This window comes from Macaca mulatta, chromosome 8, assembly GCF_049350105.2.
Source record: "Macaca mulatta isolate MMU2019108-1 chromosome 8, T2T-MMU8v2.0, whole genome shotgun sequence".
NCBI lineage: Eukaryota > Metazoa > Chordata > Mammalia > Primates > Cercopithecidae > Macaca > Macaca mulatta.
This window is the reverse complement of record NC_133413.1, coordinates 85,731,265-85,875,443: the sequence shown is the minus strand read 5'-3', so window position 1 is coordinate 85,875,443 and position 144,179 is coordinate 85,731,265. Positions and strand designations below refer to the sequence as shown.

The window sequence follows — 144,179 nt, the reverse complement described above, 5'->3', positions numbered from 1 at the left end:
TTTGCTCTCTGCTGGGTGTCAGGCTCGCTCTTGTTTTCTTTGGCAGTTCTTTAGAGGCATCATTGTGAAATTTACTCAGAGGATCCAAGTTTAGATATGCTTGAAGAAATTTCTGGTATTCCTGACATCATATGGTTAGAAAAACCTCTTGGGTGTTGGGGTAAAGGAGAGAGATGGGCAGGTAGTAACAGTGTTCTAACTCTTTAACCTGAAGAGTTTGTGTGTGGTTGGTGTTGTGGTAAAGCAGAACTCATTTCATTTATGGGGAAAACAAACATTCATCACAGAATTAACTCAGATGAAATACGGCTTCTGAACTGCAATTATTTTAAGTGTACAAAAGGTAATCACTTTCTTAAAAAAGAAGTTCTTTAAGATCTCAGAGACAGAGCAAGGGTCAAACACAAGTGATTTTTAATTAGGTATTTTTCTGCCTTTATTAGTCCTTGATAGACCAATATTTCCTTGTATTTCCTAAAAACGTTTGAAATTTTGTTTTATTTTAAAAAATTTTTTTGGTTTAGACAAGGCATTGCTCTGTCACCTAGGCTGGAGCACAGTGGCACAATCACAGCTCACTGTAGCCTCAACCTCTTGGGGTCAAGCAATCCTCCCACCTCAGCCTCCCAAGTAGTTAGGACTATTTTTTGTTGAGATGGGGATCTCAAACACCTGGCCTCAAGCAATCCTCCTTCCTTGGCCTCCCAAAGTGTTGGGATTTCAGGCATGAGCCCAGAATTTTATAAATTAAAACCTCCACCCTAATCTTCTAAATAAAAGCAAATAAAATGAATAAACTTGAAATTTCTTCTTAGCATCTAAACTTATGTTTTAAACATTTTATGTTTGACTAGTATATTCTGCAAACAAACAATCAATATGCTTGGAGTTTTACTGAATTCTTTTTGAAGAAACCTTTTCCCTTCTGTAAGAGAAATCTGACATATGGATCCTTTGAATTATCTGGAAGAACAATTATTGGGTTGAGACAGTCAGACCATGTGAATGAAAGCATTTAAAAATAGTGGCTTTTTTGTGGCCAGGCATCATGGCTCACACCTGTCATTCCAATGCTTCGGGAGGCTGAGGCAGGCAGATTACTTGAGTTCAGGATTTTGAGACCATCCTGGGCAACACGGTGAAACTCTGTCTGTACAAAAATTTTTTTTTTTTTTTTTTTTTTTTTTTTTTTTTTTTTTTGAGACGGAGTCTCGCTCTGTTGCCCAGGCTGGAGTGCAGTGGCCAGATCTCAGCTCACTGCAAGCTCCGCCTCCCGGGTTCACGCCATTCTCCTGCCTCAGCCTCCCGAGTAGCTGGGACTACAGGTGCCCGCCACCTTGCCCGGCTAGTTTTTTTGTATTTTTTAGTAGAGATGGGGTTTCACCGTGTTAGCCAGGATGGTCTCGATCTCCTGACCTCGTGATCCGCCCGTCTCGGCCTCCCAAAGTGCTGGGATTACAGGCTTGAGCCACCGCGCCCGGCCTGTACAAAAAATTAACCCGGCATAGAGGCATGCTCTTGTGGTCTCAGTTACTCAGGAGGCTAAGGCGAGAGGATTACTTGAGCCCAGGAGGTCGAGGCTGCAGTGAGCCGCGATTGTACCATTGCACTCCAGCCTGGGCAACAATAAGACCTTGTCTCAAAAAAAAAAAAAAGAAAAGAAAGCATGACTTTTTCAAGAGCTGCCATTTAGCATGAGAGAAATTAGAGACATCAAAAGGCCTTAAAGAAATAATTGAAAAATATTATCACCATCCTCAATGATTGATATTACATAGTCTTCCTAGACATCTCCCCTGTGGTAAAGTTTTATACTTTAAAAATATAACGTTAAAAAGAATTAAAGTAAATTGATTTAGAACAAGTGAATAGATTATTTACAAAGATAAGTAGCAAAATAAATATTATCTGATTGGTGGAATATAACGTTCAAATTTGAATAAGTTAGGTGGAACACATAATATTTTAAAATTTACCTTAATTCTATAAACCAGTGGGGATCAGTTGAAGATTTTTTCTCTCTTCATTGTTCTCTGTTTTTTTTTAAAGAAATATATTCTTGTTATGAAATTAAAAGAATATACAAATATATGTAATAAAATACAAGTGTTCGTTAAACCTTCATTTTTCTCACATCTTCCTCTAATCAAGACAAAGTAGTGAATAGTTTGGTTAGAATTATTCATTTCTTTTTCCTATGAACTCATAAATAATTTGCCTGATATATAAGTGAGATGATAGACATTACATTGCAACTGTATTTTTTAATTAATGGGTATTTGAACAACACTTTGTCACGTCTGTACATATAGATCTTTTGTATTCTTTTTAAATGCAGTGTAATATCCACAGGATATATATGCCATAATTTTTTGATGCACACTTACTCTGATTTCACTATTTTATATGGTTTTTAATTTTTCATTTTGACATTATTTCAGACTAACTATATTTGTAAAGCTTCCTTAAATTTTTACATCTTACATAACCATAGTACAATAATCATAACTAGGAAATTAGCATCAACATAACACTGTCAACCAATCAAAAAATTTTATATGTATGTTCCCAAGTGTCCCACTAATGCCCTTTTTACTGATTCATATCTAACCCAGAATCACACATTGTATTTAGTTGGCAGGTCTCTTTGGTCTCCTTCATTCTGGGACAGTTCTGAAATTTACTTTGTCTTTCATGTCTTTAACACTTTTGAAGGTTATTGGCCACTTATTTTGTAGAATTTTCCTCAGTGTATGTTTATGTGTTTCTTCATAACATAATTTAGCTTATGCATTTGGGCAAGAATCTTACAGAAGTGAAGTGAGCTCCTCAGTACATCATATTTGAAAACATGATAACAATGCATCACATTGCTGGTAATTTTAAATTGATTGCTTGCATAAATTGGAGTATTCTAGGTTTTATCACTTTAAACGTTGCTATTTCCCCTTTGTAATTATTAAGCATCAGTGGAAGATGATCTTGAAAATATGAAAAATCCTTGTTCTTATTCAACTTTTGCCCACTAATTTTAGCATGCATTGATGATTCTGTTCTGCAACAATTATTATTATTTTTCTGAGCAATTTCTTACTTTCTGAAACTTTCCGTGACCCAAATATAGAATCAGCCATTTTACCAAGAAGCCCCAGTTCCTTATATTGGAGAGTAAAGTTTAAACCAGTTCCTTATATTGGAGAGTAAAATTTAAAAGTCAAGATCTGAAGACTGGATGTACTTATGGATGTACTGGGAAATCATTGCTTATAGGCCCTCAGTGGACAGAGCTTATATATATATATATATATATATATATATATATATATATATATATAAGCTCTCTATCTATCTACAGAGCTTATATATATATGCATGTATATATATTTATATGCATGTTTAACCATATATCTACACATATGTATATTAATTTCTGTATTAGCCATGTATGTATGTATATGGGTCACACACATACATCCATGTATATAAAAAACCGTGAGTTCCTACTAATATTTTCAATTCCATCTGGCATCATAGTGTTCCTTCTAGCCTTCTCCCTTACCTTATTTGAAACTTCTTTCTTCAACAGTGAGAAGCCTGGCTGTTGTTATCTACAATATACTTATATAATTGTTTAATCCTAAAGTATACATGAAGTATTTTCAGAATTGCTAAAACATATTCCATGAAAATAAATTTCCAAACTATAGAACAATATTTGTATATAGTTTTTGTTTGTTGGTAGTCCTGCTGTATGTAATCAAAACACTGTTTTCCAAGGTTTCTTAGATTAGCGCTTCATCACTTGCTTCAGAGTGGTTATGTTATTCATTTGTAATTCACTTAGGTTCTTTTTTTATTGCTCGTATCCCATTTCGGTTTTCCCTACATCCTGGTTGATTTTATGATTCTACTACTTTTGACACCGCAAATAATCTTGCCAAAATCATCTTTGTTCTAATGACTTTGTGTGAATTTGTAAGTATTTCTATAGGTAGATTCCTAGAAATGGAAATTCTGGGTCAAATGCATGTACATTGTACATTTTGATATACATCACCAATTTATTACAAATACCAACACTAACATACAACCCCACAGAAAGCTTCTGAGACTTTGTTGCTCATACACATCAACACTGAATACTGTAAATCTTTTAAATTTTTGCCAATCTCATTACAGAAAAAATTTGTCACCTGTTAATTTGTTTTTATTTCACTTATGTTGGAGTGGATATTATTGGCCATTTCTACTTGTTAGTGTGAATTGCTTGTTTATTTTTTTTTTTGCCTCCAATCCTAGGCATATTTTATACTTTTCTTGTTGATGTTTTTTAGAGTTTTAAAAATATAATAGATATTGACCCTGCTGTTTCCTATACATGTTGCAAATATTTTCTCTCAGATGGTCGCTTGACTTCCTTTTCTTTTTTGGTGGCTTGCACCATAACAATGTTTTCATTTCTTATGGAGTAAAGTCCATCAACATATCCATTTATGAAGTCTTCCTGTGTGGTTTAGGAAGGCTTTCTCCACAGTAAGATAATAAAAATATCAACAAAATATGTAAAACATGTTTTCCTTACTGATTCGAAATACCACTTGTATGATACTCTAAACTGTCACTTAAACATGTGCCTGGAATGCACCATTCTGGCAGTCCTTGAGTACGATCTGAGGGCCCCTGGCAATCCATGTGATCTTTTCATAGACCCACAAGATAAAAACTATTTTCATAGTAATACTACAATGCTATTTATCTCTCACTTTCATTCTTTTATGCATGGTCAGTGAATTTTTCCAGAAACTACAAGCATGACATGTGATGTCTTAACAGGCTGAATGCAGAGACAGCTATGAGAAGCCATTTGCCTTCTACTAAGTCGCTAGCATGTATGTGTATGTGTGTGTGTGTGTACACACACATTAGCTTCCTGTGACACACACACACACAAAGCTAGTATTTAAGCTGAAAGAGATTTTACATTAGTGAATATAATTTCTGTGAGATAAATATTTTAATATTAAGATGTCAGATTTAATGACAATACATTAGTGGACTTGGGTGTAACTCCGTCTTTATTTTTTTCGTTTTTGTTTTTGTTTTGAGACACGTTCTCAGTCTGTTGCCCAGGCTCGCGTGCAGTGGGCCAAACACGGCTCACTGCAGCATTGAACTCCCCAGGCTCAAGCTATCTTCCCACCTCAGCCTCCTGAGTAGCTGGGACACAGGCACGCACCACCATGCCTGGCTAATTTTTGTATTTTATGTAGAAATGAAATCTCACTATGTTACCCAGGCTGATCTCAAGCTCCCAGGCTCAAGCAATCCTCGTGCCTCAGCATCCCAAAGTGCTGGGATTACAGTCATGAGCCACCACAACCAGGCTGTAACTCCATCTTTGGAACCATGATTGAAATGCGACAATAGATTTGTTACAGAAACCAGAGTTCCATAGAAATCATGAACAGTATTCTGTCAGAATTAATTTGCTATAGAGAATTTAAAATAATAAATGTTAAATTTTCAAATTTTTATTTGTAAATTGTATGCAACACATCCTTTAGACACATAAAATTTATAATTAGCATGTGCATATGTATGTATGTATTATGCACATTAAGTTTGTGGAGAGCAGGTTATTAAACATTTACCTGCATACCACTGATTAAATATCAGGTGCATGAATATTAACAGTATAACAAATTCTACTCTGCATACAACAGAAAGGGTAACATTTACAAACCTACTAAACTTTATACCAAGTGTTGATGAGGATGTGGAGCAACTAGAACTCTCATATGCTTCTGGAAGAAATCTAACTTGATGAAACCACTTGAGAAAGCTATTTGGAGGTATCTTTCAAATTAAACATACTCATCATCTGATACAACAATTTGATCCTAGTTATCTATGTTTGTAGAACTGTATCTGTACACAGAATATATGTATAAAAACATTTATAGCTGCAAACCATAAATAAGCCAAATAAACATTAACAGCTAAAAAGTAAATAAGCTATTAAGCAATCATACAGTCAAACTCTATACAGCAACCAAAGAGAATAAACCACTGTCACATGTAACAACATAGTTGAAACTAATAAAACTGAGCAAAAGGAAAAGAGTGCAGCCTAATAATTTCATTTGTATAATTTTTTGAAAATACAGGAAAAACTAAATTACACTGTTAAACGTCAAAATAATGGTTCTCTGGTGAGATAGTTACTCAGAAGGGGCGTGAAGGAGACATCAGGTATGTTAGTAATGTTTTATTTCTTGTTTTAATTGATTTTATTTGAGACAGGGTCTCACTCTGTTGCTCAGCTGGAATGCAGTGGCATAATGACGACTAACTGCAGTCTTGACCTCCAAGGGCTCAAGCGATCCTCCCACCTCAGCCTCTCAAGTAGTTGGGACTAAAGGCATGCCCCACCACACCTGGCTCATTTTCTTATATTTTGTAGATACAGAGTCTCATTATGTCACCCAGGCTGTTCTTGAACTCTTGGGCTCAAGCGATCCTCCTGCATTGGCCTCCAAAATGCTAGAAATGGTAGTTCCTTAGATGTATGCATTTGAAAAATTTCAAGATTTATGTACTTTATTGTATGCATATTATACATTATTTTTAAAGATTTTTAAAATTAAGAATATAGAAATCTTGAAGAATGAAAATAAAAAGAGCTGATGTGTATTTATGACACCATATACAAAAATTGTTAATATATTTTTAAAAGCATATGTAAAAGCCTCTAAAATGGCCTCCAATGATGCTTGCCTTCTGGTATTCATACTTTTTTGTAGAGTCTCCCATGTCTAATGATGCTGTCAGATGGAACCAATGAAATATTGTAGAAATAACAGAGCATGACTTTCTCTCTCTCTCTCTGATAATTCCTTCAGAAGAAGCCAGCTGCTCTGTTGTAAAGACACCCAAGCAACCCTATGAGAGGTTCTTGAGGCAAGGCAAAGACCACTGTCAACAACCAGCATTGATTTTCTAAGTATTTCATTGAGCAATATTGGACGTGGTTCTTCAGCTCTCAATCAAGTCTTTTTTGTTTTGTTTTGTTTTGTTTTTGAGACAATGTTTTGCTCTTGTCACCCAGGCTGGGGTGCAATGGTGTGATCTTGGCTCACTGCAACCTCTGCCTCCCAGGCTCAAGCAATTCTCCTGCCTCAGCCTCCTGAGTACCTGGGATTACAGGCACCCGCCACCACGCCCAACTAATTTTTGTATTTTTGGTAGAGACAGGGTTTCACCATGTTGACCAGGCTTGTGTCGAATTCCCAATCTCAGGTGATCCACCCACCTCTGCCTCCCAAAGTGCTGGGATTAACAGGCGTGAGCCACCGTGCCTGGCCTCAATCTAATGTTTATATTACAGTAAATCCAGATAACACCTTTCCTATAACCTTTAATGACAAATCTAGAAACTTCATTATGGGTATTTCAGTTATAAAACCAAACCAATCTTTACCCTTTTTCCTTTTAATCAACACAAATAACTTAGTATACTTTAACTCTGATCAATATTTCCCACATTGTATTATGTTCCTGTCTAACATTTTCATTCTGTCTTGTTTAATTTTAATCCAGCAATTTAGACTGAATTATTATTTTATATAGTTTATATTCATTTAGAATCATTCATATGTTTACATTTAATTCTTTTTTGCAACTAAGTCCTTATGATGCTTGGAAAATGATTTTCTTTTACTTTTCTTTTTTTTTTTTTTTTTTTGAGATTGAGTCTCACACTGTCACCTGGGTTAGAGTGCAGTGGCACGATCTCGGCTCACTGCAACCTCCGCCTCCCAGGTTCACGCAATTCTCCTGCCTCAGCCTCCTAAGTAGCTGAGATTATAGGCACACACCACCACACCCAACCAATTTTTTGTATTTTTAGTAGAGACTGGGTTTCACCATGTTGGCCAGACTGGTCTCGAACTCCTGATCCCATGATCCACCTGCCTTGTCCTCCCAAAGTGCTGGGATTACAAGCGTGAGCCACCATGCCCAGCTGATAATTTTCTTCTATCATTCCTTCCACATTCATGAGTTTGTATTCTACCAGAAGGAAGAATGTTCCCTATTCATTCATTCACCCCTCATTTGTTTGTATTAATGTTGATTTGTGGATTCTTAATGTGTTCCATATATTATAAACTTCTAATATTGTTATTGATAATGATGTATAAATTGTCCCAGATTTGGCCAGTGATAGCTCCTTCAACATGATCATGTGACCTTTATACATGTCTTCATCATTCTTTGGGTACTTTCTCGTATTTTGGCACTAAAAAATGTCAAAATGTTTCAGGCTTATGTTTTTTATTTCTTTCTTTTTATGTCCCAGCTGTGTAATTGGACAGAGCTCTGTAAAACTGTAAGAAACCTTGATTCCTTTTAGTTTGACTGATTCTTAATATTCCCTTTGACATACCCTAAGGTCCCAGGTATGCTTGAGTTTGTTTCTTGTTTTTTTTTTTTTTTTTGTCTTTTTGCTTTTTTTTTTTTTTTAATTTGACTGTCCCTTGACAAGTATTACACTGACATAAAGATTATAGATTTATAATTGGTTGAGTCCACAAATATTAATGACATACCATTATGTACCAGGCACCATTCTAAGAACTAGGAATGCAATGATAGAAAAAAAAATGACTACAATCTATCAGGAAGCATATACTTTATTTGTAGAAGAGAGACAAGGAAACTCATAAAATAGAGGTAGATATAGCAGATGATGGTAAGCCTATCTTGAAATGACAGCTATTTATTCTTAATCTCTTTTTTGAAATATCTAGGTTACTTCTGAACCCATCCTAGTCTACATACATTTTAGAATCAGTTTTTAAGCTGATTCTAGATTAATATATATTTTTCTTTTGAAGGTATTTCTTCAGAGTTTCTTTGACTATGTACATTAATTTTTAAAGAATTAACAACTTTATGATATCAGTCTTTGTTTTCACATCAAGACACAAAGCTGGATTATTTAAAAGGAGTATTGTTTCTCTGCTACTTATAAACCTCTTTTAAATTATTTTAGAATTAGTTGGTTTCCTGAAAGTTTGTTGTGCTATAAAATACTACTTTCTAAAATATTGATACATGTATAGCCATTGTCTCACATAAAACCAAGAATCCTCAATGACTGCAGGATGATATTGTAAGAGCATATGGCTAACAAAGGAGGAAAGGACCAATGGGAGAGTAAAATAAAAATTGTCAGCAGTCTATGTTGTGGGATAAAAATTTAGGAATCTTCATGTTGCATAACAGAGATTCCTTGAGGCAGTTATGGTGTGAGAAACTAAGGAAAAGAGAAATGAAAAATGCTGAATTTAAATCATTTTGGCATGGCACATAAATAGAATCTCTGGTGTATTTGAGAGTAATTCTAATGCAAACAATTTGCTTTCAAAAATAAAATTTTATTTTAGATATTTTTAGGTTTACAAATTAGTTATAAAGATAGTACAAAGAGTACCCAAATATCCCACATCCAGTTTACATCTTAACATTGCTGTGGTACGTTTGTTATACGTTTGTTATACCTAATTAATCAATATTGATACATTATTATTAACTAAACTCCACACTTTATTCAGATTTTATTAGTTTCTTCCTAATGTCTTTTTTCTGCTCTAAGATTTTATCTAGGACTACTAGACAATTTATTTTAAATTAACCTTTTGCTATTGCTGAACTTAGTTCTTTCAATAAACACACTTTCCTGTGGCTATCTTCCTGGCATGAACCAATTAGTCTAGTTTTATGTAGATTACACTAGGATATGATGATTGAATCCTCTTTGTGATTCTCATGTTTGATTGTCAGGTGTTACATTTATTTTTCCTAAAAGAAAATAAGTTTGTTTCGAGGTGTTAGGATGATCATCTAAAATGACTGAATATAAACAATCTAAAGTCAGAAAATATGCCAGGGCAACCAATTTCATCTACTTCTGAAGCCACTGGGCTTTCTTTTAACCTCTAGTTGAAGGGTCTTGGATCTATTTCTAAGTACCAGTATAACTTCTGTTGCTATCAGATTTTTGACAAATCATGTAAAATTCATAAGTATCAAACATCATGGTGTGAATACTAAAACTAGAAATCAGAAAAATCTGAAAACTGCCTTACCAAAGTTAATCATGACTCATCTGTATGCCTGAATTCAGCTGTGAGGAACTAGAAGTACCAGTCCTGACACTTGTGGTGCACTAAACAGACCTTAGCAAAACAGATTGCCCTAATTGTTCAATTAATTTTTCAACACTGATCCAATTAACCTGTGGTCATGTAGCCAGAGCCTAGGAAAATATTTCCCTGTGGATGGATGTCCAGCGAAATAGAATATTTAAAAATTAAAAAAAAGCAAATTTTCCACAGACTTTTTTTTCAAACTTCTTCTGATATTCAACCAATTTTGATTCCAAAAGAATCTTTTGGAATATAACAAAAAATACGCTATCTGGGTATTAAAATGTTTGGTGAGATCTAAGATTTATTGTATTCATTCACTTAAATATATACTGAGCTGCTATTAATAGTAAGTGTAGCCACTGTACTAAGCCTTGCAAATACAATGATAAATCGCTACAAGGGAAAAAAAAAAGACAGGGTATCTGCCCTCATGGAGAACATTTTCTGATGGGAGAGAGTTTTTGCTTAAATAGACAGACACATACAGCACCCATGTACCCCAGAGGTGCCTCAAATAACTTTAATAGGGCACAGTTGTCCTTCTTGATTTAAACATAAGTAATTATGGTCATTTTCAGTACAATACAGGTTTCACTAAGAAAGCATTATGAATTCAGTATTCTTATACATATTTTACTCTTTTATTGGTAACCATCAATGCTTTCAATACTTGCAAAAACTTCTCTTGTGACAATGACCTCCAAAAACTGTCTTCTTTATAGTCTTACTACATTAACTACCATATGAATCAGTCAATATTTACTGAATATACAAGTATTATATCCTGGCAGCCTGTCTTTTCAAACTTCAAAATATGGGAGAGGAAATATTAGGTGACTTGTTACAGGTCATACAGCAAATTAGTAGATAGATAGACTGGGTCAACAGTCATAACGAAATGAAGCCAAATCTCGCATGTCAGTGCTGACTGTGTACATGTTGGCAATGCTATTTAGATTTCTTCATTGATAAAGAGAGTAGTTCTAATAGCCTTGTGGGGCTGGATTACCAGTTGAGTACATTTTTGAAGAGCATGTTTTCTAATGTACAAAATTATGTTAATGGAAAAATATGGCTGATGAATTAATAGTATGAATATATTATTTTGCAGATGGATGAACCCAGAATAGCGTATAGGGGAAAATTACTGAGCTAAAAGATGGTTCATATATATTTTTTCCTTATGTCCAATAGGTTTAGCCAATACGAATGGTTCTGATGTGAAATGGAGAACATGAACTAGTACATTTTATATGCTAGTAATGTTCATAAAGTTTTTAAAGATCTTTTTGTCATTTTTCATTGAATTTCAAAATGATTTATAGTAAAAGTTTGCAAAACTGAAAATATAAAAAAAGTAGATTCTCTTTTTTAACACATTATTAAGTTTTGAATTACCATAATGAGGAAGTATGGCTTACATTATTAACCGTTCATAAACACATCTTAAAGACTATGAGCCTTTCTGATTTTTAGGATCATTTATGAATTGTTCATAGATCAGTTATCATCCCAAATACATGTTGATTTAAAGGTTTTGTGTATGATTTTTAGGATCATTTATGAGTTGTTCATAGATGACTTACCATCCCAAATATTTTTGGTTAAAAGGTTTTGGGAATGATGCCCTAAAGGTTGTATTTGTCAAGCCTTCCTAGATGAACTTAAATAGATCAAGAGAAACAGAGAAATAGAAATAGAGAAAATAAAGAGGAATAGCTAGGCATGACATAATGTTATTAGCCACAATAAACAGCACAATCACAATATTAACAATGTGAGCATTGACTACATTATGGCTGTGCAGAGCTGCAATAAATAAATAATTACTATATAGAAGCATAGTGGTTTAAAAAATCTAGAGTTTTTATAATGATTATTTAAATTTATAGATTTATTTAATACTTCGTATTATAAATAGTTCTTAATTTTATCCATTTTAAAGACTATATACAAAATAAGAAATTAGATTTTATTTCTCAAACTTCATTCTGAAGAAGATAAAATGATATAAGAAAATCAAATATATTAGTAACGCATTTAAAAAATCTCAGAATTAATTGAGCCTCAATACTCAAAATTTAATATAAAAAGAAAAAGTGAAAGGACTGCTAGTAAAGAAACTGGGGCTTTATATGATGCAAACTGACCTATTTATTTTTTAGCATGAAATATTGTATTAATCAACTTACATATTATGCACCTACCACCAATCTCAGGAGTTCTAATATTTCAATAATGTTTTTAAATAATGGCCGGGCATGGTGGCTTACACCTATAATCCCAGCACTTTGGGAGGCCAAGGAGGGCAGATCACTTGAGGCCAGGAATTTGAGACCAGCCTGGCCAACATAGTGAAACTCCAGCTCTACTAAAAATGCAAAGAAATTAGCCTGGCATGGTAGCAGGCACCTGTAATCCCAGCTACTCAGGAGGCTGAGGCATGAGAATGGCTTTAACCTGGGAGGTGGAGGTTGCAGTGAGCCAAGATGGCGCTATTTCACTCCAGCCTGAGTGACAGAGCAAGACTCTGTCTAAAGAAAGAAAGAAAGAAAGAAAGAAAGAAAGAAAGAAAGAAAGAAAGAAAGAAAGAAAGAAAGAAAGAAAGAAAGAGTAAATAATTTAAAATATTTGTTTGAATGCAACCAGGAAAGAAAGAAAGAAAGAAAGAAAGAAAGAAAGAAAGAAAGAAAGAAAGAAAGAAAGAAAGAAAGAAAGAAAGAAAGAAAGAAAGGAAGGAAGGAAGGAAGGAAGAAAGAAAGAGTAAATAATTTAAAATATTTGTTTGAATGCAACCAGTCAGCATGATTGATTTATAAGCTTTAATTAATGAATTGCTTAATCCCAAAAGTGTGATTTTAACAGACTGATAGTTGGTGTTTTGACATTCTTCCTTGAGTTTTAGAGAATCACTTGTTTGCCTCACAAGGTGAATTGAGGAATGAGTATAAGGAATACTAAAGTCAAACATAAGAATCACTACATTAAGCAAATCCATTCTTTGCATGTGTTACTCTGAGGTCGACATTATTCCTAAATTCCTTTCAAGACTATTCACAACAGACTTGCTTTCTTCATTATTGTGACCTTATTAAGTGCGACTTCACTTCCACTTTGTTCGGCTTTTATGCCCTTTTGCCATTCTTGTGTCCAATTCTCTTTGCTGGCCTATTTTCCTCTTCCACTGACTGGACTTTTGAATTGGCTTAAGTTGAAGTGCAATCTCTGACATTAACTTTGCTGCAACTGCTCTTTCTACCAATTATGTTAAATGAAAGCTGGATTTCCCCCACCACACAGCTCGTCTTTCTCAAAAATCCTAAGCAAATGACACCTATTCTCTTTCCTTCCTCTCCACTTGCAACTTGCCAAGATCTAGAGAAAAGCTCAAATCAATGCTGGCCTTGTTTCTATCAGTCGCTCTCACATCCTTGCCATTTCTTCAATTCAGAAGCAGCCGTGACAAATGCAAATCTCGCTTTTCTAATGGTGCACTTGTCCTGTGAAATGCTGCTGCAGAAAGTGGAGGAAGCCTCTGGGTGTTCTGCACCCAGGCCTTGCAGAGCACACAGGTACTCCCTGCACCTCTGTTCCCTCTCCCCAGGGTTCCCGCACAGCTGCTGCAGGATATTGACCCTTCTCATTCTGACAAGGTGCTGTAACTAGACAGCATAATTTTCTACTTCATTCAGGGCATTCCATAACTCTCCTCATTCCCCTGAAACAAAATTCTTTACTTTCACTTTTCTGCTTTTCCTCCAATCTCAGAGGACAGTGATAATTTCTTTTTTAGTTACTTATGCTCATCATCAATGACCCCCTTTTCCTTTAAGAATGTGTTCTAAAAACTCTCCAATTCTTATTTTTATTACTCCTTAACCTAAAAATATTCCCAAATCCTTTTCTTCTTCAAAAATACGTTACCTTTCCCTACATATCTTTCTGTTGATTCAAGGAATAATGTCCTTTAAAAGAGAATTTGAATCCACCATCCTCTTTTTGCTCTCATTCTTGGCTACCTTTCTCTAGCAGCTAACATTTCTCAGTACCTCAGTGGCTGAGAACAAGTAAACACAGAACAAGTAAAAACCTGCCTGAAAATATCTGCTTCCAACCTCACAGGCCCACTCTATTCTGTCATCATTTCATAACCTCTTCCATGTAGGTTACAAGCCGCTAGCCTGTCTCTCAGAACCTCTCATTTCCTTTCCATCATGGAAATCTATCCTCAAGGAGATCACTTCTCAGTGTTCCATCAGCTATTCTACTGCCCCTCAGGGATTGTTCAGGCCCCCTCCCTTTCCTACACATCAAGCTCAGGGATTTGCCCCTGCTCAGGACTGGCAACTTGACTTTACTCACATGCCCCGAGTCAGAAAACTAAAATACCTCTTAGTCTAGGTAGACACTTTCACTGGATAAGTAGAGGCCTTTCCCACAGGGTCTGAGAAGGCCACCGCGGTCATTTCTTCCCTTCTGTCAGACATGATTCCTCGGTTTGGCCAGTTTTGCCTCACACAGGTCTCTTCTTCCTCTGTGGATCCGCTACCTACATGTGTCTACCTGCTAATTGGACAGGCACATGCACACTAGTTTTCCTTACTCCCGAAATTCAATTTGCAAATGGGACCGAAGAGCTCCCTGTTCCCCTCATGACACCGACACGACAAAAAAAGTTATTCTACTAATTCCCTTGCTGATCGGTTTAGGACTTTCTGCCTCCACTATTGCTCTCGGTATTAGAATAGCAGGCATTTCAACCTCTGTCACGACCTTCCGTAGCCTGTCTAATGACTTCTCTGCTAGCATCGCAGACATATCGCAAACTTTATCAGTCCTCCAGGCCCAAGTTGACTCTTTAGCTGCAGTTGTTCTCTAAAACCGCCGAGGCCTTGACTTACTCACTGCTGAAAAATGACTCTGTATATTCTTAAATGAAGAGTGTTGTTTTTACCTAAATCAGTCTGGCCTGGTATATGACAACATAAAAAACTCAAGGATAGAGCCCAAAAACTTGCCAACCAAGCAAGTCATTACGCTGAACCCCCTTGGGCACTCTCTAATTGGACATCCTGGGCCCTCCCAATTCTTAGTCCTTTAATACCCATTTTTCTGCTTCTTTTATTCGGACCTTGTATCTTCCTTTTAGTTTCTCAATTCATCCAAAACCGTATCCAGGCCATTACCAATCATTCTATATGATAAATGTTTCTTCTAACGACCCCACAATATCACCCCTTACCACAAAATCTTCCTTCAGCTTAATCTCTCCCACTCTAGGTTCCCACCCCGCCCCTAATCCCGCTTAAAGCAGCCCTGAGAAACACCGCCCATTCTCTCTCCATACCACCCCCCTAAAATGTTCGCCGCCCCAACACTTCACACTATTTCGTTTTATTTTTCTTATTAATATAAGAACGCAGGAATGTCAGGCCTTTGAGCCCTAGCCAAGCCATCGCATCCCCTGTGACTTGCAGGTATATGCCCAGATGGCCTGAAGTAACTGAACAATCACAAAAGAAGTGCAAATGCCCTGCCTCGCCTTCACTGATGACATTCCACCACAAAAGAAGGGAAAATGGCCGGTCCTTGCCTTAAGCGATGATATTATCTTGTGAAATTCCTTTTCCTGGCTCATTCTGCCTCAAAAAGCTCCCCCACTGAGCACCTTGTAACCCCCACTCCTGCCCTCCAGAGAACAACCCCGCTTTGGCTGTAATTTTCCTTTACCTACCCAAATCCTATTAAACGGCCCCACCCTTATCTCCCTTCACTGACTCTCTTTTCGGACTCAGCCCGCCTGCACCCAGGTGAAATAAACAGCCATGTTGCTCACACACACACACACAAAAACCTGTCTTCATGGAGCAGATATTACAGATCAGCTACATAATACATGAGAACATGATAAGGACAATGTAATAAAATACAACAAGGATAGGGATAGAGAGGAAGAAGTAAATGGGTTTGTGGTTTACAACATTCTTACCAATGATTAAGAAAAGCCTCTCTGAGAAGATGGCATTTGAGCAAAAATTTAACGAAAGGGAGGAGTGAGTCATACAGAATTTGGGGGAAGAGACTTTCAGGGAGAGGTCAAACCAGTGCCAAATCCTGAGACAAGAACATAGAGGCAAGCATGGCTGATGCAGAGAGAGAGAGAGGCATGATATGAAGTTAGAAAAGGGAAAAGAGGAATGCTCATCATTTACCAGACATGAAAGCCAAGAGCTGGGCCACACAGACAGGGCTCATCTCAAGTGGGTAGTTCGATTCTCTTCTGAATGGTACTTGGAGTATATTGGAAAGAGAGAATAGCATGTGCAAGTGCTTTCACATGCACACGTCATGTTCAGTTTTAGGCAGATGGACCTTCCTCATGAGGAAGAAAAGACAAGATGGGAAAGGAAGGCAGGAGTCAGACCACGAAGGGATATGAACATGAGGGTACGCGAGTGGAATTTCAGTCTATAGCCAACAAAGAGCCATCTATACTTTATCAAAGGGATTAGTTAAGGAGAGGGACTTCAAATATATGGAAGAAGAAGTCTAAACCAGATGGCAAGGTTCTACTAAGGACAAAGAACCTCCTGACCTCTCGGACTTCTAAGGAACTTTCTCCAGCCTCTCTCCCACATTCCCAGGTCACCATACACACCCAGCCAGTTTGTTTGCATCAGATCGCATGGCTTGCTTGTTCTGTCGGTTCTCTGCTCTCTTGTGTTGGTTATTAAGCTCTTGTCTTTCACAACCTTCTATATTCTGTTTTGTGATTCTGCAGTTTGGACTCTGTAAACTACATTTCTACTTTGCCAGCTATCTCCTGTTAGGTTCTGCCACTGCGGAGAGACAGTTTGGAGGAGAAAGATGGGAAATGCTCATTTCTTTTTGTTTGCTGTTCTGTCAGCAATAATTCTTCATGCCCCGCAGGCAGCAGCAGCTACTTCCAGTGGTCATTGGTTATGATTTCCACTTTCTTTTTTATTTCTTCGTTTCACTTACAGGCCCTAAACAACCATGTCTGAGATATTAGTACCACCCACCTGATGTCCAGCTCCTCTGAGATGTGGGTTCTGCTTCAGGGGGCGCCTCCTCAGAGTTCCAGAGGTACCAGCACCCACTGGACAGCGTCTCTCTTTAGAGACTGCGGGTCCCAGCACATGGAGACCTGCCTCCAAGCTTCTACAGCCTCATAAGCAATCTTTTCCCTTTGTTCCATTAGTCTTACAGGTGAAGGCTGCCTGTTGAAATCACTACTCTGCGTTATCTGAGTGTGTGTGTGTGTGTATGTTGTTGTTGTTGTTGTTGTTTTTTTTTGCCTTTGTACTCCTCCAGTACTTGTTTAACCAATTTCCTGTGTTAAATCTTATCTATTAAAATATCTGGTGTAAAGGTCAGGAGATAGAGACCATCCTGGCTAACACGGTGAAACCCCGTCTCTACTAAAAAATAGAAAAATCTAGCCGGGCGAGGTGGTGGGCGCCTGTAGTCCCAGCTACTCGGGAGGCTGAGGCAGGAGAATGGTGGGAACCCGGGAGGCGGAGCTTGCAGTTGAAACTAGGCCTCATAAAACTTAGAAACTAGGCCTCATATAGAAAAAAATTAACACCAGGTGGCTCTGGATAGGGTCCCACCCTGCCTCGATAAGGACCCACCCTGATAGGGTCCCACCCTGCCAATTCTGGGAAACAACCTCATGGGGTCCCACCCTGCCAATTCTGGGGGTCCCACCCTGCCTCGAAGTTCCCGGAATCAACAACTCCAGGAAAAAACCTCATAAGGTCCTGCTCTAACCAATTAGCATAAGACACCTTGCTCAGGCCATAGCTAGACCCAATCATTTTGCGCCTTAAGCTTTGTTTGAATTTCGCGCCATAAGCTGTGTTTGAACTTATGTTTGCCTATATAAACAGCCTGTAACAAGCAGTCGGGATCCCAGGGCCAACTTAGAGCTTGGGACCCTAGCGCACTAGTAATAAATAACTCTCTGCTGTGAATCTCATGTCGGTGGTCCTTCGCGGCGACCCCTGCCCAGGAGGGAATCGACAGTTCGGTTCCAACACAGTGAGCCCAGATCGCGCCACCTGCACTCCAGCCTGGGCGACAGAGCGAGACTCCATCTCAAAAAAATAAAATAAAAATAAAAATAAATAAATAAATAAATAAAATAAAATAAAATAAAATATCTGGTGTAATTACTCTTTTCCGACCGAACCCTGACTGATGCACGTCTTTATTTTTCTTCTTTCTCCAAACGTTCTGCTGAAAACACTACATAGACCTTTGTTACTACTGAATCTTCAAGGGTTTCTTCTGTCTTATATTTTTTTGTCGAATAAAATTGCACTTCAGAAAAAATTAAACAAGTATCTGAGAGCCTGCAGTGTTCAAGACATTGCACTAGACACCATAGAGGGCTTGTGGTATTAAAGAAGCCTCTCTCTCCTAGCAGAGCAATAACAAGAGACTCTCATACAGCGTAAGCTTTTGTATTCCATGCTGTCAACTAAAACCATCACTTACATAATTTCAACAATTTGTAAGTTTTATTAAACATTCTTCCTTACTATGTTTGTCTTACTTCATCTTAAGCTAAAATAATATCATATTTTAACCTATTTTATATGAGTATTAATTTTTACATGGATAGGCCAATCACCTCCTTTATACACTAACATAGTAAAGCCTCAATGTTAAATTGGCTCAAATAGAGCCATTCTTTTTATACAAATGTGCTTCAGAATTCACAGCCTTCTCTACCTCCTTCCTTCCATTCTTTCTCTTTCTGGCCAGGCTATTGAGGAAAGGAGAATCGGTAGGAGATTGTTAACTTGTGTAAACAAAGTAATAGCTGTTTAAAAATTGGAAGGGAGAATTTTGCAGGCCCAGAAGGCAAAAAAGAGGAAGCTAAAACCGAGGAGTCAGCACCATTGTAAAGAAAGAACATTGGCACTGATTAGAAGCCTGGAAAATCAAATACCAGTTTAAAGGTTGGTACATTGGCCTCTTAGGAAGTGAAAAAGGCACATTTCACATCCTTTGTTTGAGATGAATGAATTCTCAAACTGCTAGATTTCAATGAACTGGAAGATACATTATTTGTGGGATATGTTCAAGAATTCCTAAGGGTGATAGATCAACAGGAACTGGCATAATTTATTATATTCTAGCTGACAGAGTGAAGAATAAAGACAATTCTGTGTAAGGCTCACATGAAAAGGGAAGTCAAGTGTAAAAGAAATCAGATCTTATTTTTTCCTGATCTCTAGCCAAACATTCAGTTAAAAGGTGAACTTCTCTTCCAGCACAGAAATGTTTCTTGCCAGGAATGTGGAGGTAAGCTATCTTATTCCAGGCCAAACTGAGAATGAATTATGAAAGCAAAACTTATATCTTTTGGGAAACCGGATCAACTAAAGATCTGATGCAAATGTTAAAAGGAATTGAATTCAGGAAGATCTGGATTCTAACTCAGTCTCAAAGGGAATTTAAAGACTTTGTGGTTTCCTCCCTGCCCCCCCCCCTTTTTTTCCTGGAATCAAATTTTATAGCTTTTATATTTGTAGTAAAAAATATGTTTTCTGAAGTTTGTGTATGTTATGTGAAGCTTTTAAACCACTATTTCATTTAAACAGCAGCAGATGGTGCATTTCATTTATGACAGTTCTTCTGTGTATCCTGTGGGACAATGTAGTTCTTCGAATGTTTCTATAGCATCACCAGCAATTCCGTAGACCTGCCAATTAACAATGCTATTGAAAAAAATCATCAGTGATTCAAATCAAGCATAATGGTACTATTCTTTGGTGCTAATAGTAAAGATTATAGAAATAATATGATATATTAAAATTTGATTGCATATTCAGTTATTTTTATGATTTTAAAGGGATGAATAAAGAAAAAAAGTCCTGCTATGTTCAAAGAAGAAAATAATCACACTGTTATTTGAAATTTGTTTATAATAGATTTTCATTTGTGATTGGCTAGTATTAGATTATCTTAAACCAAGTAAAGTATATCTGCCAAGAGTATATAATCTACTATAGATAATGTATTTGTAAACTATTTTAAAAGACAAAGGGAATTTTACTGCAGAGTTTATAAAAATAAATAGTACAGAATGTTGTTTGACTAATGAAACGTGTGAGAAGTCATTATTTCTCCCCTTCCCCACATTTTATGAGGTGGGGGGGTGGTAATATCAGTCCATTGTTATAGTACATTTTATGAAATTGCTTCACTATTTTTTATAAAATTATTGCATGGAACTCGGTTTTATTATGAAGAAATAGGTGTCAGCTTATGTACCAATTTCTTTTGTATACATTTTAGATTTTTTAAAGAAAAATTTGCATCTAAATGTCAGAAGACCTAAACCCTGTAGTGTAGTTGCTTCAAGATGTCATGTGTCAATTTTCAATTTCAAAGTGCTTTTTGTGGAAAGTGATGTAAACACAGCGCTAACCCAGAGCCATTAGTTCTGTTTCTCAATTTCAAGAATATCTTATTATAGTAGAGCTTGTTATAAAAGATTACATTGTTAAGAACTTCAATGGCTTGTTTTGAGTCCACTAAGTGAAATAAAAATGAGATAGTTTAATACATTTTCTACCACTGGGTATTTTGAAAGTTATGTTGATTTTACTATTTAGAGTATTCATGATATTTGAGGTGAGGGTTTTAATAGAAAGGTACCAAGGTACTCTGTTTGACTCTCCTGTTAGGAGGGATCATGATAGAGATAGAAGCCATTCAGCAATGTTTAGTCAAAAATACTATGTGTAAAATATTGGGATAGAAATACATTGAGAATTAGATATACTATAGTCAAAACCAGTATGTTAAAAGTACTCAAATAAAAAGATAAAATGATTAGTCACATGAAATGGAAGCAAATCAACTAATATAGCAATTCAAAGACCAAAAAAGTTTACATTTCCTGAGAAAAACAAGAAAGAAATGATATTTGAGGCATATGGTTAGTAGACAGCATCTAAGATGGTTCCCAAAGATCCTTGTCTCCTAATATTCACATCCTGTGCAATCCTTCTAAGTGACTCTACTATGGGATAGAACACTGCAAAGGTGATTGGATATCACTTTTGAGATTCCATTACAAAATGACGCTGGCTTCTATCTTTTTGGCTTCTCTTGCTAACTCACTTGCTCTGAAAAAGAAAGCTCATGTTGTGAACTCCAATATGTAGTGGCAAGGAACTGAAGGTGGCCTCCAGTAAACAGCCAGTGAGGACCTCAGACCCTCAGTCCAACAATTCACCATGAACTGAGTGCTGCCAACAACCACACACGCTACTTTGATGTAGATTCTGTCTCCAGCTGAGCCTGGGGAGCAATGCAGCCCCTGTTGATGCCTTGATTTCAGCCTAGTGGTAGTCCCTGAGACAGAGGCATCCACCTAAAATGTGCCCAAATTCCCGATGAAAAGAAAGTATGTGATAATAAATGTTCGTTGTTTTAAGCAGCTACGTTTGGGGGTAATTTGTCACAACCATAATTATCTAAAGCAAGAAGTGTGAAGAAAAAGCCAAAAAATTCTGATAAATACATTTAGGTAGAAGAAGGGAGATTAAAGAGTATCCCCAGTGAAAGGAATAATAGAAAAAAAAATGCACAGAGCTAGGAAATTTCATGGGGTGCTTGAAGGAAAACAAATATTTGAATTTTATGAAGTATAATGCACAGAACGATTTTGTAGAGATCAAAATTTAAAACAGTACATTGAAGCCTCAATACAAAAGGTCTGGAAAGTCAAGTTTAGGATACACACACACACACATACACACACATATATACATATATATATATATTTTTAGTTCAATTAGGTACATAACCTAAGCAAAGGAGTACTTTAAGAAGTTTTACTAACAGTAATGTGTAAGTAATGTGAGAAGGAAAGAATTATGAAATGTACTTTGAAAAACTATACAATTGTACATGGAAAAAGTAACAAATGAAAGTAATAGGATAAAAATGTGAGAGACTGAGGCAGAGGAAGAAATGATAGGTTTTTTTTGTTTCAATCATGAATTTACCTGAGATTTTTAAGGAGATGTATAATACGTCTATAGGATTTAATCTTGGATTATGGGGAAAATAGTGACACAATATGAGAAACATTAAATTCAAGAGAAGAAGAATGACTGGGAATGGAGAAGACATATCTAGTTTTTTGACCTGAAGGCAGGATAGCAATACCACACTGTGATGACAAATCAAAGCTACTGTGAGCATTTTAGGATAGAATTTGCATGTGGGTTATATTTAAAGATGTGCAAAATGATCAAAGTCAGAGTCTGGAAAGAATCTTGGAAAAGGCTCACATTTAGGCCCTGAATGAAAAAATATCAAAAAGAGCCAGAGAAAACCGGGAAATTAACAGGAAAAGTACTTGGTAAGAATGTAGATGCAGACAAATTCTTATGCAAATAGATCAAAACCCAGTGCTTTAGACCAAAACCAGTGTAGTCAAACTTACTCCTCAGCCATTCAAAAACAAATTTCAGAAAAAAATTGCTAAATTTGGAGGCAGAACTTGCATGTGGGTTAGTTAATTTTTCAATTGTGCCCTCCAAAACAAACCAGTTATAAATGTAGTTAAGCAATTGAACTACGTTACTTGCTATATAATATTTTTAAAAGATAGTTTGTGTAAAAGATAATTGTATTAATTTTAGACTCTGTCTTTCTGGTATATAGATAAAAATGTCAGCTATGGATTTATTCATTTATTTAACGAACAAATTTATTTGCACTTTATACGTGCAAAGCATTATTTTAGGTCTTGGGGGCATAGCTGTAAATAAGATAGACATAACCCTCACTCATTCAGAGCTTACATTCTAATGGGTCATGTTTCTAATAGAATATGACACTTTCATAAAAAGGTATCCCTTAACTGTATATTAACCTATGAAGAAGGACATGCAACAAGCTGTAGCAAATACAATGTCAGGCCTTACCACTACATAAAAGCCATGTTAACAAAGTATAGTATTTGGGGAAGAGCAGATGTTGTTTGAAGTCCACCATGGCATTATTCATTTGTGCCTCTGAGTTGTTTTGATATCGCCACCTCCTATTCAACATTTTACCTCCCTCATTGTTGGCTTTGGTTTGAAATTCTTGTTACCCTTGGTGCATTTTGATACCTGCCCCCACTCACAGGATTTGGTCTAAACTTCAGTCCAACTCTCTTTTCTCTCTAGGCAGTACATAAGACACAGGCATATTCGGTGGTACATTTCTATACATATGACTTACTAAGCCAAGATAGTACCATGATAGTGATAGTGGTAATGAGATAGAGTTTAGTCAGAGAAGGAGGACTGATCTGAGCCCACCAAACCAGGGTAAGAATTAGCACTCCAAATTCAAGAGCTGTCGAGGTTGGTTATTGACACTCTCAGCACATGCAAACAATAGAAGTATAATGGTAGCACTCCGCGTCTAATACCATGAGGTCTTCTCATTTGTACAAAAGTGATATAAAGTCTAAGATATTTATCCATTGAGTGATGTTTCCCAAGCATTTACAACAGTATGTAGAACAAATAAAAACTCAGTAACTATTGTTAAATGAATGAATATGTGCATTATAGCTATGTGTAATTTTTGTAAAAGTCTATGTTCATCCCTATTAGTTATCTCTTTTTCTCATGCATACACAGGCATAAAACCCACAAACTTCAATTTTCAGAGAAAGCATAGTATCAACTTATGAAAAGGAGGAGAAACATTTTTGTGTTTTATATTTTAGAAGAACATTTCTTTTAATTATGGATTCCATGAATGCATTATCATGCAGCATAGAGCTATTTCTTCCTAACCAAATTTTATGTAAAAAAAAAAAATCTCTCTTTTAAGAAATGGCTTTGGAAAAAAGTAAAACATCTTGCTAGGCTTATGATACAGTCCTTTTTCAAAAAGTGGCCTGCCCAGAATTATGAATTTTACCCCTGCCTTACTGTTTTATAATCCCTGAACACAGAGATTTCATTGTTTCTTATTTTGAAAGGTAAGCATAAGGTATTAAATAGGATAGACATTCCATTTCCTTAAATATGACCAAACATTATTGTTGCCTAAGTTGTGAATAACTACATGTTCATGTTATTCTAGATTATATATGTGGATAAAGGAGCCAAAAAAAATTATGTTTTTTGGAACATTTGTCTTTCTTTTATGAATATCAGTGTGTCTGTGTACTTGTGATTTAGTTGCTTTTCTATGAAACTTGGTGATACTTAATAATTTCATAACTATCATAAACAAAGTATAATAACCCATTAATAATTATGCTATATGTTATAGCTACTTAAGTAAACAAAATATCCATGGTGTACCTAATAATAATTTTTCTATATAATATTTTGTGTTTATTGTTTTAGAATATCTCACAAGAACTTTATTTAGCATGAGATTGAGAATTTCTGACTGACAAAAAACATCTCCATAATTTAATATTTTCTTCTTTCTTATAGAAATTATTTAAGAATCTTTTATGAAAATACAGTTAAATAGCAAGGGCTTTATTAAACCAGTTATTTATTTTTCTCTGAGAGTTTGAAGAGTTGCAGAAAATGTGAATTCACATTTCTGAAAATCTATAGAAAAAGGTAAGAGATAGCATCACTACCCTCTGTTCAAGTGCTGGATCATTTTCCCATGAATTTAGAGTGAAGACACCCGGTTTTGATTGTAATTTCAAATATTTTAGGTTAATTTACACTTCGTTACATTAGACTATGTTAAGCTAAGAAGCTTTATAAAATTTAATTAACACAGTCATTGCTCTTGACAAACTTATGTACTGAGATGATTTAGCGTGCTTTGTTTTGGTTGAGTCTTCTTAATTTGTGTTGAGATCTCTGCTGTCGGTTAACTTTGTTCATTAAAAAAGTGATACAAAAGAATAGGGCCTAAGTTTTCCACATATGGACTGATTTGCTTTATGCAATTCTATAGCTCCAAACCACAACTCAACCATAGTCAGCAATGCCAACAACTAACCAATCAACTAATAGAGCCTTACTCAAGACCTACTACTACATGTCTAGAATTGAGGAAGCTTCCATGGGTATGAACACAAAACACTTCTTAATTAATTCAAGCTAGAGGGAACAAATAGGGAGAAAGGGCAAGCAAGAGAGGATTTTGTAGGACTAATACTTCACTACAACCAGAAAAAAGTTCAAATCAACGGGTCAGAAATGTCCTCTCTATTGTATGACAGCTCATTATCTTTTATAGGTAATTATCACCATGTGGTAAACATCTGCACTTTACAATGATTAGCATTAAGAGAAGCAGAGCACTGGAAATTGTCCAGAGAACTGGAATGGGTAGGCAACACACTTTGGACTACCTTGGTTCAATTAGGAGATTTTCCTATTTCATCCCTATTCTGTTTCCTCTATAATAGGCCAGAACTGTTACACAGCTATAATCTTAGATGGTGACAATTTCATTAATATTTAGTCTTGCTGTTGTCATCTACTCTACATTTTTGAAAAATATTAATAGTGATGATAGAAAAAAAAAAAAGAAAACCTAAGAACCTCTCTCTTTCTCTCTCTCTCTCTCTTTCTCATAAGAAATCACCTTTCCCCATCTGAAACAAATTAACTCCTGGGGAGGAGAGATATTCCAAGAGCTTTCACATAGTCGTTTCCAAGGAAACAGCTTCTATTGTCCACATGTGTCCTGCAGCTCAGACAGTAGACGGCTTTGTATCATCAGACATGTGTCCAGAGAAACCAGCTAGTTTACATACACTTCAAGATTGTTAAAATCAAACTAATGATCCCACTGTAATCTGCATTGGATTACTTTTTTCTTTCTTTCTTTCTTTCTTTTTTTTTTTTTTAAAGTCTGAATATAGTATATATGGGGTGGTGGCAAAAGGCATGGGTTGAGTTTTCAAATACTATTTACTATGTTGTATATAATCATAAAATGGCTTCACTAAAGGTACCTCCTCAGTGAACATCCTTCAGTATTGTGGAGCCCTCTACTGGGAAGCTCTGTGTATCAAACTCAGAAAAAATGTGTTTTGTTTTCGAAGATGCACCAGTTTCAACTTTTGTATTAGTAAATATTATTTAACTCTTTCTTTTGAATTTATATTTATTTCAACAGTTTGATGTAACTTTATCAAAGTGGTTTCTCTTAAATTGTTTACTGTTTTTTTTTTCTTTTTGGTTAAAAAAGTGTTCTTAAAAATACTTGATCTAAACTCCAAGTTGATATAAATCATTATTCTAACTTAATCTTTTTAATTTGAAGAATGGAATAAGTAGGGGTTTTTTTTGACTGGGAAGGCCTCAAAATCAAGCACAATTCACACTGGTTGTTATTACTTATTCTGTCACACTTTTAAAACCTCATATCGATATCATACATTAAAATATATTACAAGAATAAGAAGAAAAGATAATCACTTTTTAAATATGACATAATGAAGCTGCAAGTGTTATAAGATCTGAATTGCACAGCCTTGGGTGAAGGAAATCACAATATTCACTATGCAAAGAACAGTACAAAGGGAAAGTTTGAAATTCAGTGTAAACATTAAAGCCAAATAAAGAATTTATTTTGACTGTGAAAAGTTTTAAAAGACAAGGTTTTATTTCAGGAAATGTCTCAGTAGGGATGTTTATCATAGATTATCCTGTACTAACTATGTAGTCAAAATTAACTGGAATGACATTTGATATGTGCAATACAAACAAAATTATGTTTCTATAACAATATAGGGATATTGATTGCTGCTCCTGTAATGTTTGATTTCTATGTCTCTAAGTTAAAATTAACCTAAGTATCCACTTGAAGAGTTATAGAACACAGGAAGCACTCTAAACACTTTATCATGTTCAGGAGATATTCTACTGACTTTGAGACGGTACCGCTTGATAAGTCCAAATGGATCCATCACTGAGAGAAGCAATGGTAAGATATAACCCCTCTAGGTTTACCAAGAAACATGAAAGTAGAGTGTTCATATAATTCATTGTCCAAATCAGGACACCTTTTGTTGGGGGTAGAGGGTCAGGTCTTACTATGTTGCCCAGGCTGGTCTCAAACTCCTGGGACCAAGTGATCTGACCACCTCAGTCTCCTGAGTAGCTGGGATTACAGGCACGCACTACCGTTCTGGTTCCAAATCATGACACCTGTGAAAGTAAAAGATATTCGAGTTTGCAAAAGCAATATCAAAAATCAAAACTGTCTTGGGGAACCTGGGACCTATAGTCACTCAATATGTGACTCCATATATGTCTGCTGCATGGAGGCAGTTATTTTAGCATGGAATAAATATGCCTAAAAGAAATATTGTGTATAATGTTTTCCTAGGTCTTACTGTATTTTTTTTTCTTTTATTTATTTATTATTTATTGATTTATTTATTTTATTTTTTTTTGCATTAAACTGTTTCTATTCAAGTCAGATCGCTAAGGGCATTACAGTTTGAGACCTGCTATACCAATGGACTGTAATAATTCTGCTTACGGTTATATAGTAGTGGTGTTTACCCAAAGTATCCTTCATCAGTTGGAATAGTATATTGAAGTCAGACAGACTGTGTTTGAATCCTACGTCCGTGATTTAGTGTTTGGCATGTAAGCCTAATTTTCCACATCTGTAAAACTGAGATACTGTAATTCCTGTGTCTAAAGTTTGTTATGTAGGATTTAATGATATACACAGGATTCAATTTTATATATATATAAATAATTTATATATATACAAAATGAAATGCTGTATATATCACATGGGCTACATACATGAAAGTTATTATTCATTAATAAAAGGAATTTTTGTTCATTCAGTGTTTTTTTTAAATATTCTATATGCATGGTTTGACTTTTTCCCTTATGACTCTGAAGTTTGTATCATTTGTTTATATTTTACAAGTGAAGGTACTAATGGTCACAGAGATTATGTGATTTAATCAATCTGGGATTTTTTTTTTTTTTGACATGGTCGCTTACTTTAATAACAATACGTATACCACATTATCACCATGGAATGTAAATTCAGGTTAGACAAGAGAATTTCACAAGTGTAATAGCATTCTGTAGTGGATAAAAGTTTGTGTATACTGTCTGGCCAAACCAGCATTCTCACAAATCAATTCCATTATAGGTAATTTGTTTAGTTTAATGTTTACAATTCTTATGGAGAAAATAAGCAATGCATACATTTAAAAAGTGTTCATTTACCTTTGCATTAGCACTTAAAATACATATTTCTATTTCAAGATGACATTTAAATATTATTCTAATATAACAGCAGGAAAAATATAATTCTGCAATTACAAAAGAACTAAACTAGAATCCATAAGCTGTTATGTTTACAATTACTATTCTTTAATAAATACTACTAGTATGCAACTCTATTATAAGCTTTTTAGACTTGATTTAAACACACGCATATATACTTTCAGCTGTGGGAGGCTTTACAGGTTCTCTTCTATGCACTTTTTTGACAGAGTTCTAAAAGAGCCAGCCAGTCCAAAAGACAGGTAGAAAAAAGTTAAATTAACTGGGCAAATAGGACTCTTATATAACATCCAAAACATGCAAGATTCTGCAGCAAACTGGGAGTATTTCAGGGTTAGCCTGCTATCTTCTTTGGAAATAATTTCATCTTAACAGTTTAAGAAGGTGGACATTTCAACACTATCAAGTGCATTTAGGTGACAGGTTTCTTTTGTGTTAACTTGACTCCCCCCTCAATGACCTAGTTGGTAAGCTAGTCACTAGTAATTCGGTCACCAGGAAAATTAAGCCTGCAAGAAAGGAGGCCAATATTCAAAATGCCTTGTTACCATCTGAACCCATTCAAATAGTTCATTTTCAACATTAGTATGTAAGTTCAGTAATGAGATGTGTAACTAAAGCAAGCTCCTCCAACAAGACCAAGACAGCTTCTTTTCTTCTTAGGCTTAGGTTTTGCCCAGAATTCTCAAAACATGGACTAGCCCATATCAGCAGTCATTGCTCCTACAAGAAAGCCTTGAGCTACCACACACATATGGACGAGATGAAGGGACATTTTAGTATTTCCTCTGCTCTTCAATTTATATAATCCCTATGCAACAATTGCTGCAAAACCTGCCATTCCAATGGGGATGAATGATGAGTCTTTAGCTTTTCTAATAAGATTGGATCTCTGATCTTCATCATATGAAGAAAGGGAAGCATCTGTGTCTGTTTACAGTGATTGCTTGAAGAATCTCCCTAGAGCGACCAACCCCCTCACAAAACTTCTGATTCCTGGGACTATATTATTGAATGTGAAAATTATTGGGAGATGTTTATGAAAAGTAGGCTGGGAAAAGTGTTAGCTCATTTGGCCAGATGCACAGCTAGGCTAGAATTACTTAAAAAGTGTTTGGATATTTAAACCCGTTGGAGAAGAGAAGAATATAGCCTTTCTTTTTAAAAGAGTGTGAAGTTGTCTAAAACAGTTAATTCTGTTGATTATGCTCTTGAACTAGTGTTAGAATTCCTCACCCTACCCCTTACCCTTAATTTATGTAACACCTGTTCACCAGAACCTTCTGTGAAATGCTGAGAAAGTCTTCAGCCTGAGGGTTTTAAGGTACAGTTGTTGCACATCTTGTTTTGACACTTGAATTTGGTGAGAGAACGACCTGATGAATCTTTTGTGCTTGATATTGTAATTTTGCGCTGTTAGCCAAAATGAAAGTACTTCTAGTCTGCCTTTCACTTCCATAATTAAGTTGCCAAACCTGACATCATTTTTTAATTTCCTAACCTAGATCTTTCTGTATACATAGTGGTTAAGAGTATGCTTAGGTAGGTATCAGATTTTCTGGCTTTAACTCTTCTTACCTATATAAGCTTGGGCAAGTTATTAAACTCTTCGATGCCCCTATTCTCTTATCTGTAAAATAGGCAAAATAGTATTACCTCAAGATAATAGTGCATAGCTTATGACAATTAGAAATGAGATATCATCATATGTAAGATACTTGGAAGTGTTTAGATTATAGGAAGAATCTAAAATATTAACTTTTATTATTCTTGACACTCCTTTTACCTCCCAACAATTATATTACACACACACACACACACACACACATATCTACACCCTTTTTGACCACTTATCCCCAAGTTCTAAAAATATTCAGTGCCACAATCATACTCAGTAGAAAACCTTGCCTCCCAACCCAATAATAAAATGGAGGCTATCTAACAGAAATATTTTCAACTCTTGTCCCTCTCACTAAAATACTCATCTGTATTGTAATAAATTATTTAAGACAAGGATGGGGATTTTGGATATTTACCTGAAGGGATGGATGTTTGTTGCTGAAACTCTATCACATAACTCTTAGTGTTTGTCTGATCACAGATGAGTGTATCAGCAATTCAAGTTAGGCTAATTAGATGATCTCTTTTGAGAATTTGAAATTTGGTTTTAGAGACTTTAGGTGGTCTCTGATGGTTGTTTGAACTGCTATACGTAGACTCAGGAATCATGTGCACATAAAAAAGCAGGGTATGGGGCCGGGCGTGGTGGCTCAAGCCTGTAATCCCAGCACTTTGGGAGGCCGAGACGGGCGGATCACGAGGTCAGGATATCGAGACCATCCTGGCTAACACGGTGAAACCCCGTCTCTACTGAAAAATAAAAACTAGCCGGGCGAGGTGGCGGGCGCCTGTAGTCCCAGCTACTCCGGAGGCTGAGGCAGGAGAATGGCGTAAACCCGGGAGGCGGAGCTTGCAGTGAGCGGAGATCTGGCCACTGTACTCCAGCCTGGGCGACAGAGCGAGACTCCGTTTCAAAAAAAAAAAAAAAAAAAAAAAAGCAGGGTATGTGGCATTGAAGCAGAGCTACCAAGGGAAGCAGAAATGAGAGAACCACAGCCCTAGAGAGTGGGATTTTGAATCTTGAAGAGTTTCCGGCTCCTATTTCCAGTCTCTAGTGAGGTGTGTTTCCTGCTCTGAGGTCTGAGGAGATACCTCTAAACATTATATTCTCTCTTTTTGCATAAACTGGTTCAACTGGGCTGCTCATAAATGTAACCAAAAAACTTCTATTTAAACAAGTGTTCACACCCATTTATCCTTCTTCTCTACAATTTCTATGGAATGGTCTCCCTTCTACCACAGGTGAGTCCCTCCATGTTTGCTCTGAATACCCTCCCTTCTTGCTTTCTTTGAGACTTTATACTATTGGTCATCAGTACTCTCTCCCATCTCCCTCACCTGCATCTTGGAATATAAACATCCTTGTACTGCTGGCACCTTGGAAAACAATAATACATCTTTCTTGGAACCTTCTCTCATGCATTGCCCCAAATCATCACAATTACACTTAAAATAACCCTTTCTTCATCCATTGCTAAACTTCTAAGAAAAGCAGTCTAACCTCAGAATCCAATTACTTATCTTCTATTTATGGTTTGCCACTTCAATTTTCTTTCTGTGCTCAATGCCCTCCATTGATAATTTCTTAACATTTTCTGATACATTACAGCATTTGACTTAGTTAACTCCCTCTTTTCTTTTGAAACTAGCTCTTTCCTTCATTTCTGACATGCTATACTCTATACTATACACATTCTTGTTTGTGAAATCAATACTCATCTTGATGATACAGAATGGCACACGTACAGCCCAGATCTCTCTCTTCTAAGTTCTAGTCACATACATAGATACACACATGCATATATATGTGCGCATACATGTAAACATATATGCACACATTTATGTATGTATTTAAATATATGCATACATAGAAATTGTATGTTTTGTACACACACACATATCTTTTCTCTTAACATTTTCTTCAGGTACCTCAAACTCCACATTGCCCAACGTGTTATTCATCATGTTCATCCAACAACCCTCTAGTCCTCCAGAGTTTTCTAGCACCTCACCACATCACACTGCAATCCACTCAGTCACCCAAGACAAGAATCTCATCCATGAGTTTGGGATTACTGCAAAATCTTCTCCCTGTCTCTAATGCAATTCTCCTCAAGCCCAGAATTTAAACTATTGGCAGAGTGATTTTTCCAAATGTACATTTAGTCACCTGTGCCCATGTCTACTGCTAACAGTGGGAGCTTGGAAGAAGAATATACTTGGGGACTCACCTATTGTATATATAAATATTTAAAAGTGATATGATAAATACATGTAACAAACTGACATATAGAATCAATTATTTCCTCCTACCTTAATATATTTTCATACCAATAAAGTCATAATATATTGCAAAGCTATATTTTAAGTAACTAATGTTTGACAAAATATCAAAGATAAATAAATGAATTATTGTTGCCCATATCTAGATTTTCAGATGTTGGGATGATAATATTTGCATATGTCTACTTCAGTAACATATATATATTCAGTAATATATATTTTACTCTATATAATTCAATATATAGTCAATTATATATTACTATATATGATTCAATAATTATTTTATTTTTTCAATAAAATTTAGGTTAGGACTTCATTATAAAAAATTGTAAATTATATTGTTAATATCAATATTTTCTTGTAATCTATGCTCTGTTGAAAACAACACCAAATTAGCAAGCCTTCTTTGAATTGCTGTAGCTCTTGAATAACTTTTTATTAATAGCAATTTGGAGAAACCTTTCTCTGCTGGAGGCAGTAGCACTTGGAATTGTAAATAAAATTCTTAAATAAATACTTAAATCAGAAATAAATATTTTATATTTAAACTTTGAAGTAGGGTCACACATAATAAATTATTATGATTGCAGTAAATATTATAAAACATTTTAATGTCATTATATAAAGTCACTATTAATCACATCACATTTTTTGCCTTCTCCTAAAGTAACATTTCAACTCACACATTAAGCTAAAGACTTGGTGTCACACTTACACTTTTTTATGGTGTATCATGCTTACTTCTTAAATAATTTTATAAGTTATAACTGTTTGATATATATTTGCCCAGGCTGATCTTGAACTTCCAGCTTCAAGTGATCCTCCCGCTTTGGCCTCCCAAAGCGTTGAGATTACTGGGGTGGGCCACCACAACCAGCTTATAAATTATTGAAAAATGTGAAATAATCCTCAGTTGCCATATGTAAGTATTGTGTATACCGTATTATTTCATGAGTGCTTCCATATCTTGAATTGAAATACAATGAGAAGCAAGAAAATGGATGTTTGACACTACTGGAAAGCAATAAAATGATTTCAAGTATCTATTATATTTTTGATGTCTAAAGGGAAAGATTTGACAAGTTGCAAAAATTCGCCGTTTTCTCTCATTTAAGTATTTTTGCAGATCAAATTCTGCACATACTGCAAAGTAGTGTTTGTCTACAATATATCCAGTGGCACAACCTTATGAGCCTCTATGGCTTTTGGATGCAGCCGCCTTTGGATTCAAGAATGTATGGAAAATATGTGCAGAAACATTTCTCTGGAGCCTGAATGGGTTTATTCACAAGAGTGTATGTTTAGGATTATGGGTCACACTGTGCCAGCACTGAGAGCCAGATAGCCAGTGACAGAGGTTAGGTCGACCAGCCTTTCTGATTTGCCTAGGACTAAGGGACAGGCATTCCTGGGATGTAGGATTTTCAGTGCCAAAGCCAGAAAAGTTCCAGGCACACTGAAATTATTACACCAGGAGTCCACATGTCTTTTAATAAAATTTGTGTATATGTTTGTAAGATGCATAGTTCCAAGTCAGTGGTCCCTTTTGCCCACGTCTCAGGGTGATACTATGTCATTCATTTGCTTACACTACTTTAATCTTCCCTCGATGACGTAATAAAAATATCCAAACAGCTAAGACATTAGATAGCATGAAAAAAATACTAAGAACAATGCCTAATATAGCAAATTTTAAGTAAATGGTAGTCATTATTATCCCACTATAGTTAAAATCCTACCAATAATTTATCTTCATAACACACAGGGGGTGAGAAATACATGTTTTTGAATGGCCCAGGAGGAGTTTCTGCTCTGTGTGAGATTTACAAATTAAAATGGAATAGGGACTAGAGAATTAGTCTGGCTTTAAAATTTTACTTCAGAGCTTCCAGTGATCAGGCCTTTGGTTTCCAGAGGATGTGAAAGTATAAATTAGGATTCTCTAAATGATGAGATCCAGATATTTTCACTTGAAATTTGGAGCGTAATTTTAGGGAATTCAGAAACAGTTGTCAGAAGAGTGCATAGCTGTCATTTAAAGCACACATTCTGTAAGTCAGGAACTTAGACTTCAATTTGTGAGGATAAGGAGCCAGTTTTAGGGAGGAGGGCGGAGAAATAAAAGCAGAGAAGAAAGTTGCACTAACATCCACTTTATGCCAGAAACTTTGCTAGGGTTGGACTTGGATCAGACCTCTGGAGCTGAATGAGAACTGTACTACATTCAAAAGGGGTTCAGAGTCGGTGGTGCTGTGACTTGAAGTGCACACACCTATCTTTTCTAACTGGTAATCCTGTTTTCTGGATCTCATTTGCACAAAGGTACACAGACTGAGCGGTGTGAGAGTACAACAGATGTCTGTCAGTTACTGGATTTGGGGAGTAAGAATCAGCCCTTGGCAGCCAGGTGCGGTGGCTCACGCTTGTAATCTCAGCACTGTGGGAGGCCAAGGTGGGCTGATCAAGAGGTCAGGAGATCAACACAATCCTGGCTAACATGGTGAAACTCCATCTCTACTAAAAAGACAAAAAAATTAGCCAGGTGTGGTGGCATGTGCCTGTAGTTCCAGCTACTCGGGAGGCTGAGGCAGGAGAATGACTTGAACCCAGGAGGTGGAGATTGCAGTGAGCCAAGATCGCTCCACTGCACTCCAGTCTGGGCAACAGAGTGAGACTCTGTCTCAAAAAAAAAAAAAAAAAAAGAATCTGTCTGGCTTTTGCTGTCTGCCTTGGCCACAATTGTCTCTTATATTTTACTGAGCTAAGGATGAGGTGGAAGAGCATCAGTGGACCTCGATGTATAGAGCAGAGACTTTTAAAGTAACTGCATTAGAACTACAATCTGGGTCTGAATTCTGAATCTTGTGCTTCTACCATTTTAAAACATTCCAGGCACCATCACTGAATGAAATAAATTTGTTCCGGATAGTAAAATTAAACTGTGTTTCTACTAAACCCTTTTCCAACAGTTTTTATTATAAATTTGGTGACATGATTCTACCAGCAGAGAAAGTGGACTATTTCAACATGAACATGTCAAAACAGAATGTAAACAGTTATTTCATTTTACCTTACAAAATTCCTGTAAGATAGGTCAGGGAACTATGTATTATTGCCTTTATGTTTCCTGTGTAGAAAGGAAAATGAAGCACACTGGGGTCAATTAATTTGTCAAAGGTCACCTAGCAAGTTGGTGAGACTACCATTCTTCCAATATGCTTTCCACCAGACCATGTTAGACGTTAAAGGTCATGGATACACACTTGTTTCCAAGTCTGCATTGCATTTTGGAGTGCGAGGCCAGGTGACTAATGGAGAAATAGTGTTTGGATACTATGTTGTTGAGCTTGGAAGAAACAGCCCTATTTAAGCCAACGACTGAAACTGAGGGAATAACCTGATGGAAGGCTTAATGTTCCACAGCCAAGTGCTGCCTGCCTGTGTCAAGATACATGCAGTTTTACTTCAGCAGTAAAGAGGGAAACAGCTGTTACAATGGAGCTATTCCAACACAGGGGAGATGAGAGAAAAGTTGATTATAACATCCACCTAATTTCATAAAAATGCACTATTGAACAAGAACAATTTGCTGGATTATAAAAGCTGCTGGATTAACCAGGTGGCCTTGTTGGATGCAAATCTTGCTTTCCACTTTGCACCGTAGATACTTAAATGTCAACAGATGAGTCCTCCAAGTCCCTTTCAGTTCTGCACTTTCTGGAAATGTTTAATTAGCTCTGTTGACACCCATCAGTCAACTTACAAAGGTTGAAACTTCAAATATAGTAAGCTTACAAGAGGATATGTTATATATATTTGTGTATATATATTTACATACCCTTATAAAGAATGATAATGGATACATCCTTTCTATTTTTCCATTTCAATCCAAGTCCATTTTACTAGTCTCTTTGCTTAGATCAGCAGGTAAACTTCTTTTAGGAGAACATCTTTGTTGATTAACCTGAGGACCCTAAATAATTGATCTATGTAAAGTGGTAGAGGTCTTGTGACTGCCACCCATCTCTTTCCCTGCTTGACATCCTATTGCTCACCCACGCCTGCTCCCCTGTTTTCCTCATGAGGCCAGGATAGTGAGGACTATGCCTGCACTAATTTAATATGTGAGTTTTGCTACATCCTTCCTCACAACATGATGTTTCATACTGTGAGGAGGCCTGGACTGTTCATGTCCCAGTGTCAGAGTGTGGCACTGGAGCTCCAGTAAAGATTAAGTAAAATGAATCTCCAGCTTCTTCTGAATTAGATCTTCATGGTTACTTTTGGTTTATAAGTTTCAAATAAAATTCGATGGCATCTCAGATTTTTTTTAAAAAGTTCATTTCCACATTAAGAAAATGGATTTCAAACATAAACAGAAATTACTTCTATGTTTTCCTATGATTATCCACCTCCATTTTCATAGATGATTGAGAGAATGTTTACGGATCCATTAGTATTTGTGGTCTAACCTGGTAAATTAGACTTTTTATGAAAACTGAAGTCAACTAGTACAATTCATGGAAATGGATTCTGTGTGTACATGAGAAGAAAATTATATTAGATGAAAACATTTTCATGAGTGCTTATAGATGATAATGTTAAAGACAGGCATATCACTATAGAGACAAATAATTCTATAGATTAATCTTATAAGACGTTTTTGCTCTCATCAAAATGATGAAATAACTTTTACTATCATCACTTTATAGATGAGAGAACAAAAAAGTTAACTGATTTTCCATAAATTAGCAGCTATTTAAAGTGAACAAACTGAGACTTGTGCTCAGACATACTGATACTATGTCTCATATGCTTTCCATTACACTACACATTGATTCTTACATCTCTACTCTCAGCTACACAGGATATGTCCATAACGTGTGTTATTGGTGATATAATTTCTGCCAGGAGACAGACACCCAAAATAATGGTTTAAAAGACTGGAATTGTTTTCTCCCTTACCTAAAAGTCCCCGCTGGTATCAAAGTTCTGCTTCACAGAGCTGTCAGTGGTCCTCATTTCTCTTTTGTTGTTTCACCACTCTTCCATTCTGGAGTGTTGCTCTTAACTGTGTGTCCAAAATTTCTGCATTCTAGCTAGCATGGAGAAGAAGGATGAATGGGAAGACACACTCCTTTCCTTTAATATCACTTTGTGGAAATTTCACACATCAGTTCTTCTCACATTCCACTGGCCACAACTTAGTTACATGGCCACACCTGACTGCAAGACAGGACGAGAAATATGGCCTTCCTCTAGGCGCCACATGCCACGGTCAGTAATAAGTTAACAGAAGAAGAAGCAGTCTCTGCTACATAATGGGAGATAATTTTAGATCCTTTGAATGCTGCCTTCAGAGTCCTCATTTTGTGTTTAATACTTTTTCCACTAAAAGGTCTTAAAACAAAGAAAGGAAGGAAGATTTGCAAATTATATTTAAGAATTAAATTATTTTAGGCAATGATTTTAATCAGGCTATTTATAGTGCCTTGGAGTTTAATAGGTTGTTACCTGTATGTTGCATGAGTTTAATGAATTGAGGGTTATTCACAATATCTATTTTAACTTTTATACAGTGTCTAATTGAAACGTATGTGTATTTAAAATTTAAACAAATAATTTTAGTTCTTCTAAAAGTATGTGTTTTGATTTAATTTAATTTAATGTAACTTAATTTAGGAGAGCTAAGTAATTAAACATGAGGCCAAAGTACGTAAGAAAGTGGCAGGTTTTTATTGCAAATATGCACACACTCTCGGGCGAAGTTCTCTGGTCCTCAGGTGTGGGGTGCCAGGGAAGTTGCACCGGCGCTCTCCGGTGATGTTCTCCGGTCCACAAATGCGGGGGCCTAAGAAGTCACCCGGGCTCCGGCCCGCGGCGGACTTTTATGCCTGGGAGCTGGAAGGGGAGGAGTTCGGGGCGTGTGTGTAGGAGTGGCTTCTTGAATTTCGGTGTCCTTGGCTTGACTTCATTCTGCGCATGCTCAGTTGATTTGGTTCTTTTCCCGGGTGCGGGAAAATCTGTGAAGAAGAACCCGGAAACAACAGGGACTGCTCCATCTTGTTCACCTTCCTCCATCTTGTCCTTTTCCTTCACCCAAACAGTATGTATGTGAAAAAGACCAAAAATGATAATGGCCATTTTGTAGTCTACAAGTATGTCATTAAACTGATGTCAGAGAACTTAGTGAAGTGAAGAAGGCTCTTTGTTATTTAATTTGGATATCTAAATGGGTTATACTCTTGGAATATCTCTCAACCATCAGGAAATGTTTATGGTTGGAAAGGAATGCCTTGTTAATGGGCCATAACCAGGTTAACTGGACATGGATTCTTTCCGGATTCCTACATTTTTATTTTCAATGAAAATAGAAAGAGGCATCTTAATGCCAAATAGTAAGACATTTTACATTCCTCCATTTAAAATTTGTCTTCACATGAGATTAGTTAGAAAATAGATTGAATTGTCAGGGAATGCATTCTGCTGAACCACATTTTTCTGTTTGTCATTTATAGCACTAGTTAGCTTTCTGTGCATATGTATTTTGCTGTTGGTGTCAGTCCAATATCTTCCTTCTAAGCATCACCTTACCATCTAACAAAAGTTTTCTGGCATAGGCCATGAGCAAGGGTCTGAGTGAGTAAGTTTCTTGAGCTCCAGGTTGATGTTAAGATTTAAATCAAACTTCTCTTCCAGCTTTTTCCTCTTACAAGTTAGCAGTTATCACAGTTGCATTAGAATGTATATTATGCAATTTCCTTGAATAATTCTTACTTTTTCCTAATACATTTGGTTAATTCTTTACAGTGGGCTAATATTGGGTATAATTATTACATAGACTAAAAACTGTAAAGTGGATGCAGACATCATTTTATCTATAAATCAGACTTTGAATTTAAGGGGATATTATTGGAATGTTTTATTTGAATATAAGTGTATTTGAGGCCAAAGGTTCTTTTTTAAGCTCACTAGATTTCTAGAATAACCAGAATTAGAGAGAAGGGTAGCTTGTCTTGGCCTGATCTCTAGTTGAATAGAATAGGGAGAAGATGAAAAGGAAAACAAAACTGTAAGAGAGCCAGGTTTCTAGTATCTTTGGAATTTGTGTTTCCAGAATTGTCTAGTTACAGTCTTAGCCACTATGCAAATGTCTATATGCTTGCACACACAAATATTTAAATGTAAACAGGAAATTAAGCCACTATTTCCCCCCATAGTCTATTCTCAATGCAGCTGCAGAGGGTCAGTTTTAAACTTATGTCATTTGTCTCTTCAGAACTCTGCAACAAGCCTGGTTCCACCAGACAAAAAGCAAGCTTCTTTAAAATGTCCTAAGAGCGCTCTCTCCCTCTGCCCCACATGCACCCTTCTGTCTCTGGATTTTATCTCCTATTCTCTTCCCCTTCAACAACTCAACTCCAGCCACACTCATCACTTTGCTACTGCTCGAACACACCAGGCACTCTTCCATTTTTAGACCCTTGTTTTAGCTATTCTTGGCCAAAAAGACCTTTCCTCCAGATGTATCTGCTTATTTTGACTCTTCATCCCCTTCTTGAAGTTTCTGCTCAACTATAACCTTTACACAACGTGGGCTTCCCTGACCACCTATTTAATTTACTCCCTACCTCGTCTTCTAACAGCCTCCTTACCTTACCTTTGTCTTTTTAAATAGTATTTGCCATCTTCTAAAATACTATAGAATTCATCTATTTATCATGTTAATTGTTTATTGTCTGTTTCTTTCTACAATGTAAGCTCCATGAGGATGAGAATCTTTGGCTTATCTACTATCCATCACAAAGGACTTACACAGTGCCTGACACATGGTGGGTACTCAATACAAATGATGAATGCTCAGTGTCAACCTCCTACTCCTAAATACTCAACTCAGTCTCTCGCTCTGTTTTTTTCTTTTCTGTTTGTCTCTTTCTCTCTCACACACACATACATTCACATACACATTAACTCAAAAGCATAGTAGCTCATTTATTCAATATCTCAGATCCTGATTAAACGGATATATACCTAAAAGTAGTAAGTGGACATTTAGCTCTTTGTGGCCACTGGTGATGACAGATAGTCTATTGTAGAAAGAAATGAAGAACAACCAAATAAGAAGAAGCAAAAACTACTTATTCAGAGCTTGCTATAGCAAGGGATTTAGCTACCATCACTGGCATTTTAGCAGATTCAAAGGTAAGTAGACAAGTGAGGAACTTCATAGAGGATAAAACGGAAGGTTTCAGATATGCACTGATTGGGCTTTTAGCAGAGAGTAGGTGTAAGCAGGCTAACTAGAAGGCTATATTTATTAGAAGCACATATTTGGCTTTTTGTGGTTGGGCATAAGTTGAAAGCAGGAATGAAACTTGGAGAAGCTTTCAGTTATTAAATAAGCTCTAGACATTTTGATCCAATTGTTACTGTTTAGTTTCCTGGACTGTTACTGTTTAGATTCCTGGACTGCCTATAGGTTTGACTTATAAACAGCAGGCTAGCTTTCTGGGCTGGTTAATGTGGATAATGGGTTGATTTCTTGGCTACTTATTGCAGGTTGTGGGTGGGAATTCTATTTTATATATGCTCTGGTCATTGTCCATTTCTATATTTAATCTCTCACTATATACATAACAAATGAACACACAGAGCAGCTTCTAAGGGATGAGTAAGAAGTACAGATCTGTACACCTTTTAATAAAATTAAATTAATATTCTCTAAATAATCTTTTCTAATAACTATCATCCCTTCTACAAATTTCCTTGACTTCCAGAATCCCAGGGAATTACTTACAGGATAAATATTATATGAAAATAATAATCTTTTTTTGAGATAAATTCTCATTCTGTGGCCCAGGTTGAAGTACAGTGGCATGATCATAGTTCACTGAAACCTCAAACTCCTGGGCTCAAGTGATCCTCCCACCTCAGCCTCCCCATTAGCAAGGACTGCAGGTACACACTATTATGCCCAGCTAATTTTTGAATTTTTTGTAGAGATGGGGTCTCACTATGTTGCCCAGGCTGGGGTCAAACTTCTGACCTCAAGTAATCCACCCACCTTGGCCTCCCAAAGTGCTGGGATTACCGGTGTGAGCCACTGGACCTGGTAAAAATAATCTCGATGTAGTCCTTTCTGGGCCCCATTGAGATGGTTCTCATTTGATTACAAACATTGGGAAGGGTAAACCACTCAGATGTATCAGGGAATGACCTGACATTGCCTCTGTCATCTATTCTTATTTTGCTCCAATCTGATTTCCACACTGCAATTCTCAGTTCATCTCTAAATGTGGAGTAAAGACAGATCTTATTGAAGTACTGCCTCATTCAGTCACCTCCATGACTTCTTATGGCTCTGAAGGTAAAGGACAAAATTGTTAAGATGGGCAACAAGACCCTCAAAGGCTTGGCCTTCCCTATCTCCTCAGCTTCTCCTCATCCCCAAACCCTTGTTTTGTGTTCCAATCTGATAATAGTCCCTTGGATTTGGTCACGTTCCCGCTCACCACACAGCTCTTTCTCTCTTCCTAAGACTTTTCCTCCAGCTCCCCTTGCCATCATCTGGAGTAGTTAACTTAGTCTCACATTTTAGATGTCAGCAGACTTCAACTCTTTTGCTAGTTTTATACGTCCCTGTTTATAACCATCATAGTATCATGTGTTTGAAACCTAACAGTTATTAGCTTTTATCAAGAATCAAGCAAATAAATGTTCCGTCTGTCTTCTCCACTAGACTGAAGCTTTGGAAAGAAGAGGACCATTTTATTTTATTTTTATTTATTTACTTTTTTTTTTTTTTTTTTTTTTTGAGATGGAGTCTTGCTCTGTCGCCCAGGCTGGAGTGCAGTGGTGCGATCTCTGCTCACTGCAAGCTCTGCCTCCTGGGTTCACACTATTTTCCTGCCTCAGCCTCCAGAGTAGCTGGGACTACAGGTGCCCGCCACCATGCCTGGTTAGTTTTTTGTATTTTCAATAGAGACGGGGTTTCACCTTGTTAGCCAGGATGGTCTCAATCTCCTGACCTCATGATCCTCCTGCCTCAACCTCCCAAAGTGCTGGGATTACAGGCATGAGCCACTGCGCCCAGCCAAAGGGGACCATTTTATTTTTAACACTATTTCGATCTCAGTGCCTAGCACAGTGTCTGAAATGTAACAAATACTCAATAAATATTTGTTGAATGAAGGAATTATTGAATAAGTACTAAGAACATACAAATGAGTAAAGTAGGGCAAAGGAGTTCCTGGTCTAGACAGGAGTTAAAATAAATCAGATATAAATAGTACATAATTATCTACCGAATACTGTGACATAATCATAACGGAGGGAACAATTAACTGCAGGAATTTAAGGCTATCTTAAAGAAGGTGTTTATTGACTGGAGCTTAGAATAGGATTTTTTAGTTGTTAAGGAAGAAGTGAAAATCAATTATACTCTCTTATCTTTGATCCTTGTAACATAGATCTTAAATATAAAACATTTATTTGTAATTTTTGGATCAGCAACTATTCCTGATTCTTTGTAATAGTGTTTCTCTGTTCATTGAGCTTGATGATTTATGACTGAGTCATAAACTATATAAAATGTTTTGAAAAGAAATAATGACATTTCTTTTGAAAAGGATTAAGCTGTTATTTCTTTTACTATTCTTAGTGAAAATTACAAAGGGGAAAAAGGAAAAACATCTTTCCATAATGCTAATAAATCAAGTTATTCAAAGCTATTCTTTGATGGATAGAGAAATATTGAACTAGGCAAAGTGAGATCCGAAAACTAAGAAAGTTTGGTTATGAAGCAGACCTTTATTCGGAGGTTTTTCTTAGAGCACTCAGTTATCCTTGCTGTTCTCAGTTCAAGAGGAAAAAACAGCAACCTGAAAGTCGCTGCTGAAAATATAAACTTTCCTTATTTCCAAAATATTTCCTCTTTGAAGAACCGTATATTTGAAAGCCAACAGTCTCGCGTTCTTAAACAGTCTTGCCTTCTCCAGTGGCAGTATTTGTGACAGAGATTCACTTCCCTCAAATGTTAACTGTTCTGGTAAATATGTCAAGAGCTTTTAGGAATCCAGGAATTTTAGGCAACTCTATACACAAATATAAGTCTTTATCTAACACATCATATATTCTTTTATATGGTTAGAGCAAATATAATAAAAGAAGATTTGTTTCAGAGGAAAAACAAGAAAAAAAAAAGCCTTACCTTCACAGTGATGATCTAGTCCTGTTTACTGTATATTGAGATACCTAAAGACAAATAAAATTTAATGAGTTTCTTTTACATCTTTATTTAAAGATAAATTGTAATATATGCCTAATCATGTCTGAATATTCAGCAATTTTTCCAGTTCTACCTGATTAAATTTCAGCTGGGTCTGAAACACAGAGAGTAGTATTTGCAATCTAACTGGAAAAATTGGGGGCAGATATTGAAACACGGTTAACTGTACAGAACTGACATTTGAAGGTCTTTCATAATTTTATATCTCTGATATTATTGTCATGGAAATGGGAGAAGAGATGATGACAATGCCTTTTCAGCAACAGAGCCCAGCAGTACTCTATCTGATGTGCTAATCAAGAGCTAATACATTGAAAATCTTAAGCCCCATGGGTTTGTGCTGCTTTTTTTAATTTAATGCTTAGTCAAATATTAACCTTAAACAGCTTTTGATATGCTGATAAATGTCACTCGATTTGTAGGGAGGGAAAAAAAAACACACAAAAGATTGCCATTTAATTTCAATATAAATAAGTTTTGACTAGGCTATATATTGAACAAAAGACAATATACTGCAAAAGCTTTCTATAGGGATATATTTTTGAATGTAAGATTAATGCTCTCCATCTTGCTTTTTAGATGTCTCAGAGCCAACATAGGAGGCTGTGTGTGTACTCTTAGTCCCTGTGAAAATGATCTATTGATATATTGTAAGGAAGATTATATATGTCTTCGCATATATCTGCGTATGTATTTACACACAAAGAAATATAGATAGATAGATAGATAGATAGATAGATAGATAGATAGATAGATAGATAGATAGACAGACTTAGGCATACATACATATTTATCTATAAAGAGTTTGTCACATTCATCTCAACTGTACCAATTGTTGATTGGGTACTCAGTGGAACAAAGTAGAATTGTGAATTTTTACATTTCACCATAGCTTCTGTTATTGACTTGTGGAGAGGCTACTTTCAAAAACATAGCCTTATTCATCCAAACCGGTGCCATTCTTGGTGCTTAATTTCTATGACTTATGTGTATTTGCTGAATATCTGAACTTTTTTTTTTTTAAGAAACTCATTGAGTGAGAACATCCACACAGCTGGTTGACTTAAGTTGACTTCCTGCCCATGTCCACAGTCAAATTTTTCTTACAGTTCTTTATGATCATTAGGTGTTACCATAGGGCAATTCTACTTTTATTATTCCTAGCTTGCCATGTCCTACATTAGTACAAAGTTATTGAAATACTATTTTTTTGCTGTTTTGGTTAATAACTTTCTCCAGTACTCTTCTTGTTAATTTCTCATTTTTTCTTTTCTTCTTTTATGTTTTATAGTGTCCACTATGAAATGAGAGGCAGAGTCAAACTACTGGGGGATAATTTTCTTTTTCTTAGAAATGTATTTGATCTATTACCTTCAAAGAATAATGGGAATAATCAAGAAGAAGACAGGGGAAACTATTTCCCTAGCTGTAAGGATATGCCTATTGTGACTCATTAAAACATTTTTTTGTTATCTGTACATTAAGTATACATTTTACAGTATTCTTTAAAATTAATTTTTAAATCAAAATTAAATGTGCACATCTAAAATGTGTCAAAAACACAATAGTTTAAAAATCAATTATTTAAAAAGGCTTATTATGAAAAATATAAGTTCCTGTCCCCCTTCTCTCTCTAATTCCCACTCTATAGATCGTTTTACCTCTTTCAGACTGATGGCATTTGCATGCATCTCAACATTGTGCATGTAATCTTGTTCCTTGATTGTTTTTTATTTTAGGCACTATTAATGATAAAAGAAAAGATTTAACTCATTCACATTCCCTCCTCCATTATACCCCATCTCTAAGTTTCCGTTGCCGTTGTAAGTATCTTTGTACTCAATTCCATAGCTCAGCCATATTTACTTACTCCGTATTATGTTCTTTCTTGTACAAAATTACGTTGTCCCTGGAGTAATGAATGTCTCCTCTTTGTTTCTTAATTTGCTCAGTTCTATGTAATCGTCACCATTTCATCCCCAGATTTCTAATGTTAAGAGCAAACTAATTCTTGGCACATTGAAACTTACATTTTTTTTTATGTGTTCAGGGATTTGTTTTGTTAACTGCTTTATTAAGATCATTTAAGATACCATACACCTGACTCCTTTAAAATGTATGATTCAATGGCCTTAAGGACATTCACTGATGTGTGTCCTTCAACACAATCTATTTTATAAGATTTTTACCCCTTCCTCTAAAAAACAACTTCAACACACTTCCCCCCAGTCCTAGGCAACTATTACTCTATTTTCTATTTATTTAGATCTGGCTGTAAACATTTTATACATATTGAATAATACATGTGGTCCTTTGTGACAGGCTTCCTGTGAGGTGAGTGGTAATGCCTCTACTTTTGTTTCTTATATTAATTTCTGTGTCTTTTCTCTCTTTGTTATTGTATATATATTTATGGACAAAATTGTGATATTTGATATATGATATATGTATTTATTGTGAAATGATTCGATCTAGCTAATGGATTAAATCCATTACCTCATCTAGTTATCTTTTTTTTGTGTTAAAGACATTTAAAATCTACTCTTGAGGACGGACGTGGTAGCTCAGGCCCGTAATCTCAGCACTCTGGGAGGCCGAGGCGGATGGATCAAGAGGTCAGGAAATCGAGACCACCCTGGCTAAGACGGTGAAACCTTGTCTCTGCTAAAAATACACATACACACACACACACACACACACACACACACACATTAGCTTGGCGTGGTGGCGCGTGCCTATAGTCCCTGTTACTCCAGAGGCTGAGGCAGAGGAATCGCTTGAACTTGGTAGGCAGTGGTTGCAGTGAGCCAAGATCGTGCCACTGCACTCCAACCTGGGCAACACAACAAGACTGTGTCTAAATATATATATATATATTTATATATATATACTCTTTTAGCAATTTTGAAATATAAAGTACATTATTATCAACTATAGGCATCATGATCTGCAATAGAATCACTACTTTTTTTTTTTTCCATCTAACTTTGTACCCTGTAACTAGTATCTTTCCTTTCCCCATTCCTGCTTCCTCCAACCTCTGGTAAGAAATATTCTACGCTCTACTTTTAGGCATTTGACTGTTTTAGATTCTACACATGAATCAGATCATGCAATATTTGTCTTCTTTGTCAGGCTTATTTTACTTAGCATATTATTCTCCAGGTTCATCCACATTGTTGCAAACGACAGAGTTTTCTTCTTTAAAAAGAAGAAAACTGTATTGGTTCAGATAAAGGTTTATCATACTTTTTTTGACCATTTCAAAAAACTAACTTTTGGCATCACTAGCACTCTATCGTTTTTTCATTCTCTATCTTCCTTTTATCTTGGTCCTAATCTTCATTATTTCCTTCTTTCTGCTAGCTTTGAATTACCTTGCTCTTATTTTTCTAGTTCTTTAAGATTTATGTTAGGTTATTATTTGAGATCACTTTTTTTTTAATTGTGTATGTACATAGTAGCTGTAATATTTATGGGGTAAATGAGATATTTAGATACAGGTGTACAATATGTAATAAATACCTCAGGGTAAATGGAGTATCCATTATCTCAAGCATTTACACTTTCATTGTATTACAAATAATCCATTTAAACTATTCTAGTTATTTTAAATTGTACAAAAATTATTGTTGATGATGGTCACCCTGCTATGCTTTCAAATAACGGATCTTATTCATGCTATTTATCTGTATTTTTGTACCCATTAACCATCTCCAATCCTTGCCCCCCAGTACCATTCCTAGCCACTGGTAACAACCATTCTACTCAGTCTCCATGAGTTAAATTGTTTTAACATTTTTAGCTCCCACAAATAAGTGAGGACATGCAAAATTTGTCTTTTTGTGCCCGACTTATTGCACTTAATCATCTCCAGTTCCATCCATGTTGTTGCAAATGACAGGATCTCATTCTCTTATATGACTGAATAGTATGCCATTGTCTTTTTCTACCACTTTTTTTTTCTTATCTATTCATCTGTTGATGAACATTTAGGTTGTTTCCAAATCTTGGCTATTATGAATAGTGCTGCAATAAACACAAGTGTGCATATATCTCTTTGATATACGGATTTTCTTTCTTTTGGGTATATACCTAGCAGTGAGAGTGCTGGATCACATGGTCATTCTATTTTTAGTTTTTTGAGGAATCTTCAAACTGTTCTTCGTAGTAGGTATACTAATTTACATTGCCATCAACAGTGTATGAGGATTCCCTTTTCTCTACATCCTCACCAGCATTTCTTATTGACTGTGTTTTAGATAAACGCTGTTTTAACTGGGATAAGATTGTAGTTTTGATTTGCATTTTTCTGACGATTAATGATGTTGAACACCTTTTCCTATGCCTGTTTGCCATTTGTATGTCTTCTTTTGAGAAATATCTATTCTGATCTTTTGTTGATTTTTACAATCATATTATTATATTTATTCCTATTAAGTTGCTTGAGCTACTTATATATTCTGATTATTAATTGCTTGTCAGATGTATAGTTGGCAAATCTTTTCTCCCATTCTGTGGGTCATCTCCTCATTTTGTTGATTGTTTTCTTTGCTGTGCAGAAGTTTTTTAACTTGATGTGATTCCATTTGTCCATTTTTACATTGCTTGCCTGTGCTTGTGTGAAGTTACTCAAGAAACTTTTGCCCAGTCCAATGTGTTGGAGAGATTTCCCAATGTTTTCTTGTAGTAGTTTCATTATTTGAGGTCTTAGATTTAAATATTTAATCCATTTAGATTTGATTTTTGTATGTGGTGAGAGATAGTGGTCTAGTTTCATTCTTCTGCAAATGAATATCTGGTTTTCCCAGCACCATTTATTGAAGAGATTGCTTTTTCCCTAATGTACGTTCTCGGTACCTTTGTTGAAAATGAGTTTTTTGTCAATGTATGGACTTATTTCTGTGTTCTCTGTTTTGTTCTATTGGCCTGTGTCTGTTTTTATGACAGTACCATGCTGTTTTGGTTATTATAGCTCTGTGGTATAATTGAAGTCAAGTAATGTGATTCCTTAAGTTTTGTTCTTTTTGCTCAGAATACTTGTGGCTATTCTGAGTCTCTTGTGGTTCCATGTAAATTGTGGTATAATTTTTTCCTCCTTTCTTTGAAGAATGTCTTTTGTATTATGATAGGGATAACATTGAATCTGTAGCTTGCTTTGGATAGAAAGAACATTTTAACAATGTCGATTCTTCCAATCCACAAACATGAAATATATTTCCTTTTTCATGTGTCCCCTTGAATTTCTTTCATAAATGTTTTATAGTTTTCACTGAAGAGATGTTTTACCTCTTTGGTTAAGCTTATTCCTACTTTTTTTTTTTGTAACTACTGTAAATGGAATTATTTTATTGATTTCTTTTTCAGATTGTCCACTGTTGACATACAAATGCTACTGATTTTTGTACGTCAATCTTGTAGCCTGTAACTTTACTAAATTTATCAAATCTAACAGTTTTTTGGTGGAGTCTTTGAGTTGTTTCAAATATAATACCATATTACCTACAAACAACTTCTTCCCTTCCAGTGGGGATGCCCTTTATTTCTTTCTCTTGTCTGATTGTTCCAGCTAGGGCTTCCAGTAGTATGGTGAATAACATTGGTGAAAGTGAGCATCCTTGTTTTGTTCCAAATCTTACAGGAAAGGCCTTCAGTTTTTCCCCATTCAGCATGATACTAGCTTCATGCCTGCCTTTTATTGTGTTGAAATATGTTCCTTCCATATCCAATTTTTTGAAGGTTTTAATCATGAAGCAATGTTGAATTTTATCAAATGCTTTTCTAATATCAGTTGAGATGATCATATAATTTTGTCATTCATTCTGTGATATGATATATTGCATTGATTGATTTGCATATCAATGTGTGTTCTCTTTTTCTCTGTTTTGTGCAAGAGTTTCAGTGGAATTGGTATTCGTTCTTTTTTAAAATTTTGTTAAAATTCAGCAATAAAGCCTTAGTCTTAGGCTTTTCTTTGCTGGAAGACTTTTTATTTTTATCTCATTACTCATTTTTGGTCTGTTGAGGTTTTCTATTTCTTTGTGATTCGGTCTTCATAGGTTGTATGTGTCTGAAAGTTGATTTATTTATCCTAGGTTTTCCAATTTATTGGCATATAATTGCTCATAGTAGCCGCTAATGATTCTTTGAATTACTGCAGTATCCATTGCAATGTCTCCTTTTTAATCTCTAATTTACTTGGATGTTCTCTCTTTTTTTCTTAGTTGTTGCTAAAGGTTTGTTTTCACAACTAACTTTTTATTCTGTTGATCTTTTGTATTATTTTCTTTGTGTCAATTTCATTTATTTCTGCTCTGATCTTTATTATTTTTTTTTCTTCCACTAATTTTGGGTTTGTTTTGCTCTTGCTTTTCTAGTTCTTTAAAATCTATCATTAGGTTGTTTATTTAAAACTGTTCTTATTTTTTGATGTAGGTGCTTATTGCTATAAACTTTCCTCTTAGTACTGTTTTTGCTGTATCTCATAGATTTTCGTATGTTGTATTTCCATCTTCATTTGTTTTGAGACATTTTTTGATTTCCTTCATAATTTCTTCATTGACCCCACTGGTCATTCAGGAGCATATTGCTTAACTTACATGTGTTTGTATAGCCTCCAAAGTTCCCCTTTTTATTGATTTTTCATTCTATTTAATTGTGGTCAGAGAAAATACTTGATAGTACTTTACTTTTTTGAATGTTTTAAGACTTGTTTTGTAGCTTAATATATGGTCTATCTTCGAGAATGAACCATGTGCTAAGAAGAATGTGTATTCTGCAGCCTTTGGGTGAAATGATCTGTAAATTTCTACGGGGCTCATTTGGTCTATGGTTCCTATTAAGCCCAATGTTTCTTTGTTGATTTTCTGTCTGGATGATCTAACCAATTCTGAAAGTGGAGATATTGAAGTTTCTAGCTATTATTGTATTGGGGTCTATCCTATCCCTCTTTTTAGCTTTAATAATATTTGCTTTATTTATCTGGGTGCTACAGTGTTGGGTGCATGTGTATTTACAATTGTTATATCCTCTTGCTGAATTGACTCCTTCATTATTATATAGCAACCTTCTTTGTCTCATCTAGTTTTTGTCTTGAAATCTATTTTGTCTGATATAAGTATAGCAACTCCTGCCCTTTTTTAGTTTCCATTGACATGGAATATCTCTTTTCATCCCTTTATTATGGGTCTATGTGTGTCTTTATAGGTGAAGTGTGTTTCTTGTAGGCACAGATTTTGGGTTTTTGTTTAAATCTATTCAGTTACTTTATGTCTTTTGATTAGCAAGTTTAGTCCATTGATAGTCTATGTTATTATTTGCAAGTAAAGACTTACTTCTGCCATTTTGTTATTTCCAGATTGTTTTGTGGTCTCCTCTTTCTTCTTTACTTCTTTTCTATCTTCCTTTAGTGAAAGTGATTTTACCAAGTGGATGCTTTAACTACATCCTTTTTTATTTTTTGTCTATCTACCTGTTGTATTTTTTTTTTATTTGAGGTTACCACAGGCTTGAAATAATATTTCTTAACTCATTATTTCAAATTGATGAAAACTTAACATTGATTGCATAAACTAACAAAGAAGCAAAAAGAAAACCAAAAAAACTCTACACTTTAACTTCATCCTCCTACATTTTAACTTTTTGTTGTTTCTATTTACATCTCATTGTACTGCTTATGTATTGAAAAGTTGTAGTTATTTTTCATAGGTTTATTTTTTAGTTTTTCTACTAATGGTATGAGTAGTTTACAAACCACAATAACGGTGTTTTAATATTTTGTGTTTTTCTGTGTACCTACTACTACTAGTGAGTTTTTTACTTTCAGATGACTTCTTTTTGCTCATTAATGTCCTTTTCTTTCAGATTGAAGAACTTTAGCATTTCTTGTAGGACAGGTCTGGTGTTGATGAAATCTTTCAGCTTTAGTTTGTCTGGGAAAGTCTGTATTTCTTATTCATGTTTCAAGTATATTTTCCCTGGATATACTATTCTACAAGAGAGTTATTTTTTTTTCTTTTGCACTTCAAATATGTCATGCCACTTTCTCCCAGCTTGTAGCATTTTCACTGAGAAGTCTGCTGCCAGATGTACTGGAGCTCCTTTGTATATTATTTGTTTCTTTTCTCTTGCTGCTTTGTGGATCCTTTCTTTATCCTTGACCTTTGGGAGTTTGATTATTAAAAGTTTTGAGGTAGTCCTATTTGGTTAAGTCTGCTTCTATAACTTTCTTGTACTTGAATATTGATATCGTTTTCTAAGTTTGGAAAGTTTTCTGTTATTATCCCTTTGAATAAATTTTCTATTCAGATATCTGTCTCTACCTCCTCTTGAAGGTCAGTAACTCTTAGGCTTGCCCTTTTGAGGCTATTTTCTAGATTTTGTAGACATGCTTTTTTGTTTTTATTTTTGTCTCCGCTGTGCATTTTCAAATAGCCTGCCTTTAAGCTCACTAATTCTTTCTCCTGCTTGATCATTTATGCTGTTAAGAGACTATGATGCATTCTTCAGTATGTCAACTGTGTTTTGAAGCTCTATAATTTTTGCTTGATTCTTTTAAATTATTTCAATCTTTTTCTTAACTTTATCTGATAGAATTTTGAATTCCTTCCCTTTGATATCTTGGATTTTGTTGAGCTTTCTCAAAACAGCTTTTCTGAGTTCTCTGAATAAAAGGTCACATGTCTCTGTCTCTTTCAGTTTGGTCACTGATGCCTTATCTAGTTCTCATGGTGAGGCCATGTTTTCCTGGATGGTCTTGATGTTTGTGGATGTTCATCAATGTCAGGGCATCGAAAAGTTAGGTATTTATTATAGTCTTCATAGTCTGGACTTATTTTTTACCTATCATTCTTGCAAAGGCTTTTCAGGTATTTGAAAGGACTTGAGTGTTGTGATCTGAGTTTTTGGTCACTGCGGCCATATTACCTGTAGGGGATACTCCAAGACCAGTAATGCTGGCTCTGGCAGACTTCTAGAGTTACCACCTTGGTGGTCTTAGGAAAGATCCAGGAGAATTCCCTGCATTACCAGGCAGAGACACTTGTTCTCTTCCCGTACTTTACCCCAAACAAAGAGAGACTCTCTCGCTCTATGCTGATGTGCCTGGAGTTGTAGTGTGGGTGACACAAGCATCCTTATGGCCACCACCACTGGGACTGTTCTGGGTCAGACCTGAAGCCAGCATAGCACTGGGTCTTACCCAAGGCCCACAGTGACCACTGCGAGGCTACCACCTATGTTCACTCGAGAAATGACTGAGGGCTCTACAATCAGCAAGTGGTAAATCCAGCCAGGCTTATGCCCTTTCCTTCAGGGCAGGAAGTTCCCCTGGCCCTGGAAAAGTCTGGAGATGCCATCTGGAAGCCAGGGCCTCGAGTTAGGAGCCTTAGAAATCCACCTGGTGCTTTGTTCTACTGTGGCTGAGCAGTCATCCATACCATAAGACAAAGTCCTTCCTACTCTTCCCTCCCCTTTCCTCAAGCAGAGGAGTCTCTCCCTATGGTCACTGTTGCCTAAGACCCATGAAGAGTATTGCTTGGCTTTTGCTGCTGTTCACTCCAGATCCAAGGATATTTTTAGTCAGCTTGTGGCAAATGCTGCCAGTTCTGAGTTCTTTCTTCATGGAAGTGGGTTCCCCTCTGGCCCAGGGCAGGTCCAGAAATGCCATCCAAAAGCCAAGGCCTGGAATGGGGACCCCAGGAGCCAACTTGACGCTCTACCCTATTGTGGTTAAGCTGGTATCCAAGCCGCAAGGCAACATCCCCTTTACTCTTTTTTCCCATTTCCTCAAATAGAGCGTGTCTCTCTCACAGATGTCTCTGAATTCCCAGTAGTCATTCCTGCAGCTGGGAATGTGCTAGTTCACACCTGAATTCAGCCCAGCTCTGAGTCTCATCCAAGGCTCACAGCAAGTACTGCATGACTATCGCTGCTGATTTCTCATGGCTCTTTAGTCAGCAGTTGAATTTTTCTATGACTGAGTCCTTCCCATCAAGGGAGCAGATTCCCTTCGGGACCAGGGTGTGTTTTGAAATGTTGTCCAGGAGCTAGGGCCTGGATTGGAAGCCTCAGGACTCTCTGCCTGGTGCCCTATTCTACTGTTGATGCACTGGTATCCATGTTTCAAGACAAAGTCCTCTTTACTCTCCCCTCTCCTCTCCTTAAATAGAGGGAAAGAGTCTCTCCCAGAGCTGTGGCTGTACTATCTGGGATGGGGAGAGGGGTGACAAAAGCACTTTCTTGGCCACCCCTGCTGATATCTCACTAGGTTGCATTCCGCTCCCCATCCCCGAGGCCACTGGCTCTGAGCCCAGCAGAGTACCAGTACTTTCCCGGGAACTGCAGTCCTTGAGGCCTAGACTGTCTTTCAAGTTTATTTAGGACCTCAGAACATTTTAGCCCATGGTGACAGGGCTTGCTGGAACTCAGATTCCAACTACTGGGATGAACAACTTGCCTCTAGCTAGAACTGGTCTAAATGCTCCCTCTATGGGCACTAGCTGAGTTCTGCCTGGTGTTGCTTTCTTCTGTGACAGGGCAGCAGTAAGTTTCAACGTAAAGTCACACAATCACTGCTCTCTCCCTCCCCCAGGTGTGCAGATTCTCTCTTCACATCATGTGGCTGCTGCCAAGGTATAGGAGATGGCTGGTGTAGATAATTCAAGACTGCCTTTCCTACCATCATCAATGCTTCTTTCTTTAATATTATGTTAAAACCAGGTACTGTGGTTGCTTTCCTAAATTGTGGTTCTTATAAAGTGGTGTTTTTGTATGTGTGGATAGTTGCTTAATTTGGTGTTCTTGTCGAGGGTACAATCACTGGATGGCTTCTATTTGGCCATCTTGCTCTGCCTCCTACCCATTGTTCTTTTCTAATGTGAGCATTTCCAACTGTAAATTAATCTCTGAGTATGTTTCTTTTGCTGAATTCCAAAAGTTTCAGTAGATTGTATTTTTGCTTTTATTCCACTATAAATATTTTCTAATTTACCTTGTAATTTCTTCTTTGACCCGTTGGTCTTTTCATAGTGTGTTATTTAATATTTACATATTTATGCATTTCTTATTTTTTTCTGTTACTGATTTCTAGCTTCATGCCATTGTGTTTGGAGATTCTTTAGATGAATTTAATCTTTTAAAATGTACTGGCCTGAGGCAATGGCTCATGCCCGTAATCCCAGCACTTTGGGAGGCCAAGGTGAGCAGATCATGAGGTCAGGAGATCCAGACCATCCTGACTAACACGGTGAAACGCCGTTTCTACTAAAAATACAAAAAAAAAATATCTGGGCTTGGTGGCAGGCGCCTGTAGTCCCAGCTACTCGGGAGGCTGAGGCGGGAGAATGGCGTGAACTCAGGAGGCAGAGCTTGCAGCGAGCCCAGATTGCACCACTGCACTCCAGCCTGGGCGACAGAGGGAGACTCCATCTCAAGAAAAAAATGTATTGAGACTTGTTTTCTGGCCTAAAATTTGTTGTACCTTGTAGACTGTTCCGTGTGCAGTTAAGAAGGAGTATTGCATTGTGGAATGCAGTGTTCTGTATATGTCTGTTAGAAGTAATTGGTGTGTAGTGTTTAAATTGTCATTAAAACAAATCTTCAATCTACTTGTTTCTTCCATTATTGAAAGTGTGGCATTGAAATTTCTAACCTTTCAGAATCTTACATGTCTCCTTTCAGTTGTCAAGTTATGTTTCATGTATGTTGGAGCTCTTTACGTACATAAGTGTGTGTGTGTGCATGTGTGTGTGTGTAATTGTTACATAGTCTTGATTGGTTGACCCTTTTGTCATTGTATAATGTCCTCTGGGTCTTTTAACAATCTTTTACATAAAGTCTACTTGGGCCTATAGCCATACCAGCTCTCTTTTGGTTACTATTTGCATGGAATATATTTTTATGTTATAATATATTCTTTTCAACCTGTTTGTGTCTTTGCATATTAGTCAAATCTATTGTAGACATCACGTGGATGGACCCTGTATTTGTATCCATTATTACAATCTCTGTCTTTTAAATAGAGAGTTTAACCTATTTATAGTTCAAGAAATTACTGATAAGAACTTCTGCATTTTCCTATTTTTTCTATGTTAGATTTGGTTAACTTCGTGATTACTTTTAGCACCTTAAACTTATAACTACCTACTTTGAAATTATATTAACTTTGCTTCAGTGGCATACAAAATTCTTCTATGCATTTCCATCCCTCCTCCTTATATTACTATTTTTGCAAATTGCCTCATTATATTTTGTGTGCCTACTAAATTTGTAGTTATTGTTTTATGCATTTGTCTTCTTTTTTTTATTATACTTTAAGTTCTGGAGTACACGTACAGAACATACAGTTTTGTTACATAGGTATACACATGCTGTGGTGGTTTGCTGCATTCATCAACCCATCACCCACATTAGATATTTTCCCTAATGCATTCTCTCCCCCAACCCCTCACCTCCTGACAGACACCGGCATGTGATGTTCCCCTCCCTGTGTCCATGTGTTCTCGTTGTTCAGCTCCCACTTATGAGTGAGAACGTGTGGTGTTGGTTTTCTTTTCTTGTGTTAGTTTGCTGAGAATGATAGTTTACAGCTTCATCCACGTCCCTGCAAAGGACAGGAACTCATTCTTTTTTATGGTTGCATAGTATTCCATGGTGTATATGTGCCACATTTTCTTTATTCAGTCTATCATTAATGGACATTTAGGTTGGTTCCAAGTCTTTCCTATTGTGAATAGTGCTTCTATAAACATAATGCACGCGTGTGTCTTTATAGTAGAATGATTTATAATCCTTTGGGTATATACCCAGTAATGGAATTGCTGGGTCAAATGATATGTCTAGTTCTAGATTCTTGAGGGATTGCACACTGTCTTCTACAATGGTTGAACTAATTTACACTCTCACTAACAGTGTAAAAGCATTCCTATTTCTCCACATCCTCTCCACCATCTGTTCTTTACTGACTTTTTAATGATCGCCATTCTAACTGGTGTGAGATGATATCTGATTATGGTTTTGATTTGCATTTTTCTAATGACCAGTGATGATGAGCAGTTTTTTGTATGTTTGTTGGGTACATAAATGGAAAACACTCTTCAGGATATTATCCAGGAGAACTTCCCCAACCTAGCATGACAGGCCAACATTCAAATTCAGGAAATACAGAGAACACCACAAAGATACTTCTTGAGAAGAGCAACCCCAAGACGCATTTGTCTTTTAAATCATATGAGATAAAAAGAGTAAGAAGTACAAGTGAAAATACAGTAATACTCACTTTTATATTTACAGAAGTTGTTACATTTACTTGTGTTATTTTTCCATATGTCTTGCTTCAAGTTATTATCTAATACCTTTTAATTTTATCCTGAAGAATTCTCTTTAGCATTTTTTTTTTCCAGGGCAGGTCTACTAGCAATAATCTCCTCTAGTTCTTCTTTTTCTGGAATTGTTTTAATTTTTTTCTTAATTTTGAAGCATAGTTACAGCAGAAACATAATTGTTGATTGACAGCTTTTTTGTTTCTTTCAGCATAGTAAATATATCATTCTACTGTTTTGTGGTGCCCATATTTTTTTATGATAATTGAACTGTTAATCTTGAGGATCCCCTTGTATGTGTTGATTTGCTTTTTGTCTGATGCTTTCAAGATTCTCTCATGGTCTTTGTATTTTCACAGTTTGATTATAATGTGTCTCTATGTAGATGTCTTTGAGTTTTTTCTATTTGGAATGTGTTGAGCTTCCTGGATGTATAGATTCATGTCTTTCATCAAATTTGAGAAGTTCTCAGACATTATCTCTTGAAATTTTCTTCTTTTTTTCTTTTCTCATTTTCTTCAAGGACTCTCACTATGCCTATGTTAGTATGTCTTATGGTGTCCCACACCTAGGCTCTGTTTATTTTCCTTTGTTTTTTTTTCTTCTGAGACTTCAGACCGAATTACCTAATTGAACTATCTTCAAATTTGGTGGATCTTTTCTCTGCCTATTTAAGTCTACTGCCTTCTTTTAACTCTTTGTCAATGGTTGCCTTTAGCTGTTTGAACATATTTAAGACAGTTGACTATCAATCTTTGTCTAGGAAGTCCAGTGTCTGTGTTTCCTCACAGACAACTTTTGTTAATTTCTCTTTTTCTCACATGACTGGGTCATACTTTTTTGTTTCTTGGCTTGCCTCATAATGTTTTGTTAAAAACTGGATGTTTTAAATATTATGATATGGTAACTCTATAAATCAGATTCTCCCATGTTCAATATTTTTCATTTGCTTGCTGTGGGGGTATAGTGAATTTTGTAAACTACTTCTGTAAATATTGCATTGTTTGTGATGGGTGGTCTCTGATATCTTTTCTTTTTTTTTTTTTTTTTTTTTTTGAGACAGTCTCTGATATCTTTCACTTTTACCTTCATTACCAGCCATTGATTTGACAGAGATTTCTTTAGTGTCTAGAGCTGAAAACAAGCAAAACAAAAACAAAAACAGAAGAAGAAGGAGAGGTAAGGAAAGAAAAGAAAATTTTCTCCAGGCATTGCTTATCTCTGATCATCCAAAGCATTACACTTCTAAGCCTTTCCTCCCAGGCTTTCAATATGACCATTGTTTGCCACAAGTGTTATTGTATGCACAACACAGAGTAGGTCATTCATTTTTCTTTCAGTGTTTTTGAAGAACATGCTTTTTAGGCACCTTTTTGCCCTGAGACAGCTTTGAGTTTGGTAAAACAATTGTAAGTTCCTTCATTGCATCAATATTTCAGGGATCCACAGACAAGCAAGCCAAAATAGACAAACACAATTCCTTGGGAACAACTGTCACTCTGCAACTTTTAAAACCAGGTAACCACATCAAGAATGTGGGCTGCCATTTTAAAGACTGCAGCATCATGGGGAATTTGGTGGAGTACAAATAAGTTAATTATACAAATCCTTTTCTATTTTGTGTTAGTGTCCTTTCTTCAAGTTAAACATTCGTTTGCTGTAAACCTTTGACTATCTTTCAGAGTTCCTATAAGATTGATTCTAACAGATTTGCCAATTTTTCAGTGTTTCTGGGAATGGAGAAACCCCTGGTTTGTCCCTACTGTATCACTTTTGCTTGCTCTTGCCATGTTTTTTACCCTACCTTGGTAAATATTTTATACTTAAATTTGCAAAACTCATATGATACGGAAATCTCTAAACTGTGAAAATAAAAATCCTTGGGCAACTTGCAAAAACAAATACAAATTATTCTAGAAAAAATGTGCATTTCACTTTAGTTACACAAAGTTACTACACATAAAGCCCCACTGAAGATAAGCACACAATTTAAAATAAACATATGAAGAAAAATTCATCATAAAAAGAATTCAGAAAACTAAATCACAACATTTAGATAATTATAATCTTAAAAATTAACATACTGTTTGAGAATGTTTTAAACTTTGATTCACATAATTACCTTAATTACACAGGGCTAGATGATTGATAAGATTCATGAGACTCCAAAGATTATACTCATGAAAGGGTTTAAATAAAGCTCACTATGATGGTATAGCCGTAGGAGAAAAGCATAGGCAAACATCAGAGAGATCTGAGGCTTCCCAATGAAATATCAAAGGCCTCCTATGATTCTTTATCACTCAGACTGAGAACAGTGGGATTCATGTTTTACTGCTCTCCATTATGCTGCTTAAATGCCTCCATGACTGCTCGTGTCATGTAACCAAGAAACCACTTCCAAAGACCAAATGTGGGTATTCAGTTTCTGGTTCCAGTTTTTTTTAATGAATGTATGAGGTGGCATTGTTTTGTTTGTTTGTTTTTGATGGCCTTCAACCTGTCCCATTTGGAATTTTCTTCTTCACAAAATATTTATAATGTAGTACCTGCACTGAGATATCTCTTATGTTCCAATTCTGAACCATACCTCCAGTTCATTTGTTATTATCCAAGAATCTGTTAAAATCCGTATCATATACAACGATCTGGTTCCTATGATGCCACAGTTAGGGGACACAACTCTTAATTCTATCCGTTGAGCAGATTCATCTTTACCTTCTTCAGTTAAAGTAAAACCAGTGACCTGTCTCAGTGCCTTCCAGATTGAATGTTGTTCCTCTATTCTTGAGACACCAACCATAAACCATGTTGCTTGTTTAGTATCCTCTAAGAACTGACCATAGGTGGCGGCAAATTCAGTTATGGAGTTAGATAAATCCTTATGGGGATCTAATGCAGATTCCAAAGCCAAGGAAACCACCTTTTAAAGTATTCCAGTGGTCCCCCTGTCTCATGCACTCGAATTAGCATTTCCATTTCATGAGGAACTGCTGAATTTTTCTTGTTAGAAAGTTATTTTTACACAATGCATGCCATGATGGGCATTTCAGGTCTTAAAATAACTTTACATCCTTCCATAGTAGAATCAGGTTTAAGTAAAGCACAAGAAGAAGTCAATAATTGCTATTCAAAAGAGTATAGCAGGGAATTGCATCAGGAAAATTTCTAGTCCCAAATCCCAGTGGTTGTCGTTGGGAGGCAGTAATGGACTTCTGGCAAAGACCAGTGAGTGTGGGTGGAGTTGTTGACACTTCTAACATCATTTGACCATTACTGGGCTTTGAGTGGCCCTAAGTATCTATTGGATAATGACTCTTTGATGCTCCAAGAGATGTTGCTGTTAAGGGACCCATTCAAATTCAGCTTCTTGGGTTTTTTTTTTTTCTGGTAATTTTGTGAATGTGGGCTAATAACATATACAGATGTTTATGATTTTATGAAACAACAACAACAAAAAAATCAATTTTTGTTTCAGTTTTTGAGCTGAGAGACACAGTCACGTATTTTTGGTTATTTGAAGAATGCTGCTAATGTCTCTGGCCCAGGAAATGAGTGAATGTGAATGTTACCTATGAATATTAACATGAGCTCTTGGCTCTACATTTCAGCTTACTAATTAACCAGTCCCAAATAGTGATGTGATTAATCATCATCTTTAATTATCTTAACCTGATCTTCAGATTGAGATAACATTATATCTTCAGTATAACATATAACACTACATTTCTATTGAATCTAATCAAAGCCTCTTTTCAATAGATTGTGGCAGTAAGCAGAAGGATTTAAATATCCTTGTGGAAGCTCGGTAAAACTATATTGGATTCTGAGTCCTACATGAATGCACATTGACTTCGACCTTCTTTCATAATGGAAATAAAAACGATGCCATTAAATAAATGAATCACAGAATACCAATCTTCCTTAGCTTATTGCAAGCTTGAATGGTTAACACCCTATAAGGTGTGGCTAATGCTGTTGAAGGCACCATTTTATTCAGTCCCCCATAGTTTACAGCTAACCTCCAGGATTCCCCAATGTTTTTCATAAACCATATCAGATATTTACAAAGGTATTTTGTGGATGCTAATATACTTGTGTCTCACATATCCTTAATCAAATCAGAAATTTATTGATGATTCCCCAGGTATGCTATTTTATTTTACATTAACCATTTGCATGGGTAAGGCCATTCGAAAGGTTTTTAATCTAGCATGCCCAATAATTAAAACAGTTTTAGAAGATATTAATAATGCCTTTTTTTCTAATTATTTAAGTAAGCAAAGAGTTTCATACAGCTCCCCCGCTCCCCCCATCTCACGTAGCACCTACCATTGAAGATGTCATAGGTGTTTCAACAATACATTCTGGTGGGGTTGGAACAAATACAAATAACTTGTTCATAAATTTCTATTTGAGCCATATTTTCCATTTTAAGCCACTGACAATTCATCACATCCTCATAACATTATTACATTGCCTTTTCAATTTTATTAGAATATTTAAGTATGCTGGTACACTAGGACCCAGTGTAGAATAATTTCAATAAAATTTCCTTGTCACACCCATGACATATTGTATTAGTCAGTTTTCACACTGCTAATAATGACATGCCCAAGGCTGGATAATTATAAAGGAAAGACATTTAATTGACTCACGGTTCCACATGGCTGGGGAGGCAGAAGGCAAGGAGGTGCAAGTCACATCTTAAATGGTGGCAGGAAAGAGAGAACTTGTGCAGGGAAATCCCCCTTATAAAACCATCAGATCTCATGAGACTTCTTTACTACCATGAGAACAGTATGGGGGAAATCATCTCCATGATTCAGTTATCTCCCACCAAGTCCCTCCAACAACACATGGGAATTATCAGAGCTACTGTTCAAGACGAGATTTGGGTGGGGACACAGCCAAATCGCATCACATATCATCTGCATCAGTGAGAATGTCTCAGGTACACTACTGGGACAACAGTCCCCTCCAACCTCAGACCGACTTGACGTATCTTCTTTAACTCACACTATTTTAATTTTAATTAGTGCTGATTCTGGAGACTTCTTTTTAGTGTATCACTATAAGAATTTTAAAAATTCATCACAACCAGGATACATTGAAGAAATATGCCTTGGTCTTTTTACAGTCTGATGAGTTGGTGGAGCAGCTGGAGTATGTATTTCCTATAGCAATCTATTAAGATTTTAGTAGTTATGACCTCTATCATCTCCTTTTTCATAAGGTTTCATAATGTTTTAATTAGCCATCTGAACAATTCACCCTGTTTAATTGTTCCAATGATTTTTGTATCCCTTTTATTTGTAACATTATTTTTTTTCTGAATTTTTCTAAGTTTTTTCCATCATTCAACCCATTAGGAGGAGTTGAGCCCAGGTCTGCAACAGCCTTCCTCACATGCTTTTACCCTTCTATCAGGAGAGTCACACAAGAATCCCAAGCATGCTAAGCCCCATTTATCACATCAATCATTCCTTGGGTAAAAGGCCTAAATTTGGAACAATTTATCATTATGTAATCTAACTGAAGGTGCCTGCATTTTCAACATTTCAACACCTTTAGAAGCATTCAATTTATCATAATAAGGGTGGAGTTGGACTACTCCAAATTTCAAGATATTTCTACATAACCCTGCCTTCAGCCAGTTCAACAGATGAAGACTTCCACATTTCTGCAAAAGGTGCATTTTCTGAACCTTTTAAATGTTCCCAAGCTCCAGGTTTCGCATATCTCTTGATCTTCACTCCCTTCATTCCACATGCAAATCTTTCATAGTCTTTTCAGTGATTATCAGTTTGGCAGAGTGACATTCTGATCAAAAGAAACACCTGTACTACCCTCTGCTTTTTATCATGTCCGTTATGATTATAGACAGAATCTGTGGTGGTCACTTAACTTGGCAGACCAGAAGTCTCATACTTTTCTTAGTTACTCTCATTTTTGCCAAAGCAGCCAAAAGCAGCCAAGGCACAGAATTCTTGGCTGACTTCCCCTTCAGTCTGAGTTTCTTTTTAAATCCATTTTTCTATTTCCCTCAGCTCCAGATCTGTCCACCTCCAGGTTGATATGTTTTTCCTGTTGCCACTGGTCACAGCACCATTCAAATGTATGCTAGCTTGGGCATCAAAGGTCCTTCATATCCTATTTCTTCATTTTCTTTTCTTTCAAGTAGAACTTTAACCATTATTTAATTTTAAAGCCAAGGGTCACTGCAAGTATCCTGCTCAGAGTACCAACAGCAGCAATTATAAAGGGTCAGACCATTGAAAATACTCCTGAGACTCCACAAGGTTTACCTACATTAGCCTTTAATAAAGAAAAAGGACATAATGCAGCAGGAGCTAGAAAGCACAGACAACAGACAAAATGGAGATTTCTAGGCACAGCTTCTAGACTCTTTTCTCAGTCACGTAGCACAGGCTTCAGGTGTGGATCATGAACCACCAAGATGTATTTGAGAAATTGTGATTTGGCAGAGCCAACACATAAGTTTACTGGATGGGTCTTTTATATTCCACTGGTCATAGAACTAAAATGAGACTGAGTAACCAGGTGAGCTGAATGCAAGCCATTAATCTATGCATTTTTAATAAACAGATTAGACAAACTGATACAGGATACCTCCAGGCAAGTTTAGAACTTTAAACAACATATTATAAATCACTAGCTGATATAATATATTTATTTTATATCTTGATTTAAAGTCAGAATCAGAGTATCCCTGGAGACAAAAATAGAACTATCACAGAGCATCACAAGTTAACTCTATCATTGGACAAAGATTAAAAAGAAAACAAGATAAAGAATAAAAACAGCAGAAAGAAGCAGTAAAGCACAAGCTTATTTGAAAATAACTAAATACAATATCTAGAATGATAAATGAAGTCTTTGTAATTAAAAACTACAGATTAGGGGTTACTGAAAAAATAGAGAAATGGAAAATAAAGATATGAAAAATACTCAGAAGTCCGTGCAGAAACATAAAAAGAAGATAAATGAAAAATGAAGTTAAAAGTCATAAAAGATAAACTTGGAATATATGCTCTTAGAATTAATAAATGTTATAATAGAGACAGTAATACAAATTTTGAAATAATATTTGAAATAATAACTTTCCACGACAGTTTAAAGCTATGTATTATAATATTCAATAAGTAAAATGAGCTTAAACAATATAAATAAAAATAATTTGACATTTTAAATGTAACAAGAAAATTGCACAATGGAGAAAAAAGGATCTTAAACCCCAAATGAAAGGAGAAAGATTACCTTGCAATAAGACACTACATTAAAATATATTGTATTATATAGATTTTTAAATGATATATAAAATAAAATAATTCTCAATTGGGAATTCTATATATTTCTGAATTGTTGATAATATTGAGGACAAAATCAAGACCTTTTCAGATAAATTAGGACTCAGATAGTTTATATACAAGGTCTTTTAAGCAAACAATACTATATGATATATTTGAAGGGAAAAGAAAATTTAACTCAGAGGAAATGATATGCAAGAAGAAATTATAGGAATAGATCTTGATTCTTCAAAAATTGGTAAATTTAAATCAGCCTTTACTGCAAGAATAATAATGTGTAACTTGGGAAATAATAAAATTATAGAACTGAAATAGTGGCAAAACAACTAGTGACATAGAAAGAGTGATTTATCGTAATGCATTGTTTGGGAGGAGAGTAGAAATAGTGATTAATTTTAGACTTTGCTTAGTCATGTGGACACATCAAATTCAAAGGGTAGAACCTGAAAGATAGGGTAAATAACTTCCAAATTGAACAAGAAAATAATAATATGTTACAGTTACATAGTGCCAATCTCTATGCTAATTTTCTTATTTACATAATTAGTTGTCTCTGCAAATATATGTGGAAGGTATCTCCTTTTATGATTAACCAGGATCACATGTTGAGGATTAGTTGGCAGTGCTGTGATTTAAGCTTAGGTAATATGGTTCCAGAGTCTGCATACTGAACCGCACACTATCCTGCGTCCCTGAGAAAGAGAAGAGGACATAAAGAAATAAACAAAGGGAAATAGAACTTAATAAGAGAACATGATGAATAATAATAAACAATTTTGTTAATCCAGTAGCAGACTGAATGGGAGAAAATAAGCAAGAAAATATTATAGAAATAATTCAAATATATTAGAAAATGCAATAACTATAAAATGATTCTCTTTTTAAAAAGAGGTTGATGTTTGAATTACATAAAAATTCAGCTCTATGATGTTATAAGAGACACTCTCAAAATATAAGGGCATAGAATACTTTGAAAAAATAAGAGGTGTAATCAATGAAAAAAATAATTGATAAACTGAACGTCATTAATATTAAATATTTCTGCTTTGTGATAGACACTACCAAGAGAATGTGAAGACATGTCACAGATCGGGAGAAAATATCTGTAAAAGATACACCTGATAAAGGGCTATTATATATAAAGTAGAAAGAACTCTTAAAACTTAGCAATAAGGAAACAACCCAATTAAAAAAATGAACCAAAGACCCTAACAGACACCAAAGAAGATACACAGAAGGCAAATCAGCATATGAGAAGATACTTACACCTGTAATCCTAACATTCTGGGAGTCTGAGGTAGGAGGATTGCTTGAGGCCAGGAGTTCAAGATCAGCCTGGGCAAAACAACAAGACCTCTCTCTACAAAAAATAAAAAATAAAAAATAAAAAAAATACATTGCCAGGCATCATGGTAGCACATGCCTGTAGTCCCAGTTACTCAGAGGCTGAGGTGGGAGGATTATTTAAACCCAGGAGTTCAAGAGTTCAAGACTGCAGTGACCTATGACTGTGCCACTGCACTCCAGCTTTGGTGACAGAGCAAGCAAGTATTTCCTATCTCAAAAAAAAAAAAAAAATGCCCCGTATTATGTGTCATAGGGAAATGAAAATTAAAATGAGATACCCCCACACATGTATTAGAATGGCCAAAATCTGGATCACTGACAACACTAAATGCTGACAATATATGGAGTGGCAGGAACACTCATTCATTGACAGTGCAAATTCAAAATGACACAGTTACTTTATGAGGTCTTTTGGGGATTTCTTACAAAAACTAAAAACACTAGTATGATACAATCCAATAGTCGGGTTCCTTGGTATTTACCTAAATAAGGTAAAAACGTATTTCTGCACAAAAACCTGCACATGGGTGTTTACAGCAGCTTTATTCATAATTGTCAAAACTTGGAAACAACCAAGGTTTCCTTCATTAGGTAAATAGATAAACTATGGTACATCCAAACAATGGTATTTTATTCAGTGCCAGAAATAAATGAGCTGTCAAACCATAAAATAATGAAAGAACCTTAAATGTGTATTGCTAAGTGAAAGAAGCCAATCTGAAAGGGTTTCAGTCATTATGATTCCAACTCGATGACATTCTGGAAAAGGCAAAATTAATGAGACAGTAAAAAGATTACTGTTTAGAGGGAGGGGGAGATGAACAAGTGGAGCATAGAGGATTGTTAAGGTAGTTAAATTACACTGTGTATCATAATAGTTGATATATGTCATTATACAATTGTCAAAACCCATAAAATGTACAACAGCAATAATGAATCCTCATGTACACTATGGGTTTGGTTGATAAAGGTTCGTCAATGTAGCTTAATCAGTTGTAACAAATGTACAACGCTGGTAGGAGATGTTTATGTGGGGAAGCTGTGTGTGGAGACGACAGGGGTGTATGGAAATTCTTTGTACTTTCTGATAAATTTTGCTGTGAATTTACAAATGCTCTGAAAACAGTCTTAAAAGAAAAAAAAATCAAGGAATGGAAAAAGATATGTCAGGCAAATTATAACTGCATCTGCCCTGTTAATATCAGACAAAATAGGAATCCCAAGGTCTTTACTAGGTATTAAAGAGTTACTAAATTTGACATGAGGAAATGTTTACCAGATAAGAATGCCAATTATGAAATGTATCTTCCCAGCTTCTAGAAGCTGTCTGTATTCCTCGTCTTACGATCTCCTTTCTCTATCTTCAAAGTCAGCAACATGGTGTCTCTCTGACCATCTTCCTTTCTTACCTCTCTCTCTCTAAGCTACAGTTTGGAAACTTTCACACAAAGGTGTGGACATCAGGAGAAAAGTCTTTGTGGCCCACTAGTAATTCCTCTTGTTAATATACTGTTTGAGAAACTCTCATGCATGTGCACAGGAGACATACAGACACACTTATGCAGAGTATTAATTGCAGTATTATTTGTAATAGCGAAAACCTTGAAATAACCCAAATGCCCATTGGTTGAAGGATGGATTAACAAATTGTGGTACTGTCAAACAGTGGAATATTAAACAGTAGTTAAAATAATGAACTATATCTTCATGTATCAACATAGATAAATCTTAGAATCATGGTTGTTAAGTCAACAAAATCTAAGTTATACATCATATTGTACCATTTTTTGAAAGCTAAAACTGGAAAAATTATACAATTTTTCATTTTCTATTTATTTCCATAAGTTATTGGGGAACAGGTAGTGCTTGGTTATATGAGTAAGTTCTTTAGTGGTGATTTGTAAGATTTTGGTACACCCATCATCCAAGCAGTATACACTGCATCCTATTTATAGTCTTTTATCCCTCACCTCGCTCCCACCCTTCCCCCCAAGTCCTTAAAGTCCATTGTATCATTCTTATGCCTTTGCATCCTCATAGCTTAGCTCCCACATATCAGTGAGAACATATGATGTTTGGCTTTCCATTCCTGAGTTACTTCACTTAAAGTAATAGTCTCCAATATTATCCAGGTCACTGTGAATGCCATTATTTCATTCCTTTTTGTGGCTGACTAATATTCCATCTTTCTATCTATCTATCTCACATATATATATCTATATGTATATCTACATAGATATATATATCTGTGACAGATAGATAGATAGCTGAAATATTAGTCAGCCACAGAAAGGAATGAATTAATGGCATTCACAGTGACCTGGATTATATTATAGATAGATAGATAGATAGATAGATAAATAGATAGATTATATTATATATATATCTCACATATCTATCTATCTATCTATCTATCTATCTATCTATCTATCTATCTATCTATCTATCTATCTCTCACAGTTTCTTTATCCACTCATTGATTGATGGGCATTTGGGTTGGTTCCACGTTTTTGCAATTGTGAATTGTGCTGCTATAAACATGCATGTGAAAGTATCTTTTTTGTAAAATGACTTATTTTCCTCTGGATGGATACCCGGTAGTGGAATTGCTGGATCAAATGGTAGTTTCATTTTTAGTTCTTTAAAGACTCTCCACACAGTTTTATATAGTGCTTGTACAAGTTTACATTCCCACCAGCAGTGTAGAAGTGTTCCCTGATCACTGCATCCATGCCAGCATCTACTCTTTTTTGATTTTTTGATTATGGCCATCCTTGCAGGAGTAAGGTGGTATTGCATTGTTGTTTTGATTTGCATTTCCCTGATCATTAGTGATGTTGAGCATTTTTTCATATGTTTGTTGGTCATTTGTGTATCTTCTTTTGAAAATTGTCTACTCATGTCCTTAGCCCACTTTTTGATGGGACTATTTTTTTTTTTTTCTTGCTGATCTATTTGAGTTCATTATAGCTTCTGGATATTAGTCCTTTGTTTGACTTATAGATTGTGAAGAATTTCTCCCATTCTGTGGGTTGTCTGTTTACTCTCCTGACTGCTCCTTTTGCCATGCAAAAGCTCTTTACTTTAATTAAGTCCCAGCTATATATCTTTGTTTTTATTGCATTTGCTTTTTGGTTCTTGGTCATGAAATCCTTGCCTAGAAAGGTTTTACAATGTTATCTTCCAGAATTTTTATAATTTCAGGTCTTAGATTTAAGTCCTTAATCCACCCTGAGTTGATTTTTGTATAGGTGAGAGATGAAGATCCAATTTTATTCCCTACATGTGGCTAGCCAATTATCCCAGCACCAGTTGTTGAAAAGAGTGTCCTTTCCCCCACTTGATGTTTTTGTTTGCTTTGTTGAAAATCAGTAGGCTATAAGTATTTGAGTTTATTTCTGGGTTCTCTATTCTTTTCCATTGGTCTATGTGCCTATTTGTATACCATTACCATGCTGTTTTGGTGACTATGGCCTTACAGTACAGTTTAAAATCAGGTAACGTGATGCCTCCAGATTTGTTCTTTTTGCTTAGTCTTGCTTTGGCTATGTGGGCTCTTTCTTTGGTTCCATATGAATTTTAGAATGGTTTTCTAGTTTTGTGAAGAATGATGGTGGTATTTTGATGGGAGTTGCACTGAATTTGTAAATTGCTGTTGGCAATATGGTAATTTTTACAATGTTGATTCTACCCATCCATGAACATGGGATGTGTTTCCTTTTGTTTGTGTCATCTATGATTTCTTTCAGCAGTGTTTTGTAGTTTTCCATTCAGAGGTCTTTCACTTTCTTGGTTAGGTGTATTCCTAAATATTTTATTTATTTATTTAGAGATGGTGTCTCACTCTGTTGCCCAGGCTGGAGTGCAGTGGCGTGATCTTGGCTCACTGCAACCTCCACTTCCCAGGTTCAAGCAATTTTCCTGCCTCAGCCTTCCAAGTAGCTGGGACTATAGACACATGCCACCATGCCCAGCTAATTTTTTGTATTTTAGTAGAGACAGGGTTTCAACATGTTGCCCAGGCTGGTGGCCAACTCCTGAGTTCAGGCAATCCACCCGCCTCGGCTTCCCAAAGTGCTGGGATTACAAGCGTGAGCCACCATGCCAGGCCTGTTTATTTATTTATTTATTTATTTATTTATTTATTTATTTATTTTTGCAGCTGTATTAATCAGGGTTCTCTAGAGGGACACAAGTAATGGGACAGATATATTTTATATATATATGGGAGTTTAATCAGTATTAACTCACAGGATCACAAGGTCCCACAATAGGCTGTCTGCAAGCTGAAGAGTAAGGAGAACCAGTCCAAGTCCCAAAACTGAAGAACTTGGAGTCTGTTGTTTGATGGTAGAAAACATCCAGCACGGGGGAAAAATGTAGGCTGGGAGGCTAGGCCAGGCTCTCTATTCACATTTTTCTTCCTGCTTATATTCCAGTCATGCTGGCAGCTGATTGGATTGTGCCCACCCAGATTAAGTGTGGGTCTGCCTTTCCCAGCCTACTGACTCAAATGTTAATCTCCTTTGGCAACACCATCATAGACATATCTAGGGTCAATACATTGTATCCTTCAATTCAATCAAGTTGATACTCAGTATTAACCATCATACCAGCTATTGTAAAAGGGGTTGAGTTCTTGATTTGATTCTCCGTTTGGTTGCTGTTGGTGTATAGAAAACCTACTCATTTGTGTACATTAATTTTGTATCCAGAAACTTTGCTGAATTCTTTTATCAGTTTTAGGAGCTTTTTGGAAAAGTCTTTAGGGTTTTCAAGGTAGACAATCATATTATCAGTAGACAGTGATAGTTTGACTCCCTCTTTACCAATTTGGATGCCCTTTATTTCTTTCTCTTGTTTCATTGCTCTGGCTAGGACTTTCAGTACTATGTTGGTGAGTGTGGGCATCCTTGTCTTGTTCCAGTTCTCAGAGGGAATGCTTTCAACCTTTCCCCATTCAGTATTATGTTGGCTGTGGGTCTATCATAGATGGCTTTTATTACATTGAGGTATGTCCTTTGTATGCTGATTTTGCTGACAGTTTAAACCATAAAGGGATGCTGAATTTTGTCAAATGTATTTTGTGCATCTATTGAAATGATCATGTGATTTTTGTTTTTAATTCTGCTTATGTGGTGTATCACATTTATTGACTTGCATATGTTAAACCAACCCTGCATCCCTGGTATGAAACCTACTTGATCATGGTGGATTAGCTTTTTGATATGTTGTGTTAGCTAGTATTTTGTTAAGGATTTTAGCATCTATGTTCATCAGGGATATTGGTCTGTAGTTTTCTTTTTTGGTTTTATCCTTTCCTGGTTTTGGTATTAGGGTGATACTGGCTTCATGATTTAGGGAGAGCTCCCTCTTTCTTTATCTTGTGGAATATTGTCAATAGGATTGGTACCAATTCTTCTTTGAATGTCTGGTAGAATTCTGTTGTGAATCTGTATGGTCCTCGATTTTTTTGTTGTTGTTGGTAATTTTTTGTTACCATTTCAATCTCGCTGCTTGTTATTGGTCTGTTCTGGGCATCTAATTCTTCTTGATTTAAGCTAGGAGGGTTGTATCTTTCCAAGAATTTATTAATCTCTTTTAGGTTTTCTGGTTTATCCACGTAATGGTGTGCATAGTAGCCTTGAATAGTCTTTTGTATTTCTGTAGTGTCAGTGGTAATATCTCTCATTTCATTTCTTATTGAGCTTATTTGGATTTTCTCTCTTTTCTTGGTTAATCTTGCTAATTGTCTATCGATTTTATTTATCTTTTCAAAGAGCCAGTTTTTGTTTCACTTACTTTTTGTATTGTTTTTATCATTTTGTTTTAATTTCATTTAGTTCTACTCTGATCTTGGCTATTATTTTTCTCCTGCAGAATTTGGGTTTGGTTTGTTTTTGTTTCCCTAGTTCCTTGACCCAATGATTATTCAGGAGTAGGTTATTTAATTTCCATGTATTTGCATGGCTTTGAAGATTCCTTTTGGAACTGATTTCCAGTTTGACTCCACTGTGTTCAGAGAGAGTGTTTGATGTAATTTCAATTTTCTTAAATTCACTGAGGCTTGTTTTGTGGCCTATCATATGGTCTATCTTGGAGAAAGTTTCATGTACTTTTGAATATAATGTATATTGTGCAGTTATTTGATGGAATGTTCTGTATATATCTCTTCAGTCCATTTATTCCAAGGTATAATTTAAATCTATTGTTTCTTTGTTGACTTTCTGTCTTGATGAGTTGTCTAGTGATGCCAGTGGAGTAATTGAAGTCCCCTGCTATTATTTTGATGCTGTCTATCTCATTTCTTAGGTTTGTTAATAATTGTTTCATAAATTTGGGAGCTACAGTGTTAGGTGCATATATGTTTAGGATTGTGATATTTTCCTGTTAGACAAGGCCTTTACCATTATATAATGTCCCTCTTTGTCTATTTTAACTGCTGTTGCTTTAAACTTTGTTTTGTTTCATATAAGAATAGCTACCCCTGCCTATTTTTGGTTTCTATTTGCATGAAATCTGTTTTTCCACCCCTTTACCTTAAGTTTGTGTGAGTCCTTATGTGTTAAGTGAATCGAAGGCAGCAGATAGTTGGTAGGTGAATTCTTACCCATTTTGCAGTTCTGTATTTTAGAAGTGGAGAATTTAGGCCATTTACATTCAATGTTAGTATTGAGATGTGAGGTAACCTTCCATGTTGCCTGTGCAACTTGATTTTTTGTCTTTTGGTTTTATTTTTTAAATCATATTTTTTTATAGGTTCTGTGAGATCTATGCTTTAAAGAGATTCTGTTTTGATGTGTTTCAGGATTTGTTTCAAGACCTCCTTTTAGCAGTTCTTTTAGTGGTGGCTTGGTAATGGCGAATTGTCTCAGCGTTTGTTTGTCTGAAAAAGACTGTATCATCTCTTCATATATGAAGCCTAGTTTCACAGGATACAAAATTCCTGGCTGATAATTGTTTTGTTTGAGGAGGCTGAAGATAGGGCCATAATCCCTTCTAGCTTGTAGGGTCTCTGCTGAGAAATCTCTGTTAATCTGATAGGTTTCCCTTTATAGGTTACCTGGTCCTCTTGCCTCACAGCTCTTAAGATTTTTTCCTTCTTCTTAACTTTAGATAACCTGATGACAATGTGCCTAGGTGATGATCTTTTTGTTATGAATTTCCCAGGAGTTCTTTGTGCTTCTTATATTTGAAAGTCTAAGTCTTTAGCAAGGCCAGGGTAGTTTTCCTTGTTTACTCCCCTAAATATGTTTTCCAAACGTTTAGATTTTTCTTCATCCTCAGGAATGCCTATTATTCTTAGGTTTGGTTGTTTAACATAATCCCAGACTTCTTGGATGCTTTTTTGGGTATTTTCTTACACTTTTTTCTTTGTCTTTATTGGATTTGGTTAATTCAAAGACCTTGTCTTTGAGCTCTGAATTTCTTTCTTCTACTTGTTCAAATCTATTGCTGAGACTTACCAGAACATTTTGCATTTCTTTAAGTGTTTTCATTGTTTTCTGAAGTTTTGATTGTTTTTTGTTTGTGCTAACTACTTCATTGAATACTTCTCCCTTACTTTTTGTATCATTTTCTTGATTTCCTTACTTTATGCTTCACCTTTCTCTGGTGCCTCTCTGATTAGCTTAATAACTAACTTTCTGAATTCTTTTTCAGGAAAATCAGAGATTTTGTATTGGTTTGGATCCATTGCTGGTGAGCTGGTGTGATTTTTGGGAGGTATTAAAGAGCCTTGTTTTGTCATACTATCAGAGTTGGTTTTCTGCTTCCTTCTCATTTGGGTAGGCTCTGTCAGAGAGAAGGTCTAGGGCTGAAGACTGTTGTTCAGATTTCTTTTGTCCTATGGGGTGTTTCCTTGATGTGGTCCTCCCACACTTTTTCTATAGATGTGGCTTCTTAAGAACTGAGCTGTAGTGATTATTATCTCTCTTCTGGATCTAGCCACCCAACAAGTCTACCAGGCTCTGGGCTGCTACTGGTGGTTGTCTGCACAGAGTCTTGTGATGGCAACCATCTCTGATTCTCTCAGCCATGGATACCAGCACCTGTTCCAGTGGAGGTGGCAGGGGGGTGAAATGGACTCTGTGAGAGTCTTAACCTTGGTGGTTTAATGCAGTATTTTTGTGCTGGTTGGCCTCCTGCCAGCAGCTGGTGCTTTCCAGAGAACATCAGCTGTGGTAGTATGGAGAGGAACAGGCTGTAGGTGGGGTCCTAGAACTCCCAAGAGTATATGCCCTTTGTCTTCAGTTGCCAGGGTGGGTAGTGAAGGACCACTGGGTGGGGGCAGGGCTATGTATATCTGAGCTCCGACTCTCCTTGGGTGGGTCTTGCTGCAGCTGCTGTGTGGAATGAGGATGAGGTTCCCAGATCAATGGAATTATGATCCTAGGAGGATTGTGGCTGTCTCTACTGTCTCATGCAGGTTGTCAGGGAAGTGTGGAAAAGCCAGCAGTCACAGGCCTCACCCTGCTCCCACATAGTCCAAAGGGTCGGACTCACTCCCACTGTGCCTCCTTCCAACAGCACTGAGTCTGTTACCTGCCAATGGGCATGCATGGCTGAGAACTTACCCCAGGCTACCCACCTCCCAGCTGTGAAAGCAAATACAGCTTTCCTTCTTCCCCCAGTCTGCACACCGGATTCACACCCTCCCCCGAGTTCTGGCCAGGAGGCTTCTTGATCAGTTCAAATTGTTACAAACTTCCGCTGGAGATTTCCTTCTCCCTGTGGCCTTTTTCCCAGTGCCTCTGGCCACCCCTCCTGAAGGATCCCTGTGAGGCCAGGCAGGAATGGCCTGCTTGGGGATCCAGCGAGCTCACAGAGCCTTTCCCACTGCTTCCTCTACCTTTGTTTTTCGTTTGGCTCTCCAAATTGACTCAGCTCCAGGTAAGGTCAGAATCTTCTCCCATAATCTAGACCTTTAGTTTCCCCAATAGGGGTGTGTGTTCAGGGGTGGACAGTCCCCCTTTCCCATTTTGACAGTTTGGGCACTCACAGTATTTGGGGTGTCTCCTGGGTTCTATAGGAGCTATCTCCTTCCTTCAGAGGGTCCGTGGGTCTTCTCCTAAGCTAGCCTCTTTCTTTCCCACCATCTGCTCTTCAACAAACCATATATCTTAGTTGAACTTTTTCTGACTTAGTTATATAAACTGCTTTCTCAAGGTGAGTGGCTAAGACTGTCTCTCTGGGGAAACTTGTTTTTATAATATAATATTTTTATTGATATAAATTTGTGTCAGAAACTTTTAAAAAATTTTATGAAATTGATAAATGCCAAATTTGAAATATTGACTACTTCTGGAAGGTGGAGAGTGAGTTATACAATTAAGGAGAACTACATATGTGACCTCAAATGTATCTCATATGATTTTTTTATTTTGAAAAATTCAGAAAAAGAATGTGCAAATGACATCAAATGGTAACATTTGACAAAAAAGGCTGCTCATTATACTCTATTATCTTTTTGTATATGTCTGAAATATTTTATTAAAAATGAATTATCAATTTATTGAGATAGCAGTAGTTAGCAGTTGAGACAGGTCTGGTTCGGTTTCAACTCCCCAACATGCTAGCTATGACACATGTTACTTGATCAAGTCATTTTACAAGTATGTCCCTCAGTTTCCTTTGAATGGGTCAGTGAGAACACCTGCCTCATTGAGTTGTGGTGAGGACAAAAAAGAATGAATTAGCATATTTAAAACACTTAAAAACTTTTATTGGCAATTGCAATAATTTATTTTGTGTCAACTTGACTAGGCTATGGTGCCCAGTTGTTTGGCAAAACAGTAATCTAGATGTTGCTGTGAAGATATGTGGGGAAGCAATTAACCTCTACAATCAGTAGACTTTAGGTAAAGCAGATTATCTTTCATGATGGGATGGGTCTCATTTAATCGAAGACCTTAGGAGCAAAGAATGAGGTTTTCCAAAGAAGGAATTCTGACTTAAGTTTGTGTCATAGAAATCTCGCCTAAGTTCCTGGCCATCTGGCCTGCCCTGTAGATTTCAGATTCATGAGTCCCCACAATTGTGTGAGCCAATTTCTTAAAATAAATCTCTCTCTCTCTTTATATGTCATCAATATATTTATATTTATATATGTATTCTACTGGTTCTGTTTTTCTGTAAAGCCTTGACTAATAGAGCAGCTTAGTAAGCCAGACGTTCTCTGTCCTCTTTTAGGTCCTCTTTTAGGTCTATATTAGCACAGTATATGAGACTACATAATGTTTGGGGCATAATTCAACCTGCATGTATTCTTTTTTGAGTTTTTTGGATAAGACCCTTACATACTAGTTTTACAAAATTGTCTGTGGTTTGAAATTAAATATTCTCTAAAAAACATACAGGTTATGTTTTTCTGTATACTAGGAGGTTGAAATGTACTTTTGAACTACTGTGGTTCAGATAAAGTAAAAAGTAATAAAGTATTTAAGAAGTAATGGTAGTTTAATTAATATGCCCGACATAAAACGCATCCTGGACAAAACTGCTAAAATTTATGGAAAGATATAAAGATATACCATGTGGCCACTAGAGGGCACACCACATCTGCCACATTTTTCTTTAAGACCAAGGACTTTTGCCTATAGACCAAAGTAGTTATGGTTCAGTCTAAGAAGAAAGAAAATGAAGCTCCATTTATATTTCAATCATTATAATAGAAATATGTAAAATTACATGTTAATACATCATTAATTCTTTACATCAATTGAAATATACATAAAAACAATTTAAAATCGGTTCATTCACTTAAAAGTCATTTTTTTAAACCCATTTTCAATATTTAGGTATTATATGCCAAGACCAAAATTTTGGTTTTTATTTTTTTAGTTGCACACAATACCAAAATTTAAAATGTGGGAATGCATTTGACTGAGTCAATGAATAATAAATAAAATTAGGTTTTAAGTTTATTAAAGATAAGAATTATACTTTATTTTTGAATCCCACTATACTTGCTGTCACATTTTAAGAGTGTGGATGTATTTTGTTACAAAATTCAAACATTTATACTGAACTAACATTAGGTACTTTGCAAAGGTTTATAATGCAATTCCATAGGCATCACTTTACTAGACATACAATGGGGTGATAATATCAGTCAAATCATATTCTCTAGGAATTCAGGGCCAGGTGATACACTTGCGTGTCACAATAAGACACTCAAGGAAATGATTTTATCTTTTTGTTAGTTGTCGGGGAACTCACTTGGGATCTTCTATTGATGAACCCTCAGATTCACCTCTTCTTTCAAGCAGTGGGCATGTTGGCTCCATGTTCTTTCTTTCTCAAACCCCTAGGAATTCAATTTAGTTCCCTTTTTACATGGTAATTACTATACCACCATCTTAATTGGCATCTCTTACTCTGTTTCTCTTTTTGAATCCCCTTCTATAAAGCTACCAGATCAATTATTTACTGACACATAATATTTATACATATTTATGGGGTTCCTGTGATATTTGGTTACGTGCATAGATAGTGTAATAATTAAGTCAGGGTATTTAGGATATACATCGTCTCAAGTATGTATCATTTCTATGTGCTGGGAACGTTTTCAGTCCTCTGCTCTGGCTATTTTGAAATATAAAACATATTGTTGTTAAACATGGTCACTCTATTATCAAACATTAAAACTTATTCCTTCTATCTAACTAGATATTTGTAGGCACTAACCAGTCTCTCTTCATACCTCACCTGCCACCCATACACCCTTCCCACCCTTCCCAACTTCTAGTATCTATCATTCCACTCTCTACCTCCATGAGATAAACTTTTTTAACTCCCCCATATGAGTGAGAACATGCAATATTTGACTTTCTGTGCCTGGCTTATTCCAGTTAACATATGACTTCTAGTTCCACCCATGTTTCTGCAAATGACATGACTTCAACCTTTTTTTGTGGCCAAATACTATAGTATTCCATTATATGTATATATCACATTTAATTTATTCATCCATTGATGAAAGTTTAGGTTGATTCCGTGCTTCTGAAATTGTCATCAGTGCTACAATAAACATAAGGATGTAGATATCCCTTCGATATACTGATTTCCTTTCTTTAGGATAAATATGTAGTAGTGGGATTGCTGGATCATATAGTAGTTATGGGGTTTTTTTTTGAGGAATATTCATACTGTTTTTCATAGTGACTGTACTAATTTATATTCCCACCAACAGCATGTAAGAGTTCTCTTTTCTCTTCATTTTCACCAGCATCTCTCTTTGATTGTTTTTAACAATAGCCATTCTAACTGGGATAAAAAAAAATCTTATCGTGATTTGATTTACATTCTTCTGATGATTAGCGATGTTGACCATTTTTTCACATACTTTTTGGCCATTTGTATGCCTTCTTTTGAGAAGTGTCTATTCATATTCTTTACCCAGTTTTTAATGGGATTATTTGTGTTTTTTTTTCCTGTTGAGTCACTCGAGTTCCTTGTGTATTCTGGTTATTAGTCCACTGTCAGATGAATACTTTGCAAATATTTTCTCCCATTCAGCAGGTTGTCTCCTCACTCTGTTGATCGTTTCCTTTGCTGTGCAGAAGTCTTTTAGTTTCATATAGTCCCATTTGCCTATTTTTGTTCTTGTTGGCTATACTTTATAGGTCTTAGCTGTAAAATCCTTGCCTAGAACAGTATCCTGAAGTGTTTCCCCTATTTTTCTTTAGCAGTTTCATAGCTTCAGGTTGTATGTTTACATTTTTAATCCATTTTGTATTGATTTTTCTTACATGTGGTGAGAGGTATGAGCTGTTTTAGTCTCCTGCATATGAATATCAAATTTTCCAATTACCATTTATTGAAAAGGGTGTCCTTTTCTCAATGTATGTTAATGGCACCTTTGTCAAAAATCAGTTGATTATGAATACATAGATTTATTTCTGAGTTCTCTATTCTGTTTCATTGGTCTATGTGCCTGTTTTTACACAAGTATTATGCTATTTTGGTTACTAAAGCCTTGTAATATAAAGTCAGGTAGTGTGATGCCTCCAGGTTTATTTTTTTGCTTAGGATTGCTTTGGCTATTTGGGATCTCTTTTGGTTTCATAAAAGATTTAGAATTGTTTATTCTATTTTTGTGAAAAATGGCATTGGTATTTTGATAGGGATTGCATTGAATCTTTAGATTGCTTTAGCATTTTAACAATATTAATTATTCTAATCTATAAACATAGAATTTTTTTCCATTTCTTTGTGTCCCCTTTAATTTCTTTCATAAATATTTTCTAGTTTTCCTTGTAGAGATCTTTCACTTCCTGGATTCCTAGGTACTTCCTGATAATTCCTACGTATTTTTGGTTTTTAGGTAAATGGGATTTAGGTATTTTAGGTAAATGGGATTACCTTCCTGATTTTTTTCTCAGTTAGTGCATTATTGTTGTATGGGAATCCTATCGATTTTTCATACATCAATTTTGTACCATGCAACTTTAATACATTTATTTATCAGCTCTCAGAGTTGGAGTCTTTAGGTTTTTTAATTACAAGATTACGCCATCATCAAAGAGGGTGATATGGGTTGGCTGTGTACCTACCCACATCTCAATTTGAATTTTCGCTCTGATAATTCCCTCATGTTGAAGGAGGAACCCAATGGGAGATAATTGAATCATGTGGTAGTTTCCCCATACTATTCTCATTATTGTGAATAAGTCTCACAAGATCTGATGGTTTTATAAGGGATTTCCCCTTTTGCTTGGCTCTCCTCTCTTGCCTGCCACCATGTAAGATGTGCCTTTGCCTTCCACCATGATTATGAGGCCTCCCCAGCTATGTGGAACTGTGAGTCTATTAAACCTCATTTCTTTATAAATTACCCAGTCTCACGTATGTGTTTATCAGCAGCATGAAAACAGATGAATACAGTAAATTGTACATTGAACTTGAGGGAGATGATTTAGGGTATCTGGCAGAAGAAATTTCTAAGCAGCAAAGCATTCAAGAGGTGACTTTGGATGCTGTTAAAAGCATTCAGTTTTAAAAGGGAAACAGCATAAAAGTTTGGAAAATTTGCAGCCTGATAATGTGATAGAAAAGAAAAACCTGTTTTCTGAGGAGAAATTCAAGTGGACTGTAGAAATTTGCATAAGTAATGAGGAACCAAATGTTAGTCAGCAAGACAATGAGGAAAATGTCACCAGGGCATGTCAGAGACCTTTGCAGCAATCCCTCCCATCACAGGCCTAGATACCTAGCAGGAAAAAATGGTTTTGTGGCTCAGGCCCAGCATCCCTGTACTTTGTCCAGCCTAGGGACTTGGTGCTCTGCATCCTAACCACTCAAGTTGTGGTTAAAATGGGCCAAGGTACACAGCTCAGGCCATGGCTACAGAGGGTGCAAGTCCCAAGTCTTGGCAGCTTCAACATGGTGTTGAACCTGTGGGTGCACAGAAGTTAAGAACTGAGGTTTAGGAACCTCTGCCTATATTTCAGAGGAGGTATGGAAATGCCTGGGTGTCCAGGCAGAAGTTTGCTGCAGTGGTGAAGCCCTCATAGAGAAGGTCTGCTAGAGCAGTGCAGAAGGGAAATGTGTTTTGGAAGCCCCCACACAGAGTCCCCACTGGGGCACTGCACAGTGCGCTGTGAGAAGAGGGCCATCATCCTCCAGACCTTAGAAAGGTAGATCCACTGACAGTTTACACCATGAACCAGGAAAAGCCAGACACTCAATGCCAACTGTGAAACAGCCAGGAAGGGGCTGCATCCTGCAAAGCCATAGGGGTGGAGCTGCCCAAGATCATGGGAACCCACTTCTTGCATCAGTGTGACCTGGATGTCATCAGTGAAAGGAGGTAATTTTGGAGCTTTAATATTTGACTGCTCCACTGGATTTCGGACTTGCATGGGGCCTGTAGCCCCTCTGTTTTGGCCAATTTCTCACATTTGTAATGGGTGTATTTATCCAATGCTTGTACACCCTTGTATCTAGGAAGTAATTCACTTGCTTTTTATTTTACAGGCTCATGGGCAAAAGGGACTTGCCTTTTCTTAGAAGAGACTTTGGACTGTGGACTTTTGGGTTAATGATGAAGTGAGTTAAGACTTTGGGGGACTGTTGGGAGGGCATAATGGGGTTTGAAATGTGAGGACAAGATTTGGGAGGACCCAGAAGTGGAATGATATGGTTTTGCTCTGCCCCACCCAAATCTCATCTTGAATTTTAGTTTCCATAATTCCCACATGTTGTGGAAGGGAGATGGTGGGAGATAATTGAATCATGGGGGCAGTTTCCCCTATACTGTTCTTGTGATAGTGAATAAATCTTACAAGATCTGATGATTTTATAAGGAGATTCCCCTTTCACTTGGCTCTCATTCTTTCTTGTCTGCTGGCATGTAAGACATGCCTTTCACCTTCTGCCATGATTGTGAGGCCTCCTGAGCCACATGGAACTGTGAGTCCATTAATCTTCTTTTCTTTATACATTACACAGTCTCAGGTATCTCAGGTATCTTTTTATCAGCTGCATGAAAACAGACTAATAGAGAGGGACAGTGTGACTTTTTTGTTTCCAATTTGGATGGCTTTTTGTCTTTCTTTTGGCTAACTCCTCTGGCTAGGACTTCCAGAACTATGTTGAATAGAAGCAGTAAAAGTGGGCATTCTTGTCTTGTTCCAGTTCTTACAGGAAAGGCCTTCAGTTTTTCTCCATTCAGTATGATTTAAGGTGTGCGTTTGTCATATATGGTCTTTGTTCTATTGAGGCCATATATAAACATTATTACGTCCATTTGAGACATAACAGATATTGAAAATTTTTATCCCTCCAGGATAAAAATGCTTAACCAACTAGGCATGGAAGGACATAATAAAGGGGGCCTTTTTATGTTGAGCATTTTTATCCTGAAGAGATGTTAAATTTTATCAAAGCCTTTTCAGTGTCTATTGAGATGATCATACTCTTTACTCTTCATTCTGTTAATGATATATATATATTTTATATATTTATATCACTCTGTTATATATATATATAACACATATATATATATATATATATATATATATATATATAAAACATCTATATATATGAGATTGATTTAATTGATTTGCCTGTGTTGAACCACCCTGGCATCCCTGGGATAAATCTTACCTGATCATGGTATGTTATCTTTTTGATTCACTATTGGATTCAGTTTGCTGCTATTTTGTTGATGGTTTTCGCATCAAATTTCATCAGAAATATTGGCCTGTAGTTTTTTTGTTGTTGTTGTCACTACATTCTTGTCTCTTTTGGTGTAAGGGTAACAATGGCATTGTAGAATAAGTTAGAGAGAATTTCTTCCTTTTCAATTGTTTTGGATAGTTTGAAAAGAACATATAAATGGCCAACAGGCATACGAAAAATGGTCAACATCACTAATCATCAGGAAAATGCAAATCAAATCACAATGAGATATCTTATCCCAGTTAGAAGTAGAGGTGGATCACGAGCTCATGAGTTTGAGACCAGCCTGGGCAACATAGCAAGACTCAGATTCTACAAAAAAATTAAAAAATAAGCCAGATGTGGTCATGCACACCAGTAGTCCCAGCTGCTTGGGTGGCTGAGGAAAGAGAATTGTTATAGATGCCTTTATAGTGAGATGAGTTTCTTGTATGCAGCATATAGTTGGGTGCTTTTAAAAAATTTATTCAACCAGTCTATATCACTTAAGTATAAAGCTTAATTGTTAACTGTTAAGCAAAGTGGAAGTAGGACTTGGTGATTTTAGAAATTTCAGTCTCTCCAGGTTACAAAGGATGCTACAATTAGGAGATTTGCTGTCAGAAAAGATACTTTCAAGAGACAGCCAAAGATACACTGTATTAGGTAAGGATTCACGTTAGGGATTCAAAAGAAAAGAGTTCTGATGTGTTGATTGGGATCATATTCTATGGGAGTTTACGTATCAGACAGAAGACTTTCACGTTAATGTGTTATCTAAAATTACTAGGGATGTATTGGCTTGAGAGTAGCATAATGAAATCATTACTTATGCAAAATGGATTTGGAATGGGCTGCAAGTCATTCTTTGTTGTCATAATAAAAAGATAACTTCCACATCACAACAATAGTAACTTTAAACTTTCTAGTTTTATATATATTTTAATTTTTAGGTTCTCTAGAGCAGGCACACTCTTATCTTTCATTTTCAGTGTTTCCCATAAAGCCAACTGTGATAAAGCACAGTTATTGTTGGTTGAATGTATAAATCTATAAAATGGCATCCAGGTTAAACTTCTTTTAATTTTTTACTGTTCTGTCATATTTAGGTCAATGTAGTAGAGTGGGAAGCATACACAATTTACTCAGGTCAGACAGGAGTCATAGGTCTGAGTTTCATCTACTAGCTGTGGAACATTGGGAAATTTTTTAACCTTTTCTGAATCTGAAAAAAAGATAGTACAATTGCAATGATAATATTGCAAAGAACTTGGAAAAGAAAAATAATAAGAAAAATTGTACTCCCAAACCTGTATTATATTCCTGTTGTTACTGTAACAAATTTCGATGAACTAAGTGGTTTAAAACAACACAAATTAGTTATCTTATGGTTCTTTGGGTCATAAATCTAAAATGGATTTCACTGGATCAAAACCAAAGTGTTGGCAGGACTGCATTGCTTTCTGGAGACTACAAAGATGAGTTTTCTTGCCCTTTGCATTTTATAGAGGCTATCCATATTCCTTGACTAGTGATCCCCTTCTATCTTCAAAGCCAACATTAACCAGTTAGGTCTTTCTCACATTGCATTACTCTAACACTAACTTTTCTACCTCCCTTTTTAGCATATAAATTATACTTGTAATTGCATTACTAGATTATTTTAGACAATCTAGGACAATCTCATTATTTGTAAGGTTAGCTGATTAGCAACCTTAATTTTATCTGTCACTTTAATTCTTTCTTGCTATGTAACAATCTATTCACAGTTTCTGGAGATTAAGACATGAACATTTTTTGGGTAATGGCATTATTCTGCCTATAACAGTCTACTTTTTGGCTTCAAATATTCACATCTGTCTAACATTCCAGGTACATTCATCCCATTTTAACATTCCAAAAGTCTTAATTAATTATAGCATCAAAACAAAGTTTAATAGTTCATCAAAATATCATCAACTCCAAAGTCCCAAATCTCCTTATCTAAATCAGGTGTGGGTAAGGCTTTTGATATAATCCATCCAGAGTCACAATTCATCTCTAGCTGTGATCCACTGAAATTCAAGACATTAGTTATGTTCACCCAAAATGAAATGGTAGACAGGCTAATGATAATAGTATACATACACTTTCATTTAAAATGGGAAGAAAAGAAAAAAAAAGAAAAAGAAAAAGGCATTGCTAATCCAAGTCATTCTGATATCATCTGGATAAGCTTCATTTGGTTTCAAGTCCTGGAAATAATCCTCTGAGATTGTGACTTTACCTTCTGTGTACCTGACTATGCCCTAGGAGTTATTCTTTCTCATGAAAGAGAGCACATGTTTGCAGATTATTTGTTTTATCAATCTGTTTAAGGATGTTGTAGCCAGTACTCTCTTTGTCTTTTTTGATCCAAGATCCAAGCTGGCAGTATTTCTGCCGGTATAACACTGTCAAGAACATTGTGGGTCTCCCATGCCTAATCTCTTCAAAGAACTCCATGTATAAGTGTGTCTTTTGATCATTCTGAGTCACTAGATAAAAATTGTTTAGCCATACCTTTGGTTGCCTCTTGAAAGTATGCTTTTCTGACAACAAATCTCCTAATTATAGCATCTTTTGTAATCTGGAGAGACTGAAGCTTCCAAAATCATCAAGTCCTAGTTCTACTTTGTTTAACAGTTTAAAGTTAAACTATCTCTTTCCTCTTGCTTTTTGCTATAAGCCACAAGAAGAAACCAGCTGCTCCTGAACACTGCTTGGAAATGTCCTGTTACTTAAGTCTATCATTTACAAGTTCTGCTTTTCACACAACTGAAGGACACAATTCAGCTAAGCTTTCTGACACTATATAGCAAGGATATCTTTTCATTCAATTTTCAATAGCATGTTCCTTATTTTTGAGCCCTCACTGGCAGTACTTTTAAGATTTATATTTCTCTAAATAATCTGTTCATAATTATGTATTCTCTAAGATGATATCATTGCTCTGGCATCACATTTAATATAAATATTCTATAAGCAACCCCTTTATGACAATTTAGGCAGTCTAAGAAAATACATGTTTTCTTTACCATGCCCTTCCCTTTATTCTAAATTCTCACTAGCAAAGTTGTTAACGTCCATATTTCTTCTAACGGTCTATTAAAGGAAATCTAGGCTTTTCCAATCATACGTCTCAAAATTTTTCCAGCTTCTACCCATTACCCAATTCCAAAGTCATTTCCATATTTTTAGGTATTTGTTACAGCAGTACCCTACTTGCAGTTATCAAAATCTGTGTTTGTCGAGTTCAACTGGAGAAGCAGATCCATAAAGAGATTGCTATTATGAAATTTATTACAAGGAACTGGCTTACATGATTCTTTGGGCTATCTAGGTAAGCCTGAAATCCATGAATGAATTTCTTACTCACTAAGAAGATTGAGCTTTATTTTCAAGACTTTTCAACAGATTGAATCAAGCCCACTCAGATCATGAATAATCTTTTACTTAAAGTTGATTTATTAAAGATTTTATTAACATCTACAAAATACCTTTACAGAAATACCTACATTTGTTTTTGAATAATTTGAGACTGTGGCCTAGCCAAGTTGACATATCAAATACATCAAGGAATTATCAGACTCTGTTACCCTAACGCAACCATTAATATACTTTTCTTTGTCCTTATAGACATTAGAGATAATTATTTTCATAATATACATTGATATTTATTTGTTTTGTGGATTTTCATCATAGGTCTTTTAGATGCTATTGAAAACTTTCCATAGTTAAATAGATCATAATTATATAATGTTTAGTCTAATTTTTACCACAATTAACATTTCCTTTCATTTTTTACATTAGAAATTACACCATAATTAATAACTACATGTTAACACTTTTTTATACCCCTCTATTTTTCCTTTATTTTAAAAGGAATACAACTCAAAATATAATCAAACAGCTCCAGAGATGACAGGAGTTTCTCATAAAAGCTTTTGGATGCAACTGTAAAAATGGCACACCACTCAGTCTCCACTCTCCACTGCAGAAAGTTTCGTCTTTCACGTCTTAAAGTTTTACTCTAACCTCATCCTTTGTGTCCATGCTCCTGAATTCTCTTGGTCATGAGATGACGAGCTCAGATAACACCTTAGACAACAAGGCCAGTGACTCTGACCTGTTTCGTAGGCTCGCAATAGATGCCAGGAAGACTGAATCTCTAATTGGAACTATAAGAATTGACTAATCTATCTAATTGCTCTCCATCTCAGATATGGCACGATAATATTATATTCCTGCACACTAGAACTAATTTCCTCTCTATAAAATGCATGTCTTTATTCACTTTCTAATTCAAATGTCATTGCATTTCTAAAAGCACTTATTTCTTCTACCCAAGCAGAGTTAATTACTTGTGTATAGGCATTCCTAAACCATTTTTTCATGTCTCTGTTTTATAGTAATACCAGTCATATTGGATGATAGGCATTATAGTTATTGGTTGAAGTATGTCTCTCTCACTAGTCTGTGAGCTGCTTGAGTTTGGGGTTATTTTAATATATATTTTTTTAATTTGATCACTTTACAGAAATTTTTTCATAGAAGTCAGAGAAAGCAATACTATAGGCCTCTTTTACACTACTTTTTCTTTATTTCTCTATGGGATTTTGGTGCTGTTAGTAATATTGTCTTCTTAAGATTTTCCTCTTCTCTTTCTTATATGATGCCACTCTTTCTTCTGGGTTTCCAGCTCTTTCTTCTTCATCCTTAAGAATCCTTTTTCCTAATTTGACCTTATAATGACAGTGCCATCAAGGCTGCACCATCAGACCTTTCCTTTTCAGAGTGATGCCACTAGTTTTAAATCAGAAAATAACTGTAATTTATTTTACTGAATTTAGAGTTCACCAATTCATGAATACATAGATTAACCTCGTAAGGATTTAAGCAGAGATAAAATGATAATTATGCAAAGACATAATTGAAGAGTTTAATGTTTTCAGGGAAAGACTGAACTAATAATCACTTTAATATAATTGCAGAATTCAGAACCCATACACTTGTAGCAAAGCTCATTCACACAACTATTTTTTTTAATTCAGATTTTTGGGGTGCTGCATTAATTTAATTTTTGAAATTAACAATAATTTAATTTTCAAAATTTAATTTTTTAATGGAGAGGTTTTTTTTTTTTTAAAGAAAGCTCGGCCCTAATTCTTTTGAATATCTCTCCTTAACATTAACAAAATATATAAATACTTGACCAATAAAGGTTAACATTAATTTAGAAGATATATAATTTACTCCCATTTCCAAAGTAGTAGAATCTGCTTTCACAATGTATCACTGAATTGAAATACATCTAAAAAATACTGTCTTGAATATATCCTAGATGTTACATGCTGTTTGATAGAAATAACTAAATATCAGCCTCTACTTAATCTTAATCACTCACTGAGCTATAATGAAAGATCAGACTGTCAAATTAGACTCACAAGAATCAGATGAGTTACTCAGTGTCAAGCGTCACTATAATTCCAAGGACATGGATACTCAAGAGGCACAAGTGAAACAAAGAGAGGTCTGGGACCTCCCAATGTTCTTTCTTTCAGCCATGCCCTCTGGCCTTAAATAATAGATAAGATCTCCAGGTGAGATGAGTGAGATTTTCTTCACTCATCAGGAAACATTTAAATTATAGAACATTTCCGGTTCATATTCCAGAGAATTATATAATTTACAAAGCATTCTACAGAGATTCATGTCTCATAAATCCATACATTTCAGGTTCATTTACCCTGAGTTATTTTTAGCCAGGAACATTCGGCTAAGAGTATTCTGTACAGAAGGTGGATATATATGTGTATATATATAGTCTTTTAACCAAGAGGTCCAGGAGAAAAGGTGATGGAGCAAAGTCATTTGATTTCTTCACCATCTCCCCAATCCTCCCACCCAGAGCATCCCTCTGGAAAAAGGAATAAATGGATCATAGGCAGGTTGTCTAACTTCTTTCTTACTCACAATATACTGGAGAATAGAGAAGGTTGTGAAACTTGTATGCATACCTACAATAGAAATAAAACAAGACCTTCTCTATTCTCCAGTATGTGTGAGTGAGAAACAAATTAGGCTAGGCACCTGCCTGTGATCCTTTTGCTCCTCTTTCCAGGGATGCTCTGGGCGGGAGGGTTGGGGTGATAGTGGAGAAAGCAGACGACGGCTCAATCACCTTTTCTCCTGGACCTTTAGGTAAAAAGACTGATGATATATTTTAAAGAAATCTTCTTTATAGAATACTCTTAACAATTGCTACTGTATGTGCACAGACAAGTTTTCCCAAAACTTATGGAAAGAATAATAAGAATGTATAAATTTGTGTGGCAAATAGATGTTTCCTTGAAAGGTAAGATAGTATCATTTATTACAGAATATTGTAACAGACTTTTAATGAGACAAAAGAACAAACATAGGTAATTGGGAATAGGACCAGTCAAGACACAAATGAAATTAAAAGCGCTGGACTTTGACTTCCTTTTATGAAAGGATTCATTATCACGGCACAGGCAGAAGAATGCTGTTGTGAAATGATAATCATCTACTAACTTGCCTTTTCTCTTTCCACTAGTTGCTGATCTCCTTAATGGCTCGCCTGTTTACTATTTTATAGCCAGTGCTGATAAAATAGTACACAAAAAATATTTGTAATGAATGAATGTATTTTTCAAAAATTATATATTTCTGTATTTAGCTATGTGTTTTTTTCTAGCACAATTAAAAACCTAATTTATGATTTCTGCACCACTGTTACCACTTCATATCAGAATCTAACTTCTGGTGTATGAAGAAGCACTTTTCCCGTAAAATGTGTTCAGTTGTTTAGGAAAATATCTACTCTGAAGACTAAAAGATATTAATTATCATAAATAGATATTTCTGTAAATATTGAGGTAGGAGATCAGTAGGACTTATTTTCTGAGCACCAAATCATGACCCTGCTGATCAAAGCAGGATGCAGTAAAGAAATCAGCAGAAACCAGCAGTCGGGGAGGGGGAGGAGAGCAACCTCTAGTTGCCCTCACTGCTCATTAGTATAAAGACACTGCCAGCAGCACCATGACAGTTTACAAATGCCATGGTAATGACTCAAAACTACATTATATGGTTCCAGGAACTCCTCTGCTGCTTTTCTAGAAAATTCGGAATAACCTACTCCTTAATTAACATTTAATTAAGAGTGAGTATAAATGTAGTTAGCCAGCAGTCTAAGGGGTTGCTTCTGTTGCTGTACACTGCTGCTGCTGCGGCTGTTGCTGCTGCTCCTCCTAGGGACTGCTGCACGGGCAGCTGCTGGGACTTCTCTGCACACCGCCCTGCTTGTGGAGCAGCCACTTTTCTGTATCCTGATGCTCTGGGCTACTCGGCCTGTGGGATAGCCCTGCTCTGTCTATGGAGCAGCCACTTTGCTGTACCCTGCTGCTCTAATAAACTTGCTTTTTTTTCACCCTTGGCTCACTCTTGAATTCTTTCCTGAGCAAAGCTGAAAACCCTCCCTGGCCCGCTCCACAATATTTGGGAGTTCACCTGCATTAATATGACACAGGAACACAATGTGTTCCAAATTCTGCTCAATATTTTATTTCGAGTAAAATTCCATACAGAAGTATACTACTAAGTCTACTTTAAAATATCTGAACATTCTGATTGGGCCCACATAGTATATCAATTTTCCCAGAAAACTCAGTAAAGCAATTTCACATTCTGAATGACACCTTTCGCATAGCCTTAATCAGTGAGGAAACCCTAAGCTGAGACAGATGGTAACGTAACCATGAACATCTCCTGCTTCTACATCTTTAATGCTTTTTGCCATTTGGAAAATAAACCTTACTTTATTTCATAATGTAACCACCTCTTTAAACTTAAGTTTACTTTTCTGGTACATAGAAAAAAAACACTCTAAGGTGTCAAGGGAGACTCTTTATTAACTAAGAGATCCCAAACTGTCAAAACTAAAGGGGGAGGAAACCAATGGTGTGCTTATAGTACTCTTCAGTTGATTGACTGGGGTTTCAATGACAGCCTGCTCTCCTGAAGAATCTGCTATTGGCTTTTATTTCTCTCTTTATGACAATTATTACAATGGTTTTTAATAGTTCTTTAGGATGTCACAGGGAATATTACAAGTAGGGAATTCTAGAAAAGCCCTTGTCTGAAGAATTGACATATACAAGCTGACCTGATGCTTGGTACTCATTTCCACCTTAAGTATCTATTGTTTCTCTAAGTAGATACAGGACAAAACTTTACAATGAAGATGGTTCATTAAAATCACTGTCCAACACTTACTTTATCTCATATTAAGTTTTCCTGTAATCTCTTATAAAATAATTCATTACAAAATTTTGTAGCCTTTTTCTAGTTTAATAGGTTTCCACTCCTAAGATGTTTATAGATAGATATAGAAAATATTGAAACTAAAGGACTAGAAAGTATGTCCTATCCTTCTTTTTGCCCCTGATTTAAGACACGAGAAAAGTAAGGGCTTGCTATTGATAGTCTATACAAAGGCAATAATTTTATCAGTTCATCAATTCCTGTGTCATATGAAAATCTCTTAGGTTTCTTTTCCTCAGATCATTCCCTTTCTTCCTTTGTACACTCTCCCTGAATGAATGTTCTCTGCTATCTCCAAGTTTCCATTTATGTGTTAGCAGTATCTCTAACCTGCATCTCTTCTAAAGTCAGCATCTGTATTTCAGCTTCATAATAAATATTTTGAATCTAAATGAACTTGAACTAAAAAGATCCAACAATAATTTACGATATTTATTTTGGGAAATAATTTCCCCGGCATATTTTACCAGGACAACTTTATATGTAGCCAGAGTAAGCATGTGTCTTATCTGTATATTTTCCTTAATATTATCATTTCACTAATTGTGGAGGAGACAGATGTACACAAAACAAGAGAGGAGTTTAAAAAATTTATAATGCCTGCATGTTGGAACATTATTTGATTAGCAGATTTCTGATATAATATTTGAGTCCACAATGTGACATATGCATCATAAAATAAATTCAAAACCAAAGAACTAAACAAGCAGACAAACCCACTTCGTAAGTTTTTTCACTTTGTTTTCACAGATAATTCTTGCGGTCGCAATGGTGGTCTGAAATCATCAACTGTTACAAACACAGTGACTGGAATTTTTAACTTTTCCTTACATTCATCAAACCTATTAGGGGAGGAGACAAATTTTCTGTTTACATTTTCAATAGACTTCCTTCATTTTCTCTTAAAATCTTTCTGCTGTTCTTGATCCAGATTAATGAAATTATAAGCATCAATTTCACAAGGAAAAATACTTTTTTAAATCATTGACTTTTGTCTTTAATCTTCAAGCAGTTGGGGGATAAGTGTTATTTATCTGGCCTCATAAATGATTGAGGGACTTCTCTCTGTATCTTGCCAATTCCTTAGTGCACAAATGTACCATCCTTTTCCTAGACTAAGGTTTCTCAATATCATCACTGTTACTTTTTGAGCCTGTATGATTCTTCACTGAGGTAGGAAGAGGTTCTGTGCATTGTAGGATGTTTAGCAGCATCACTGTTATTTACTCACTAGATGCTACAGGCACTCTGTTTCCCACCATTACCAAGTAATGACAAATATGTCTCCAGATACTGACAAATGCACCCTAGAGGACAAAACCACCTTTAATTGAGAACCACTGACCTAGAATATAAACACGTCTCTGGTCTTTCATAACAAAGCCTACAAACAAGATCTGAAATAACCAAATTATTTTATTTCTAAGTAACTTCACTCTCTCTCTCACTCTCTCTCTCTCTCTCTCTATATATATATGATATGTATGTGTATATATATACAAGTATTTATGTAGGTATATATAAGCACATATGTATGTATATGTGTGTGTGTATATATGTATATTTCTAGTATATGTATATACTTTGTGTATATTCCAGAAAGAATTACAAGAAATTCATGGAAATATAACAGAACCCAAGAAAGTAAAAATATCAATATCTGCCATTCAGTAACAAGTTACTAGATATTCAAGGAAGCTGAAAAATAGAGTCCATAATGACATGAAAATTTGATTAATCAAGACAAGACTACCTAGAAATGATACAGGTAATAGAATTCATAGACAATGATTTTAAAACAGTTATTGTAATTGTATTACATATTTTCAAGAAGTTACAGGACATATGGAATATGATAAGGAGAGACATGTTAGATATAAAAATAACCCAAATCAAACTTTTAGAGATAAACATTAAAATGTCTGAGATGAAAAATACACTAAACACATTTAATGTTGGATGAGACATTTCAGGGGAAAAATTGTTGAACTTAAAGATATAGCAACAGAAACCAACCAAAATAAAACACAGAAAGAAACAAAGGTTGAATAAATGGACGGAGGCTTGGGCAACTAAATGCAATCAAATTTATGTGCAATTAAAGTTCCTGAAGGAGAAGAATGAAGAGAGAACAAATCAAAATATTTGAAGAAGCAATGTCCAGACATTTCCCAAATATGATGGAAATACCCAAAACACCAGAAACAGAAAGACAACTGCACCAAGGAACACCATAATCGAATTAATTAAAAAGACCAATGAAGAGAAAATGTTAAAAGCAACTGGAAGAAAAAAACATGTTACACACACAATAACAATGATAAAGATGACAGTGGATTACTTAATGGAAACAAAGCAAGTGAGAATATTGTAAAGTAACATTTTTACAGTATTGTCAACTGGAATTCTCTAACCAGTCAAAATATCTTTGGAAACAAAAGAGAAATAGGCTTCCTAGATGTATAAAAGATGAAAGATTTTATCACCAGCTGACTTGAAATCCAAGAAAACCCTTCAGGCAGAAGAAAAATTATACCAGATGAAAATCTGGAACTACTCAAAGAAATGAAGAGCAACAGAAATGGTAACTACATCTGCAGTCAAAACTTTTTTTCTTACTACATTTAAATCTTTCAAATTATTACCAACAGTCCAAAGAAAAAATAATAAAAATGAATTGTTATGTTTATAACATGCATAAAAGTAAAATGTATGACAACAACAGCACTGAGTTTGAGGACCTAGAAATAAGAATAAACGGTTTTTAATACTCTATGTGAAGTGGTATAATATTAAATGAAGGTAGAATGTAAAAGTTAAGCAGATGTACCTCAAACTCTACAGCAAATACTAAAATAATAACAAGAAAGTTATACTTAAGCCAGCAAAGGAGTAAAATAAAGCAATGAAAATTTCTAATTAATGAAAATGAAACATAAAGCAAAGCACGGATATGATATACAGAAAACCAGAAGCAGATGGAAGATTTTATTCCAAACATAACATTAATAACATTAATTATAAATGGTCTAAACATCCCACTTAAAAGTCAGAGGTTGTCAAGTTTGATTAAAAAAGAAAGACCCAATTATATATGGCATATAAAAAGCCCCTTTAAAAATAAAGACACAAGTAGATCACAAGCATGGAAAATGATGTATCATGCTACCTATAATCAAAATAAAGTTATAGTGCCTAAACTAATATCAGAAAATGCAGATTTCAGAGTTAAGAATAGTACCAGTATTATTAGAAATAAACTAAGTCATTTCATAATGATAGTTCAGTTATTCAAAATAATATAATAATCCTGTGTTTATATACTGATAACAGTTTCTAAGTATATGAGAAAAAAGCTGATTTGGATTGTCAGGAATAAAAGACAATTAAGCAATTATAATCACACTTCTTTCGCCATGATAGAATATGTCTACCAAAAGTTACTAAGTTTACAAAGTGTCAGGTGCACATGAAATATTTAACAATATAGTCCATATTCTGGACTATAAAAAAAGTCTCAATAAGTACAAAATGATTAATGTCATACAAATTATGATCTCTTCAGAATGCAAACTAGCATGAGTAACAGAAATATATAAAAAAATTCCCTAGTTTTGGAAAGCAAATAACAATTTGTCCATTCAGTCCAATGCAATGAGGCAAGAAAAGAAGAACACTCAGATTGGAAAGAAAGTACTAACACTGTTTTTCCTTCAGATAGAATGATTGTGTCCAGCATCCTAAGAAATCTCCACAATAGTTTCTAAAATTAATATCTGAGTTTATCAGGGATGCAGGAGACAGAAATAACTTGTATTTCATTATAAAAGCAAAGAACAAATGACAATTGCAATCTTTAAAACTCTGTTAAAATAGCACCAAAACCATGAAGAGCTAAATCTAACAAAAAGAGGCAAGACCTGTATACTAAAATTTACAAAACTTTGTTGAGAAAATTTAAAGATCTTAATAAATGGAGAGATATACTATTCTTTTGAGTCAGATGATTCAATATTTTAAAGATAACAGTTCACCTAATACTGATTTATAAACCAATTCAATTCCATTCAAAATCTTGGCAGGCTTTTTATCAAAATTGACAAGCTGGTTCCAAAATTTATATGGAAATGCAAAGGTCATAGAAGAGACAAATAACCTTGCAGGAGAAGAATAAGATTGGAGAAGTTTCACTATCTCTTAGGTTGGTGCAAATGTAATTGTGGTTAATAATTCAAGGCTTATAATGCCATATGATCAAGATAATGTGTTATTGGCATAAAATAAACAACACAATGGAAGGTCCAGAAATAAGCCCATTTAGATATAATCAATTTATTTTTTCACAAAATTCCCCAGGCATTCTGTGAAAAAAGTGTACTCTTTTCAACATTTTTTTTCTGGAACAATTGGTATCTACATACAAAATGAACTTCAATCCATACCTTGCACCATATAGAAACATTAATTCAAAATGTATCAGCGATTTAAATGTAAACCCTAAAACTATAAAACAGCCTAGGAGAAGATCTTTTAAACCTTGAATTAGTCACAGATTTTCTAGATATTACACAAAGTGTACAGTTCATAAAGGAAAAAGGTAGAAAATTAGACTTCATCAAAAATAAAAACTTCTCTTCCAATGGCACAATTAAGAGAATGAAAATACAAGAACCAGACTGGGAGAAAATATTTGCAAAACACATATCTGATAAAGATCTGGTATTTCAAATACATAAAGAACTCTCAAATGCAATGATAAGAAAATAACCCAATTTTTACAATGCACAAATGATTTAAACAGACATTTCACCACAGAAGACATAGGGATGCAATGAAAAGTTGAAAAGATGCTCAATACTCTTTATTGATTGTGCACATGAAAAGATACTCATTAGTCATTACTGAAACACAAATAAAACCTTTAATGTGATACCACACATTACCACCCTATTGAAAGCAGGTTTTCTCAATCTAGGTGGCACTGACGTTTTTGTCACTGTAATTATTTGTTGTTGGGTGCTGTGTTATAAAACATAGGGTGTTCAGCAGTGTGCTTAGCTTCTTAATACCAATAGCAAACACTGCCTCCTGCCTTCTCCAGGCCTTGGCAGGTGTTCTCTGGGCACCAAATCACTCCAGGTTCAGAACCACTTGCCTGTACTATGGCAGTCACCTCCAGCAGCGATTGGTCTTGTCCCACTCTCCTTTGCTCCACACTACTGCCTAAGTTATCTTCCACACACCAAATCTGACTTTATCCTTCTATTCCTTTAAAGACTTATCCTGGTTCTCAGGTGATTTATATGTTCAAAAAAAAAAAAAAAAAAAAAAAACTACATTCCTCACAATTCCATGACTTTGTTTACACACCTACCTTGCACATCTTCTTTTTCCGTGACTTTGCACATATAGACCCATATGTTGCAGCCAGTCAGAGCTCCTTGCTGAATATACTGCTTCATTTTTGCTTCTGCAGTTCAAAGCATTTGCACAAAACACTGCTTTCACGGTGTATTCACTTTGCTCCTACTTTTTCCACTATTATGAAGCCCAAATATCTTCACCTGAAATTCTGAAATATTGAGATAAAGTACATCATCTCTGTGAAAGCCTTGCTGGCATCACAAAGAAGTATTATCTTGAGGTTTTTAGAGTGCAGCCACCAGAAAACAGGTGAGAAAAAAAGACAGCTTTTTTTCTTGTTAGAATGAAGGTCTATCCCAAGGTGTGATTATGTAATTATTTCTTCTGTCAGGTAGCAGATGCTTTATGTGTTAAGTGGGTGCTAAGATTAGTTAATTGTTCTCAGTTCTCACAAATCACTGTCCTCTAAGGGTAAGCAAGTTCAGGAACGATGCAATTGATGATCTTGGATATTTCAAAAACCTAGCAATTTAGGCCACAGATTTACAATTCTTTATTGAGTAAGAGAGAAATTTGTTAATCATTTCAGTTATTAGCTTCATATGATGGATTTCCACAGCACATATTTTTGTACCTTCATTATACACTTAATATTTTTATATCTTATTTTTTATACATTATCATCACCACAATTCATTTGTGAATTCATTGAAAGCCAAGTTAGTGTCTAACTTATCTGTTTTATCCTCAGGATAGCACTAACCAAGTATGGTTGTATTGTATTGGCACTGCCCAAGACACTTAGGCAAGATGGTGATCAGGAGCTAAAAGTCAATGTGCCCTAGAGAAGTCCTGTGCCCACTACAGGAAAAAGAGGGCTTTCTGTAGATTGCAAAAAGGCAGTAATAAGGCAGTAATAAGCTAGCTGTGATACTATTTTAATGCCTAGTATACTACTTTAATGCCTAGATACGACTTTAATGCTTAGCTCATAGTAGTACTCAAATAAAGCTTATTTAAATTCATATTCCTTTCAGGCAACTTGAATGTTCAGGGCTCTGTTCAGGACAACAGTCTCAGAAAACATCATGCTCTACAGGGACAGGTAAAATTTTTTTCTTTTTTTGAGACGATGTCTTGCTGTTGCCCAGGCTGGAGTTCAGTGGAGCGATCTCGGTTCACTGCAACCTCTGCCTCTCAGGTTCAAGTGATTCTCCTGCCTCAGCCTCCCTAGTAGCTGGGATTACAGGCATGCGCCACCATGCCTGGCTAATTTTTGTATAATTTGTAATGTGGGAGAGCCATTGCACTCCAGCCTGGGCAACAGAGAAAGACTCAGTCTCACACACAAAAATATATAAAGGTACATCAAAAAGGTGGTATGAAAGATAATATGGTACACCTCTATAGGGCACTTACTGTGAATGAAGCTTGCAGGGCTGGAAGTTGCTCTGGGTGAAGCAGTGAGTGAGTGGTGAGTGAATGTGGAGGCCTAGGATATTTATTATTATATACTTAACTACTCTAAATTTAATTTTAAAAAATTCTTTATCCAATAATAAATTAACCTTAGCTTACTGTAACTTCTTTTACTTTATAAACCTTTTACTTTTTTTAACTTTATGCCTTCTTTATAACACAGCTTAAAACATAAACACATTGCATAGTGAAAGGGTGGCCTGCCCCTCCACACCTGTGGGTGTTTCTCGTTAGGTGGAACGAGAGACTTGAGAAAAGAAATGAGACACAGAGACAAAGTATAGAGAAAGAAAAGCGGGGGCCCACCTGCGCTCAGCTTACAGAGGACCCACGCCGGCACCGGTCTCTGAGTTCCCTTAGTATTTATTGATAATTATCTTTACCATCTTAAAGATAAGGGAGTGGCAGGACAATAGGATCATCGTAGGGAGGAAGTCGGCAGTACGACATATGAACAAAAACCTCTGTGACATGAATAAGTTTAAAGGAAAATGCTGTGCCTTGAGATGCATATGCAAACATCTCCATAAACCTTTTAGCATTACTTCAGCCTATCACATGGGGAGAAACCTTGGACAATACCTAGCTTTCCTAGGCAGAGGTCCCTGTGACCTTTGGCCATGTACATGTCCCTGGGTAGTTGAAATTAAGAGAATGGTGATGACTTTTAACCAGCAAGCTGCCTTCAGGCACTTATTTAACAAAGACACATCCTGCACAGCCCAAAATCCATTAAACCTTGAGTCACCGCAGCACATGTCTCTTGCAAGGACAAGGTTGGGGGTAGTGTCACAGATTAACAGCATCTCAAATACAGAACAAAATGGAGTCTCTTATGTCTACTTCTTTCTATATAGACACAGTAACAGGCTGATCTCTCTTTCTTTTCCCCACATTTCCCCCTTTTCTTTTCAACAAAACCACCATTGTCATCATGACACCGAGATTACATACTTCACAAAATAATAGAATATCACAAAGCAAGTGGAGGCAGGATGAGATCACAGCATGGTGTTAAAATTAAAATTTTGGGGCATGCATAGTCATTGATAACATCTTATCAGAAAACAGGGTTTGAGAGTAGACAACCTGTCTGACCAAAATTTATTAGGTAGGAATTTCCTCCTCCTAATAAGCCTGGGAGCGCTACAGGAGGCTGGGGCTTATTTCATCTCTTCGGCTTCAACTGTAAAAGGTGGCACGCCTCCAAGGGGGTCGTTTATAGGCCTACTCTCAGAGCGCATTCTCTTTCTCAGGGATGTTCCTTGCTGAGAAAAAGAATTCAGCGATATTTCTCCTATTTGCATAAGAAAAGAGAAGAAATATGGCTCTGTTCCGTCCGGCTCACCGGTGGCCAGTTCAAGGTTGCCTCCCTTGTTCCCTGAACATTGCTGTTATCTTATTCTTTCTTCAAGATGCCCAGATTTCATATTGTTCAAACACACATGCTCCACAAACAATTTGTGCAGTTAAGGCAATCATCACAGGGTCCTGAGGTGACATATATCCTCCTCAGTTTACAAAGAAGATGATGGAATTAAGAGATTAAAGTAAAGACAGACATAAGAAATTATAAAAGTATTAACTTGGGAGAACTAATAAATGTCCATGAAATCTTCATATTTTATGTTTTTCTGCCGTGGCTTCAGCCGCCCTGCATTCAAGGTCCCTGACTTCTCACAACATTCTTCCTCCCTTTTCCTCTATATAAATGTGCCATGGCGATGAAGGCTTGTTCGTTCTCTCGATTTTGATGCAGGATTCTTCGACTGGTCCGGCACACTAAAAACAAGCCGATTAAACAGAGACACATAATTCCAAAATTTACTGCAGTAGAGTTCCCAATAGACTTATTCCAAGTCGTGGGGTTTAATCCATAAAGAGGTTTTGCCCCTTGATCTAACGCCTCAGCTCCAGGCACAATATTTAAGTGATTTTGAGAGGCTTCAAAAATTTGTTCTTTTAATTTAGAAATGTCTAAAGTGAGATTATCTTCTCTTCCCTGTAGATGATGTCTAACCATGTCCCAGTGTAATACAAAATCTTGGAGTGTAATACAAAAATCTGACGTATTCCAGTCACACTGTAACTGGAAACGATGTTCCAAGCTCATGAGTCTATCTCCCATCCAAATGACAGTTTGTCTAAGATCATTAATTTGATTTGCCAATTTTTGATCGATACCAGATTGTGAATTCCACAACCTTGTGGAATTCTTTTGCCAATTGTCAACAAAGCTTACTGTCTGAACACAAGAGTGCAATGCAACTCCTGCCACAGTGGCTGTAGCTGTGACTGCAATTTATCCCATAATCACTGCAATTAAAGTAAAAATGAATCTTTTGGATCTATTTAAAACGCCTTTTAATACTTCAGTCAAAATATGGATGGATGGTGAGGCCTCCCATGGTCGGTCCATGGACACAGGGATCCACACGCCTTCTCTTGCTCTCACCAGCAGAATACGGTGCTGCCAATCAAAAGTCGAATCAATGCAAGTAAACAATCCGCAATTTTCACAAGTTATAGTTTGGGAGTCTGGTTTAATAACTATATTTCCTATGACTAACATATAAGGGGGCTTTACACAACTTTGTAAAGGAACTGTTAGACTGGAATTTAGGTTGATAGAGTAAAATGGCTTATAATCTCTTGTTTCTATAGTTTGATTTCCAGACCAAATTCTAAGGCGGTATGAAGCCACAGTAAGCCTCCATAATTCTGGATGTTCAGGACCAAAAACAGGACTTATCATTTTTGGTCTTGGAGTAGAGATTCCCTTTTCTCCCCATATCCAAGGGTAGAAAGACTGTAATTTTTTGTGCTTCTGTTTGTCTAAATTTTCCGTTAAGTCACTATCAACAGTTGGACTCACTAGTGCACTGGGACAGAATTGAGTTTGTCCTGTGCAATTGTGGTAGAATTGACCTCTAGGTGCCCAATCTATAACAGTTCTGAATGTATTGTTTTGTAATATCACTGCACTATCGGCCACACATTCTTCCCAAACTAAATCTTTTGATTCTCTGGAAATCTCCTTGGGGCAAGGTTTCCCTTTTGGCCTAAATTTTAATGATCTTTGATAAGAAAAGTCTTGTAAATAGTTTACCTGTGGTTTGAGTGACATTCCGCTTACCATGTGATAAGTAAATCTACTGGTGGGACTGACAGTAGGTACTTCTACCAACCAATTTTGGATTGCAGGCATTAAACATCCTGGTGCTCTCCCTAGGCAAATAGGAGGATAACGATACCCAATGGAAATATTTATCATCATTCCTTCTTCCTCCGGTTTGGCAGGGCAACGATCATCTGTGGTACCAGGTACCCACACACTATTATTAACATATACTTCAATAGGATTATCCATCCATGTAACTGCCTGAATTAAGGGCGGGAAAGGAACATAGGCCCAGTAGGTATAATTAGCTGCAGCTGCTCCTGCAGGCATGGGGAGACTTACCACCATTGATACCATCATTAAAGCTGCAAGCAGCATTTTTTCTGGGGTTTGTGTCACCTTTGTGCTAGCTAGGCTTTTTCCAGCTAACAGTGTCAGTTTCTTTAACTGTGCCCAGGTCGGCAGCTCCGCCTTCTTGGTGCGTGGTGACTTCATCTGTTCTGATATCACCTCTTGGTTCATCATGCGAGTCAATGGTGCTCGATTGCGGTGTTTCCATCTCCGTGGAGGCGCTTTTCTTTGCATCTCCGATGGGTTCACTGTAGAACTTCAAATGTCTAGTGGGTATCCAAACAGGAAGCTGATTTTCTCCTGGTGAAACACAAGCAAAACCTCTTCCCCAGGTTATCACCTTCCCTATTTCCCATGTCTTATTTTTGTTGTCTTTCCACCAAATCAGTTTTCCTTCATGTGGACTGTTCTTTTTACCAGTAAGATGTTGTTCTGCAGAAGTAGTAGTCTGATTTCTATAAATGTTTAACAAATTTAAAGTATAGAGTGCTAGATTAAGCTGCATCTGAGGAGTGGTACACTCCTTACTGTCTCACCCTTTTGTTTGTTTAACTAACTGAGTTTTGAGTGTTCTATTAGTTCTTTCAACTATGGCCTGTCCTTGGGAATTATAAGGAATTCCTGTTGTATGTGTAATATTCCACTGATTTAAGAATTTTTGGAAAGCTTTACTATAATAACCTGGTCCATTGCCAGTTTGAATTTTTTCTGGAACTCCCATTACAGCAAAACAAGATAAGAAATGTTTTTTTAACATGGGAAGTACTTTTTCCTGTCTGATCAGTGCTTCCGAACCCTCCTGTTCTTTTTATCTCACTATTTCCAACTTTAATATAAGGTAGGAGTAATAATTGAGCAATCCTGTCTCCTGGACTGGCACTCCAAGGAATTGAGGAACTAATAACCAATTGAATTTCGCCTTTATAGTCTGAATCAACCACACCAGTATGAATTTGAACTCCTTTTAGATGTAAACTTGATCTTCCTAAAATTAGTCCTACAGTCCCCTCAGGCAATGGGCCATATACCCCTGTGGGGATTTTTCTTGGAGGCTCCCCTGGAAGCAGAGAGACTGTTTGTATAGTGCATAAATCTATTGCTGCACTGCCGCTTGTGGTAGGGGATAACTGCTGTATTGTGATAACTGGCTTATTCCCTGAGACACTTGTGACAGTAGGGGTTGTTGTTCCTGAAAACCCTGAGGAACAAAGGGCTGAATTTGGAACGCGCCAGTTTGTTGCGGGGCCTGAGGCTGGCCCCTCCTCTCGTTTCCCGACAGTGGTTGCCCATTTTTATCAAATTTAGAACGACATTGATTACCCCAATGTTTTCCCTTTTTACATCTTGGACATAGGCCAGATGGCTCTTTATCTGTTGCTGTAGTAGTTTGAGCAGTTACATTTTGTTTATTTGAGACTAGGCAATTCTTTTTTAGATGACCAATTTGACCACAATTATAACATCTTCCCCCAAATGTTCTAACCTGTCCTCCTAAAGCAACTCCTGTGATTGCTTGAGCCATAAGTATAGCTTTATGCGTAGCTCCTCCAATTCCATCGCAGGCTTTAATGTACTCTGAGATTACATCTGATCCTGCGGGAACCCTTCCTTTTAATGGCTTAATGCCTGATTGACAATCAGGATTGGCGTTTTCATATGCCATCAACTCCACTACGACCCTACGGGCATTTTCATCGGTAATTGACTTTTGAGCAGCATCTTGAAGTCTTGCTACAAAATCAGGGTAAGGCTCTTTAGAGCCTTGTCTTATTGTATTAAAGGAGGGGCAGGTGGTTCCTGGGTCTTGGATTTTCTCCCAGGCCCTAAGGCAGATAGCCCTGATTTGCTCAATGGCCTCATTTGGCATTATTACTTGTTGGTCAACAGTGCTCCAATTTTGACCTATTCCTAATAGTTGATCTGCATCTATGTTAATTGGAGGATTGCCAGTCCTATTTTTTCGGACCTGTACTTGTGCCCCATCAATCCACCAAGTCTTAAATTGTAAAAATTGGGAGGGTGAGAGTGAGGATTTTGCCAGAATCTCCCAATCATAAGGAATGAGTCTATGTCCATGAGCAATGGAATCTAATAATGTTCTCATGTAAGGAGAGTTGGGTCCATACTGTTTTACTCCTTCTTTCATTTCTTTTAGCATTTTTATAGAAAAGGACTTATATCTGGCTTCAGCTACGGGAAGCTCTCCCTCTTGGGCCCCTTCTCCAGGTGGTCTTGATTCTAATATTACTGGGAATTGCCATGCCTCAATATCTCCTTGTTTTCTTGCCTCATCAATAATTTTATGTAACGCACTACCCTGTGTACTAGGCAGTGCTGTAGGATTAAGTCTCATGGTGGGCGGCTGAGGATATGGCGCCCTGCCCTGTGGCGCTGGAAATGTTGCTGGCTGTCCATACAGATTTTCTGGGGGCTGCCAATACTGCAGTTCGGCTGGCGGCCAGTATTGATAGGCTACTGGCGGCTGGGTCTTATCTTCTACCGGTTGATATTGTGGACACTGCATTTGGATTGGCATTGCCATGACAGAGACTCTATCTTTTCGTATTTGATCTTCTTTTGGAGTTAGTACTTGTTTAACCTGCATTTGAGGTTGTAAAGTTACAGGCATCTGAGCTGCTGGAAGAGCAGTTGGCCATCGTGGTTTAGACTCTGATGGCTCTACTAATTCTGGATCTTTTTCCTCTAATTTTAACGTTTCAGGATATATTACCTCCTGTAATTGATTATCGTCAACATTTTGCATTGACCGAGCCATTACTGGCTCTGATACACATTTACAGTGTGAACTTTCCTTTCCTTTCTGGGATTCTATCCCTGCCTCTTTTTCACAATCTACTGCACAGCTTTTAGGGACATCAGAAATTGAAACGCTATCTTCTTCTGTTTGAAATGGTTCTAAAGCTACTTTAATAATGACCCAATCATTCCATACTGTAAGTGGGATGATTTTACCTTCCCTACTTGCTTGTTTTAATTCTTTGCCAATTTTTTCCCAGTCTTTTAGATCTAAAGTTCCCTGTTCCGGAAACCATGGACAAAAGTGTTCTATTGTTTGAAATAGCGTAATTAGATTTTTGGTAGAGACTTTAACTCCCCCTCTCTTTAAGAGAATTTTAATAAAGCTGCGATAAGAGGCATATTTACTTTTAGTTTGCCCCATTGTTACCCTAGGTTCTTCCGAGCGCACAAGCTTATCGCAAGGCTGACTGTAGACGTACTCGGGAGTCTCTCGTCGACTTGTCCTCAATGACCACGCTCCAGCGTACCTTCACCTTACAGAAAAGCTTCCACGTTGGGCACCAGATGAAGGGGTGGCCTGCCCCTCCACACCTGTGGGTGTTTCTCGTTAGGTGGAACGAGAGACTTGAGAAAAGAAATGAGACACAGAGACAAAGTATAGAGAAAGAAAAGCAGGGGCCCAGGGGACCGGTGCTCAGCTTACAGAGGACCCACGCCGGCACCGGTCTCTGAGTTCCCTTAGTATTTATTGATAATTATCTTTACCATCTTAAAGATAAGGGAGTGGCAGGACAATAGGATCATCGTAGGGAGGAAATCGGCAGTAACACATATGAACAAAAACCTCTGTGACGTGAATAAGTTTAAAGGAAATTACTGTGCCTTGAGATGCATATGCAAACATCTCCATAAACCTTTTAGCATTACTTCAGCCTATCACATGGGGAGAAACCTTGGACAATACCTAGCTTTCCTAGGCAGAGGTCCCTGTGACCTTTGGCCGTGTACGTGTCCCTGGGTAGTTGAAATTAAGAGAATGGTGATGACTTTTAACCAGCAAGCTGCCTTCAGGCACTTATTTAACAAAGACACATCCTGCACAGCCCAAAATCCATTAAACCTTGAGTCACCGCAGCACATGTCTCTTGCAAGGACAAGGTTGGGGGTAGGGTCACAGATTAACAGCATCTCAAACACAGAACAAAATGGAGTCTCTTATGTCTACTTCTTTCTATATAGACACAGTAACAGGCTGATCTCTCTTTCTTTTCCCCACACATAGCTGTACAAAAATATTTTTTCTTTATATCTTTATTCTATAAGCTTTTTAATTTTTTTTACTATTTTTACTTATTCATTTAATTTTTACTTTTATATTTTTTTCTTCAAAACTAAGACAAAAGCACACACATAAGTCTAGGCCTACACAGGTCGGGATCATCAATATCACTCTCTTCTCTCCCAACCTCTCATCCTAAGCGAAGGTCCTCAGAGACAGTACATCCATGGAGCTGTCATCTCCTACGATAACAATGCCTTCTTCTGGAATACCTCCTGAACAACCTCCCTGAGGCTGTTTTACAGTTAACTTTTTTTTTAATAAGTAGATGGAATACTCTCAAAAATAACAATAAAATGTATTGTGTAGTAAATAATAAACCAGTAATATAGTCATTTATGATCATTATCAAGTATTATGTATTGTATATAATTGTATGTGCTGCACATTTATACAACTGGCATCACGGTAGGTTTGTTTACACCAGTATCACCACAAACCATGAGTAATGTTTTGTGCTATGATGTTACAATGGCTACATCATTGGGCAACAAGACTTTTCCAGTTCCATTATAATCTTATGGTATCATCATCGTATATGAGGTCCATCACTAACTGAAACATTGTTATGTGGCACAAACTATATAAACAACTTTTAAGTCATAGGAATACAGTGACATCAATCAATGGAAAGCAATCTGCAGAAAAAATATTTTTATTAATTTATTGAGACAGAATCTCACTCTGCTGCCCAGACAGGAGTCCAGTGGCACAGTCATAGCTCACTGCAGCCTTGAACTCCTGGGCTAAAGTGATCCTCCTTCCTCAGCCTCCCAAGCATCTGAAACTACAGGTGAGAGTCATCACACCAAGCTTATTTTTAGATTTTTTATTTTGGTAGATACTGAGTGTCATATATTTCCCAGGCTGGTCTCCAACTGTTGACTTAAGTGATCTCCCACCTTAGCATCCTTTGAGATTATAGGCATGAACCACCACACCCAGCATAAATTAAAAAAAGAAGCATTTATTTTTCATTTAAAGGTATGAATAATATGAAGATAAAAGATATGTGAAAATTACATTTAACTCTAGCTGTGAAAAAGGAAATAATACAAGTTTAGAGAAAATGTATGATTTTACAAAGTTCAAATTTTAGTGAAATCTGATAATGGCCAAGTATTTTATGACTTTGCAAAGTTTAACTGGATGAGAATAAAAATAAACTTTCATTTGAAAATTCAAAATTTTACATAATGGAACTTACTTTTGCTAAACTTCATTTATGACATTGAATACAGGTTTTGTAAACATGAAGAGTCTAATAGTATTTTGACAGTCTCTGGAAACTGAGGAGATAATAGGTCATTTGAATCACAGAAAGGATTATTCTTGATTTTTACTTATTTTCCCCAATATTATATGGGTTTTTTTAAGGGGGTCGGGAGTGGGACTTCGTTATATTGTGCAAGCTGGTCTTGAACCCCTGGGCTAACGTGATCCAACCTCTAAGCCTCCAGAGTAGCTAGGATTACAGCTACATGCTGCCGCACCCAGCTCTGTATGAGGTTTCCTAAAGAATAATTTTTGCATAAAGAATCTTAGGTTATATGCCATATAGGCTAAACTTTGAGTAGACATACTAAATATTTCTATATTTGGTGATAAGAATGATTTTTCAGCCACCAGATACTTGGATACTTGTCACTTGGATATCAACAAGGACCTTTGTAAGAAATAAATATCACACATATATCAGAGAAGATTTTGTCAAAGTGACTGTTTTTAAGGTATACATGGCCTTTATGGAAAACATAAGGACTAATGTAGTTGGTACTTCAGAGGCTAAATGAACTGGGAGCCGTTATTATCTCACTTAAAGACTAGGATAGGGATGATTATGTGCACTGGGAGAGAGAGAGCTGTCTGACTTTGCTATGACCTTCAGCTGAGGACCATCCCATTCTGCAGTGATTCTTCAGGGAGACAGAGGGGATAAAGAGCTTAACTTTACTCACATTCCTTCCTCTAATGTTTCATGGTTTCCCCGTTGATTGACCCAAACTAGGAGTCAGAGTCTGTTAGTTCATTCCCTATAGATTGTTTCCCAGGAAACACAGCAGATAAAGCAAAGAAGAGCATGGATCTTGAGGAGCAAATGAAAAATAGCATACTGGCTTGGGGTTTAAAAAAAAAAGGTATCTATTAGGCAACCTAATTATGCTTTTGTTGGGCTTAACATGTTAGATTTTACACTGCTGTTTCAAAGACTAAATTTACTTTTTCTTTATCTCATAGTTAGCTAACAGTTTCTTATAAGATTTGATATTTTTTCAATCTAAAACTAAAGTTTAAAAAATAAACAATTATTTATATTTTTTTTCTTCACTAGCTGAGCAGCATTAAGGGAAAGAAAACAATAAGGAAAATGACACTAATGTATACAAATGTAATGATTTTACATTGGCTCAGGTTTTAAGACCCTTTTACAGAGATTTTATAGAGGGTGAAAATCTTAACAGTTTTAAAATTATTCTGTGAAAACTGTGAAAATTAGTACAGCAGAACACACACACTGAGGGTCTCATGGGCCGCTTGAATTATGAATCTTGTTCTCACAGATCTCCTAACATTTGGCTTACATAGTCATCATCTGTCATGCTAATTAAAGTTTTTACTATAATATATAAATTCAGAGTGAACAAACCAAGTTTGAAATGAATATAGAAATGGAAATATTTCTAAACCCTAGTACATATTTAGGATTTATTTTATTTCTTTTATAACTTTTTTTGGTCCTCTTTCAAAATGAGAATCTCTCTCTGATATAGTACTAGCTTCAGGACTTTGTATTTCAGTTTGTACTCATCAGCAGCAATTTCAATACATTATCTCAGGTTCCTATGAATCTTAGTGGTGTGGAATTGCCTTAGCAATTAGGTGCATGTATACTCTACTTTTCAGACCCTATTGCTAGTGGTCTTAGGGCCAGGAGAAATGATCTTACATGTAGAGTCTTATTGCAGACATAAAGAATGTTTTCTTCTGAGTTATCAGAGAAAGAAGAGAATAATGATGCAAGGTACCCATTAACAATAGCTACTTAAATCTAGTTCAACCTCGTGTATGTAATATAAGGTAAATCCATTAATCTCCTTGTAGAGTCTTTATCTGTGACTTTTTCCTAATTGGCCTGAGAGTTTATAACTCTGAAGTGATATCTCCTACATTGTTTTCATATTATCACCAGTCAGTCTTGATAGCTTAATCATGTTGACTTTATTTCCAAATGATTCCATCTAAAACTTTTTAGTCTTATCTAGAAAAGGCAAATGTCACCTGCTGTGTTATTTACTACACAATAATATATGAAATATATGCTCTAAATAGTTTTGTAGGCCATAAATGAAAATAAGATGCCCAGGTCAGGTCTAGTAGCTCATGCCTGTAATCCTGGAACTTTGGGAGGCCAAATAGGGTGGATCTCTTGAGGTTAAGAGTTTGAGACCAGCTTGGCCAACATGGTAAAACCCTGTCTCTACCAAAGATACAAAAATCAGCCAGGCAGGTGGCACGCCCCTGTAGTCCCAGCTACTTGGGAGGGTGAGGCAAGAGAATAGCTTGAACCTGGGAAGCGAGGTTGTAGTGAGCCGAGATTGTACCACTGCACTCCAGCCTGGGTGACAGAATGAGATGTTGTCTTAAAATAAAATAAAATAAAATAAAATAAAATAAAATAAAATGCCCATCAAGATTGAATGAAGTAATACATATGCAGCACTATATGGGAAATTGCACTCAATGAACTTTTGGACCATGTGTTCTACACTATCTGTCAAGAAACATTCTCTCCCATAAGGCCAGGAAGTAGAAATTATAAGAGGATATTTTCACTGACATTGCTCAGGGTTGGAAAGCATATACTCTTGCTTCACATAGTCTCTGACTAGATGTCATATTATCATTGCAGTCTCGAGGAGTTACCCAGTGCTGAATCTCAACATGGCTTATTCACAAGTATTCAAAGATGAGAAAATAAAAAATACCACCCATTCCTCTTAATACATAGTCTTAATATGTAGTCATATTAAACTACATTAAACTATTAAAATTTCATGTATTAATAATATTTAAAGATTAAGTCCAGATATATTGTTTCCTAAAATGAAGTAATAGATTAAAATAGAACATAACTAAATATCTCCCCTCTCTTTATTGATTCTTGTCTAACAAACAACTGTAAGAGGGGACTCCACGTAAATATCTACTAATGTTATAGTTTTACTTGTTTTGTCTTACAGTGAGAATTTCCGGTACTAGTTGTCATTCATTTACTATTGGTCTGAAAACCTACAGGGAGTGATTTTATTGTTTATGTGACACTACTTAATAGAAAGCACAGCCCTAAAAGCATGAAATTAACTATAAGGAAGAAGTCTTACGATTTCAAGTAAGCAGACGGTATTCTTTGTCTTCCTTTGCTTGCACAACAAAAAGAAAACAAGACCATAAGCAGCTCACCTCTCCACCCTTGCTGAGACTAACAGCCAGATGTATTTCAGAAGAGACTTAATCAAGCCAGAATTCTCTTACCCACTCAAGCCATAAAAATATAAAATTGGAATCAACGCAAATGTCCATCAGTGACAGACTGGATTAAGAAAATGTGGCACATATACACCATGGAATACTATGCAGCCATAAAGAAGGATGAGTTTGTGTCCTTTGTAGGGACATGGATGCAGCTGGAAACCATCATTCTTAGCAAACTATCACAAGAACAGAAAACCAAACACCGCATGTTCTCACTCATAGGTGGGAACTAAACAATGAGATCACTTGGACTCGGGAAGGGGAACATCACACACTGGGGCCTATCATGGGGAGGGGGGAGGGGGGAGGGATTGCATTGGGAGTTATACCTGATGTAAATGAGGAGTTGATGGGTGCTGACGAGTTGATGGCTGCAGCACACCAACATGGCACAAGTATACATATGTAACAAACCTGCACGTTATGCACATGTACCCTAGAATTCAAAGTATAATAATAAAAAAAATAATAATAAAAAAATAAAATTATGAGAATAAAAATGTTCAGTATTATTCTGAAGTATTCATAAGTTAATAAAGAGTGACCATTTGAGATTTCTTAGAGTATCTGTTTAGAGTTTTTCTTATTCTGTAAATGAATAAATGACTATTTGCCAATTCAGTTCATAAAAGCTTCAAACTATGTCACTGCTAATGTTGATAAGAAAACATTTTAGATTCTTCTTTTCAAGTTGTCGGCTAAGAAAACTAGAGAATATGAGATGCCGCCATTATACAAGAATATTAAAGAAATGTATAAATATAAAACAGCTAATTTTCTGAGAAACATAAAAAAGGGTTGGCTTTTCAGATTGATATCTGTCATTCACCATAATATTTACCAGGAAACACTACATTCATGAATATTCCACTAATGTGCCTATATAGGAATTCAATTTTTTTCTTTACTGTCTTTACTTTCATCTTTTTATACATTATCATTTAATTTAATTTAATTTTTATTGGTGAGAGCAAGATATTTTTGTATACTGAAACAATTGTTCTGAATTTATAAAGCTACTTTTTTATTTTATATGTTGCTTTTCATAATTTTACTTCTTAAGCTGTCAGTACTAAAATTGAATTGATGAAATCAACACGAAAGACTCCATGTACTGTTTCTTTATTTTGATAACTAGGATTGTCAGACACTCAGATGTACACCATTTTTTTGGCCTTAAATTTAAATTCTGCTTCTTCACGCAGTGAAGTCATACCATTATCTGAAAGGGGTAACAAATGGTATATCCACTTTCAGTTATATCCATCCTGGGATTGTTCTAATTCAGGAGCAAAAGTAAAAGACTGTGTAAGTGAAGGATGGCCCTTGTTATTTTCCTGCTTTCCTTTTAATGTAGTGCCCTTTTTAAAAAATGAGTAGGTTAATAATGTTCATTTTAGCTAATCCTAATTTGTCTATTCTAAAAGTAATGGTAATTTCCTACAAGCAATTTTTCCCTAATTCCTACAGCCAACTCAGAGAATACATCAGCAACAACATAAACAAAAAAGAGGAAGCAGCAGCAAAGACAAAAATAAAAAGAATAAAAAGATAATGTAATGAGAGTATCTGGGTCAATGACTAGAACCCTAAATTACGGGGACACACTGTGATTGAGCAAAATAGTCAACTTCATGACTAAAATGAAAATCATTAGAGTGCCTTTTAATGTAATGAAATGTGGTTTATTTTTCCTGAGTATTACTATCATAGGCAGACAATTCTTTTCAGGATTTGCTATCATAATATTTGGTATTCTTCTTTTTATTTGGCAGCCTTAGTGTTTTTCCTAAACTGCATGTGGTTTTCACTATCTTGGGTGGATTATTTTTAAAGCCTTACTAAAAATCTTGTCATCTGCTTGCCAATGAAAAAAATTAATTAAGAAAGCTACTAAATTACTTGAAATGCTTTATAAGCTCAGTATGCTGAATACAAAGGCTATTTGTAATGATCAAATTACTTAAAAATTAGATTAAGAATCATATAATATAGAGATATGATTACATAGTCATACAGAAATACACATATGAATAAGATCTAAAACATATAGGTGAATATCTTAAGGAGCATATATTGTTTACTTGACAAGTTAACCCATATGGTAATATCAGAAAAACATTGAACTCGCACTGGTAACGTGCTGAGTTTATTAGGCCAGGAAGAAAAGCATCGATAACATTAATGAACGCTATTATAGTATTAATACAAGTCACTAGTATTTTAAGGTTTCTCCTTCCTGAGAACATAAAAAGTTGTTTTTTTCTAGGTTTACTTTCTAATAGTGAATGCACTTTGAAAAACAAATAACTAAAGCCCCTTTACTCTGTTTAAATTGTGGGAGTTTGTTATTCAAAAGTAAAAATATTTATTTTTCAGTCTCTGACTGTCAATCATCAAAATTTATGCAGTTTTCAAAACATTGAAAAACAAACACAGGTTCTTAGTTGTATTAAGTTTGGCATATACTGTATAAATACTCTGTGACCCACTAAAGTGTTTACAGAGTAGTGGAAAGCTTAAAGGGCATAATAGTATTAGCTTTGAATTCAAAACAAAAATTCATAACAGGCCCAGTGAGTTCATGAAATGGGCTATGTTTCCCAGGAATATATTTTCAAGATAATTAGATGTCAATTAGCAATTACTTCACTAAGTAGAAATGCATTTTTCTATCAGTGTTAGTGGAAGAGATTTAAACATTCAAACTTTGGTGGGAGTAGCTAGAAGGTCCCTCTCTGTGTATTTCCTCGTCAGTGTGCAAGTATCGTAAGTATCTAGTAAATTATACAATTTAAAGCCCCTCACCTACCTTTTGTAACTGCTTTAAAAAGTGAACAGATGTCATATTACTTCAAATATATATATTTTATGAAGACTGCCATTTTCCTACAGTTGGCACATTGGTGTTCCTGGTTCTGCTCATATAATGATAATTAAGTTCGAAGATGCTCCCTGCCATGGCATGGCCCACCATTTCTGTCATGTAAAGGACTGAGCAAATAGAATCAGATGGACTTGGTGTGTATTTTTACTGGGCGCACAATCCAGAATTTAGTCTGCATGAAACTCCAGTTAAGTCATTTGTAAATGGGATATAATTGGTTATTGAGAACATAAAGTGATTTATCAAAGTACTTTTATCATTATGGAAACCTAGAAAGTCCTCAATGAAGTCATCTCTTTTGCTTCTTGAAATCGTTTTTCTGCCATCCGCCTATGCTCTATTAGCGATTATTAACCACATCCTCATCAATGCTGCCCCTATTGCGGTATTTTGTTATACTTGAGGACATATCTCAGTCTTCGGAGCTTCTACATCTATGACAGAAAGTATAAAGTGGTTGAATTTTACACAAACTTTAAAAGATGAGGATAAGTTAAAAATGTTAAAATTATAAGGTAACATCAAAGATTAAAGTTAGAAGAAATTCTAAAATTAGATCTTAAAATTTTTAAACGAAAAGACTAAAAAATGTTAAAGTCAATGTGAAAATGCATAATTACAGCAAGGTTAAGGTATAATGATAAAATCAACAAGGCAAAAATTTGTTAAGCTTGTGACTGTGAAGACAACTAAAAGAGGTAAGATAAGAAATAAAATTGTAGTTTTAAAAAGTAGTAACTTCTGAAGAGCTTTAGAAATAAAATAGACAATAGATAAATCTAAAGAATGAATATTAAAACAAGGAAATAAACAATTATAAATATAAAAAGGAATTCAATTTTTGAAACACTAAAAATCAATAAAAATAAGAGAAATAGGTCAAGTAGCTAAAGAAATAATAATACAAAGACATTAGAAAGTTAAAGAGGTATATGATAAAAATACAATATTTAATTCAAGTCAAAGAGCTAAAAAAGAGAATATGAATATGTAATTTTAAGATGATGTGATTTAAAAGTTAAAACCAGAAAGCCTAAATTATGAGAAAGATAAAATATTCAAAGGAAAAAACAACTGTGTGTGTGTGCATATACATAAGCATATGTATATTTGCATACATTATCTTTTGGACTATATAGCTGACCAACACACCAAACAATTGGGAGTGGGATGAAGTAAAAAGTCCGAGGTAAGTTTGCTCTGTGCTTCAAGCTATGATCTCAAGTTACAATGGCTGTCAAGGGGAAGGACAACTTTAAGCAACTACCCTACTTTGCCTCATGATTTCTCTGTCTTTGACAAGAAAAAATACTCAGAAAAACAAGGAAATGGCTATTCTGAATGTAGACCCATGTATGGAGATTGTGTTTGTGGGTAGACACTGTAAGGGTAGAGAAAATGTGGGGTGGTAAATGGGGGTGGAAGGTGTTCTTTGTACATGTGAGGAATGAAAAGATCTGAAGAATATGAATGTGAGAAGAAATCAAGGAAGAGAGAGAAGTGCGAATGAAAAATGACACCATGCTCTGTGGACTGTATTTCATATAATATCTTTCTTAAATGAAAATCAATGTTGGAATTTTTTAAGTTTTATGATATATATGTAAAATTTGTTTTGGTTGGGGGTGAAAACTCCGTTGGACAGTAGTTCCTAAAATGTGATGCCAATCTGCAAACTTTTGGTTATAGTTTCAATGGCGTTTCATTTTGCCACACAGATAAAATGCTTGAATAACGTTCCTGAAGCTACTACAGAAGCCTGGTGGGTTAGGGTATGTGTTGTCCATCTACACTCCCTTATACTTAACACAATGTCTTTGTTGTGGTAAGGGCTCAATAAAATTATCTGAAACTGGTACTGGAAAAAATGTTTTCTGGATCCTAAGACTTCTTTACACAAACATTTCAAAAAGTAATCCATCCATTGATTATGATTATCAAGTAATATTTCAGATTTTTCACTTTCTAGGAATAGTCATTAGTTTTAAAGTTGCTGATAGATACATGATAAAAAACAATATAGGAAATTTAGTATTGCATAATTATTTAAATTATGTGCAAACATTTCTGAATCAATATTTGTTCCTTTGAATAAAACGATAGTCTTTTTGAGCTTATTTTGCACAACAGTGAAATGAAAAAAGTGTAAATATTAAAATATAAATATAAGACAACTTAGAAGAAAAAACGTGTGTTACTATATTCAAGGACACACCAGAAATGAGAACTATTTTCTTATATTTTCCAACTTGTAATGTGTTTTACTGTGAAAAAAAGTAAAACATGCAAAGTTTGACATTTCTTCCAAGATAATTTGTCTTTTATCTAATCTGTGCTTTTTTATGTAGCTGAATTAGTAACAGGAATCCAATACTTTGGGTCTATTCTTTTGTTTGTGTGTAATTCTTTTGATCTTATTCAAATGAGTACTGAGACTTGGTCATTATACAGCCCCTTTTGGCCAAGGGCTTCTTTATCCCCTTCTATTTAGGTTTTTATATTTTTATCACCTTCCCTACTCCTTTCTTTAAAAAAAAGAGACTATTTTTTTAAAGCAGTTTTAGTTTACAGCAAAATTAAGAGGAAGATACAGAAGTTTCTCATAAACCTCCTGCCCTTGCATATACACAGCTCCCCCGTTATCAACATCTTCCACCAGAGAGGCACGTTTCTCACAATTGGTGGACCTACAATGACACATCCTAATCACCCAAAGTCCATAGCGTACATTAGGGTTCACTCTTGGCGTCGTACATCCAACACCATGTAAAATTACAATTCAACATTAGTTTGAGGTGGGACGAAAGAGCCAAACTACATCAATCCATTATAGTATCATGAAGTATAGTCTCACTGCTCTAAAAATGTTCTGTGCTTTGCCTATTCATCCTTCCAACACCTGGACTCTTGGCAATCACTGATCCTTTTACTGACTTCATAGTTTTATCTATTTCAGAATGTCATCGTGGAATCATACAGTATGTAGTCTTTTCAAACTGGCTACTTTCACTTAATAATATGCACGTAAGCTTCTTCCATGTCCTTTCAAGAGTTATTAGATCACTTATTTTTAATGCTCATTTATATTTCATTGGATGTACCAGTTTATTCATCCATTCACATACTGAAGAACATCTTGACGGGTTTCAAGTTTTCACAATTATAAATAAAACTACTATAAACATCCAGGTGCAACCTTTTGTGTGAACATAAGTTTCCATCTCTTTTGGGTAAATATCAAATGTTCAATATCAGGATTGAATGGTAAGAATTTTTAATTTTGTGAGAATTGCAAAACTGTTTGTTGAAGTGATTGTATGATTGTACATTTTCAGCGGCAATGACTGCAAGTTTTTGTTGCTCCATATCCTGGTCAACATTTGGCATTTGGCATCAGCATTCCAGATTTGGGTCATTCGAATAGGTGTATAATGGGATTATGTTGTTTGAATTTGCATTTCTCTGATGACATATGATGTGGACATCTTATGTTTATTTGCCATCTGTATATCTTCTTTAATATAAGGTCTATTTTGTTTGCCATTTGTATATCTTCTTATGATGTCAGGTGTCTGTTAAGGTATTTTACCCATTTTTAAATCAGGTTGCTTGTTTTCTTATTCTTGAACTTAATAGTCTTTATATAATTTGGATAATAGTCTTGTATCAGATAAATCTGTTCCAAATATTTTCTCCAAAACTGCTGCTTGTCTTTTCATTCTCTTGACATTGTCTTAGAGAAGAAATTTTTAATTTTTTTTTGTTTTAATTGAGACAGAGTCTCTCTGTTGCCCAGGCTGGAGTGCAGTGGAGCAATCTCGGCTTGCTACAACCTCCACCTCCTGGGTTCAAGCAATTCTCCTGCCTCAGCCTCCCAAGTAGCTGGAATTACAGGTATGTGTCACGATGGTCAGCTAATTTTTGTATTTTTAGTAAAGATGAGGTTTTGCTGTGTTGGCCAGGCTGGTCTCGAACTCCTGACCTCAAGTGATCCACCTGCCTCAGCCTCCCAAAGTGCTGGGATTACAGGAATGAGCCATCACACCCTGCCTGAAATGTTTAACAATTATTTCTGTCATAGATCATGGCTTTGATGTTCTGATATCTAAAAAGTTATCATTATACTGAAGGTAATTAAGGTTTTCTCCTCTGTTATCTTCTAGTGGTTTTATAGCTAAGAACATCTTATAAAGGATGAGTAACATTTTTAATTTCATGCTATTTTGTGATACTCTTTGTGACTCCCAACTTAAAAATCTTCATGATAGTATTGGTTATTAAAAATAAAAAATGAAATTTATGACACATTTGGGGTGAGGTGGGACAGAAAGTCATAGGGCATGAAATATAAAATCAACACTAATCATTCAGAAGAGGCAGAACGTAAGTATCAGATCATGAAAACACTTATCAGTTCCATGAGAATCTTGGGACATAACCACAAACAGAAAAAGGGAACTAGATTTCTCAGTTTGTGGGATGGAACTTATAGTCAGTTATTTTAAAAGCTGAATGGTGATGGCCAATTCAGAAGATTTAGAAATATATGAGCTTCTGACCCTTGGATTATATTATAAACTATTATACCTACTTTTAAGTATCTCTTAAAATATATATTTTACTCCATTTCTCTTCCTACCACCAATAACTGAATGGTCTCCTAATTTTTCTTGCCCTTCATACTTTTTCTCTCTTCCAATCCATTTTCAAATCCCATAACACATTTTACTACTATAACACTAACCAGTGTGAACTCTTTGAAAATAATATTATCTGGAGATTTTCAGTCTTTAAATAAGAAAGAATGACATCCATGTGGGTTATGATATATTTAGATTTACCTCCACCATATTATTAAGGTTTTATATTTATTATGCTTACTATTTGTTTTCTTTTTCTTTACTAACAACTGCTAGATTCGTAAAATTATCTTAACTGTCTTTCTTCAACTTTCTACATCTATTATTTTAGGGGTAGCCCTTACATTTCTAGCATGCATGCCCAATTTTTTTGGCCATCCTAATCAAGTCTAGAGTTAACCCGTTTCTCTATCTATTTCATCAGAACTGTCAAAGAGTAAGTTTCTGTTGTTGGAAACCACACAGTTTGTGGCACTTTACTACCACGTTTCTAGGAAACTGATATTCATCATTTTCCTAATTGCCTCAGGGAATTCTTGTTTGGTAGTTTCTCCTTATTCTCAGGGGATATGTTCCAAGACTCCCAGCAGATGCCTGAAACCACAGATGATACCAAAATACATATACAGCATGTTTTTTCAATCTGAAAACTAGGAGGGGTAGTAAGTGACTAGCGGGTGGGTAATGTATACAGCATGGAGACCACTGGATAAAGAGATGTTTCACATCCTGGATGGGACAGAAAACATGGGCACAAGATTTCATCATGCTGCTTAGCACATCTAGCAATTTAAAACTTATGAATTGCTTATTTCTGGAATTTTCCATTTAGTATTTTCACATTGTGGTTGATTGCAGGTAACTGAAACTGTGGAAAGCAAAACAAGGATAAAGGGGGACTAGTGCTGTTTTCTCTGTTTGAAAAGTGTGCACTAGAATTTTTCACTTAGTTAACTCCGTCTTTGAAGTTTTATTTCAACTAAATGTTACTTTATCTCTGCCCTCCTTCACTAAATAGAGTTCTGTTATATACTTTCATTGAGCCTTGCAGTTTTCTTTATAAAGCATTTCCCACAGATGTGACTAAGCATTAATATCATTATTGTTTATTATATATGCCGTCCAATAGAATGTAAGCTCCCTAAGGACACAGATACATGTTCACCTCTATCCCCTTACCACCTATGCTCATATCTAGTCCATGGAAAATTTTAAGTCAATATATTTTGAATGATTTAATTAATATACATCATAACAAGACTGAATTTCAGAGTACTGACATTCCTAATTTAAAGAATATATCTACTTAGGAATAACAAGTAGAGATCTTTTTCATTTTAAAAAATCCTCAAATGCTGAACATATGTGTTTACTCATTAGCGCATCAAATTAATGAATCAAAGATTTTTTTTTACAATTTTTAAAAGAAGTTTAGTTAAGCATTTCCATCAATGTGAGCCATGTACCACAATCAGTAGTCCTAATTTAAACAATATTTGGCATTTCTACTCAAATCTGTTTTTCTTCATTGACAGAAATATCATTTTCTTTTAACTTTTACTTACTGAATATTTCTTCTTAAACATTTGCCCAAGCCATTCTTTGTAGATATAAACATAGAATGAAGAAGTTATTCAGTGGTAGTGAGAGAAGGCAGTGTGAAGATGTGAAGAAAATAATCATGCATAGTTATCAAAGTGTCCCTCAATTCCAGGGAAATGGCCTAAAGATGATCGCTCACAGCCAGGAAAAGCAGAGAACATTGTAAACAGAAAGCATGTGATTATGAATGAGCTTAGCAATGATTACATGGAATGGGGTTGGGGAGATAATCACAGCAATCAATGTGAAGCAGAGTATTCACAAATATATCGAACTTGATCAGATGGAAAAAAATTATCTGCAGGTTAACAAACAGAACTTTTTGAAAAAAGTTGTTCTGACACTGTTGCAAACTTGCTTTCATACTGAGGAGCATTTATTAATTTTTGGTGATTCTTTTTTTTATGAAGCAGACCGATTTCAGTAATGCTATCCAAGCATGGTCTTTTCTTGGTACTAAGAATATAGTATTGAGCCTCAAACTCCAATTCTTCCCTGTGAGAATACATAGATAATTAGGCTTTGTAAACTAGATGTTGTTAGGTAGGAATAAAAAGTATATCTTTGAAATGTAAAATCAGTAAGCCACAATTACTTTTTCGTAACTATAAACATGAGGAATTTCTCCTTAAATTTGAAACACTTTTGTTTGATAGTCAACAGCAAAATCCGTCCACTAAAAAAATGTGTATCTACATTAAAGCATGTCTTTGAGATCTCCATCAGCTCAATTAAGCATACCTTCCTTCCAGTGCCACGCTAGATCTTGTAAGCACTGATATAAAATGTTACATGTGGAACTCTTTTTCAAATGAGGTGTTCTATATAAACATATATCACTATTACTTACAATCTTAATCAAGATTTTATAGGATTTTAACTAAATCAACTTTCCTCACATGTTTTAATTATTTTATATTGGACTGTTAATCTATAACTGGAGAAAAAAATTAATGCTTCTAGGGCTTTTAATTTCATGCACTGAAAAATTTATATCTTTATTTTATGATTGCCTTTTTAGAATTATGGTGATTAGGGTAATTGAGTTTCTGAAAAGGGCATTAAGAATACCTACTCTGGGCCAGGCATGATTGGTCATGCCTGTAATCTTAGCACTTCGGGAGGCCGAGGCGGGCGGATCACCTCAGGTCAGGAGTTCCAGACCAGCCTGGCCAACATGACAAAACCCCGTCTCTACTAAAAATACAAAAATTAGCCAGATGCAGTGGTGTGCGCCTGTAATCCCAGCTACTTGGGAGGCTGAGGTGGGAGAATCACTTGAAACCGGGAGGTGGAGGCTGCAGTGAGCCAAGATTGGACCACTACACTCCAGCCTAGGTAAAAGAGCCAGACTCTGTTTAAAAAAAAAAAAAAAAAAAAAAAAAAAGGACCCACTCTGAGTTAAAGGCATGCACTTTAGTTAATGTGAACTTAATACATACTGTATCAATAAGATATTAAGATATTCTCTGTAACAAAATATCACAAACTCACAGAAAGAAAGTATTTTTTTAAAATAAATCTTAGCTACTCTATCTCTGACTGAAAATTAGCTGGACCACTTTCCTGATGTTAGCTAAGCTTGCTCACGAGTCTCTTTCAGTTGAGGATCAGCTCCTGAGGCTGAAATAATACTCAAGCTGCAGGTTTTCACATCAGCCATGTAGTCCTACTCCAGTCATATCTCATCTCCTTAGACAGGAGGGCTAGCTGCATGCTCTTTCGATGATGGCAAAAGTACCAGGGAACAAGTTCATTCATGCCATGCTTTTGTTGCCTTTAGTCATGTCGCATGCCCTCACATTCATTGGCTAAAGTAAATCAAAAGACCAATTCTAAAGGGAGAGAAAAGTGTATCTCAGTTATCGTTGAGGAACTTGCAAAATGATGTAATAAAGGGAATGAATACAGAGTGTGATGAAGAACTAAAGCAATAATTTAATCTGCCACAGGCATCTTTTTAATTTTATTGATAATTTGACTCTAAATTACCCTTCAGGTTACTGAAATGGTTGAGTGCTATGTATGTTGGGTTATATCAAACCGGGATATATATTCTTAATTCTTACTATTTTTCTGAATGATATCATTATTGGAGATATGGGTCCTGGACATGCAAAATGAGATAATCTAATATTAGAAAAAGTAATAATTATTAAAATATTAGGTATGTAAGAGTAATTTCTAGTGTTCCTGAATATATGGGTGTATTGAAAACTAAGGTTTGGCTTTATACAGAAAAGCAAATTAACATATCCTCACTGCCCTAGGAAAACTACACTTCTTATAACTCAAAGGTTGAAAGATTTATTTCCCTGCAGACCAAGGTTTCAGCAGATCAATTAAGGAAGCATGTTCTTTTCTTCTGCTGCCATGTGCAGGAAGAAAAATGTGTTGATTATGCCATTTCAGGGTACTGTATACACAAAGTCAACTTTATGGGTCGGTCTAACCTACAGTGCAGGCCTCAGAAATTGGAAGCCAGAAAATAATCAGTCTCTGTCCACTTGGCAGCATGAACTATCATGAAGGCCAGTGGTTGGCAGACAGGATCTGGAGCTTGGAGTGACTCTCACTTCACAGCTTCTGATCACAGGAATAGGAATGAAGCTCCCTCTGTAAAGTTTGAGAGAATAAGATTGCTACATAACATGTGCCCTAAAATTTAAAAAAGGCTTACAGCAATGTAATTTTTCTCCTCCAGGTGAAGAAATGAGTGCCATTAAAATATTTAGGTTTTACAGTACTGTAGAGGAAGGAAAATGCCATTAATATCATCAAGTCAGCCATAATGGGTTCCCTTTCATCACAGGACTAATTTTCCTTCTGGCTTCTTCCCCTACACAATGATTTTTCTGTGTGGAGCCTCTGTTAGGTTAATGGCAAACATCTTGCATAGTAAAGCAATAAATCAGCCCCTTATTAAGCTGGGCTCCTTTAATTTTGAGATTTTAGAATAGTCTGAAAAAGTGTATCATTCTCTAAATAGTGTCTCTGTAACCAAAGGGCTTATTATTTCTAAAATACATGGTTAAATAAAAATAATAGCCCCTTTCCAGTGTGATGTGATAATCGCGCAGAGTATATCATTGTGCCTTAGAGCTGAAAGTGACCTTGGAAACCTCACCTACAACTTTACATTAGGGCATGGGTCTCATCTAAAATATCCCTGAAAGAATGTGGTCTACTTTCTGATGAAGCACTTTCTGTGGAAAAGACTCTTTCCAAGAGAAAAATGCAGCAGGAAGCCTAATGACGACTTTCAAATTCCCCACTGCTTATTTCTTCAGGTTTATAATATAAACTGTTTTTTTAAAAAAGAAAGAAAAACTAGAAATTGATACAAAATTTAAATCTTTCGATAAGAGATTAAAATATTTTTATTTTAATTTAATTTCACTGTGTATTTTTATCTTCTCTTCTGGAGTGTGATTTTGAAGAAAAGAGGGAAGATGTGAGAAGTGATTAGTCAGCCACATTCATGGTGTTGAAAAAAGAATTTGCTTTTCTGGAACACAGCCTGTGATAGCAGAACAACGCCTGGCAAGAAACAGGTTATGTTTGGCTGGAGAGTCATTGGCACTATCAAGAAATATTAAACTGTAGATTTGAGAGAGGAGGAGAAAGACCCAAGCAAAATTGAAAACCAGGTAGGACCCAGACAGCAGCAAAGCAATGGAAGCATGGTATTTTGGTCAATATAGAGTTAATACACAATTTTGCCCCTCTTCTTCTGGTCATGGAACTCATATTACCAGTCTTCACATTTCATTTAAATTCAGGAATCAGGAAGAATTTTCAGAGTTTGCAGATGGATATATTTGCTGTTTCCTTTCTAAACATAAGTTGTAAGAACTTTTCAACTGGGTTCCAAATTTAATATGTCACAAACGTAAAAAAGAAAGTGATTTCCTGGACTTTTCTTCATTAGAAGTTAATAGATTGTCAATTGGCACAGGGAAAAGATAATCAACAGATGCCAACCCCAAGTTAACAGAAATGCTAAAATTATAAGACAAAGACTTCAAAACAGCTATTTTTATTGTGCCTCATGAGGTAAATGCAAACGTGCTCATTATGAATGAAAACATAGACAATCTCAGCAAAGACATGTAAACTATAAAAATAAGCAAATATACATTTTAGAATTAAAACACAATATCTAAAAGTAAATTCACCTGATATTGTCAATAGAAAAAAGGTAATGCAGAGAAAAATGTATGAAAACACAGCAATTTGAAGAACAGACAAGAGATCAATAAAATAAATAAGTATATCCTTGGAGACCTGTGGACGTGTTTTGAAAAGTGAATTATGTAAGTAATCGAAGTCCCAGAAAAAAAGAAAAAAGAGGATGAGTGGCAAAAAATTTTTTGAAAAAATGTCTGAAAACTCAAGAACTATAATGAAAGACACACATTTACAAACTCAAGAAGTTTAGTAAACCAAAACCAATAAAATCAAAGGGAACTGTGCCAAATGACATCATTTTCAACCTGCTGAAGATCGAGAGAGAGCAGTCAGAGAAAAAAGACACACAATACACAGAGAGGAATAACACATTACACACTAGCACACTTCTCATCAGAGATCGCTAAGCCCAGAAGACAGTGGAATAGGATCTTTAAAGTGCTGAAATAAAATAAATGTTGATTCAAAAATTCTATAGCTAATGAAAGTGTTCTTCTTTAAAAATTGATTGAAGGCCTGCGTTTTGACCCATTTCTGAGCTCTGTGTTTGGTTCCGATGATCTGTTGATGTATCCTTGTACCACTATCATAGAGCTGATCGCAGCAGCTTTATAGTAAGTCATGGAATTAGGCAATATAAGTTCCCTGGATTTGTTCTTTTGTTTCCCTGAGTCATAAAACTGCCATTTTTTGTGTGTGATTTTCCTTCATGTGCTGCAACGTGGAAAGTTCTTCTAGTCAGAAGTTTGGGGAAAATTATAGGGCTTGCTTTGGTTGCTTCCTTCTATCAGAGATGTTCTTGTGCTGGTTTGTTGTTTGTTTAGGTTTGTTTGTTTGCTTTTTGGTACTTTGTCTAAGAAGAGTTTTGTTCTGTATTTTTTCAAGTTTGTACATATTTATAGCTAATTCCAGCATCAATTACCTCATCGTAGCCAGAAATGGAGTTTGCATGCTCTCACATTGCAGTATTTACCATATTTAACATATTCACTATCATCTTATGACCTATACAATTTTGGTGCTCACTTTTCATTTATGTTTGTAATATACATGCAGAGTAATCATCTCCCCAAATTTTTCATATTTAGTTACCTTAGATTGTTCTGAAGTCAAAATAGTAGTAATTATTCCCAAATAGTAGTAATTATTCCATCTGCTATGTTTGTTTGGCCCTGCCAAGTATCATGCTGAAGTTTGATCCTCAATGTTGGATGTAGGATCTGTTGGAAAGAGTCTGGGTCATGGGGGCAGATCTCTCATGAATAGCTGAATGCTGTCCTCATGATAATAAGTAAGTTCTCACTCTATTAGTCCCCAAAGAGCTACTTGTTAAAGAGCCTGGCACCTCTCTCTCTCTCTCTTTCTCTCTCTCTCTCTGACCGCACCCCCCACCCCCACCCCCCCCGGCCAACACTTTCTGCTTTCACCATGTGATGGCTCCCATTTACCTTCTGCCATGAGTGGAAGCAGCTTGAGGTCTTCACCAGATGGAGATTCTGGTGCCATGCTTTTTATACAGCCTGCACAATCATGAGCCAAATAAACCTCTTTTTATAAACTGCTCAGCCTCAGGTCTTCCTTTGCAGCAACACAAAGGGACTAAGACAGCACCTTTGCAAGCTTTCTTTACAATCATAAAGAAAGAACACTTTTTCAGGTATAATTCATAATTGATTATAATTTTAATGAACAAACTAATTTCTTAATATGTTTTTAACCTTATGAGAATGTCACCATTTTGCATTATGTATTACTAGGCTAATGACAAGAAAGATGAGCATATTGAGATGACCACAATATATAAGTGAGAATTTTTGCTGAATTAAATAAAAATAATTTTATGTATTATGTAAGTAGAGATTTTATGGTTCAGATAGATAGCAATGGTGAGAGAATTGAGTCCTTCATGGTACATGTACAGTATACTCATGGAGAAAATAAAAGAACCTATATTTCATTATATTTCAATTCTTGACAGATACTTGGTTTCATTAAATAACATTATGATTATTATTATTATTATTTTTGAGATGGAGTCTCACTCTGTCACCCAGGCTGGAGTGCAGTGGTGCGATCTCAGGTCACTGCAAGCTCTGCCTCCCGGGTTCCTGCCATTCTCCTGCCTCAGCTTCCCGAGTAGCTGGGACTACAGGCGCCCGCCACCACGTCCAGCTAATTTTTTGTAGAGATGGGGTTTCACCGTGCTAGCCAGGATGGTCTCGATCTCCTGACCAAGAACATATTATGTTTTACATGAAAATATAATTATTTTGAATGTTATAAATTCTGTAGTTATAGATTTTAATTGTACGATTGTGCAAAACTTATTAATCAACTAATGCATAGCTAGTTTTAATGTTATTTACATCATATTACAAGCAAAATTATTCTGACCAACACTAGGAGTGCAAAGATGTTTTACTTTAAAGGTATTTTGTTGTTGTTGCTGATGTCAAAAGACACTACTTTTTAACAACGACAATAGAAAAGTAAAATAATTTTTAAAAATTATCCTCAACTTTTATTCAAAAGAGGAATGTTCTTGGGCACAAACCTCACTGGTGAGAAGTTTAAGAATTTGAACTCGGAGCTTTTATAATTCTGTGCAGAGGGGATATTGAATTTGACCTAGTGACAGAACCAAGGATAAGAGACATTGAGAATTATGACTGTGTACGAGTCCACACACCATTTCTCTATGCTCTTCTTATGGCTGTAAGTTAGATCAAGTTAGATATATTTCATGTACAGTCCAAAAAGTTTTGACTCTATAAGCTAGTGGCATAAAGTTTTATTTATGAATAAATAAAACTATTTCTATTTCAAAACACAGACCAATTTCTAATTTGTAGCATTTATAATTTATAATTTAAGCATTATACACCCTTTCATTAACTCATTTTTTTTACCTTTCGACAGAAATGTGTAAAGTATAACTATTATTTTAAAATGCTTTCTGATTGAAAGTATAGCCAACTAGTTAACGTTTAAATTCATTAGAGAAACCCAATATAGCTGCGATTAATTTTATTTTCTATGAATTATAATGAAGACACTAGCTGTGATGAGTAAAAATTCATGTTTTTTTCCTTTCCTATTTGAAATTCTATCTAATTCAGGGTTTTGAACAGCCAGTCTAGTTATATTAAACAAATATAGTAAAAAAGAGGCTTTTTTAAAAAAACAAAAAGAGAGAAGCCTGAGAAATATACATAGTAATTGTTCTCTATAGTCAATTTTTGGCTTTCTAGAACACAGTCCACATACTATGCTAAGGTATGGTAGGTACACAGCTGTAATACAGCCCCTATACTAAAGGTAGGATATACTATAACCTGCCCACTTTTTTTCTGTTTACACAATTCCAAAAAGATCTCTGCATTAACAAAATCTATTAGCAGTGCTTTATCTAAATAATGGTGGGGTTTTTTTCTACAATAAAGAGTCCAAAGTTAGACAACTTAGTGTTAATAGAGTATCTTCATGGTGTCATAAATGTCATAGGTTCTTATGTATTTCCCTTTACCACCTTTAACAAACAAATATGTTTGTATGGAATTTCTTTAATGGGTAAATTGGCTTTTACATCTCTATCCTTACAAACACAATGCTATTAAGAAGAAGCAGAAAAGTAAAAAGTAGGAGAGTAAAGTCAATATCAGAAATGCAAGCTTTTCATAGAAATAGCTATCAAATTTCAGCTTACATTTCATTGTCTTGAATTGTAACACATGGGTCATAAAACCTACAAAGAAACCTGAAAAAGTATTTTTCTACCTAGACAGATTGCTGCCTTATACAAAATCCAGACTTTATTTATGATGAAAAAGTCTAGCTACTGAAATTTGCATCTAGCTGTTTCTTTTAGCCCCAAGCTCAGTATTTCTTAATGATTTTTATTTCTTTCAGCTACTACACATGGTTGTAATTCTACACACCGGTTTTATAAAAAGGTTATGGTAATCACTCTTAACACACTGAATACCTGAAATGAAATGATGTTGAATATTAAATTAAAGGAAAAATTACCCTTATTTTAGAAAAAATGAAAAGGCGAGCAATATGCAGTGTCAACATTTCTTAACACGTAACACATCCCACTGGACAGCCTAATAAGGATTCATTTATTGGAATTGACTGACCTCTCCGGCAACAATTCTGCTTGTTGCAGGTCCTGCCCATTATAAAAGCTCATCTTCACATAAGGTCCTTGCAACTATGACTTGTATAAAATGAGCAGCCCAAATCTTGTTTTCATGGAAAGCCTGGAAATTGCTTCAGTACTTGAAGAAATATGGCTTTCTTCCTCTACCCCTTTTGAAATCAGGAACAATGATAGCCAGCACAAGCCCTTTAAAATCATAGTTGACACTCTCAATTTTGTTTGGGGGAATCAATTAGTAACCAACACCAGGAATGTGGCAGACAATTATTTTAAAATCTAGGCCCAATATTCACTTTCCCTCTTAGCAACAGGACTGCCTCTCCCTCTAGGGTTTTGCTTCATGGCATTTACTTTGGCCTCTGTATCTAAATTATAAACAAAAGACTGAAATGGGAAGGCCAGGCTAATCTTCTCTGGAATGTATTCCCTGATACCAGGCAACATTTCCATTATACAGTTGTATTGAAATTCCTTTGTCAGGCAAGAGGGGCACAGCATGGGTGCTTGGGAATAGTCTAGGATGTCAGATGTTTCTGGTGCTTTAGGCTAATCTGAGGCTTCACCATCATCCCCTGTCCTTTCTCTTTTATTTTTCATTTCTCATTTCCTTCCTTCCTTCCAACTTCCTTCCTTCCAACTTCCTTTCCCTCCTTCCCTTGTTCCCTTCTTCCCTCCTTACCCCCTTCCCCCTTCCCTCCCTCCCTCCCTCCCTCCCTCCTTCCTTCCTTCCCTCTCTCCCTCCCTCCTTCCTTCCTTGTCTCCCTCCTTCCCTCCTTCCCTGCTTCCTTCCTTCCTTCCTTCCTTCCTTCCTTCCTTCCTTCCTTCCTTCCTTCCTTCCTTCCTCCCTTCTTTCTCAGATTCTCTTGCCTTCGTTTTTTCTATTTTTTTCTCCTCATGACAAAATATACACTTAAGTGATGTCCAGAATTTAATTCAAAATCACAATACGTATCAATCTCCAGGAGCATTTTTTCCTCCAGTGCCAGGAATTTAAATCAGAAACTCCAGAACCTCTCAGACAAATTTTGTTTTGAATGTGACAAAGTTTTTCACATTTCCAAAGTGTATACTAGACTGTTTAAAGTATGCTCTAAGAGTTTCCTGGATCAGCCTGCTGAGTTTACTTCGTCAGAGACACAGTTTCACAAGCAAAGTTTGGCTAATCTTCTCTAACAGTGCTTTTGACTGTTTTTACTATTACATTTCTATTCCACTCATCTGCATTTCTGATGTTTTCCATTCTTTATTTCTCTGTTGAGAAAGTTCTTTAAAATGTCATTGTCCATCAAGAAGTGCTTTAAAAATATTCTCCCTTATTTTACACAGCCTTTTGAAGCATTGAATTAATCAGTAAGATGTAACGGTTTCACACACAAAATTCACCAGACATATTTAAACTACATACATTTAAATCATAGTTGACACTCTCTCAATTTTGTCTGGGGGAATCAGTTAGTAACCAGCACCCGGAATGTGGCAGACCATTATGTCAATACCTGTCCTGGCTGCATCATATGGGTAATATATCCTTATGTTGTATTTGAATACCTGTCCCAGGCTGCATGGCATGGGAGACATGTCATTTAAAATTCACTAGACCCAAACAGATGCTCTGATTGAGAACAGGCTCTTCAATTTCTATCCTAAATAAACTTTTAGAGTTCATAAGAAGCCTTCTAATTTGCCTGGAAATAGATAAATGGATTTTTTTTTCTTAAATATTTTCTTATCCAAAGTTAATTTTCTGCCAAAGAAGCAAATTTTAATGTTTGATAACTTACGAAAGTTTTCTCACCTCATAAGTCAGCTTGCTTTCCTAGAGCAGATTTGATTCTATTCTTGATACCACGTTGATAAATAGAACATGTAAAAGAACAATGCAAAGATTATGAGAAAGCATCATTTTATGATTATTCCCTCTACTAATACTTTACTCTCAAAATTTTAAGTAATACCACTTATGACTCTTTAGTATGCAAGGATGGTTTATCTTAAGCTTTCAAGTTTTCTTGCTCCCTCCTTCTACCTTTCGCCTCAGGAAATCCACAAAAGGAAAATTATGAAAATATGACTCTGCTATTTAAATAGTACTGATGATATGTCTCCTAATATCATCCCAATAGAGTTGTATCATAATTTTGGTTAAATTAATATCTAGTGCTCACATTATTATGGCCAGAAAATGTACTTCATAGCTAAGCTATAAATGATGATTATTTGTCCTTTTCTCACTTATTTTTTTTCTAATTTTTTTTTGTCTTAGTATGCTACTAAAAACTGGTTACTCCTTATCTCTCACTTTGATTGTATTCCTATTTCTAGATCTCATGTCTTCCTCTTTTTTGGTCTACTCCCTCATTTCAGTGGAATTTTCTTTCTAAAAAAAATATGAGGTAAATGTGTATGCTAGTTCCTGCCTAAAAATGTATTTACTATATTCTTACACTAGATTAATAGTTTTGCTCAGTATACAAATCTGGCTTGAACATCACTTATATTTATGAAGGAAAATTGTTTTCTAGTTTTCAGTGTTGCTGGTGAGAAACCGAATACCATTCTAATACTTGATCCTTTGTATAAAAGGTTTTTTCTCTCTTCTAAAAAATACAGGATTTTTTCATTGTGTGCAACATACTGGGTTTTCACAATAATGTGTCCCGATTGTAGGTTCTTATCTATTTTTCTTGGTAGATAGTAAACCCTTACTGTCTGGAAATTTGTTTCAGTAAGAAAATATTTCTTAAATGTTTTGATAATTTCTTACCTCAGTTTTCCGTATTTATTTCTGTATCTGACTTCAGTTACTTAGATGTTAAACCTTCTAGATTATTTAATGTCCTTATATTTTCTATTTTTATCCATTTTTCAATTTATTTGATTTTATATGAAAGTTTCTCAACACTGCTTTTTATCTCTTGTTTACTTTTATGTTAAGAGCCATGTTTCCCTATAAGGTTCTTTTTTAAAATTTAAATAACATTTTGACCTTTGTTATAGATGCATTACATTTTTCCCTCTGATATCTCTGAGTATGTTGTCAGATACTTTTTTTTAAAGTTAGTTTTTGATGCTTGTTTTGAGGCATGTTTTCTGTTTCTTTCTAGTTTGTTGTTGTTATTATTTTCATCTCTTATAAGGTATTTTTCTTAAGTGTTTGCTGGTTTTTGATTATGTGCCCCTATCTGGCAGCTTCTTTGAGTCTGTTAAGTAGTTGCCAATTGGGCGTTTTCAAGCTTCTGTATTTCTCCAACATTTATTCTTTTAAGTTAATGCCTTTAAAAATACTTTTATTATCATTGTAGTGACATTTTGAAAGAGAACAGAACAGAATGCATGTGGTCAATTTATCAGCCTTGAGCAGCAGTATATTCACTTGTTTCTAAGCAAGAAAGACTTAAATTTATCAATGTGCATTTCTATAACCCCAATAATTAGAATGAATAATTACACTAATCAGTGATACTAATTATTACTAGTCTCTTAAACTTCCTTTTTAGGGTCCATAATAATAGTTTAGACATACATTAAAGTATCATTCTAAGCCAGGCATGGTGGTCATACCTGTAATCTCAGTAATTTGGGAGGCTGAGGAGATAGGATCACTTGAAGCCGGGAGTTCAATACCAACCGGTGCAACACAGTAAGACTTCTTCTCTCCAAAAACAAAAACAAAAAAAATTAGCCAGGCATAGTGGAGCACACCTGTAGTCCCAACTACTTGAGAGGCCAAAGCAAGAGGATGGTTTGAGCCCGACAGTTTGAAATTACAGTGAGCTATGAACGTGCCACTACACTCCAGCCCAGATGACAGAGTGAGACCCTGCATCACTCAGATGATGTGGATATAGATAGATATAGACATAGATATACCTTTACACTAATGTAACAGGCTCTGTTGGATAGGCCTGAGCTAGAATTATGCTGCAGGTGAAAAAAGGGAGGCAAGCCCATGCCTTCATGTATTATTTTGTAACTGATTTACATGTGGTGTGGAATATTTTCTGGTCAGAAAGTAACTGGACATTTCCATTACTGATATTCAGGAATATACGAGGAAGGCTAATGAAACGTTAGATTTAAAGGAGAAACAACAAATTTGGTATCTATTCAAACTAGACTTAATGCATAACCTGTTCGCTCTTCCTCAGGAGTGACCATGTTGATATTCAGCATTTAAGAGGTTCAGAAATTACATATGGTAATTTTAATTTGTACCATTGATGCCAAAGCACAGTCATATTACTGCATAGAAAGAAAAATAAGCCTATTTCTCTAATTCTTGCTTAGAATAGCTTCCACAGGAAATGTGCACAGAGAAGCAATCAAATAGAGTGTATTGGTATAAAACAGCCCTGGGTTTGAGACAATTCTCCTAATTGATAACTGTGTGTGACTTTAGATAAGTTATATATATTTGCCAAGATATTTCTTATTGGTCCAGTGAGGATCATATACCTCCATCATAAATGTGCTGTTAAGATAATTTCTGCCATGTAGTATACGCTCGGTAAATTTTAGTTACTATTTTTGTTTTGCTGTTTTTATCATTCAAGTGTATTTGGTAAGGCAACGATATACAACTCCATTGAATCAGGAGCCCGTGCTGTGCAGGATTTCCTGGATATATCTTTCAAATATTTGTCAGAGCACAACACTAACCAGCACATTAAATCTGTGTACAAAAGCCAGCACTATCCCTTCTATTGTGGCAAACCTGCAATAGTCTAGAAATACTCAGGTGAATGTGGTGAAAAAGGACAGCCTGCCCCGGTCCCTCCGTATGTGCCTGGCACCCAGATCTGGATTAAACTTTCCTAGTGCTGACGGCACGTAGGAATCTTGGGGCCCCTCAAGCTAACTGTGAGAAAATTCCCTGTCTACAGTGAGTCAGTGGATTTTTTTTTTTAATTGTAGTGCCTTTATAATCCTAAAACATTTAAGACAGAACTGGGCTTTAAACAAGCAATGCCATGCTTGTCAAAACAGTTTGAGAGAGTCTATAAAATAAGTTTATGGGAAGAGATGGCACTTTGTGAGAAGAGAGCTAAAGCAAAATAGAAAGTTCCAGAAAAACTTAGAGATCAGAAGTAGCAACTGTTTTCCTGGGCAGATGCCTGTAATTTGGACAAAGACTTGAAAACTAGAATGTAAGTCGTCAGCTTTTCTTGGGCTGTATCAGGGATGGACATTTTCTGTCAAGAAACAGCTATTAAGTATTTTAGGCTATGCAGGCCAAGGGGCAAAATAAAGACTATAATATAGGTAATCTTTAACAAAAGTGAAAACAAGTTCCCCAAACTTTGTATTGACAAAACTCAGAATATAAAAATAATATTTGAATAAAATTTGAAAAAATACAAGTCTGCCAATCAAAAGAATATAATTCTTTCTTGGGGGCAAATAAGATTTTGCTTAATTATGGTTCAAAGTCAGTGTTCCCTATCATCCACTTTATTGTCAGTGTTTATATTACGGACTGAATTGTGTCTCACCAAAATGCCTATATTTAAGCTCTACTGTATTTGGAGATAGGACTTATAAGGAGATAATAAAAGTTAGATGAGTTCCTAAGGATGACACCCTAATTTCAAAGGCTTGCTGTCCTTATAAGAAAGGAATGAGACCCCAGAGATCTCTCTCCCTCTATCCGTGTGAGAGAAATGTCCAGTTAGAACACAGCAAGAAGTAGATAATCAAGAAGCCAGGAAGACAGACCTCCTCATCAGAAATTAACCCTGAAGCACCTTAATCTCAGACTTCCAGACTCCAGAACTGTGAGCAAATAAATTTCTGTTGTTTAAGCATCCAATCCATGATATTTTGTTATGGTAGTCATAGAAAACTAACATAATCTATAAAAATCATTCTTAACTTACTGGCCATACAAAAACAGGTGGCTAGCAGGAGTTTGCCAACCCTAAGCTGAATGATCAAGAAATAAACTACTTGTGGAAAATTCCCTTGAATGCAATCAGGGAAGTAAAATAGCCCATATGGAGCTTATTTGCTCTGGAATCAAAAGTATTGAGGGCTCTAATATTTCTTCAATGAAGTTTTTTTCTGGTCAGCCCATGTATAGAGACTATATTCTCTCCTCTGAACTCAGAGCTCATACTGTCTATCCTCCCCACTAAGAATTTACACATAGTCTCCTTTTTACACTTGCATTTCTCTTCATATTGTCATTGAACATTCACAGTATCCTAAACCATCATAATTTTAGCAGTGCCTTAAAAGTATTTGTAAATAAGTTGATTATTAAATCACTAGCTTTAGAGAGTTCAAGACATGGATCTGTTCCTGGGAGGTTCACATTCCTGGTGTTTTAGAGGTAGTTGAGGGCTTTTAAAAATAACATGGACGTGCTGTGAATATGTCTCAAGTTACTTTAGTTTTAATTGTATTTAAGAAATATTTAGGTTGAATAAATACATTTAATATTTAATTTTGTCTTTTTTTTTTTTTTCCTGTCATCAGCACTTCACCCAAAAGAAAGGAAGCTTAGGGAGGACAGTTGATAAGAGGTGGGGAGGGAGTCCCTGGATGGAGGCATGACCCTGGTGTTGGATCTATTTTGACACTATTCAAAATAACAGTGGAAAGGTGCTATGGTTTGAATGTTTGTCCCCTCCACAACTCATGTTAAAATTTAATTGACATTATAAATAGTATTAAGAGGTGAAACTTTTGAGAGGTTATGGGGCCATGAAGGATCCAACCTCATGAGTAGAATTAATACTGTTATAAAAAAGCGAGCTTGGTCCCCTTCTCCCTTTGCCCACACAGCAAGAAGGCCCTTGCCAGATACTGGTGCCTTGATCTGGCATGTCCCAGTCTTTAAAACTGTCAGAAAATAAATGCCTGCTTATTATACATTACTCAGTCTCTCAAGTATTCAATTATAGCAGAATAGAATGAACTGAGGTAGGATTCAGTACCAGAGAAGTGGGTGCTGCTATTATAAGAATCTAAAAATGTGGAAGTGGCTTTGGAACTGGATAATAAGTAGAGGATGAAAAAATTTGGAGAAGCAGGATAGAAAAGCCTGGATTGCTATAAATGGAGCATTAAGGCTGATTCCAGTGAAGGCTTAGAAGAGAAAGACTGCCAAATGTTGGTAGAAAAATGGGTGGAAAGGCAAGTCTAATGAAGTCTCAGACAGAAATAAGAAACAGGTGTTGAAAACTAGAGAAAAGCCCACCTTTGTTACAAAGTGACAAAGAACTTTGCTGAATTGTGTCCATACCCTAAGTCTTTTTAGAAGGAAGAATTTAAGAGCAATGAGCTAGGATGTTTGTCAGCATCAAAGCATTCTGGCTGCTGTGTGGCTTTTCTAAACTGCATATAATAAAACGTGAGAAGAGAAAAATGATTTAGGCATTTACAATTAAAAGAGAAGCAGGATGTACAGAGTTGGAAATTTCTGTCTCTGGGAATGTAAAGAATAAAGGTATTTGTTTAGAAAAGAAAGCCAAGGGTGTGACCATGCAACCAACTGATAAGAGGTTAGATGGATAGAAGAAAGCGAAGTGCTATTTATCAAGAAAATGAAAGAATGACCTCCAGTGGCATTCCAGAGATGTTTGAGGCTACCTCTTCAATTATAGGCAAAGAATACAAGAGTCTTGAGGGCAGAGAAGTTTCCAGAGAGGGACCCACGTTGCTTATTGAACCTAAGCATTTGCATTCCTGAGTCATCTCAAATGTCTGCTCTGTACTTTCTGGTACAGCACTTCTCCACTGCCATAGCTGTGGCTCAAGCAGATCCAGATGTGGCTCCAGCCACATCTCCAGTAGGTACAAACCTTAGTGTCATCCACGTGGTACTAATTCTGCAAGCACATAGAGTGGAGACATGACCATTTCCACCTAGGTTTGGAAGCACCAGCTGTGGAGACATGACTACTTCCACTTAGGTTTAGGTGGAAGTGCTGCAGAGAACTGCTGCAGGGGCAAAAAACCTCTACTAGGCTTGATGGAGCTGTGAAGGCTGCTCCCAGCCTCCAGAACTGTAGAACCACCTGCATGCCATCCTACCACAGGAGAGCTGCAGGCCCAAGATTCTGACCTATGAGTGCTGTTGTGTGGGCTGAGTTCAGCAAAGCCACAGGGGCATAGATGCCTGAGGCCTTGACGGCTCAACACCCACCTTAGCATGCTCAGGAGGTGAGATATGGAGTCAGAGGAGATTATTCTCAGCCTAAGGTTTTAGTGTTGGTTGCTCTTTTGGGTTTGACTTACTTGGAACCTGTTATTCCTTTCTTATTTGCTGTTGCTCCCTTTTGGAATGAGAATGTCTATTCTATTTCTGTCCCGCCATTGTATTTTTGAAGAGATAACTTATTTGAATAAACAGGGTCATAGCTGTGGGTCTGGGTTTTGCTTCAGGATGAATTGTACCTTGAGTTTTATCCATATTTGATTTAGATAAAATTCTAACATAAGCCTTTTTTTTTTTTTTTTTTTTGAGACGAGTCTTGCTCTGTCTCCAGGCTGGAGTGCAGTGGCACAATCTCGGCTCACTGCAACCTCTGCCTCCCGGGTTCAAGCAATTCTTCTGCCTCAGCCTTCCGCGTAGCTGGGACTACAGGCACGTGCCACCACGCCGGGCTAATTTTTGTATTTTTAGTAGAGACAGGGTTTCACCATGTTGGCCAGGATGGTCTCAAACTCCTGACCTCAGGTGATCCATCCACCTCGGCCTACGAAAGTGATGGATTACAGGCATGAGCCACCGCATCTGGCCTAACATTGGACTTTCTAGTTGAATCCTCTAACTGAGAGTATGATATTATATATTATTATATAATAGACCTAACTATCCTTCACCTTACCATAGTAAAAACATTTATTCTAAATACAAATCCATCTTATGTCATTATAACAAAATATGATATTAAAACAAAATTTCTTTTAAGTCATCAGTCTGATTATCTAAAGGATTTCTCATTACAAGGTGCAAAAGTCTGAGAAGTACTTAATCAGCAGGATTTTTTGGAACATCCTCTGGTTGCATTCTACCTTAGAAAACAATATTTTGAGATTGTGTATGTAACCAAGGGTACTATTCCTCCCACAAATATGTTTTCCCATTTTGCAAATTAACAAAATTATTATCTAGGCACCAAATTATTTAGAATAAAGTCTTTATTTTTCAACCTCACTCACAATTTTTAATAGTCATTGAATTTAGTGGACAATCGGTTATCAGCAACAGTAATATGTAAAAAAAAAATCAGTATCTTCATGAGGGACAAGAATAGTAACCTATATAGCCAGAGGATCTTGTGAAAATAGAATTTTAAGGCTTTGGATAGATCTGGATATTAGCATTAAATCTGATTTACAATACTAGGAAGATAAAATAGGGCAACCACTAACAGCTCAAAACTCTTTTTTTTTATTTGGTCCTGTGCACTTCATTAACAACTGATAAATAAGTTGTCTGAAATTCTTTCCATTGCAAAGAAGCCTCTTCCCAGCCCCTGCAGGAATTTACCTAAAAGCAGATTAAAGAAAGATGTTCCTGTTCACAGTACTGCATGTCAGATGATGACTAAATGGTCTATACAGGAAGTGAAATATGTGTCTTGATGAAAAACAGGATGTGAAAAATGTCTTTAAGTCAACTGGCAAGTTGCAGGGTAGGGTTTGCAGAAGAAAGCACAAAGAATCAAACCTCAGAGTCCAAGAAGTTATCATCAACGGGAAAGAAGGCTAAAGCACATGAATATGGGTTACACTCAACAAGCTCTTTTTATCATTGGTATGGTTTGGATCTGTGTCCCCACCCAAACTTGTGTCTAATTGTAGTCCCCAGTGTTGGAGAGAGGGTCTGGTAAGAAATGACTGGATCATGGGGTAGCTTTCTCAAGAATGGTTTAGCAACATCCCTTTGGTGCTATTCTGATGACAGTGAGTGAGGCCTCATGAGATCTGGTCATTAAAAGTGTATGGCATTGGTGAGCATCTGGCAAAATGGCCGAATAGGAATAGCTTCAGTCTGCAGTTCCTAGGGAGGCCAACACAGAAGATATCCCGGGTGATATCTGCATTTTCAGCTGAGGTACTCAGTTCATCTCAGTGGGACTGGTTAGACAGTTGGTGCAGCCCGACTATAGTGCAATCAAATTAGAACTCAGGATTAAGAAACTCACTCAAAACTGCACAACTACATGGAAATTGAACAACCTGCCCCTGAATGACTACTGGGTAAGTAATGAAATTAAGGCAGAAATAAATAAGTTCTTTGAAACCAATAAGAACAAAAACATAGCATACCAGAATCTCTGGGACACAGTTAAAGCAGTATTAAGAGGGGGAATTTATAGCACTAAATGGCCACACCCAAGAGTGGGAAAATCTAAAGTCGACACCCTAACATCACAATTAAAATAACCAGAGAAGCAAGAGCAAACAAATTCAAAAGCTAGCAGAAGACAAGAAATAACTAAGATCAGAGCAGAATTGAAGGAGATAGAGACATAAAAACCCTTCAAAAAGTGAATACATCCAGGAGCTGGTTTATGAAAAGATTAACAAAATAGATAGACTGCTAGCCAGATTAATAAAGATAAAAAGAGAGAAGAATCAAATAGACACAATAAAAGATGATAAAGGGGAGATCACCACTGATCCCACAGAAATACTAACTACCATCAGAGAATACTATAAACATCTCGACGCAAATCAACTAGAAAATCTAGAAGAAATGGATGAATTCCTGTACACATATACCCTTCCAAGACTAAACCAGGAAGAAGTTGAATCCCTGAATAGACCAATAACAGGCTCTGAAATTGAGGCAGTAATTAGTAGCCTACACAACCAAAAAAAGTCCAGGACCAGATGGATTCATAGCCGAATTCTACTAGAGGTACAAAGGGGAGATGGTACCTTTCGTTCGGAAACTATTCCAAACAATAGAAAAAGAAAGACTTATCCCTAACTCATTTTACAAGGCCAGCATCATCCTGATACAAAAACCTGGCAGAGACACATCAAAAAGAGAAAATTTCAGCCCAATATCCCTGATGAACACTAATGTAAAAATCCTCAATAAAATACTGGCAAACCAAATCCAGCAGCACATCAGAAAGCTTATCCACCAAGATCAAGCTGGCTTCATCTCTGGGATGCAAAACTGGTTCAACACATGCAAATCAATAAATGTAATTCGTCACATAAACAGAACCAATGACAGAAGCCACATGATTATCTCAATAGATGCAGAAAAGGCCTTTGGTAAAATTCAACACCCCTACATGCTAAAAACTCTCAATAAACTAGGTATTGATGGAATGTATCTCAAAATAATAAGAGTTGTTTATGACAAACCCCTAGCCAATACCATACTGAATAGGCAAAAGCTGGAAGCATTCCCTTTGAATACTGGCACAAGAGAAGTGTGCCCTCTCTCACTACTCCTATTCAACATAGTACTGAAATTTCTGGCCTGGGAAATTAGGCAAGAGAAAGAAATAAAGGGTACCAAATAGGAAATGAGAAAGTCTAATTATCTCTGTTTGCAGATGACATGATTGTATATTTAGAAAACTCAATCATATCAGACTCAAAATTCCTTAAGCTGATAAGCAACTTCAGCAAAGTCTCAGTACATAAAATCAATGTGCAAAAATCAGAAGCATTCCTATATACCAATAATAGACAAACAGAGAGCCAAATCATAAGTAGACTCCCATTCACAATTACTTCAAAGAAAATAAAATACCTAGGAATACAACTTACAAAGGATGTGAAGGACCTCTTCAAGGAGAAGTACAAACCACTGTTCAAGGAAATAAGAGAGGACGCAAAGAAATGGAAAAAAATTCCATGCTCGTGGATAGAAAGAATCAATATCGTGAAAATGGCCATACTGCCCAAAGTAATTCATAGATTCAATGCTATTCCCGTCAAGTTACCATTGACTTTCTTCAAAGCAACTAGAAAAAACTACTTTAAATTTCATACAGAACTAAAAAGAGCCCATATAGCCAAGACAATCCTAAGCAAAAGGAACAAAGCTGGAGGCATCACACTACCTGACTTCAAACTATACCACATGGCTACAGTAATGAAAATAGCATGGTACTGGTACCAAAACAGGTATATAGACCAATGGAACAGAACAGAGGCCTCAGAAATAATACCACATATCTACAACCATCTGAGCTTCCACAAACCTGACAAAAACAACAAAGGGGAATCAATTCCATATTTAATAAATGGTGTTGAGAAAACTGGCTAGCCATATGCAGAAAACTGAAACTGGATCCCTTCCTTACACCTTATACAAAAATTAACTCAAGATGGATTAAGGACTTAAACATAAAACCTAAAACCATAGAAACCCTAGAAGAAAACCTAGGTAATACCATTCAGGACATAGGCATGGTCAAAGGCTTCATGACTAAAACACAAAAAACAATTGCAACAAAAGCCAAAATAGACAAATGGGATCTAATTAAACTGAAGAATTTCTGCTCAGCAAAAGAGAAGAAATTATCATCAGAGCAAATAGGGCACCTACTGAGTGGGAGAAAATGTTTGCAATCTATCCATATGACAAAGGTCTAACATCCAGAATCTACAAAGGACTTAAACAAATTTACAAAAAAACAAACAAGCAACCCCATCAAAAAGTGGGTGAAGCTTAGGAACAGACACTTCTCAAAAGAAGACATTTATGCGGCCAACAAATATATGGAAACATGCTCATCATTACTGGTCATTAGAGAAATGCAAATCAAAATCACAATGAGGTACTATCTCACACCAGTTAGAATGGTGATCACTAAAAACTCAGGAAACAAGAGATGATGGAGAGGATGTGGAGAAATAGGAAGACCTTTACATTGTTGGTGGGAATGCAAATTAGTTCAACCATTGTGGAAGACAGTGTGGTGATTCCTCAAGGATCTAGAACCAGAAATACCATTTGACCCAGCAATCCCATTACTGGGTATATACTCAAAGGATTATTAATCATTCTATCATAAAGACACATATGTTTATTGTGGCATTATTCACAATAGCAAAGACTTGGAACCAACCCAAATACCCATCAATGATAGACTGGATAAAGAAAATGTGGCACATATACACCATGGAATACTATGCAGCCATAAAAAAGAATGAGTTCATGTCCTTTGCAGGGGGACACAGATGAGGCTGGAAACCATCATTCTCAGCAAACTAACACAGGAACAATGAAACCAAACACTGCATGTTCTCACTCAGAAAGTGGGAGTTGAACAATGAGAACATATGGACACAGGGAGGGGAACATCACACACTGGGACCTGTCGTGGAGTAGGGGGCAAGGGGAGGGATAGCATTGGGAGAAATACCTAATGCATGTGGGGCTTAAAACCTAGGTGATGGGTTGATGGGTACAGTGAACCACCATAGCACATGTATACCTGTATAACAAACCTGCACATTCTGGACATGTGTCCCAGAACTTGATGTATAATAGTAATTTTTAAAAAGTGTATGGCATCCCCCCCACTCTCTCTCTTGCTCATACTCCCACAATGTGATATGTCTTGCTCCTCCTTTGCCTTCTGCCATGATTGGAAACTTCCTGAGGCCTCTTCAGAAGCAGAAGCCACTATGATTCCTGTACAACCTACACAACCATGAGCCAATTAAATGCTTTTCTTTATAAATTACCTTGTGTCAGGCATTTCTTTATAGTTATGCAAGAGTATACTAATCAAATAATCACTGTGCCAAAAGACTATTCATTAGAGCATCATTAACAGAGTTTAATGTATTTGATTTAGAGTCTGGTATGATCAGTTAAGATCTGGAATCTGAATTCTAAGAATCAGCTGAAGCTACAATCTCTACAAATGTCATCAATTATTTCTGTGTAGAGGAATAATTGCAGGTGGGAAGTAAGTATTGGTTCAACAACTGTGAGGATCCCAGAGGAAAAAAAGTAGTGGCAAATACAGTTTTGTAATTGTTTTATTCTTGGTAATCCTCATTCATTAGATCTAATAATTCAGCATAGTAAATCATTTTGATGGTTAAAAATTATCTCAAATAATAACTCAATTTCAAATAGTTAAACTAGAATTGTTAAATCTATCTAAGAATATTATCATTTGTTTTAAAGTCTAACTTCATAATGTTCTATTTTAATTAGAAATCTGCATGACACACTTAAGAAAAAAATATAATGCATTCACGAAAACTATGTAAACATATAAGTAATGGTGAAAGTTACAACAGAATTATAGCAAGAAAGTTTTCATAAAAGCCACCTGGAAATGTATTCATTTATGCATTTATTTATTCGGTTAGAGCTTCCGTTTTACTATTCAATAGTGAGTTTTCACAGATTTTGGCTCATAAAATAGTGAACTTCTCTTAACATAAATAAGCTACTGAAACACAACAAGCCACAACAAGTTTTTAAAAATCAAAATTATATCAAGAATCCTCTCAGACCACAATGCGATAAAAGTAGAAATTAATGACAATGGGAACTTTGGAAATTCCACATTGTAAAATATGGAAATTACAAAATATGGGTCAAGAAAAAAATTAAAAAGGAAATCATAAAATTTCTTGAAACAAATGAAAATCAAAACACAACATACTAAAGTAATTAAGATATAGTGAAAGCAGTGTTAAGATTGAAGTTTATAGCAATAAATGCCTACATCAGAAGAGTGGAAAGGCCTTAAATAAACACTCCAATGATGCACCTCAAGGGACTAGAAAAGCAAGAAAAAAACAAACAGAAAATTAGTAGAAAAGAAGAAAAGATTGGAGCAGAAAAAGCAAAATAGAGACAAAAAATACAAAGCATTAACAAAATAAAAAGTTTTTTGAAACGATAAATTGATAAACCACTAGCTAGACTAACGAAGAATAAAACAGAGAAGACCCAAATAAACAAGATTAGAAACAAAAAAGCATATATTACAAATGATATCAAAGATAAACAAAAGATCACTAGAGGATATTAAGAATAACTATATACTAATACACTAGAAAGCAAGAAAAAAATGAATAAATTTCTGGACACACAAAATCTACCAAACTTGAATCAGGGAGAAATCAAAATCCTGACTGTACCAATAACAAACAATGCGATTGAATCAGTAATAAAAAGTCTGCCAACAAAAGTGCCCAGGACCAGATGACATCACTGCTGAATTTTACCAAATGTACAAAGAACTAATATCATTTTTCCTCAAACTATTGCAAAAATTGAAAAGGAGGGAATTCTCCCAAATACTATGAGGCCAGCATTGCCCTGATACCAAAACCAGACAAAGTTGCAACAAAAAAAGAAAGCTACAGATTAATATCTCTGACAAACATTGACACAAAAATCTTCAGCAAAATACTAGCAAATATGATCCAGGAGCCTATCAAAAAGATGATACACCATAATCAAGTGTGATTTATCCCAAATACGGAAGGATGGTTCAACACACACAAATTAACAAACATGATACATCACGTCAACAGAATGAAGAGCAAAAAACATGATCATCTCAATAGACATAGAAAAAGCATCTGATATATTTCAACACCCTTTCTTGATAAAAACTCTCAACAAACTAGGCATAGAAGGAATATTCTTCAACATAATAATGTCCATCTATGAAAACCCCACCATTAACATACTGAATGAGAAAAACCTGAAAGCCTTTTCTCAAAGAACTGGAATAAAATGAGGATGCCAACTTTCACCTCCTGTTCAACATATTACTGAGAGTCCTGGTCAGAACAGTCAGGCAAGAGAAATAAATAAAAGGCATCTAAATTGGAAAAAAAAGCAGTGAATATTTTTGCTTCAGATGATATGATCTTGTAGCTAGAAAAACTTAAAGACTTCACCAAAATCTTTTAGGTTTGACAAGTAAGTTTTAATAAAGTCCCAGGATACAAAATCAACACCATAAATCAGTAGCATTTCTATACACCACTAATAGAAGGCAATCTCATTTACAATAGCTACAAAAGCAATTAAAAAGTCTAGGAATACATATAACGAAAGATGTGGAAGACCTCTACAAAGAACATTATAAAACACTGAAGAAGGAAATTGAAGAGGGCATAGAAAAATGGAAAGACATCCCATGTTCATGAATCAGAAGAATTAATATTGTTAAAATGACCATACCATGCAAAACAATCTAATGATTCAATGCAAACTCTATCAAAATACCAATGTTATATTTTATTGAAATAGAAAAAAAAATCATTCTAAAATATGTGTGAAAACGGTAAAAGAGCCTGAATAGCCAAAGCAGTCCTGAGTAAAAATAGCAAACTTGAAGGCATCATACAACCGAATTCCATAATATATTACAAAACTGTAGTACCCAAACGGCGTGGTATTGGCACAAAAAAAAAAAAAAGAAAAAAAAAGGACACGTAGACTAATGGAAAGAAATAGACAACATAGAAATAAATCCACATATTTACAGGCAACTGAGTTTTGACAAATGTGTCAAAAACATACATTGGGAGAAATAACATATGTTTGGAGAAATAATCCTTCTTCAATAAATGGTGCTGGGAAAATTGAATATTCATATGTAGATGAATCAAACTGGACCCCTATCTGCCACAATATACAAATTTCAACTCAAGATGGGTTAAAGACTCAAATGTAAGTTTACTTATACTCAAATGTATAACACTGATAGAAGAAAACATAGAAGACACACTTCAGTTCATTGGTCTGGGCAAAGATTTTAGAGCTAAAACCTCAAAAACACAGATAACAAAAACAAAAGTATAAAAATAGGACTATATTAAACTAAAAATTACCTGCACAGCGAAGGAAATAATCCACAAAATAAAGAGACATCTATTGAAAGGGAGAAAATATTTGCAAACTATTTGTCCAATAATGAACTAATATCCAGAGTATACAAGGAACTAAATTGACTCAAAAATAAAATACAAAAAATCCCATTAAAAAGCGAGTAAATAACCTCAATAGATATTTATCCAAAGACATTCAAATGGCCAACAGATACATGGAAAAAATGCTCAATACCACTAATCATTAGGGAAATGCAAATCAGAACCACAATGAGTTATCATCTCACTCTGTTATTTTATTTTGTTAGAATGAGTATTATGAAAAAGAAAAACTAGTAGATACTGGTGAGGATATAGATAAAAAAGAACTCATATACTCTTGATAGAAATTTAAGTTAGTACAGCTATTATGAAAAACAGTATAAAGATTTCTTTTAAAAAACAAAAAATAAAACTACTATAAAATCCATCAGTCCCGCTACTGGGTATTTATCCAAATAAAAGAAAAACAGTACATCAAAGGAATATCTGCACCCTTGTGTATATTGCAGCATTCTTCACAATAGCCAAGATATGGAATCAACCTAAGTGTCCATCAGTGGATAAATAGATAACGAAAGTGTGATATATATATGCACACAATAAAATACTATTCAGCCATTTAAAAAGAATAAAACCATGCTATTTTCAGGAATATTTTAAATGAAATA

The 144,179-nt window shown here is 35.8% G+C and overlaps 1 long non-coding RNA gene and 1 pseudogene across 1 annotated transcript; one reads left to right on the top strand and one right to left on the bottom strand.

The window, feature by feature from the left end:
- Positions 1–29,111: 29,111 nt before the first annotated feature.
- On the bottom strand, positions 29,112–38,500 carry LOC100423887 (uncharacterized; annotated as a pseudogene).
- Positions 38,501–52,404: 13,904 nt separating this feature from the next.
- On the top strand, positions 52,405–122,981 carry LOC144330541 (uncharacterized). The gene is made up of 3 exons (XR_013396837.1): positions 52,405–52,507; positions 55,261–55,262; positions 121,738–122,981. It is a non-coding gene; the product is annotated as an uncharacterized LOC144330541 (long non-coding RNA).
- Positions 122,982–144,179: the final 21,198 nt, after the last annotated feature.